This window comes from Musca vetustissima, unplaced genomic scaffold (genome assembly GCF_032173495.1).
Source record: "Musca vetustissima isolate MV318-11 ecotype Yass unplaced genomic scaffold, APGP_CSIRO_Mvet_v1 utg8248, whole genome shotgun sequence".
NCBI lineage: Eukaryota > Metazoa > Arthropoda > Insecta > Diptera > Muscidae > Musca > Musca vetustissima.
In genome coordinates, this window is record NW_026877606.1 from 1 (window position 1) to 116466 (window position 116466).

At 36.2% G+C, this 116466-nt stretch overlaps 8 protein-coding genes across 8 annotated transcripts; 5 read left to right on the top strand and 3 right to left on the bottom strand.

Moving 5' to 3' along the window:
- Positions 1-54785: 54785 nt before the first annotated feature.
- On the top strand, positions 54786-55413 carry LOC133322247 (uncharacterized). The gene is made up of 2 exons (XM_061531261.1): positions 54786-54910; positions 54989-55413. Exons 1-2 carry the CDS (start codon positions 54787-54789, stop codon positions 55411-55413), a joined length of 549 nt encoding a protein of 182 aa, XP_061387245.1. The 5' UTR covers position 54786.
- An 11558-nt stretch (positions 55414-66971) lies between these two features.
- LOC133322248 (mpv17-like protein) lies at positions 66972-71053 on the top strand. The gene is made up of 4 exons (XM_061531262.1): positions 66972-67114; positions 67184-67317; positions 67380-67511; positions 70847-71053. The coding sequence occupies exons 1-4, from the start codon at positions 66973-66975 to the stop codon at positions 71051-71053; spliced, it is 615 nt and encodes a 204-aa protein (XP_061387246.1). The 5' UTR covers position 66972.
- A 296-nt stretch (positions 71054-71349) lies between these two features.
- On the bottom strand, positions 71350-76538 carry LOC133322249 (ovochymase-2-like). The gene is made up of 5 exons (XM_061531264.1): positions 76410-76538; positions 75996-76349; positions 75541-75930; positions 71694-72047; positions 71350-71628 (listed from the first exon to the last, which is right to left on the bottom strand). Exons 1-5 carry the CDS (start codon positions 76536-76538, stop codon positions 71350-71352), a joined length of 1506 nt encoding a protein of 501 aa, XP_061387248.1.
- Positions 76539-76982: 444 nt separating this feature from the next.
- On the top strand, positions 76983-81503 carry LOC133322250 (uncharacterized). Its single transcript, XM_061531265.1, has 4 exons — positions 76983-77112; positions 80908-80990; positions 81072-81254; positions 81315-81503. The coding sequence occupies exons 1-4, from the start codon at positions 76983-76985 to the stop codon at positions 81501-81503; spliced, it is 585 nt and encodes a 194-aa protein (XP_061387249.1).
- A 3294-nt stretch (positions 81504-84797) lies between these two features.
- LOC133322254 (uncharacterized) lies at positions 84798-89833 on the top strand. Its single transcript, XM_061531269.1, has 4 exons — positions 84798-84876; positions 85129-85337; positions 89285-89480; positions 89543-89833. The coding sequence occupies exons 1-4, from the start codon at positions 84798-84800 to the stop codon at positions 89827-89829; spliced, it is 771 nt and encodes a 256-aa protein (XP_061387253.1). The 3' UTR covers positions 89830-89833.
- A 3207-nt stretch (positions 89834-93040) lies between these two features.
- LOC133322251 (trypsin eta) lies at positions 93041-100200 on the top strand. Its single transcript, XM_061531266.1, has 5 exons — positions 93041-93083; positions 99039-99231; positions 99430-99715; positions 99786-100011; positions 100076-100200. Exons 1-5 carry the CDS (start codon positions 93041-93043, stop codon positions 100198-100200), a joined length of 873 nt encoding a protein of 290 aa, XP_061387250.1.
- A 7565-nt stretch (positions 100201-107765) lies between these two features.
- On the bottom strand, positions 107766-114608 carry LOC133322252 (ras-related protein Rab-27A-like). Its single transcript, XM_061531267.1, has 2 exons — positions 114428-114608; positions 107766-108299 (listed from the first exon to the last, which is right to left on the bottom strand). Exons 1-2 carry the CDS (start codon positions 114590-114592, stop codon positions 107766-107768), a joined length of 699 nt encoding a protein of 232 aa, XP_061387251.1. The 5' UTR covers positions 114593-114608.
- LOC133322258 (NADH dehydrogenase [ubiquinone] flavoprotein 1, mitochondrial-like) lies at positions 111216-114165 on the bottom strand. Its single transcript, XM_061531273.1, has 2 exons — positions 114122-114165; positions 111216-112662 (listed from the first exon to the last, which is right to left on the bottom strand). Exons 1-2 carry the CDS (start codon positions 114163-114165, stop codon positions 111216-111218), a joined length of 1491 nt encoding a protein of 496 aa, XP_061387257.1.
- Positions 114609-116466: the final 1858 nt, after the last annotated feature.

Below are 116466 nucleotides of genomic sequence, written 5' to 3' on the forward strand. Positions count from 1 at the left end.
CAAGGACTATCAAAGCCTATAGGCGTGGATTTTTTAAATTAATTTTTTCCAAGGACTATCAAAGCCTACAGGCGTGGATTTTTTAAATTAATTTTTTCCAAGGACTATCAAGGCTATAGGCGTGGATTTTTTAAATTAATTTTTTCCAAGGACTATCAAAGCCTATAGGCGTGGATTTTTTAAATTAATTTTTTCCAAGGACTATCAAGGCTATAGGCGTGGATTTTTTAAATTAATTTTTTCCAAGGACTATCAAGGCTATAGGCGTGGATTTTTTAAATTAATTTTTTCCAAGGACTATCAAGGCTATAGGCGTGGATTTTTTAAATTAATTTTTTCCAAGGACTATCAAAGGTATGAATTTTTTAAATTTAATTTTTAAAAGGACTATCAAAGGCGTGGATCTTATAAATTTTATTTGTAAAAGGGAAATGTATCGAAATGTATCAGGGTCATAAATAATGTATATTTAGTTATGCCTTATGCATTGTTGAAGACCACAACAAATCCACCATTTAAGACTAATCAATTTGCATGCACACGCTCCCCTTTCTGGATTTAATTATTCCCATAATGCCCTTACTTCCACACAAATATTTTCTTAAACTTCGGAAATATTTAAAAATAAACAAATCGGAAATATTTTCGCTTGTTTCTAAAAATTAAACCAAGGCACCCTTAAACTCTCTAAACCTAACACATTTGATTCCATCAACAGATTTTTTAGTTCCCTAATTTCCCATAATCTATGATTTATTGATGTTTATATTGAAAATCAATGAAAATGAGCAGGGCGAGAAGTTTATGCGGGTTTAAATGGAAAATCGGTCTTTTGTGTGGGAATTTGTTATTGAAAGGAAATAGGAAAAGGGTTTCACAAGGGCCACTCACAAACAAAGTGAGTGAGAGAGTGGCAGGGAGAGGGCAACATAAAAGGCCTACATCAACATCAAGAACCCTTCGTACGTCGTTCGCCATGCCATCGTATCGACGAAATAACAATTTAATTAAAACACTAAAAGCATTTTAAAGAAATCAAGAATTAAGTGACTTATTTATGGTATTTTATGGGACATTTTTTCTTTTTCGATAAATATAATTAGGGATGACGGAGGACGTTGTAATGCAGGCTGGAACAATGGTTATGCAGCATACATACCCTGCACGGTGGTTGTTTGGTTGGTTATGTGGTAATGACGTTTGGTGGTCTGGTCTTCATTTGATGTTGTTTCTTTGAGACAAAGTCAAGAAGTGCTCGGAGTGAAAAAAATAGTCATATCGAGTTTCTGGCACTTCTGGTTCGAGCAAACAACATTCCTTGCAGCTATATTTATTAGCTGAAGAATTCCGTTCCTTCCACACTTTGTTTATCTGCAATAAGCAAATAAAGTCACTAATGCTTATCTTACTTCTTCATTAACTGTGATGGATGGCAGGTGCGAAAACATATGTTTCGATAGGTATTTCTTATCTCATTCTTGTCTCAATGGCCGCCAAGAGAGCTACAACAACACGACGGAGGACAACAGTTGAACGTAACCAAACACGGGAAGTTTGTTATGCACACTTCTTGAAAGGAAAGAAAAACAACACAGCGGCAGGCATATGGCCTCGAAGGTATCGATCGACCGCAGCACGTTACATTGTTTTCCGTTGTCCCCTGTGTTGTATTGTTTGTATACCCTACAGTCCTGCTGTGCTACTAGAATTTTTTCGACAACACATTGCAGGATGTTAATGATGGTGTTTGCATTCGACAAAGGTGAAACAAATCTATTTGATTTGAAATTGATCATGATTTTTGTTGAAAAAAAAAAAAATAATAAATGGTGAGGATGAAAAATATTTGAAAAATGATTCGAGTGTGTTTTTTAAAAAGGAGTGTGTTTTTAAAAAGGTGAGGAAATTTTTGTTATTTTTTTAAGGACCATCAGATCTTTAAGCGTGCATTTTTTAAATTCATTTTTTCAAGGACTATCAAAGGCGAGGATTTTTTAATTTAATTTTTCAAAGGACTATCAAAGGCGTGGATTTTTTAATTTCATTTTTCAAAGGACTATCAAAGGCGTGGATTTTTTAAATTAATTTTTTCAATGACCATTAAAGGCGTGGATTTTTTAAATTATTTTTTCAATGACCATTAAAGGCGTGGATTTTTTAAATTAATTTTTTCAAGGACTATCAAAGGCGTGGATTTTTTAAATTAATTTTTTCAATGACCATTAAAGGCGTGGATTTTTTAAATTAATTTTTTCAATGACCATTAAAGGCGTGGATTTTTTAAATTAATTTTTTCAAGGATTATCTGAAAAATTAAATAAAATAATTTATTCTTCAAACCACTATCCAATTGTTAATATATTTTTTTAAAGGTCTCTCAGAGCTATGAATCATAAAAATCTCCCCTCAGACTCAGTATCCTTGTGACATAAATAAACATCCACCCACAATATTTTGTCAAACACACACACTTCTTTCCAAAAGTATGAAAAGAACTCAACCACCCTATACCATCCTCTGCAACATGTTGTGTTTACATTTTTGTTATTCCCCTTTGCCAACATGTTGTATCAAACGTGGCTTTAAAACTTATTATAATGATAAAGGCAACACAGCAGTACAACAGCCTGGTAATGTGGATTAATTTTGTAGGTCAATATAATTAAAATTTAATTTAATCCAGCAAAAAATGTAAAATGAAACATATGACAATGACAACAATAACGATAGCAACAACAGCAGTAGCGTAAAGTGACCGCGAAGGAAAGGCAATGATGACTGGTTATCTGTTTTGTTGTTGATGTCGTCGTCGTGGTCGGTAAACACCCCAAAATATAAAATATTGTCTAGTGCATGGCAGTTGTCATTAAAATTCTGTGGTAATTAACCCATAAAGAAATTATACGCAGGGGCACAGTGGTTTCATAATAATCTATGACGAAAAAATTCAAAAATTAATTTAAAAAATTATTAAATTATTTTTTTTATTAATTTTAAGAAGGACTTTTTGAGCGATAGGACTGGATTTGTTAAATTAATTTTGAGAAGGACTATTGGAGCTATAGGCTCACATTTTGTAAATAAATTTTAGAATGGACTTTCGGAGCTATAGGCGTGGATTTTTAAAATTAATTTTAGGAAGGACTTTCGGAGCTGTCCTTAAAATAAAATTTAAAAATCCACGCCTATAGCTCCGAAAGTCCTTCTTAAAATAATTTAAAAATCCACACCTATAGCTCCGAAAGTCCTTCCTAAAATTAATTTTAAAAATCCACGCTTATAGATCCGAAAGTCCTTTCTAAAATTAATTTAAAAAAATTTAAGCCTATAGCTCAGAAAGTCCTTCTTAAAATTAATTTAAACAAATTAATTTAATAATTTTAGGAATCCACGCCTATAGCTCCGAAAGTCCTTCCTAAAATTAATTTAAAAAATTCAAGCCTATAGCACCAATTGTCCTTCTCAAAATTAATTTAAAAAATTCAAGCCTATAGCACCAATTGTCCTTCTCAAAATTAATTTAAAAAATCCACGCCTATAACGCAACAAATCCTTTTTAAAATTAATTTAAAAAATTCAAGCCTATAGCACCAATTGTCCTTGTCAAAATTAATTTAAAAAATCCACGCCTATAGCTCTGATAGTCCTTCTCAAAATTAATTTAAAAAATCCACGCCTATAGTTACGAAAGTCCATTTTAAAATCAGTTTAAAAAACCCACGCCAACAGCTCCGAAAGTCCTTCTTAAAATTAATTTAAAAAATCCACGCTTATTGCTCTGAAAGTCCTTCTCAAAATTAATTTAAAAAATCCACGCCTATAGTTACGAAAGTCCATTTTAAAATCAGTTTAAAAAACCCACGCCAACAGCTCCGAAAGTCCTTCTTAAAATTAATTTAAAAAATCCACGCTTATTGCTCTGAAAGTCCTTCTCAAAATTAATTTGAAAAATTCACGCCTATAGCTCTGATAGTCCTTCTAAAAATTAATTAAAAAAATCCATGCCTATAGCTCTGATAGTCCTTCTCAAAATTAATTTAAAAAATCCACGCCTATAGCTCTGATAGACCTTCTCAAAATTAATTTAAAAAATCCACGCCTATAGCTCTGATAGTCCTTCTCAAAATTAATTTTAAAAATCCAGGCCTATAACCACAATAGACCTTTTAAAAAATAATTTTAAGAAGTCAAAAAATTAATTTATAAAATCCGCACCTATATCTCTGATACTCCTTTACAAATGAGGGAGTCAATTTTCCCCCAATAACCCATATTTGATCACTCAAAAAATCAATTTACTCAGAATATTCTTAACTTTCCCTTCCAGCGACTCACCCTACAAATCCACAGTGTCCAACCATTAGTGTATTCGAGAATATGCAAATATGTGTGTCACAACTGTGTATTATCTTCATCACCACAACGAATAGCAGAGACAGCAAACTCATCATCAACCTCCCAACCGAACAATGTTTGACTGTCAGTCCGTTCATATGTTAATTCCATGGGGCACGTTTTCCATTATCATTTCATGTAAAGTGTGCCTTGGCGTACTTTTTGTCCCGCATCACCACCACCCAAAACCTTACCCTTACACAACAACAAAACTAAAAACAGGCGACTATTAAAATAAGTATCCTTAACGTCTAGCTGCCGCTGCTGAACCCTGGCCAAATGGAACGTGGTAAGTGTTTAACTCTCTGTTGTCTTTGTTCATAGGAATTTTTATTACTCGTAGAAAAAAAAAATAATATAAAATTTTCTAGGGCAGTAGCAAAAGCATGAAAAAAAATACCGTGAGTGTCTGAAAAAATGAATTAATGGGTGTATGGAATAATTTCCACAATTACACGCACACACACCTTTTATTTTGTTTTAATTTAATTCGTCTGGCAAACATGAAAGTAGTTCGCTGAATTTACACACATATATTTCGGGACCTAATTAACATTTTTCTGGTTGGGGCAGATTTGAATTTTTCCAATCATCAGGACATTTATAAACTTTAGTCTTAGTACTTTGGTTTGGGGGATGAAAACCCATGGTGAGTGTAATCAAGAAACTAGAAGAATTAATCCGTCATTTTTTTAAGAAGTGAGTTATGACGTGTTGGAATTCTTTGCTATATTTAACATAAAAAATAGTTCTATATATGGCATTGCTTCAGCAAAATCGAACCAGGTTAGGTCAGATTGAAAAGAGGGGTGGTTACGCCACCACATGTCCATAGTAAGACATACACTTAAGCCAGTGAAAGCTAGACGACCCGTCCTTCCTGCAAATGTTCCGTAGCCCATGAGTTATGTCCGGTATCAGAGTTTCTCATCCTAGACAGCATGTTCTCCTTGTTTTCTGAAATGCTTTTACATTACATTTTTCAAATTTAATTTATTAAAAAATATTTTCAAGCTCTATCATAGTCGTGGATTTAAATAATTATTTTTCCGGTTTTATTAATCTTGGGATCATCGGATCTTGTCTCCCTTAAGACCAGGGCTTTTCGAAAGGAGATTTCCTTTTCCGATGAGGATGGCTTTCTTCGAATGACATTATTTCCGATATGTTATAAGTGTTTAGGCATTCATAGTTAAATTGAGACTTCTTAAATCTTCACCAGCAGTGCCTTGTTCTGCAGACTAAAGACTTCGAGCATACGTTTTGTCGTAAACACACTGCCCCAATCTTTGACGAAGACATTTGCCTTTCACCAGATTGAAATTTATTGCCTTGCTACTAGTTTTCTCAGGTGTACTATGCTCATTGATGAATCAAATGCTGACATTTGTTCTCTTTGAATTTGCAGCTATACAGATGCTATGTTGTTGCTATCCTCTTCCATTTTCGTTAAGTCCACATTAAAGCCAGCTCCGCCATCAGACAATGGATTAACGTGGCAGTCCCCATTAACTTTAGTCTTCCTTCATATTTACTCCGCCGGCGGGAAGCTCTTTTTCTATGCTGCGGGTCTGGTATTCGTACGCTCTTCCGGAGGCCTAAACCTCTTCGCCGTTTCTGAGGAAGTGGAGGGAAGGTCAGATTCCGGATCTATTTCTCGGATAGCAGTTTTTCCTTGTCGTGACCTTAACAATGTCTTTGCTCATTGCTTCCAGCACCTTATCAGCCTCTTCACTCCTCTGACATTCGAAGGCAGATACATTGTGTTCAGACACGGAATTTGAGTCCCCGACTGTCACGAAAGGTTTAGTCGAGTTTGCACATACCATGTATCTGCTTGTAGCAATACCCTCGGCTAAAGGCGCCATCTATAAAATATATTTGCTCACGATTGCGGGATGATTCTGGGTAGATCAAAGGCACCCGCCAGTAATGAGGTATTTCGGCTCTATTCTCCTTATTTCATTCAATTGTTTAGTCTTTTTTGGTCCGCATGGACAAGACCCTAAAGGGTCTTAGTATGATCATTTAATTTCCCCCCAATTCCGCCACTTGGGGAAGCGCCTGGGAGGATATTGAACGCGTTTTTATAACATACTGCTTCAAATCCCTCCTTGGTTGCCTTACTTTGTCACTGATAGTTACGTCTTGTAGGCTACACATTATCATATGGCTAACCCTGTCTATGATTGCCTGGTCAATTCTAAAGGCTTCTAAATATTGGATAAGCTTTTCGGTGCAGACATTGTTGAAGGCTCCTTCGATGTCAATGCATACAGTTAAAGTTCTTCCACTGATTTCTCTTGGCATTAACCCTTTTCCACCCTGCCCGTTCCATGATATGCTCAGATTAGATAAGTTTGCCTATTTGCAGACCTCTAACAAAATATTTAAAAAAATCCACGCCTCCACATATTTTCAAAAAATCCAAGCTTATGTGCAGACCTCTAATAATATGTTTTGAAAAGCTTACGACAATTGCAATCCTTTAAAAAATAAAAACATTTTTATAAAAAATCCACGACGTCTAAAAAAAGAAAAAAAATTGTATTTGAAAAATCAACGGTTTGGTAGTTTAAAAAAAAATATTTAAAAAAATAACGCCTTGATGCTCCTAGCAAAAAACTATTCTTAAAAAATATTCTACTTGGCGGGCCTTATATAAATTATTCTTTAGAAAATCTACTACTTCTTGACCCCTTGGATTTTTGAAAATAAAGTTACTTTTTAAAAAATTCATGTTTAAGTATTTAAGTCTTGAAAAAATATTCCTTAAAAATGTACGCCCTGTTGGAGGTTGAAAACTACTATTAAAAAATCTACATTCGACCATATATTTTGGATTCGTTGTAATTCATTCGTCAGTGATGCTGTCATTAATCAGAGTGGCAATATCATCGGTATATCGACACATCAACGGCAACGTCCCTGAGCGAACTATTTTGCAAACGGAGCGATCAGTACTATATACGCCCCATTTTGTTCATCTAGTTCCGTTTGCTCCAGGCAATTCATTTTGCTCACGTTCAAATAGTTCCTTTAAATTATATCATTTATCCAGATTTACCGAATTAAGTGACTTGAACAATAAACCATAGAACTAAAAGGAACTATGGAACTAAATAAATGACCTAGTTCCTTTTGCGTAACGAATCGAAAAATATCGAACCGATTCAGGAACGAGATTCCACAAGTAATATTTTTTTTAGAAAAATAAAAATTTTAATTAAAATTGCTTTGTTTGTTTTTCTTTTTTTAACTATATTAAAAATGAGACAATTTAATTTAGACTTTGCGTAGGTCGGTTATTAAAATTCATTTGGCAAAACCGCCTAAATTAATAATCTCCTCCTCAAGCTGTGTTTATTTAAAAAGGTTTGTGTTGTGTGCAACGTTTCAGCACTATTAACGCTTTGAGCAAAATTTAAGAGACTAAATTAAGTTCGTGTCACGTTTGTGTAAATCAGTTAATCTCTACTAGCTTTTCCATAAACATTTTAGGTCAATAATAAAAAATAATCATAATAAAATAATAATAATGTTGCCACAAAGTGATTGTAGGTGGCGGGGATGCCACATAAAAACAAAATCACAAGAATGATTAACGACTGTTAAATTTTAAAAATTATGACAAATATAAAGTCGCATTCGTATGTTGATATCTTACACCACCTGAGGAAGAATACCACTATCTAGTCTTGTTGAAAATATCGTCGCAGGTCTCAGGATCTGCCCACAAATTAGTCTATCTCTAGAAAATTGTTAGGAAATTTTAGTTTTACAAAATTCTTCCAAAAGTTAAAATTTCTTCAAACATGGCAACCCTAGATTTTTTGCAACATTATCTTTTTTCTGTGTGCTACACTTTGTCGCATTATTACCACGTTTTATGTTAGTTGGCGTGTGTTTTAGTCATTTACAACTAACTAAAAGCTAAAAAGCACACAACAACAAAAACTTAAATGAGTGAACACGAAAAACGGATCCAAAATAGCCAAAATGAATTGTTGGCTAAAAACATGATTTTAAGATGCCTTAATTGGATAATTTCAGAAGGCAAAAACAAAAAACGCCAAACTACAACCCACCATCGAAGAACTCGACAAACTCTGAACGAAAGATTGCCAATCTTTAATTTGATCATGTTTTGATCGTTTTGTTCGCACATTGTCCAATATAACGAAAAATAAACACCACGACACATGTTTCTGCTGCCAAGGATGAACAAACAACACAAGGATGGTTGGTGGCAAGTGACAGGATGGCCAAGCCAAGCACACATCACCTATAGAGTTTTGGTTAGCCATTGAATAGTGTTGTTATTGTTGTTCCAAAATCATGACAAAAACCAACAACTTATATAATTGGTGATGTTGAAAAAAAATATTTTTTGTTCCACAACTAAGTACAATATAAGAATAATGGGGGTTGCATGGCTCCTCCATCCCATGCCTCATCCGACAGAGGCTCGCTTTATTGCAAATCCAAAAACCAGAGTATTTTACCAGCAACCAACCAACCGGCAAACAGACCCATAAACAATACCATTATAATGTGTAAATCACGATTTAACAAATATTGTCCATAAAACTAATAGAATTTGCATGATTTAACACATTCCGCTTAGTGTCGGCTGCAAGCACATAACCTCAAAATACGGAGGTTTGGGAACAATAGACAAATTGTAGCATTTGTGGCCGAAACAAAAAAACACCATTCTAATATCCAGCACAAAAAAATGAGAACGTCTATAGCCTTGCTTGGTAGCCATGGAACCGGAAGACGCCGAAGAAGAAGAAATTGCATGCATTCTATTCATTTAGTTGTACAATTCTTGTATTCTGTTTAACCTCCTCTTCTTCTTCTTCATCATCTGTTTCTTCGATATGCGATCTGAAAAAGCGACTAAAAGCCCTTTTAATAAACAAACGATGATGAGGCATGCATGCATGCGGCATGCCACTACCATCATTGTCTTTTTTCCCAGAGTATTTAGTAAGAGAGATAACCCAGTAAACATTTCGGGCAAAATGGATTTTTAAAGAATATTTTTCGCGGACCTTTTAAAGAATATTTTTTCAGGGACCCGGCTGGATTATGTTTTCTATAGGAAAACTTCAATTTAGCCTGGCTGAATTAGATTTTCTGTCCGAAAACTTCAATTCAGCCTGGCTGAATTAGGTTTTCTGTCGGAAAACGTCAATTCAGCCTGGCTGAATTAGGTTTTCTGTCGGAAAACTTCAATTCAGCCTGGCTGAATTAGGTTATCAGTCGGAAAACTTCAATTCAGGCTGGCTGAATTAGGTTTTCAATAGGAAAACTTCAATTCAGCCTCCCATGCCTCATCCGACAGAGGCTCGCTTTATTGCAAATCCAAAAACCAGAGTATTTTACCAGCAACCAACCAACCGGCAAACAGACCCATAAACAATACCATTATAATGTGTAAATCACGATTTAACAAATATTGTCCATAAAACTAATAGAATTTGCATGATTTAACACATTCCGCTTAGTGTCGGCTGCAAGCACATAACCTCAAAATACGGAGGTTTGGGAACAATAGACAAATTGTAGCATTTGTGGCCGAAACAAAAAAACACCATTCTAATATCCAGCACAAAAAAATGAGAACGTCTATAGCCTTGCTTGGTAGCCATGGAACCGGAAGACGCCGAAGAAGAAGAAATTGCATGCATTCTATTCATTTAGTTGTACAATTCTTGTATTCTGTTTAACCTCCTCTTCTTCTTCTTCATCATCTGTTTCTTCGATATGCGATCTGAAAAAGCGACTAAAAGCCCTTTTAATAAACAAACGATGATGAGGCATGCATGCATGCGGCATGCCACTACCATCATTGTCTTTTTTCCCAGAGTATTTAGTAAGAGAGATAACCCAGTAAACATTTCGGGCAAAATGGATTTTTAAAGAATATTTTTCGCGGACCTTTTAAAGAATATTTTTTCAGGGACCCGGCTGGATTATGTTTTCTATAGGAAAACTTCAATTTAGCCTGGCTGAATTAGATTTTCTGTCCGAAAACTTCAATTCAGCCTGGCTGAATTAGGTTTTCTGTCGGAAAACGTCAATTCAGCCTGGCTGAATTAGGTTTTCTGTCGGAAAACTTCAATTCAGCCTGGCTGAATTAGGTTATCAGTCGGAAAACTTCAATTCAGGCTGGCTGAATTAGGTTTTCAATAGGAAAACTTCAATTCAGCCTGGCTGAATTAGGTTTTCAATAGGAAAACTTCAATTCAGCCTGGCTGAATTAGGTTTTCAATAGGAAAACTTCAATTCAGCCTGGCTGAATTAGGTTTTCAATAGGAAAACTTCAATTCAGCCTGGCTGAATTAGGTTTTCAATAGGAAAACTTCAATTCAGCCTGGCTGAATTAGGTTTTCAATAGGAAAACTTCAATTCAGCCTGGCTGAATTAGGTTTTCAATAGGAAAACTTCAATTCAGCCTGGCTGAATTAGGTTTTCAATAGGAAAACTTCAATTCAGCCTGGCTGAATTAGGTTTTCAATAGGAAAACTTCAATTCAGCCTGGCTGAATTAGGTTTTCAATTGGAAAACTTCAATTCAGCCAGGCTGAATTAGGTTTTCTATAGGAAAACTTCAATTCATCCAGGCTGAATTAGGTTTTCTATAGGAAAACTTCAATTCATCCAGGCTGAATTAGGTTTTCTATAGGAAAACTTCAATTCAGCCAGGCTGAATTAGGTTTTCTATAGGAAAACTTCAATTCAGCCAGGCTGAATTAGGTTTTCTATAGGAAAACTTCAATTCAGCCAGGCTGAATTAGGTTTTCTATAGGAAAACTTCAATTCAGCCAGGCTGAATTAGGTTTTCTATAGGAAAACTTCAATTCAGCCAGGCTGAATTAGGTTTTCTATAGGAAAACTTCAATTCAGCCATGCTGAATTAGGTTTTCTATAGGAAAACTTCAATTAAGCCAGGCTGAATTAGGTGTTCTTTAGAAAAACTTCAATTCAGCCAGGCTGAATTAGGTTTTCTATAGGAAAACTTCAATTCAGCCAGGCTGAATTAGGTTTTCTTTAGGAAAACTTCAATTCAGCCAGGCTGAATTAGGTTTTCTATAGGAAAACTTCAATTCAGCCAGGCTGAATTAGGTTTTCTTTAGGAAAACTTCAATTCAGCCGGGCTGAATTAGGTTTTCTTTAGGAAAACTTCAATTCAGCCAGGCTGAATTAGGTTTTCTATAGGAAAACTTCAATTCAGCCAGGCTTAATTAGGTTTTCTATAGGAAAACTTCAATTCAGCCAGGCTGAATTAGGTTTTCTATAGGAAAACTTCAATTCAGTCAGGCTGAATTAGGTTTTCTATAGGAAAACTTCAATTCAGCCAGGCTTAATTAGGTTTTCTATAGGAAAACTTCAATTCAGTCAGGCTGAATTAGGTTTTCTATAGGAAAACTTTAATTCAGCCTTGCTGAATTAGGTTTTCTATGGGAAAATTTCAATTCAGATTTTCGAAAGGTCTCCTCTATTTATTTTCACTGGTATCTTGTCCACACAAAGGGTCGGGTCGGTCGTTAGGGATTAGTTCTCTTGTTTGGAAAATCGTAATTGAATGGCGCCCCCATTAAACTCATTTCAAGTAATATTTTCAATGCACATTTCTTTAGTTTACTTTTGGTGTTGTTACTGATGATGATGATGGTAGTGGTGGTGGTGTTGGACGTTGTAGTGACGGCGGTTAGGACTCCGAAACAAAAACCAGAGGGAAAGTCAATTCACTGCAGACATAAAGGCAAACATTTCCAGATACTAAACTAATTTGTACACAATACTAACAATAACCACAAGAATGCAAGGCCCTGGATGAAATAACGATCATGATTATGTGCATTTGCAGGAAAGAGGGTGGTCAGGACAACGAGGAATAAAACTTTGCGTGCTTGCACGAATTGAAAGCAAAGCGAAAAAAAGTAAAAAATTAAAAGAAGTTTGTTTGGGAAAAGCCGCTCACAGTAATGGTGCTATTTGTTGTAAATTGTCTTTCGGCCAATGGGAAGAATTGCATTGCTGGTGGTGGTGGTTGCGGACGACAGACAGACGGACCTTAGGCGCAAAGAAAACGATTTCAAAAGCTTTTGGTGTGAAGAATGAATGGCATGACTGTTTGACGTCGCCACTTGGTAAAAAAGGGTGCTGGACTACAATTTTTTTCTTCATCTTCTCCTTGTGTTTTGTCGTTTCATTACTTTCTCTTGCAAAACAAGGAACTGTTACAATATTTCGTTTTTATTTTATCATCTCTAGTAATTATTTGAATAGCTTTTGTCTGTGAGTGTATCTGTGTGTTTGTGGCGTTTGAATTTCTTTACAATTGGCACAATCAGTTTGTTTATTTTTTAATTGAAATTAGAAAAAGAAAATGTTTTTTGTCTGATTGAAAATTGTGTGGGGAGAGAGAGTGATAGGGAAATTCCTTCGGTATAATTTAGACGGGCAAATTATTTGGTTTTTAATCGACATTTTCTAGTTTATAAGAAGTGAAACATTTGATAATGGATCATTGTGAAAGTTTTTCAATTGCCTGAATAATTACTTATTACTTATTTAAAAAAAAAATCTACAACCGGAAATAATCTGATTTCTTATTTAGGTTTGGAAAACAATACGTTACATATATCCAATATACAAGTTATCGAAATATTGATGCTTCGTGTGGGAGATAATAGAAGAAGTTGACTGATGTGTTTCACCATCGTCGTATTTATAGGTGAGCTGAACCAACTCTTTATAGATGAACTGAATCATTCTGTTGGGAGTCTTTACAAACTCCCTCTTCTATAGTCGGACCGAAAAGAGTCTTTATAGATTAATTAAATATATTCAAGCTGAAAGGGGTCCTTATAGACAGACAAGCTGTTAATCTATAAAGAGAAATTAATAAAAAAAACATTTACAACTCAAGCTGTTTTGTTGTTTTTGTTTTTTAAGACGGGCCAAAGGTAGAATTTATATATGGCATGTATGCAGTGTTGCCAATTTAGCACTTTTAGTGCTAGATTTAGCACTTTTGAAACTCGTTTAGCACCAACAAATTTTATCTAGCACCTAGCACTTTTTTTAGCATTTTTTTTTCTGGAATTAGTTAAAATTGTGGGTATTATTTCGATTTCACATTGACGCATTAAAATGTCCCTATGTTTTACGCTATGATTTTAATTTTCCAATGTTAAAAAAGTGCCAGTACATTAGTAAATAAGGATTAAAGTAAGAACTGTTTTTACCCTGCACCATGTGGAGTGTATTAAAATTATCTCAAAAAATGGTCGGGTACTTCATATGCTTACTATTGCATCGCCTGCTAGTAGGTTGTTTATTAGGTAAAATCAAAAACCAAATTAAGAGCGATGTAAAAATCATGAAACTAATTCGGGGAGGAGAAAGGAGTTCTTTATTCATCGGGAATCCCGAATGCCAAATTGTAGCCATTTCAGAGTACAGAAAATGGGTCGCGTCCCACGTTATAATGGGGTTATGTCAAAAGATGAACCTACACTTCGTCGGGAAAAGGTACTAATTATTAAAGGACACATATGTTTGAACCTTTATATGGGGGATATGTCCAAACATAGACCTATGTAGAAAATTGTCCGCATAAATATATCCTACCCTACGAGAACACAGATAATGCGTCTAAAACCTTCCACATAAAGGTAGAGCAGTACTTAAATATGAGTACTATGTGCCTTGACAATTTTCTGCATATATGCCATTCTCCGCAACCCCATAAAAACCGACATTAATACTTTTTAGTGAGAAAATTTGACACACTATTAAAATCAAAACTTTCAAATTATAGTCAATTTGATGAAAAACTTGCTCGACGACCCCAAAATGCCGTTCTCTAGGGCCTACCTTGAAACATAGACCCACATCGATAATTTTTGGTAGGGACATTTTTACCTAATGAGAATACAAAATATGAAATTAAGGGGACCCCCATTCTCGGTTTTAAAAAATTTAATTTTGTATTTTAATTTACATCGAATCTACACTATTCAAGAATGTCCCCATGAAATTTCAAGTGAAAATCTCTTATTGTGCTAGCATCAAGTGACGGCAAGAGGGCTTCTCAAACTTTAAAAACATTTTTCATCAAACAGCGTTTTTGCGAACGGCGGCACGATAACTCAAAAACTAATAATTCTAATCGATTCAAAATTTTGGGACGTTTCTCTGTTAGTGTATAGCTATCGTATGAACAAGGATAAATCCAATCGGTCAAGATCTTCCTTATTTTATGAGGGGGTGTTCCCTTAAAGTCAATTCTTCTACTTTCTCTTATAACATTTTTAGCACTTTTATTTGGCACTTTTTACAATTTTTTAGCACTTTCTAGCACTTTTTTAAACAAAATCTAGCATTTGTTATCAACAAAGTTTTGGCAACACTGGCTGTATGCCAGGGAATCGTGCATAGACAAGGTGAAGCAGAAGGCCAGGAATTGTTCTATGGACGATCTGAAGATCCGGGTGTTTTTACGTTTTAATTTTTCTATTTTGATTTCATGTTTTCTTCTTCTTTGTAATGTCTTGTCTTGTTTTTTATTAATTCGAACAGTCATATACACTGCGTATCATAACTATAGACGCACCCTTAATTCAATTGGTATGTTAGTTGACAAGTAAAATGGACCCATTAAGTTATTGTTCACAATAAAACGATCAAAAACACATATTATTCAACAAAAATAATTAATTTATTCTTTATGGTTTCGCCGAATTCTGCACTTTCAAAATTGCTGGTGTTGCATAACTATAGACGCACTTTTACAAAATTAGAAAAAATATTTTTTTAAAACTTAAATAAAATAACTTTTATAAATAAAGGGTAGGGCCTCCCTTATTTTGAATAAGTTCAAAAATTTTATCCATCACACTGTTGATCAAAATTATTCGCAAGTCTTCATCGATTGACCGCCATTCATCGATAATCACTTCTTGGAAATAAAATAATGTTTGGTATTGGCGGTTTTCTGCATAGACACGACGAGTCAAGATTCCACACATGTTCTCGATCGGATTCTGGTCGGAAATTTTAATATTTTTCGATTTAAACCATACTTGAGTATGGCGACTTTTATGAACTGGTGCGTTGTCCTGCTAAAAAACGAGTCCTTGATTGTTGCTGCTTTCCCAAAATGGCAATAATTTGTCTTCCAAGACTTGAACATACTCCATTGAATTCATCCGACAACATGGAAATGTCAAATAAAGCATGGTGTTTTGGTGTTTTATTATTATTTTTTTTTTTTTCTTGAGAGGAGGGCGATTTTTGTTTGGCAAAGTAGAGCGATGTAGGAACTATAGTTGTGGTATTAACAAAATGCCTACATTTTTTTTTTTTTTTTTTTTTTGAAAAAATTGTGGATTTCTCATGATTATAAGACTTTTTATTCGAATGTCATTATGAAATTATTCATTAAACATGTATTACTATATACAAAGAGCGGAAGAGTGCCTTAATAAGCGAGATGGTGGAATAATTAACAGGCGAGCTTCAGGGGGACTTATAAACTAAAGGGAGTCTTACTGGGCAGAATTTATATTAGCTTAAAATATTACATTTAGATCAAATCCGTTAAAATAATTATGAAATATATATTACTTCAACATTTTGACCATTTTTTGGGGTAGGATCTAGAAGGTGGTAGAACTTAAAAAAACCTTAAAAAACACAACAAATTATTTTGAATGCCCGAATGTCGAATATTTGTTTATGAGAAAGCTCTGCAAGAAGTGAGTTTGGTCCATCATAACGACAAGTGATGTATAAGCCGAATTTTTGCACTGATATGTGTTAATAAAAGACCATATCAGGCTTGGAATTTTTTTAAGAATATTTTTAAAGGGCCATATCAGGTGTAATTTTTTTTAAAGGATCAGACGTGGATTTTTTAAAGGGCTCAATGAGGCGTGGAGTTTTTTAAAGGACTCTATGAGGCGTGGATTTTTTTAGAGAATATTTTTTAAAGGACTCTATCAGGCGGGAATTTTTTAAAGAATATTTTTTAAAGGGTCATATCAGGAGACATTTTCTTAAATATCAGGCAGGAATTTTTAAAATAATATTTTTCAACGACCATGGATTTTTTATGATATCAATGAGGTGCAGACAGTATTTGTATATGGTCTCGGCATACGGCTTAACGTACGAATTAAATGTATATGCGATCGTTGTAGGGAGTTTTCTATAGACGAGCTGTAGAGAGTCTTCTATAGACGAGCTGAAGAAAATCTTCTATAAGCTAGCAGAAGGGAGTCTTCTATAACACTGTGCAACACGATTTATGGGGGTGGAAAATTCCTGTGAATGAAATACCTGGTAAGTAGTGGAAAACCCCAGAAGGAAATATTCGCCAAAGGTCAAATTTCGTTGATGTGGCGACCATATTATACTCGAAGAGATAGCTTCATATACCCAGTAGAAAATACTCTCTTGCTTGACAATTTCATTGACGAAACGTTGACGAAATTTATGGAATTGTCATTCATGACTAAAAACATGATATGTCGTCGAAAATGTCGTTCTTCTCGAAATATGAAAACAAAACAAAAATAGTCTGAATCGAGTGTACTATGAAATATTGACAGAAACGAAGAGAAAATTGTTTCTAAAAATATATATAAGAAATTTGAGATAAAGAAGACGTGCTATCTTGGTTAAAATAGGTAAGTTTAAAAGAATATATAAGTATTTATATCATTATTTAAATGCATTGTTTTACTCTTAGGATGGGGCAAATAAATGGCAATTGGTGAAATATTGTAAGTAATATCTGAAAGATGTTTCATATTCCAATGCATTTTAATTTTGTTGTTTCTTTACAGATGCTGTTAAAATGGAGATAATCATTACGTCAACTTCTCAGGCAGTGTGCTTATTTATATTACCTGATATTATGTAAATATAAGGTATGTTTTTGTAATATAATAAATTTCATGCTATAAAAAATATACATGAAAAATATGTATATAAATTTTTATTTGAATTTTAAATGGAGTATGTGAGTATGATTGACGACAATATTGGTGACAATAGGTACACAGTCATCAACGAATGTGTAAACGACAGGAAGTGAATCTGTCGTTAACGAAAAGTAGGGAGATTAGTCGCCGAAGTTGTCGTCAACGACGACTTCGCTTACCCTGTCGCCCAAGTTGTCGTGCATAAATACTGCGACACTTGTGTGAAAATTTCGTCAACGATTTCACATCCTACACTTCAACAGTAATTTAAATTCCAAAATTCTGAAGTCCAGCCTATCCGTTTGCCCAAAATCAAGTTGTACCAAATGCTAAATGGTACTAGCAATTCTACACTTCAACAATAACTATTATCCAAATTTTAGGTTTCCAAAACCCAAATTGTACCAAATCTAGTTCCAATTATTACTATTCGTACACATAAATTTGAATTCCCAATGCTGTCTTTATAGTACAATCCTCAACAGTAATTTTTTTTCCAAATTTCAGGTTTTCAGCTCCATCCGTTCACCCAAAATCCAAATTGTACTAAATTTAGTAACATTTAGTACTTTCGTACGCATAAGTACGAATTTCCTAAACTCATCAATCCTACAATCCAACTTTCATTTTAATTCCCAATTTCAAGACTCCAGCTCTATTTGTTCACCTAAATCCAACTTGAACCAAATTTTGTACTTTTAGTCCTCTACTCCAAATTTAATCCTAATTCCTCTTTTCAGGACTCCATCTCTATACTCTCAAATAAATGCAAATAGTATCAAATTTAGTACTTATCATACACATAAGTACTCAAAATGTTATACTTCTTGCTTCAGCCGTTTCGTCTGGGCGATGATCTCACAGTCACTCACTCGCTTATCACTAAGCTCCTTTATATATTAAGGTTATATACGTCATTATATACGTCATTCTCGAATTAATTTATTACCGAGCAATGACCCTTAAACCGGGGTCAATGACCTTTAATCCAGATTAAGCCTTAATCCCCTTCAATGACCCTTAATCCTGAGTCAATGACCTTTAATCCGGGGTTAATAACCCTTAATCCCCTCAGTGACCCTTAATCCGGATTAAGCGTTAATCACCTCAGTGACCCTTAACCCTTAATCCGGGGTCAATTGACCCTTAATCCGGATTAATTACCCTTAATCCGGACTTTTAATCCGGGCTCAATTCCCTCAATGACCCTTAATCCCCTCAGTGACTCTTAATCCCCTCAGTGACCCTTAATCCGGGGTCAATTACCCTTAATCCGGATTAAGCCTTAATCCTCTCAGTCACCCTTAATGCGGGGTCAAAGACTTTTAATCTTTGATCCCTTAATCCGGATTAAGCCTTAATCCCCTCAATGACTTTTATTCCGGGCTCAATGACCCTTAATCCCCTCAGTGACCCTTAATCCCCTCAATGACCCTTAATCCGGGGTCAATTACCCTTAATCCGGATTAAGCCTTAATCCTCTCAGTCACCCTTAATGCGGGGTCAATGACTTTTAATCTTTGATCCGGATTACCCTTAATCCGGATTAAGCCTTAATCCTCTCCCTTAATGCGGTCACCCTTAGTCACCTTAATGCGGGGTCAATGACTTTTAATCCGGGGTCAATGACCCTTAATCCCCTCAGTGACCCTTAATCCGGGGTCAACTACCTTTAATCCGGATTAAGCCTTAAACCCCTCAGTGACCCTTAATCCGGGGTCAATGACCTTAATCCGGATTAAGCCTTAATCCCCTCAGTGACCCTTAATCCGGGGTCAATGACCCTTAATCCGGGGTCAATGACCCTTAATCCCCTTAGTGACACTTAATCCGGATTAAGCATTAATCCCCTCAATGACCTTAATTCGTGGTCAATGACCCTTAATCCGGATTAAGCCTTAAACCACTCAGTGACCCATAGTCCGGGGACAATGACCTTTAATCCGGGGTCAATGACCTTTAATCCCCTTAGTAACCCTTAATCCGGATTAGGGGTCATTGGATTAAGGCTTAATCCGGATTAAGGGTCACTGAGGGGATTAAGGGTCATTAAGAGGATTAAGGGTCACTGAGGGTAAGGTTAATCCGGATTAAAGGTCATTGACCCCGGATTAAGGGTCACTGAGGGGATTAAGGCTTAATCCGGATTAAAAGTCATTGACCCCGGATTAAGGGTCACTGAGGGGATTAAAGCTTAATCCGGATTAAGGGTCATTGACCCCGGATTAAGGTCATTGAGGGGATTAAGGCTTAAGCGGGATTAAGGGTGACTGAGGGGATTAAGGGTTATTAACCCCGGATTAAAGGTCATTGACTCAGGATTAAGGGTCATTGAGGGACTAAGGCTTAATCCGGATTAAACGTCATAGACCTCGGATTAAGGGTCATTGAGGGGATTAAGGGTCACTGCTTGTTAATAAATTAAATCGAGAATGGGATAAGCGAGTGAGTGACTGTGAGATCATCGCCCAGACGAAACGGCTGAAGCTAGAAGCATGAAATTTTGAGTACTTATGTGTATGATAAGTACTAAATTTGGTACTATTTATATTTATTTAAGCGTACAGAGATGGAGACCTGAAAATATGAATTAGGATTACTTTTGGAGTAGAGGGCTAAAAGTACAAAATTTGATACAGGTTGGAATTAGGTGTACAGATAGAACTGGAGCCTTGAAATTGGGAATTAAAATGGCTGTTGAAGTGTAGGATTGAGGAGTTCAGGAAATTCGTACTTATGGGTACGAAACTACTAAATGTTAATAAATTTAGTACAATTTGGATTTTGTGTGAACGTATAGAGCTGAAAACCTGAAATTAGGAATTAAAATTACTGTTGAGGATTGAGCTATAGGGACAGACCCAGTAGAAAAGACCCAGTAGACAATTGGTGAAATATTGTAAGTAATATCTGAAAGATGTTTCATATTTTAAAGCGTTTTAATGTTGTTGTTTCTTTACAGATGAAGTTAAAATGGAGAAAATCATCTGACAACTTATCATGCAATGTGTTTATTTATATTATTATATATATATATATATATATATTATTATATTATTATATTATATTATATTATATTATATTATATTATATTATATTATATTATATTATATTATATTATATTATATTATATTATATTATATTATATTATATTATATTATATTATATTATATTATATTATATTATATTATATTATATTATATTATATTATATTATATTATATTATATTATATTATTTTATATTATTATAAACGTAAATGCAATGTATAATTCTTGTTATATAATAAATTACATGCTATAAAAATATAAATAGAAAATGTATATGTATATTTTTATTTGAATTTTTAATGGGGTATGATTGATAAGAATGGGTATTCAGTCGTCAACGACTGTGTAAACGACATAGTCGATGATAGTCGTCAACGAAAAGTAGGGAGTTTTGTCGCCGAAGTTGTCGTCAACGACAACTTCGCTTACCTTGTCGCCCAAGTTGTCTTGCATGAATACTGCGACACTTGTGTGAACATTTCGTCAAGGATCTCACATTGTTGTCTGCAAAGTGTCTTCAAGGAATTACCATTGTCTTGCACGATTCGTTAATGTTGTCTGCAAGACACTTTCTACTGGGTATTTATTTGTAGCATTGTATATATATATATATATATATATTTTTTTTTTTTTTTTTTGATATTACATTTCTGCAGTAAAATCGAATGATGATTTTTTGTAGAGAATTCCGTCCTTCTTACTTGATTCCTTGAGTGTCCGTACGTATTATATTATACCGGTCTCCAATTATCACGATATGCTATTTTTCATCCTCGCAACATTCTACAAATTTTTGATTTTAGATGGGGTCCTCAATGACGAGAAATTTATATTTGAACCTTTTAATGGTCTATCTTCAACTTCACTCGTTTCTTGTCACTAAAATCCTTTCAATATGTTAAGTATACATTCCCTGTTATGTAGAACTGTCGGATTTGTTCGATTTATTTTCTAAAATCGTATATAGTTATGCCAAATACCACAAAAAATAAATTTCGAGGAAACAAGAACCGGGTTTCTAAATTTTTGAACCGGATATTAAGGTAATAAAACCGAAAATAGTCCGATTAAATTTTTGGCGTCTTGGTCATAACTACAAATAAAGATACAAATAAGATATGATGGGTATAATAGAGTCCTTCTGAGTTTTTTTCATATACACACCTAGGTCTTTCATTCCGGATAGGAATTATGCACCCCCCAAAATATTACCTCTATTTTGTCACACAGTGTAAACGAGTTGAGGGGAATGAAATGAGGAAATGAGTCATATCTGAACATAGTATTTATAGGAGAGCTGATTTGAATATTTATACCCTACACAACTATGTTGTCAGGGTATTATAGCTTTGTGCAGCCCCAAGAGTTTGTAACGCCGCGAAATATTGGTCCTGGACCCACCTTTAAGTATACCGATATCTCGACTAGCTGAGTCGATCTAGATATGTGTGTCCGTCCGTCTGTCCATTATATTTTGTAAACACGATACAGGCCACAGTTATGGACCAATCTTCACTAAATTTTGCATGTAGGATGGGTTCTGGTCAATGAAGACCTCTATTGTTTTTGGTAAAGATCGGTTAATATTTAGGGGATGAAATGGACCAAATACTTCATTTTTATCGATTTTTCTGGTCGCTCTAGAGGGCACAATTATGACCCAAACATCGCGAATTTTTACATAGAGAAGGGGATCGGGCCAAAGAATAAGCATGCCTGTTTTGATAAGGATCGGTCAATATTTAGCGGGTCAAATGGACCCTGACTTTTGTGTGAAAAATTTCAAAATTTGTATTCTATAGCGAATAGATTTACCCCTAAAGGACATAGACCCGAAGAGTTGTTGGTACATCCAAGGTTGACCTTTAAATTGATACCAAATATATGGTCGTACGTACTCAGATGTGGGAGATGCACTTAAATATTTACAGGTGCTTATGTATTCAGATATTATTTAGTAACCCTTTACCACACTAGAGGGCGGAAGTTCCGGTTATGGTCAAGGATAACGCCTACAATTTTCGGTGACGATCAGATAATTATATTGTGATAAAGTGGACCAAAAACTTAATTTTTTGTGTTTTTTCGAGTCGATCTATAGGCTCCAATGGGAATAAGAAGATCACAATACAAGGGAAGGGAATCTGAACACATAATTAGAAGGGCTATACTGAACATTAGTAATAATTGTCGGCCTCTAGTTGGTCCAGATGGTTCAAAAATCGCGAAATATTGCCCAAGCTCAGAATATAGATCCACAGAAAGTTAGTTTTTCGTGGAAGTTGTGTAGGGTATCACATGGTCGGCCCCGTCCGACTTCACTGCTCCGCTCACTGGTTTTACATTTGCTGTAGGAGTTTTTGTAGACGTTCTGAAGTCTTTAAAGATGGCCTGAAGAGAGTTTTTGAAGAAGAGTTGAAAGGAACCTTCATACTCCAACTGCATCTATAGATGAGCGGAAGGGATTATCTTCAAGGCGAGATGAATAATGTCTTTATAAATTATAACTATACGAGCTGAAGCAAATCTTGCAGGAAGTCTTCTCTAGACGACGTGGAAATAGTTTATATGGAAGAGTTCGTGATAGTCTTCTATAGACGAGCTGTAGGATATAGACAATTTGGTAATCTCTCTCTAAAAAATCCACGTTAGATCCCATATAACATCGCGCCCCATGTTTAGTATATGTAAGGGGCTGTTATTGAAGAACAAAAACAGTTCGCCAAATTCCGACATACCAGGCGTGGCTTTAAATCATGGATAATTTCTTAATTTTCGGATTATAAATCAATCACTTGCTCTCTTCAAATATATCCCGACTCAAATTTCTTGACCAAAGAACAAACAATCCGAATAATTGATTCCCTTTCACAACAAATACATAATTGAATGCATTAAATATTTAAAACGTGTGTGCCTTCAAACCATCGATCTGTCAAACCGTATTTACATGGCGCATACAAGGTCCCTCTCACAATTTTACATAACAAAAGAATTTACAAATCACTTTTTTATTAAGACTTATTTTTTATATATTTTATTGTCAAAGCCTTTTTCGGGAAGAGTTTTGTTGTCGAAACGGCCTTAAACAGCAGTTGACTGCATTCATGCATTCATGCATTCCTTCATTCATTCCGTCTCCGAATCGTTTCACAAAAGGTGTTTTGTAATGAGCATTTACTCGTATTTATTCGATTATGCATTTTGTTACGTTTATTGTTGTTGTAGTTTTTTTTGTATGAATATTCATTGATTTTGTGTTGCAGTTGAGTCCTAACCATTTTCGGTTTTTTAGTTGTTGGAGGTGGTAGTGTGGGGGTCTGTTGTTGGGTGTGCATTACACTTGCACGTACATGGAAGTCCATGTTGTCGGCAAACAACAACGGGCTGCACTTTTTTGGGATGTGATAGAAAAAACATTAAGCTCGACACCTACTCTACCCCCCACACCGTGGCTGGTTGTCGATTTGATATGGAAACAATGCAAATTTATTACAAATAACTTTTCAAATCTAGCTCCCTGCCTGCATGCGGACGGACAAGCTGGTATGCCCGTCTCTTACCGGCCTGTCTGTCTTCTTTTTGGAAAACTCAATTAGGTATTCACCTAAAGTAGTAGTCACTGCTGATTTTTTTGGCCGTTGTTTTTTTTTCTTGTTGTTGTTGCTGATGATAGTAACTCTATCAATGATGGCAATGTCGTGACATATGTTTTCCAGCACTTGATTAGCTCCTTGCCCATTTTTGTTAACGTTTGATATTTTTTTCGTTATTTTATTTCATTTAATTTGTTGTTGTTTTTGGAGTTTTCTTAACGGTTTTTATTTCATTTACCTTTACTTTATTTTTGGTGGGAACTACTAATAAAGCAATAGAATAACTAAGTGAATGGAGTGTGCAGTCCAAATGATTCGTTATGGTATTAGCCGATCATTAATTTGTTGTTGATGGTTTACCAAAAAAAAGAATGGGACGACCTACCCAAATAGGCTCCCTTATGTCTCCATGCCGTTGTTGATGGTGTGTTGTTAGGGTGTCAATTTTAAAGTTTTAATTAATGTTTAGATTTTTAAAGGAATTTAAATCGATTGTAGCCATTTTTATAAAAAAAGTGGTCTTTTTATTTAAATTTTAATAAAAAAAAATCGGACAATGTCATTTGCAAGGTTTAGTTAAGTAAAAGAATTGAAAATTGCAAAATTTCGATTAAAATGAAGCCACCTAACCGTAAAATACCCCCGACGTAATGTTTTCATAGACAAACCAGAACAGGAATCATTTAAGGATTAGTTAGAGGCGATCCTTATAGACGAGCTAAAGGCAATCTGTATAGACGATGATTAAGCAGTCTTTATAGAGTTGAAAGAAACCTTTATAGAGGATCTGAAGGATGTATTTATAGAAAAGCTGAAAGGGGTCTTTTATAGAAGAAATGAGGACAGTTCGGTCTTAAAATATGAGCTAAAGGTAGTCTCTATAGATGAGCTAAGGGGAAACTTTATAAATAATCTGAAGGGAATCTTATAAACGACTTGATGCCTTTAAAGAGGATATGAAGGGAGCTTTTATAGGCCAGCTGAAGGGAAGTCTTCTACAGATGAGGTGGTATTATAAACGAGTTGAATGGAGTATTTTTTAGAATCGGTAGAAGGAGTCTTTATAGATGAATTGAATCGAATTTTTATAGACGAACTGAAGGGGGACGAGCTGAAGAGTATTTTTGTAGACAATCTGAGTGGAGTCTCTATAGTCGAGTTGGATGGAGCCGTTATATTCGAGATGGTGGAAGCCGCCATAGAAGGACTAGCGGGAGTCTTTATTTTTAGATGAACTGAGAAGAGCTGGAGGTAATCAGCTATAGACGAGTTGAAGGGAATGGTCTATAGACGAACTGAAAGGGTGTCTTTTATAGACAAACTCAATGGAGTATTCTACAGACGAGAAGAGAGTCTTCTATAGACCAATTGAACAGAGTATAGTAGATATCGGATATAAGCACATCTCATATAAAAAAATCGGATATAAGAAAGATTATCAAAAACATCGAACTTATACTTTCTTATATCCTATAATTCCATATAAGAAAAGAACGCATATAAGAAAGTAATCTCCGGCTTTTTTGAGTTTCTTATATCCGATATCTACTGTATTCTATAAAGCTTAAGAGAGTTTCCTATAGACGATGTTCAACTACCTAGAGGGGATGTACTCTATGGACGAACTGGAGTTTTTTAAGAAGCCGATGCAGTGTATAGACGAACTGAAGGGAGTCTTTATTAGTCGAATGAGAGAGTTTCTATAGACGAACATGGGGCTTTATAGAATATTTTTAAAACAAGAAAATTTGTATTGCAATATATCGAAGGGGATATTGCCATTAAATAGGTGAAACCTATGAAATTTTCTGAAGAACGAGAAAGCAGTAGATGAACAAGAGAAAGGAGAATTTACAGAGATGGTGGCAGTCTCTGGAGACGAACTACAGGAAGTATTCAATAGACAAAATGAAGGAAGTCTTTATAGGTAAGCTAAAGGCCAGTATGTTTTATACACCCAGCCTTACACTTCGATACGGCAAAATTGTGCATCATAGAAATATTGGTTTTATACCCTATGTTTCTTTGGACCAAATCCGTTTTAGACAATTAGCAGTCGATTTACAAATATCCGTCTGTCTGGAGCAACGCACGACAACTCTTGAAAGGATCAACCGATTTCATCCAAACTTTGCACATCGTAATATTTCCTCAAAACTTAGTTCAAGTTCGAAGGTGGGAAATGTCGGTCCACCTAATACCTTCCCCATAAAATTGTAAAAATTGTGCTAACAATAATTTTATAATATTAAGCGAATGGATTGTCCGATTTGTACCGAACTGTGCAATCTGTTATTTTCGCCAAGAATAGATCATGTCCGAAGATAGGACATATTGGTCCACTCTTTCTGGTACCTCCCCAACAAATGGAACAAATTTTCAATATTTATAACTCCAAGATCAGGCGAATGGAATGTCCGATTTGGGCCAAAATTTGCACAACCTGACTTTTTGAAGTCAGTATTTAAAAGTGGTGGAATGAGTCTGAAAAAAACCTTTATTAAGTAGGTGTAAATAGCCGATAGAATTCTTCTTTGAACAAAAAAGCCGTTTTTAGAAAATGTCTGCAGGTTAACTGATGGTCGAAAAGTCTGAGTTGGAAAAAGGGGAGTCTTCCATAGAATGAAGATGTAGGTCCAGAACTGAGGTTGAAAGCCAGAAAGTCTGGGAATCATGGTGACTACTATGGACGTGCTGCAGGCTAGGCTGAGGCCTAGGAATTCATTGAAGGTCAGTGAGTCTTCCGTACTTGATTTTAAGCCAGGGAATCTGTTCTAAAAGTGCTACCGTATAGACGAACTAATAGGAATTTGTATACACAAATCTTAAAAATCTTTAAAGTCACAATCACTTCTGATGAAATTGCGATACAAATTTGAAAAGAAACTTTCTAAAGATCAGACGGACCAACCTCCACCATAAGATGAGCATTCAAAAAACTCGAAATCAGTCCAAAACTGGAAGGCGAAATAACTAGTTGCAGAGTCGGGTTTTAAAATTCGATTAATACCTTCCGAATCTGCACTACCTTTATATGTTAGCCAAAACGTAGACCTATTCCTCCTAGAACAGCCATTTTTGTTGAAAATGCGGTTAATAGGAATTAAGTGGTTCCGTTACATGGTACCACTTAATGGTGGGTATTCTACCCACCAAGAAAGAACCCGGAATGCCAAATCACTACCACTTCAGTCGAACCATTTAGGACCTTCAATGTATCTAAAATTGAACCGGACATATTTCTTCACCCTACAAGATCCTAGAAGACAAATTGCAGAATATTCGGTTGGAACGTGAGTCTAAAACCTTCCAAAATACCCAAAAATGGGCTCTATAACAAAATGTGAATTTATATCAAACACTAAATGCCAATTAACAGTCAATTCGGTTGAAAAATGTACATAGAATCAGCAAAATAACTAATATTAGGCCGGATCTGAAAATAGAGAGCTATGTGAAAACATGAACCTATATTGAAAATTTCTTGCGAACAAGTTATTTACCCACTAAGACCTCGAAATGCCAGATTACCATGACGTTGGTTCCAATAATGAGGCTAAAAACTTCAAAAGACGTGTGGGCTATAAAAAAGGTTCAAAATTTCAAAGCTATATCTTCAAAAATGTCTGGCTCTTTCGTACTTTAATGAGTTTGGACACTTCTTCATTGAATTGGATGCAATTTGATATGTTGGTATATGAGTGGGTGATATTTTGAAGATTTTAGATAATTTGTCAATTTATAATGACTGCAATTTAGAAATTCTGGTGCGAAGTAATACAAAATCTCATAATCGGTATAGTTCAAACTGTATGGTATTTCCCATTTTTTATAAATAGACTAGAAACTGAATTAAAAACGGTGTTTAAAAATCCGCCGTTTTATAAAAAAGGCAGTTCCTTTATTGCAAATTAATGTCTATTTGCTTTTAAATCATATTCGAAATTGGAATTCCACAAAAAATCTCCCACTTTATGACGTATATAAATACAAAAAAAAAAATCTGCCGGAACAATTGCAATAAAAAAACGAAAAATAAACATCCATACAAAATAAATTATTCATCGTAAACGTCCGTTACTAATAGGCAATTTCTATAAATAAACCATAATACGCATTGTTACCATTTTAAATGTAAATGGATATTTAAGCCAATTTCTTTGGCCATTTCCATGTAGATCCAAATGCTGTTTTTTGCTGGTCAATCGAAACAATGATGAACAAAAACAATAAAAATAATCGAAACCACAAACAAGATCAATGAACTTCAATGGAGAGCTCCATAACTAGTTGGCCGAAATGTAAACAAATCTATTCGCACACCGCACACACATACAATCACACACTGGACCGTTTAGGAAAATCACTTCAGAATTTACGTCATTCGGAAAAGCTAAAAAACAACATAAAAAATTGTTGTTACAAAATTTTGGGCTTGGGATAGATTAAAAGCGAACGATAGAGCCCCAACAAATTGCTGATTTGATTTTCTTTGGAACTAAAATTTGAAGTGAATAAATGTTTCAAAGTGAAATACAAATTTGAAGATTTCTATCACAATTTGTTTTCATGATGCAAACAAATAATATTTTGATTTGCCTTTTTTATATTTTATACATATGTATCTTTGTTGTGTTATGTGTGCATGGCGGGAGACGTTGGCAGTTCGGCATTAATCACAAAAGTCTCCAAAAATTGCAATTTTACAGCTTAACGTCAAAAAATACACGAATCATAAATAATCCGCTATAAGTGGGTGTTTTGATTAATTGCACATTGCAGTTTGTCGTTGTTGTTGCTGATTTTTATGGTCAAAATCATCAAACAGTGGTTTTTCGCTAAAAGATCATAATTCGTGATTAGTGATATTTTTTGTTTATTTGGTCATAAAATTTGGGAGCAAGTTTTAAAGAGCAATGAACTACCAAAGAAGCTAATGAAATTAAGCGACTGATATAGCTCAATGCACACATCGATTAATTCCCTAAAACGAAAAATTGAGAAAAGTGATGAGCAAATTAAATTTTTTATAGTATGAATTCAATGTAATCGAACATTTTGAGTACATAACAGCATTAAATCTTCTTTATTGATGAAATATATCATAAATGGAGAAAAATATAACTACACCAAGATCATTGACATACATTTGGCGACATCGGCCTTTGAAAAGAAAGCCAAAAATGACAATAACACTGCTAGAAAAAACTGTTATCTCAAAAAATTTCTATAAAAAACAACTATTTATTAGTGGGGAATGTATGACTTTGTACGCCGAGAGGTAAGGCAGGGAAGACTATAGTTTCGGATCTCGACACTGATCCTCATAAGTTCCCTTAGTTTTTTGTTGGGATATTCTCCTCAGAAGCTATTTATTGTTTCTTTACAAAAAACCTTTCATACCCAAATGTCTCTTTTAACACTTACGTTATCAACGATACCACCTCAATGAGAAGTTCGTTGGCGCCTGACTTCGTGGTTTACAAGGCATTTGGAGAACAACTGCAATACATTTCCCACTGATATGTGTCGTCACTTTGCGACGAATGTACATAGCTAAGGGAACTGATGAGGATCAGTGGCGAGATCCGAAACTATAGTCTTCCCCGCATAACCCCTCGATGAACAACGCCATACATTCCCCAATAATAAATAGTTGTTTTTTTTTATAAAAACAACAAACTGGGCTTCCGCCTGACTTGCAAAAACAAAATACAAATAGTATCCCTAATAACCCGCCAACACTACTAAAATTTCTTTAAATTATTTTATTATATTTTATTCTATGATCTCCTAGCTCCATGCTAAAAAAAAAATCTCCTTCTGAGTGGTCTATATGAATACAATAGTAAATATTTATGTAGAATTGGGGTATGTAGAAAGTTTTGTACTGTGCACTAAAAGTACTTAATTTGGTACAATTTGGATTTTGGGTGAACCTATGGAGCTGGAACCTGAAATTTCGTCCCGTTTTGGATATTTCTACTAAATTCGGTACTATTTGATTTTAGGCAAACCGATAGGACCAGGGATGGTCCGTGTGACGAATTTTTAGGTTTTCGACTGTCAAAAAGGTGTAAACGTCGAAAACGTCATATACCTGTATAAAATGTAATAAACGTAGTAAACGTCATTTATATCAATATTATCAGCATATACAGTTATTTTCAAGAATATATATTATTTTTACATATATCTGACTATTCCTTACTAGAACTGATAAAAATTTCTAAATTTTTTTGATAAGAAAATTTTAAAATTTTTAATTCCCAAATTGATTAATGGAAATAGCTATTTTGTCAAAAACCTAATGGATTTAGGTAGGTTTCCGACGTTTCTGACGTATTACGTCGTATTATACGTCGGAAATGTATGTCATTTACGTCACTGTTTCTGACAGGTCATCTCTGGATAGGACTGGAATCCTGATATTGGTAATAAGAATTTTGTTGGGATTGGGGTTTATTGAAAGTGTGGAATTTTCGTACTAATTTGTACTAAATTTAGTAAAATTATCGTAAAATATGAAAATCGGTTTGGAAATAAGTACTACAAGAGAGAGCTGGATTTCTGTTGCGCTAAGAATTGGTGTGTAGTGTTGAGATTGAGAGAACAAAAGTACAAAATGGTACTCAAATTGTAATTATGGTCGTAATGGTCGTAATTGTAATTATGGTTCTTCTGGTATATACAGTTGGGAAAAAGAAATCGATTATTTTTTATGAACAATATTACTTTATTTAACATGCTTCGGAATGTCCGATTTATGCCAAATTTTGCACCGTTAATAATGCCACTCTCATAGAAGTCCTGTTCTCTATTTGCAAAAAACTCTAGTAGTCTATTTTCACAATCCTCCCTAGATACCAATTTTTTATCATTAAAGAAATTTTGCAATGTAAGAAAAGGATAATAATTACTTGATGCCAAGTCCAGACTGTATGGCGGATGCATTAAAACTTCCCAACCATGCTCCCGAAGTTGCCAATTCGCGCCGTTTCTGGTCAATTGTAAATGGTTTAAAACAGTTTTATGGTTGATTTTTAGCTGTTGAGATATGTTACGACTGCTAACATGCCGATGAATTTCGATCATTTCTCCGATTTATCGAAATTTTCGACGACCGGCGTACCTGTGCGATGTACATCTTTAACATTAAAAATGCCTGGACGGAATCTACGAAACCAAAATTGCACATAATTCGCTTTTACAGTATCGGAACCTTTGTCAAAGAAAATGTACCGAAGCTGTAAAATGTACCGAATTTTCTCTTTCTTCACTTCAATTTTTAACACCCTGTAACTCACAACTGAATGCACCAAACAAAAAACAGCAATTATTTTTACTGCGAAATATTACCCTTGCAACGAGCATAAATCTGAAATTTCTTGATCGATACTTTACGAGAAATCTATCAGTACAGCCATCTGCCGAAAAAATAATGGATTTCTTTTTACCCAAACTAATATATTCCTCCCAAAAAACCTCAATCACCACCATTTATTGTTCGGGTGTGTTTTGATGTTTCTACAACCGACAACTTTCCACTCACTCAACTGTGACTAGTTTTGCATTCCATTGTTTCTTTATTTCAGGCTCTTTTACCGACCTCTGAATTGGTGTTACAAAATTCGCATATGTATTTTCCAAATTATTTCGATATAAATACTCAATATAATATATCAAACAAGTGTTGATACGAACAAAAAGCCCATACGAATGTTTAACATTATGTATGGTTGTTCTAATGACGCAGCACATGAACATGTACGTTAATATGAAGAAAAAAATACAACGAAGAAAAATAAAATAAATTATGATGCACAAGGTTATAATATCGGTTATCTCTTTCGAAGAGATTTATAAAACAATTCAACCAATTTTTTGGGCGCCAAAAGTTCCAGCAACTTTGTAGGTATTTGGATAGTCTTAAGTGATCATATTCCCAATGTGGCTATATTTCAGCATCACGAAGTTGCTGTAATTTGATATTCTGGGACCTTGCTTTGTAAACAGCTTATACACAGAACATTTGCAATATAAGTACATGTATCCACTTAACCCCATACAAAGGCTACACGCCATTTTCGATATTTTCAGAATTCTATATCAAGTAGAAAGATGAGACACATTGGACCACTCCTTCCGATACCTCCCCATTTCATTCAAACATTTTCACTTTCATGGAATGCCCGATTTAAACCAAATTTTGCACAACATATTATCTTTACCAATTCTAGATCCAGTTCGAAGTTGGGACCCATCTGCCCTCCCCCAAAAGGGGAGGTACTAGAAGAGAGAGATTTGATCAAATCAAATCTGAAACATCTTTGATAAAAACATATACACTATATAAAACGAATAATAAAACCTGTGTGTAACTCCTCCGCAAACCATAGGGTGACGGCAACGCCGACCGACACCTTTTTACTTATTTTTTTTTTTAATCTTTATTCTTACAAAATGCCAAAAGGTGCCAATATTGGTCAATTGGTCAAAATTGCTATTCATTGAGAATATTTTTAGAGTTTGTAGGATTTTTCAGCAACAAAATTAGTGTATCACCCAAAAAATAACCTCCTCAAATTTCCCCCTGAGCACTTTAATTTCAACACATTTAATTTGTGGTAATAATTTATTAACATACAAATCACAGTTTCATTGCGCACAATAAACTCAAAAGACCGGCGACATAAACTTGATGCTCGAACAATTAACTTGAGATTAGTTAAATCTATGCACCTATGTGTATGTTTATATGTATGTCTTCATGCGAGATGATGGCGTGTAAAAAACAAGCGGTCGTTGGTTACTGCGGCTAAAGTGGCCGGCTGGCTGGCAGACTGTAAACAAGTCATTCATTTGAATTGCAGCCCAAATTGGAATCAAGTTTTAACACCTACTTAGCAGCATTGCCGAATGCAGTAATGCGTTTACGACTGACCTCTTGAGACCAACCAACCAACCGCAGTGCTATTGAAGATTGCACAATTTCACCATTAATTTCTGCATAAATAGTTTCTCTTTGTGTTTAACGGAGAAGTGAAATGTTTTTTTTTTCGAGCGGTATTCATGCAATAGCGAAAAGATGCGAGTGGGATTGAAATATTTTAGTTAGTGGGTGATTTGTGTGTATGTAGAAATAATTGTAACACAATATTTACATGTATGGAATATGTTGTTATCAAGAGGTCTCAGTAAAGTTTGTGGGACTAGGTGGAACTTTAAACAATTAAAACGTGTTATGTTCGTCCGGACCACCATCATGAGGTAGACATTCAAAATAACTAAAATCGATCGGGACTTTTATACCGACACTCAGGATGAAAATTGGGCTAGGACAAAAACGCCTACGCCTCTGTTGATGGACCTTGAAAAAATATTCTTTAAAAAATCCACGCCTCTGTTGATGGACCTTGAAAAAATATTCTTTAAAAAATCCACGCCTCTGTTGATGGACCTTGAAAAAATATTCTTTAAAAAATCCACGCCTCTGTTGATGGACCTTGAAAAAATATTCTTTAAAAAATCCACGCCTCTGTTGATGGACCTTGAAAAAATATTCTTTAAAAAATCCACGCCTCTGTTGATGGACCTTGAAAAAATATTCTTTAAAAAATCCACGCCTCTGTTGATGGACCTTGAAAAAATATTCTTTAAAAAATCCACGCCTCTGTTGATGGACCTTGAAAAAATATTCTTTAAAAAATCCACGCCTCTGTTGATGGACCTTGAAAAAATATTCTTTAAAAAATCCACGCCTCTGTTGATGGACCTTGAAAAAATATTCTTTAAAAAATCCACGCCTCTGTTGATGGACCTTGAAAAAATATTCTTTAAAAAATCCACGCCTCTGTTGATGGACCTTGAAAAAATATTCTTTAAAAAATCCACGCCTCTGTTGATGGACCTTGAAAAAATATTCTTTAAAAAATCCACGCCTCTGTTGATGGACCTTGAAAAAATATTCTTTAAAAAATCCACGCCTCTGTTGATGGACCTTGAAAAAATATTCTTTAAAAAATCCACGCCTCTGTTGATGGACCTTGAAAAAATATTCTTTAAAAAATCCACGCCTCTGTTGATGGACCTTGAAAAAATATTCTTTAAAAAATCCACGCCTCTGTTGATGGACCTTGAAAAAATATTCTTTAAAAAATCCACGCCTCTGTTGATGGACCTTGAAAAAATATTCTTTAAAAAATCCACGCCTCTGTTGATGGACCTTGAAAAAATATTCTTTAAAAAATCCACGCCTCTGTTGATGGACCTTGAAAAAATATTCTTTAAAAAATCCACGCCTCTGTTGATGGACCTTGAAAAAATATTCTTTAAAAAATCCACGCCTCTGTTGATGGACCTTGAAAAAATATTCTTTAAAAAATCCACGCCTCTGTTGATGGACCTTGAAAAAATATTCTTTAAAAAATCCACGCCTCTGTTGATGGACCTTGAAAAAATATTCTTTAAAAAATCCACGCCTCTGTTGATGGACCTTGAAAAAATCTTTAAAAAACCCACGCCTCTGTTGATGTACCTTGAAAAAATATTCTTTATTCTTTAAAAAATCCACGCCTCTGTTGATGGACCTTGAAAAAATATTCTTTAAAAAATCCACGCCTCTGTTGATGGACCTTGAAAAAATATTCTTTAAAAAATCCACGCCTCTGTTGATGGACCTTGAAAAAATATTCTTTAAAAAATCCACGCCTCTGTTGATGGACCTTGAAAAAATATTCTTTAAAAAATCCACGCCTCTGTTGATGGACCTTGAAAAAATATTCTTTAAAAAATCCACGCCTCTGTTGATGGACCTTGAAAAAATTCTTTATCCACGCCTCTGTTGATGGACATTGAAAAAATATACTTTAAAAAATCCACGCCTCTGTTGATGGACCTTGAAAAAATATTCTTTAAAAAATCCACGCCTCTGTTTATGGACCTTGAAAAAATATTATTTAAAAAATCCACGCCTCTGTTGATGGACCTTGAAAAAATATTTTTTGAAAAATCCACGCCTCTGTTGAAGGATGTTGAAAAAATATTCTTTAAAAAATCTACGCCTCTGTTGATGACCTTGAAAAAATATTCTTTAAAAAATCCACGCCTCTGTTGATGGACCTTGAAAAAATATTCTTTAAAAAATCCACGCCTCTGTTGATGGACCTTGAAAAAATATTCTTTAAAAAATCCACGCCTCTGTTGATTGACCTTGAAAAAATATTCTTTAAAAAATCCACGCCTCTGTTGTATGTTTAAAAAAATATTATTTAAAAAATCCACGCCTCTGTTGGATGGTTGAAAAAAATATTCTTTAAAAAATCCACGCCTCTGTTGGATGGTTTAAAAAAATATTATTTAAAAAATCCACGCCTCTGTTGTTGCTTGAAAAAATATTCTTTAAAAAATCCACGCCTCTGTTGTTGCTTGAAAAAATATTCTTTAAAAAATCCACGCCTCTGTTGTTGCTTGAAAAAATATTCTTTAAAAAATCCACGCCTCTGTTGATGGACCTTGAAAAAATATTCTTTAAAAAATCCACGCCTCTGTTGATGGACCTTGAAAAAATATTCTTTGAAAAATCCACGCCTCTGTTGGTGGACCTTGAAAAAATATTCTTTGAATAATCCACGCCTCTGTTGATGGACCTTGAAAAAATATTCTTTGAAAAATTCACGCCTCTGATGATGGACCTTGAAAAAATATTCTTTGAATAATCCAGGCCTCTGTTGGTGGACCTTGAAAAAATATTCTTTGAATAATCCACGCCTCTGTTGATGGACCTTGAAAAAATATTCTTTGAATAATCCACGCCTCTGTTTGTGCTTGAAAAAATATTTTTTGAATAATCCACGCCTCTGTTGAAGGATGTTGACAAAATATTCGCCTCTGTTTGTGCTTGGAAAAATATTTTTTGAATAATCCACGCCTCTGTTGAAGGATGTTGAAAAAATATTCGCCTCTGTTTGTGCTTGAAAAAATATTCTTTGAATAATCCACGCCTCTGTTTGTGCTTGAAAAAATATTCTTTGAATAATCCACGCCTCTGTTTGTGCTTGAAAAAATATTCTTTGAATAATCCACGCCTCTGTTTGTGCTTGAAAAAATATTCTTTGAATAATCCACGCCTCTGTTTGTGCTTGAAAAAATATTCTTTGTATAATCCACGCCTCTGTTTGTGCTTGAAAAAATATTCTTTGAATAATCCACGCCTCTGTTTGTGCTTGAAAAAATATTCTTTGAATAATCCACGCCTCTGTTTGTGCTTGAAAAAATATTCTTTGAATAATCCACGCCTCTGTTTGTGCTTGAAAAAATATTCTTTGAATAATCCACGCCTCTGTTTGTACTTGAAAAAATATTCTTTGAAAAATCCACGCCTCTGTTGTTGCTTGAAAAAATATTCTTTGAAAAATCCACGCCTCTGTTGTTGCTTGAAAAAATATTCTTTGAAAAATCCACGCCTCTGATGATGGACCTTGAATAAATATTCTTTGAAAAGTCCACGCCTCAGATGATGGACCTTGAAAAAATATTCTTTGAAAAGTCCACGCCTCAGATGATGGACCTTGAAAAAATAATTTTTGAAAAATCCACGCCTCTGTTGATAGAGGTTGAAAAAATATTTTTTGAAAAATCCACGCCTCTGTTGATGGAGGTTGAAAAAATATTTTTTGAAAAATCCACGCCTCTGTTGATGGAGGTTGAAAAAATATTCTTTAAAAAATCCACGCATCTGTTGTTGCTTGAAAAAATATACTTTAAAAAATCCACGCTCTAATGATGGATCTTGAAAAAATATTCTTTAAAATATATTTTTTGAAATATTTACACCTCTGTTGCTGCTGGAAAAAATACCAAATATCATCTGTCTGTAACCTCACACCCTTAATTTAAATGTGGCGTAAATCAATTACGGAACTACGACATCCCATTTTTTACTGTCTCGACCAAAGACATGCTCTTTATAGCATATCTATAATTATCCAAATGTGTGTAAACCATTTGGTTATGCCCGATTAAAGATAAAAAAATATTAAAAAATTTTAAAATTACATTCATAAAACATATATGGAAATTTATGTGTCTTGTCAATAAGCACGAACTTTCAAATTAAATTTCTTATGAAAAAAAACAATAACTCTTTATCAGACAATCGCGGAACATAAAGAAATCTAGTTTATGTTCAATCGAACTTAGGGTTTTTTTCTTTGTTTTGTTTTCCCTAATGACACTTTATACGGAAATGCATGTCATCGGCAGCAGCATCGAAAGCTACTCTCATTAGCTTTTTAAAAAGGTTAGGAGGTTGTAGAGTAGTACTCATTGGTGTTTTTCCGACACTTTGGTTTTGAGGCGGTTACATTCTAACGAGGCCGATTCGTAAAAGAGAACAAATGTTAAATCACGTTTCATTTCAAACAAAGTAGTCTGTTGGCTTCATAAGAGGATTATAAAGAATTTACAAATATTAAAATATTACATGAAAAAAACTTGAATATGGAGAATGTAGTATAGGGGGTATACAAATTATAATTTATTTCTTTCATATGTTTATAATAAAAATAAAACGCCCGAACAAAACAAAAATGCTTATATAGAGCTGGAAAAAATATTCTTTAGAAAATCCATGCCTTATATAGAGCTGGAAAAAAATGTTTACACATTTATCTGAAATGGCCATATATTCTATTTTATTGGTACTTTTCTTCGAGTGTAAATGAATACTTCGAGTTTATTACATTAGAATAATATTACTATAATTTATAGATTAAAGTTGTAAATCTCAACCACTGCATGTCTAGTCAACACTATTCATTAAAATCGTATTTTGTAATCCTAATGTATTTCTTTTCATACCTACTTACGTCTATTCGACTCTAACCTCAATTAGCATACGAACTAATAATATTTTATTTTACGAATATTTTCAGCTGAGGTCAGTCAGGATATGATAACTATGATAAGGTAAGACCAAATTAGATTTAAACACACAATAGAAAACAACAGCAATATATTTCTTGTCTTATTTTTGTTGTGAACAGATTATTTATTACCAATGGTTAGGTAGTTCAGTGCATTGATTAATTAGGTTTTATGTGCTTCTATTCAGGAAGCCAAAATTGTGTTATCGGTGGTCTCATTTTTAATGGCTACTTCAGTAGCTCTAGGAACAGCTGTTAATATAGTCTATAGAATTTTTTTCTTTTTGTTGGAAATCACAACGTTATTAATATTTAACTATAATTATTATTTTCGGAAAGTTGAAATTTATGGTTTCTAATATTACTCCATTAAGAGCTACAACTTCCGATGTTTTCGGTGTATTTTTTATGATTCTCTTAATTTTTGTTTTCAATGTAATTTGTGTCTATTTTGAAGAAATATATGTTGTAAGATCATATCCGCTTTAAATGGCCAGAAGCAAAACCAGATGTCAAAAGTTCACAATTTATGAGATAAAAACAATAAAATTCTAAATAATGGACTAGAAATGTCACTAAGTGGTATAGTATCAACAAATTTTGATATTTTAAAAATTTCAGACATCTTTTCGACCGTTCGGCTGTTGAAAGTCCTAGCACAATTTTGGCACCTGTCTGTAGTTTGATCTTTCGCTTTCTCCTGGCAGTAATATACCATAGATGGGGAATTTCATATGGTGTTATAAAAAAGTCTCTATTCACCCCATGGAGATAGTTTATTATATTTCATTGCAAATAAGTGTCCGTATCGCTATGGCCGAGGGTAAAAATTTGTTCGACCCGTCTTTTTAAAGGCGTTAACTTCCCTAAAATAATTTTCGAACTAAGTGAAATAGCATTTTGAATTCTCAAGCACAGAAAAAATCGTATAATATGAATACTGTTCAGAATACTGATCAGAATTTCAGCATTTTATGAATGCAATTCATAAAACTTTAAATACTTGTTTATTAACAAAGAGAGAGGGAGAGCGAGAAAGCGAAACCTGGGTTGTGTTTGGTGGTGTTTGGCGGATTTTCTATGGCACAGAAGTATTTATTGTTTTGAAGAAGCTTTTATCGTTTTTCTTCTTTATTTTGTCTTGTCTCGATTTTTCTTTCATTATAAAAGTCCTAGACAATGCTAAACTTTCAGTTGAACTTCTTACTTGTATCAACACTTATATGCTACATTGTATTTAGCATTTATATCGAAATAATTTGGAAAATACATATGCGAATCTTAAAACTAACAAACCAACATGTGAGTGGGGAGACGGAGACAACCAAACATGATTATAAGAATTCTTATTCTATGTGAGGGGCATGCACAATATGGAAAAACTAAACGTAGGGGATGATAGATACCAACCGAGCCGTTGCTTGGTATCTATCATCTTTGGATTTAACATGATGAAGCCCAGGTTTATCTTGGTCGCTCTTTCATCTCAATTGTGGACCTAGCTATCATCATCCGTTGTAGCTACTATCATCATCCGCTGAAATAGTGAACAAATATGTGCCGCGAGTTCATCCATAAGAACTATAAAATCTGGGTTGAGGCGTCGGGTTAATTGCTCACACTCGGAAAACCCCTTCTACTATGAAAAAGCAAACCTCCCCAATGTTGACCACCCCCGCAAACCTATAAAGGGCCACGATCTGCACTTGGAATGTGCGCTCGTTGTATAGAACAGGCGCAGTTTCGCGTTGGCGGATGTACTAAGGAAATACAAATCGGATATTATTGCCTTACAGGATATGCGATTGAAAGGGACTGGCGTAAGTAAATCAGATGATTACGCCCTGTATTATAGCTGCCATGAAAAGAGGCATGGATTTGTCTTTCATCATCATTTCATTTGTTTATCAGTTAATTTGCGCCCATGTCCCGACCGAAGACAAAGATGAACAGACCAAAGATATATTTTACGAGCGCCTAGAAACATCATATGAGCGCTTCCCCGACCATGACATAAAATTCTGTTAGAAGATTTTAATTCAAAAATCTGAATATTTTTGACCCCATTCAGTCTTCATTCAGCAATGACGTGATGTTGATTGACTTCGTGGCAGCAAAAAACATGGTAGTCAGCAGCTCCAGATTCAAGCATCTCGATTTACACAAGATCACCTGGGTTTCTCCCGATCAAGCAACTAGAAATCAAATTGATCATGTTGTGATAGACGTAAGGCATTCATTCAGTATTTGAGACGTTCGATTGATTCGAGGAGCAAATATCGATTAGGACCATTACCTTGTAGCAGGTAATGGTCCGAATGTGCTATCTATCGTGCTGTGTGCACCACTGCATCCAGACTGCACCAGACTAAACTCACACTCTAAAAGACGCAGATACTACCCGTGCTGGTGTATGGTTCAGAAGCATGGTTACTTGCGCAAGAAAATGATGCAGCTCTTGAGTGTTTGAAAGAAAAGTCCTCCGAAAGATCAGTGGGCCGATCTGCGTCGATGGTGAATATCGGTGTCAAATGAACCATGAGCTTTATATTCTATACGCGGACATCGATATACTCCTAGTCAGGCGTATCGAGTGGCAGCGTCTACGTTGGGTAGGTCATGTTGTGAGAATGGATGAGGGTGTCCCAGCTCAAAAGGCATATAAAAGGTAACCAGCTGATGGTTCACGCAAAAGGGGAAGACCACGAATCCGATGGAAAAATGTGGAAGACAACATCTCGGAGCATGGCCTCTGAAATTGGATGAGTTGCGCACAAGATCGACGCGCCTGGAAATATTTTTTAAGCTTCATTAGAATGGTTTTACATTAAGGAAAATAATGACAGGTCTATTACATTTTTTTTTTTTTAAATTTAGTTCATTTGGAATTCGTCTGAGTAACTATTTTTAGCTTCTAAAATCTTTGACATTGATGGAAATTAGGTCGGTTTGTGTAAAATTTGTATTTTATGGCAGGTAAACTGGTACTGGAATTTTCCCACATCTGAACAATTAATGTCCAAATTTTTGTTAAAGATTCAAATATGTATTAATCTCTCCGATTCATTAGATGATCTCATTAAGAAGATATTGAAGCAGTATGTACCTACTACTTAATTTCTTAACCACATTTCTAACTTAATAGACCCTATATATTAAAGCTATATTTTACGTTTGTGGAATTTGAGTACATTTTTTCAATTGAAATAAAATTCATTCTTTATCACTGTCCTATTACTTAATTTTAACCCCAATTAATTAATATTAACCACTCTTGGCAGCAAAATTTACATCAAATGGCCCCCAATATCAATGGGAAGTAATTTAAAACCAAAAATGATATCACCCAAAATATAGAACCTAACCATTTATTTCCAAAAAAAAGTTTGTTGCATCAACATACACCACATATAATATTATCTAGTTGTAGTCATCATTAGTAACAATAACGATTAATAAAAATCAAATTAAGTGAATGACCTTTGACTTACTTACAAGAAACTCACAGAGGGATACCAGACGTATGTTTAAATAAAACCAACAGAATTTAATTTATCAATTCAACGTCTTTTTCTTCTCATCGTCTTTTTCTTAGTTTAAATATAAATAAGCAAATGTTGTTTCTATTTTTTCTCAAATACTAACAGCTGTTTGTTGTTATTGGTGTCTCATTTCTTTTGTTGTTGTTGTTGTTGTTGTTGTTGTTGTTGTTATGTGATAATATCTATGATAGTAGTAACTCTACTTTAAACCAATAGTCTGTCCACGTTCGAAAAACCAATCCCTTTTTCTGTCTAAACAACAACAAAACAAATCCATGTCGCTGCCTTTTTGCGTCATCACTGCCAGAGTATGACCATGGGACACACACATACACACTCACTCATTCCACGCACTCCAATGGATTTTGTAACAATGAAACAATCCGAAAAATAAAACTGTAGACCAGATTGGCGCCTCCTTTACCATTACTTTCAATTTTAGTTCCAAAGATTCCTGACGATTTTTTCGGGTTCATTGTGTGTTTGTGTGTTGCTTTTTGGCAGATATACTAAATATCGTTGTTGTTGTTGACTGTCTGGCAAAGACAATATTTTTTTGTTGTATTTTTGGGAGGAGGATAATGATTCTTATCGCAAAAATGAAATTTGTTTCAGAGACCCATAAAATTTGTCCATCACTCTTTGTAATTTTTTGTGGGTGTGTGTGTGTTTGTTATGGAATTTGGATTGGATTTTTGGTGTTTTGCTTCTGTTGTCGGATTACTGCCAGAGTAGGAAGCAAAACACATAAATTTCAATGTAAATTTTTCGGCAATTTTTTATTTGAAACACTGGGTTCCTTTGGCGGTAGTATCAACTAATGTAGAGAGGAGATATACGTGGCTAATAATAAGTGACATTTTCGAATAAAACTGGTTGAAATCTGAATGAATAGCAATAAAAATATAATATTTTGCAGAGCGTTAGAGTTCATAGTTATATCTAATTAGGGAAATATTTTAGAGGAGTCCGACAGTTCCACATAATTTATACCTTATACGAATTTTTTAGTTTAAATAGATTTAGGGTTTCTGAACAAGAATCAGGTTAAATTCAAAAAGGACGATGACAACATAAAAATATTGGGTTTTTATCTTTGAGGTCCTCAAAACCTAATATTTTAGAAGCGACATTTTTGTAGACCGAAGAAATCTTGTCTGGTCGTAATTAGGTAAAGACACTTACATGTGTTAATTTTTAAGGGCCCAGCAATAAGTAAATTTTTTTAAACATTATTTTCAAGGTCACACAGAGTTATAAGCGTGGATTTTTTAAGAATATTTTTCATGGACCTACAGAACCATAATCGTCGACTTCTTAAAAGAATATATTTCATGGAGGTACAGAACCAAAATCGTCGTATTTTCATGCACCACAGTATCATAGGTGTAGACTTTTTAATAATATTTTCAAGGCCATAAAGTAGATTCTTTAAAAGAGTATTTTTCAAGGATCTACAGAGCCCTAACGTGGATTTTTCAAAATAATATTTCTCAAAAATTTTGAAGTACCTACAGAGCCATAAACGTAGATTTTTTTAAGAGAAAAAATTTCAAGGACCTAATTGTCATAATCGTAGATTGTTTAAAAGAATATCTTTCAATGACCTACATGAGCTTGGATTTTTTAAATATATATTTTTCAAGGACCTACAGAGCCATAAGCGTGGATATTTTATGGCAGGTAAATTGGTACTGGAATTTTCCCACATCTGAACAATTAATGTCCAAATTTTTGTTAAAGATTCAAATATTTATTAATCTCTCCGATTCATTAGATGATCTCATTAAGAAGATATTGAAAATATCGAAGCAGTATGTACCTATTCTTTTTTAAAAGAATATTTTTCGAGGACCTACAGAGCCATAAGCGTGGATTTTTTAAAAGAATATTTTTCAAGGACCTGGGGAGCCCTAAGCGTGGATTTTTTAAATATATTTTTCAAGTCTTACGGAGCCCTAAGCGTGGATAATTTTAAATATATTTTTCAAGTTCTACGGAGCCCTAAGAGTGGATTTTTTAAAATAATATTTTTCAAGGACCTAGGGAGCCCTAAGCGTGGATTTTTTTAAAATAATATTTTTCGAGGACCTAGGGAGATCTAAGCGTGGATTTGTTAAATATATTTTTCAAGGACCTAGGGAGCCCTAAGCGTGGATTTCTTAAATATATTTTTCAAGTCTTACGGAGCCCTAAGCGTGTATTTTTGTAAAATAATATTTTTCAAGGACTTACGGAGCCCTAAGCATGTATTTTTGTAAAGTAATATATTTTCAAGTCTTACGGAGCCCTAAGCGTGGATAATTTTAAATATATTTTTCAAGTTCTACGGAGCCCTAAGAGTGGATTTTTTAAAATAATATTTTTCAAGGACCTAGGGAGCCCTAAGCGTGGATTTTTTTAAAATAATATTTTTCGAGGACCTAGGGAGATCTAAGCGTGGATTTGTTAAATATATTTTTCAAGGACCTAGGGAGCCCTAAGCGTGGATTTCTTAAATATATTTTTCAAGTCTTACGGAGCCCTAAGCGTGTATTTTTGTAAAATAATATTTTTCAAGGACTTACGGAGCCCTAAGCATGTATTTTTGTAAAGTAATATATTTTCAAGGACTTATGGAGCCCTAAGCGTGTATTTTTGAAAAGTAATATTTTCAAGTTTATACTCTCAGCCTTATGGCTAATGTGCCATATCGAAATATCGGGTTTAGACCGCATTTGATTCGTCTACCTAAATCGCACGACGGACAATTTTTGGTGAAGGGACGATATATCTGATTATACCCTCAGCCTTTAGGCTAATCATCGAAATATTTATTTAGACCCCAGATTTCTTTGGACCAAATCCGTTTCAGAAAATTTGGAGTCGATTTAGCCATATCCGTCCGTCCGTATCAAGTTAATGGAATGTCCGTTTTAAACAAAACTTTGCACAACCTATTACCTTTACCAAGCCTTAATGATTATAATAAAAAGCGAAATATTTTGCTTGTTTTGATTATATTTCTCCCACTGTGTTTGAATTTTACGTATATTAAGATTAATGATATGGTAATCTAAAGAAGCTACAATAATATATTATTTGGCTTTAGATCAAATTTATAGACGGCTTCTTCGTTTATATTCATCATGTTGTAGGAAATGAATGTAGGTCACGATGTCATATACACATATCGTGTATTCCGCAATACAAAATCATTAACATTAAAACTAGGAAGAATACTGCTCTTTGTAGAGAAAATATCTGAAATCGATTTGTGAAGATTATGAATTTTGAGACTTCATACAATATACATATTTTTGATCAGAAAAAAATTCTATGTCGATTTAGTCTCGTCCACCTTATTTTTTTTTCAATGTATTCTTCACTCCGATTGAGATGGTGTTTGAAACATTGTGGTTCACCGTTTCAAAATCAAACCAGTTATTTGGTTCCTTCTGCTCATGCCAAATTTTTCGGGTGGATACTCGTGAGAGTGTCTAGTGACTGTCGTGATTGCTTGATCCGACGGGCCGGATATTCGAATAGTTACGGCCACTGTCCTGTGTGGACTATTGGGAAGTTGCGTTGTTTGGTGTGTGTGTGTGGTGGGGAATGCTCGCGAGCGCATATAGGTGTTTAGTTCTTTGTGTTTTGTTCATGAGTTTAGGTTTGCTAGTCCCAGAGCTTGGGTCGAAACCATTCCCGATCTTTGCAGGCTTGTGGAGTGATATTTGAGTGAGGATGGGAGTTTTTGTATCTGTTTTTCATTCTCGTTTAAGGGTTATTCCATTGTGGATAGCCTGCAGCTATTAGCATCAAATAGTAGTAGTTTCGGCTACGAAACTACAAATGCTAGTCTGTGGGGATTTATTCCCGAAGCAGCAGGCTTGTAGAACAATTTTTGGGAGGAGAGAAATTCATGGAGGCTACCAATGTCGTATGATGTCGGTGAACACTTTTGCTTTATATCCCCCTTCACCGATTGGTCCATTGTAGAGAGCCTGCAAATATTAATTCTAATGGCAGTGCCATTGGCTATGAAGTTGGACAGAGGTTACAGTCTGGGTTACCAGCTTCGAACTGTATGAAATTCTATTGGTAATAGCTTCGGTTATGAATCTAACCGAAGGTTTCGGTAGCACGGGTGTCAGGGCCTTTAGGCCTGCGGATCTAGCCTGGTAGTTGGTGCTGACCCTTCGTGTAGCATCGTATAGGAGGTAGATTATACCTAATTCGCTGGTAGAGTTTCTGTTCGGTGTGGAGTTGCATTACAACCCAGTGCCTGTCTTATAGAAAGGCAGGAGTTTTATATGGTCTCCGTTCCTCATCCAAGGAAGTGATCACACGTCAAATACGTGTGCCGGCGATTTTGCGCATTCGATATATGTGCAAAAGACATTCTTTCCCCTATTCCCAATTTTGAATATTTGTCCTTCCGATTGCGACACGTGGACATATTCAGCAAAAACATTAAAAAGTATATATTTTTTTTCATTAAAATAATATTTTGTCTTTCTATTTGAATCACGATAGAGCTCGAAATTTGTGTGATGGAGCTTTGAAATTGTACACATACATTGTTTTTTTATATCCTCAGCCTTATGACGTATTATACTTTCAGCCTTATGGCTAATGAGGCTATACACACTTTGATACGGCCAAAATATGCATCAACGAAATTTTGGTTTTAAACTCCATGTTTTGCTTGGGCCAAATCCGTTTCAGACAATGTGGAGTCGATTTACAAAATTCCGTCAGTACGGCTGGTGCGCTCAATAACCCTCGAAAGGAAACACTGATTTCATTCAAAATATGCACATCGTAATATTTATTTCAAACTTAGATCAAATTCGAAAGTGGATGATGTGGGTCCATTCCTTTCCCACCCACACAATTCGGAAAATTAATTTTATAATATTATGTGAACAGACTTTGAACTAAACTATGTATAACCTAATATTATAACTATGATAATGTTGAAAGATGGGACTTATGGGCCCACTCCTTCTATTACCTCCTCCACGAAGGGTCAGAATTTTGAAAATTTATACATCTCATATAAAGCGAACGTAATATTCAATTTCATCGAGACTTTGCACATCGTAATATATTTACCTTACCTATATTATGTCCGAAGATGGGACCCGTTGGTTCACTTCTTCTGGTACCTCTCCCACAAAGGGTCAACATTTTGTAAACTTTTACATCTTATATGAAGCGAACATAGTATCTAATTATATCGAAACTTTTTTTACCGCACTTAATATTTTTACCGCATGTCTGAAAATTGGACCCGTCGGTCTACATCTTTTGGCAACTCCCACCGGCGAGTTTTTTGTAAATTTGTCAATCCGACATTAAGCGATTTGAATATCCGATTGAATTGCAAATTGTAATTTTACCAAATATAAGTTGTGATTCCAGGATGTTGTGAGTACAGAACTTTATCTCAAAAAAATGTTCAACATATAACTCCATGTTTTGACATATACAGATGCCTCCCAATTTTCAAGTAAATTTATTCGTAGCAAATTGTTGATGAAGGTCCACGTTTATAGAATAGTAACGCCCCATTTATTGATATTTAGAAGGTTTTAGAGTCGAACTTCCATAAGTAGGAGCACTTGTAGTGACAGTAGCACTAAGGAGACAAACTCGATTTTTTCGAAACTTATGTTCGACTTCGAGTTATGGAAGTTCAACTGTATTTGCAAAAAAATGGACAATTTTTTCACATAGCCCTCATATGAACGTTGACCCATTTCGGTATTTTGGAGGATATAGTCGAATTTTCCCCACGAAGTCTCTGTGATTTGGCATTCTAAATTCGTTGTGAATACGAATACGAAAAATATTATAAATTTAAAAATCAATTCCAATTTTGTCTTAAAATCTATACCAATTTTTACCACTGAATATGGACTTCTACAAACCGCTTCTTCTTACGAAAATTCATTTTCCTAATCCTCCACCTTTAATTCTCGTCTCCAGACAAAAACACTCACATCATATTTTTATTTGGGAAATTATACAAACAATAACAATTCGCCAAAAAATAACCGACAAAAGTAATACCAAAGATAATGGCCATGATGTGATTTCTGTCTAGACACTCGAAAAAAAGGAAATTCAATTTCTATAGATTACCATGATGGCGATAGTGATGGTTTCGGCGGCGACGATTGTGCTTAACCATGGCGAATTAGTTTGAGACTGTCATAAAAACACACAACTTTTTGCAACGCCCTTAAAATAAACGTTGCGTAAATAATTATGAATGGAAACAAAAAATAAAGCAATAAATACGACAGGGTACTTGCGAAGAAGGAGACAATTTTTGGGTGAAATAAAAAAATTTGAAGATGGAAAAAGGAAAGCAAAATATTTCTTAGGTATATCAGTAAAATTTCTTATTTATAAATTGTTTCCTTTGACCGTATTGAGTTTCAAATTTTACCGCCATAATAAAAATAACAAATATCCTCATAATGGGTTCTTGTTTTCACCTTAAAGATATTTGAAACTTTGTATTTTGGTTCTTTGAAGTTATTAAAAAATTTCCAATTTGTTGTCTTCTCTTCTTTTAAATGTGTGAAAATCTATGCCCCAAGAAAAAAGGGTTCGAGTTGCATTTTCCACTTCAACCGATCAATTAGCACTTTGTTTCACCAAAGTACCAACAAATATAAAAATTTTAAGAACGTGATTCGGTTTCACATTTTTTAATTCTCAACCAAAATAATGCACATTTGTTTTTGTGTGTGCTATTTGTTTTCTAAAACCACTCAGTATTCGGAAAGAATATCGTTTAATGGTTTTTGAGTGTCCAATAAACCAATGTTTAGCCGCAGCCATATTTGTATCCCGCGTACATCTCAAGTGTTTGTGTTCGATTGACACATAAGTGTGACAATTGTAATCGATCATCAGGCAATTTGTTTAGTTAGTTAATGATTTATGGTTATTTCAAAACTGAAACCATATACCGTGCGATGTACATTTACCGAAAAAGGAACTCATTACTAAAATGTACACAATGCCTAAAGATGGTATTTTTGCTTTTTAAGACGACACTTTTTTAAAAGAATACTTGTGGGTATAAAATACCCACAGAAATCCTTCTGGAAATAGACCTATCAAAGGTCCCATGCATTGTCGTCTATTAATAAAAGACTAAGGCGAACTGTTTTATCAATCCACTGAAAGGATTTATAAGACCTCCTAAATATAAAATATTTTCAATAAACCCTCTACACAGAAGACCCATAGAATTATGTCTGTGGAGGGCTTACACAATGTATTAATTCTACAAGAGACCTCAAATAGTAATACGTATAAAGAATGCAATGTTTAGAGGAAATATACCACTGCTTCCAGCTTTTATAGAAACATCTCTAACATTCCGAAAAAATCCTGTCCCTCTATACTCCTCTGACCAAACCTGGCGGCAAATCTTTTAAATGAAGATATATTAAGGAAAACCAACGATTTTGTTTTACCCTCAGCCTTATGGGTAATGGGGGTATACACACTTTGCTACGGCAAAAATGTACCTCATTAAAATATTGGTTTCTTTCGACCAAATCCATTTCAGACAATTCGGAGTCGATTTACAAATGTCCGTTCGAATGCCTGGATGATGCAAAGTTTAGATGGAATCGGTAACTCTCGAAGAGCGTAACCGATTCCATCTAAACTTTGCACATCGTAATATTTGTTCCAAACATATTTCGTGTTCGAAGATGGAGAATATCGATCCACTCCTTCTGGTAGCTCCCACAACAACCTTTTTATCATGCGTGTATAATGTTGGAGTTATCGGTTTATAAATCCAATATTAGGCGAATGGATTATTCTGATACCTTCCCCACAAAATGATAATTTAACATTATTGGTTGGGGAAAAATAAATCCATTATTTTTTCGGCATATGTCCGCTGCACTAGCCATTACATTAAAATTCTGCTAGGAGATTTTAATGCCAAAATCGGAAGTGAAAATATTTTTGATCCCACCGTCGGAAGTTGATTGACTTCGCGGCAGCAAAACATGGGAGTTAGCAGCACCAGCTTCAAGCATCTCGATGTACACAATGCCACCTAGATTTCTCCTGATCAAGCAACGAGAAATCAAATTGATCATGTTGTGATAAACGGAAGGCATTAATAATATCTCGTCTTAATGTTGTAGCAAAGGTGGATCTAACACAACACGGAAACTCGACGTCGAAAAGCTGCAAAAACAACAGGTAGTCGAGGCCTACTCCGCTCAACTTACCCACCTGCTTGACGAAAGCACTTCTTGTCCCGATAATAGTATAGAAGCACAATGGCAAAGAACTGCACACTCCCTACAAACCGCAGCAAAAGCAACACTTGGGCACCCAAAACCAATGCTACTGATGCGAAGAATGCATAGGGCAATCCTGCAGACAGTAGCAACACGTAATGCGATGGAAAATTATCGGGAGAAAACAGGAGAGGGGAAACGTATTTTCAGAAAAAAGAAGAAAGAACAAGAAAAACGTGATGGTGAGCATATCGAGATGTACAGGATTCAGAATGAAGTCCGGAAATTTTACCAACGAGTAAAGCACCAAACCGAAGGCTTTGGAAAGGAAAGGAAACCTGGTGACAAATACAGACAGCGTGTTGTGGATCTAGCGAAGATGAGGTCAGAATATCAATTAATCGGCTGAAGAACAATAAAGTAGCAGGGGTCTATGGGTTGCCAGCCGAACTATTCCAGACTGGTTTCCAGATGCAGGTCAGGAACAGCCACCTTTGAACAAATTGAGAAGGAGTCTGCTAAAGTGGGTCTGGCAGTAAACGACGAGAAGAACAAGCTGATGGTATCATCGCGGAAGGCGTCCAGTAAACTCGGACCAACTGTGGAACTTGAGAACTACAGCTTCGAGGTAGTTACATATGTTATATACCTTGGAACGCCATAAATAAAACGAATGACATCAGTTTTGAAATTCAGAGAAGGATTGTGATGGCCAACAGATGCTACTATGGTCTAAGTAAGCAGTTTAGAAACAAGGCCATCTCCCGCCAGGCCAAAATTACACTTTACAAGACGCTGATACTACCCTGTTATATGGATCCGAAGCATGGATAATTGCGCAAGCAGATGAGGCAGCTCTTGGGGTGTTTGAGAGAAAAATTCTCCGAAAGATATACGGGCCGATCTGCGTCGAATGAGAATGCCATAACGTAACTTATATTTCGGTAAGTTGGTCCAAAACCCATCTTGTGGCCACACAAATCTATAATATCCTTACAGCGTAGTTGTGTCGGGTATAACAATGATACCAAAAGTAATGTAACAATATTTCCTATCTTCGAATTGACTTTGGATAGAATATTACGATGTGCGAAATTTGAATATAGTCAATTACTTCCTTCATGAATTTTTGACTTACAACCGAACAGACATTTCTAAAAGGAGTCTGAGTCCTTATAAATGCAAGTGTTGCGTTTTCTGTTAAATCTTCTAAGACATTTTGTTGGTTAATAGTTTTTATCACGTTTGGATTTTTTAAGACAAGATAAAGCGAAATATTGTTTTTTCAAAAATGTTCTCAGGAAATTCCCTCTTTGTCCTACCATTTATTTAATTTAATAGTTTCCAATGATGGGTGGCGTAGGGGATGATGATACCAAGCAACGGCTCTGATTGGCTTTAACATGGCGAAGCCCAGGCTTATCTTGGTCCCTCTTTCATCTCAATTGTGGACACTGACCTCCCCGCGGTGCCACCTGGGGAGCTATTATCATCACCCGATGAAATAGTGAGCTAACATGTGCCGCGAGTTCACCCATAAGAACTATAAAAAAATGGGTTGAGGCGTCGGGTTAGTTGCCCACCCTCGGAAAACCCAACATACTATGAAAAAGCAAAGAAAAAGAAACCCAAACCCCCCTAATGTTGCCGAGCCCCGCAAACGTATAAAGGACCACGATCTGCGAATCTGCACTTGGAATGTGCGCACGTTGTACAGAACAGGCACAGTTTTCTCTTTGGCGGATGTACTCAAGAAGTACAAAGCCGATATTATTGCCTTACAGGAAATGCGATGGAAAGGAACATGCGTAAGTAAATCAGACGATTACACCCTGTATTATAGCTGCCATGAAACGAGACATGAATTTGGCTGCGGATTTATGGTTAACAGGAGAATAAAAGACCTTGTCTCCAGATTCACTCCAGTAGATGAGCGAATTGCTATAATCCGTATAAAAGCGAAGTTCTTTTACATCAGTCTAATTTGCGCCCATGCTCCGACCGAAGAAAAAGATGAACAGACCAAAGACATATTTTACGAGCGCCTAGAAACAGCCTATGACCGTTGCCCTGGCCATGACATTAAAATTCTGCTAGGAGATTTTAATGCAAAAATCGGAAGGGAAAATATCTTTGGCCCCACCGTCGGAAAATTCAGCCTTCATGAAGAAACATCCGACAACGGCATGAGGTTGATTGACTTCGCGGCAGCAAAAAACATGGTAGTTAGCAGCACCAGATTCAAGCATCTCGATATACACAAGGCCACCTGGATTTCTCCTGATCAAGTAACGAGAAATCAAATTGATCATGTTGTAATAGACAGAAGGCATTCATCCAGTGTTTTAGACGTACGATCGATCCGAGGAGCGAATATCGATTCGGACCATTACCTTGTGGCAGCCAAGGTACGCACCCGTCTTAATGTTGCAGCAAAGGTGCGATCTAATACAACACGGAAACTCGACGTCGAAAAGCTGCAAACACAACATGTAGCCGAGACCTACTCCGCTCAACTTACCCATCTGCTTGAAGAAAGCACTTCTTGTCCCGGTAATAGTATAGAAGCACAATGGCAAAGAATTGCCCACTCCCTACAAACTGCAGCAAAAAGAACAATTGGGTACCAAAAACCACCACCAAGAAACCCATGGTACGATCAGGAGTGTCGTAATGCTACTGATGTGAAAAACGCAGCGTATAGGGCAACCCTGCAGACAGTAGCAACACGTAACGTGATGGAGAATTATCGGGAGAAAAGGAGAGAGGAGAAACGTGTTTTCAGAAAAAAGAAGAAAGAACAAGAAAAACGTGAGCGTGAGCAAATCGAGATGTACAGGAGTCAGAATGAAGTCCGGAAATTTTACCAACGAGTAAAACACCAAACCGAAGGCTTTGGTGCAGGCACATCCTCCTGTAGAGCTGAAGAAGGAAACCGGGTGACAGATACAGACAGCGTGTTGAGGATCTGGAAGGAGCACGTCGAAAAGCTACTAGTATCAAATAGTGGCGATGAAGAAGATACCCCAGAACCAATAAGAGATGATGGTATAGAGTGTATACCACCTAGCCAAGATGAGGTCATAAAAGCAATTAATCGGCTCAAGAACAACAAAGCAGCAGGAGCCGATGGGTTACCAGCCGAACTATTCAAGACTGGTGGCCAGATGCTGGTCAGGAGCATGCACCAGCTGATTAACACAATTTGGCTAGATGAATGCATGCCCAATGATTGGAACCTCAGCATCCTGTGTCCCGTGCACAAAAAAGGAGACAAGACGATATGTGCCAACTATAGAGGAATAAGTCTCCTTCCCATCGCATATAAAGTGCTATCCAGTGTGCTGTGTGAACGATTGAAGCCAATGGTCAATGACATCATCGGACCATACCAATGCGGCTTCAGACCTGGCAAATCCACCATTGACCAGATTTTCACTCTGCGCCAAATCCTGGAAAAGACCCACGAAAAACACATCGACACATACCACCTATTTGTCGACTATAAAGCCGCATTCGACAGCCCTATTCGTTCAGAGGTGTTTAAAGCCATGTCTGCGTTCGGCATTCCTGCAAAATTAATACGGCTATGCAGGATAACTTTAAGTGGCACAAGGTCAGCCGTTAAAGTAGGAAAGGACCTATCGGAGCCCTTCAATACCGAACGAGGACTCAGACAAGGTGAAAGTTTGTCGTGTGATCTTTTTAACATCCTACTGGAAAAGGTCATACGAGACGCAAAGGTGAACAGAAATGGCACTCTGTACACCAAACAACATCAGTTACTCGCCTACGCCGATGACATCGATATAATGGGTCGAAAATTGCGAGCGGTAACAGCCACCTTTGAACAAATTGAAAAGGAGTCTGCCAAAGTGGGTCTGGCAGTAAACGGCGAGAAGACCAAGCTGATGGTATCAACGCGCAAGACGTCCAGTAGACTCGGACCAACTGTGGAACTTGAGAACTACAGCTTCGAGGTAGTTAAAGACTTTATATACCTTGGTACCGCCATAAATAAAACGAATAATATCAGTTTTGAAATTCGGAGAAGGATTGTGATGGCCAACAGATGCTACTATGGTCTAAGTAAGCAGTTTAGAAACAAGGCCACCTCTCGCCAGCCCAAACTCACACTTTACAGGACGCTGATACTACCCGTGCTATTATATGGATCAGAAGCATGGGTACTTGCGCAAGCAGATGAGGCAGCGCTTGGGGTGTTTGAGAGAAAAATTCTCCGAAAGATCTACGGGCCGATCTGCGTCGACGGTGAATATCGGCGTCGAATGAACCACGAGCTCTACAATTTATACGCGGACATCGACATAGTCAGTCGTATTGAGCTGCAGCGACTACGGTGGCTAGGCCATGTTGTGCGGATGAATGAAGATGCCCCAGCTCAAAAGGCATATAAAAATGAGCCTACTGATGGTTCCCGTAGAAGGGGAAGGCCACGAATTAGATGGAAAGACCAAGTAGAAAACAACATCTTGGAACGTGGTCTTCCAAATTGGTGGACTTGCGCATAAGACCGACGCGCTTGGAAATCTTTTTTAAGCTCGGCTTATGGAACAACCGTTCTGTAACAAGCCAGCTAAGTATGTAAGTTTCCAATGATTTTTTTAACTCAAAAACTCTTTAATTTGATATTCCAAACATTCTAACTAATACTACTTCACAAAATAGAACAAAATATTAAGCGCCTCAAAGTATGCTACATTTTTAATTTACATTAGAAGTCCTCCAATAAGAAAAGTCTGTTCTATGAATTTGCTTCTCGTAACCGAACACAAATATTCGGCTGTATATTTGTCAGGCCGAATCCAGACGAACACGTTTGAATACGTTCTTTCGAATTATCAAACAGTTTTGTTGGAATAAGTTGTTTTCATACATGTATTTGTATGTTAACAAAAAAAATCAAATAAAAATGTCAAAATATAATTATTAAAAAAATTAGAACAAAAACGAGACTTCAAAAGGATACAAATAATAATAATGGGCGCTGGAAATTCAACACCACAAACCGCACGCATAGAAAATCCGAAAAGAGGTATACCCATAGAAGTTACACCATCGGTGGTAATGCGTTTGGAAAATTCCAAAAAACAACAAGAAAACGAAAAGATTGAAGAGAAAGATGAAAAGCAAGAAACCGAATCAGAAGCTACAAAGATGACTACAAGACCACAGAATAGAATGCCACCTGAAACCCCAAATGAACACCCCGAATCGAAAGGAGTTCGAAGCATACCCAACATTTGGTCTGAAGGACCACAAGAAGACATGTATCGTCGAAAATACAATGAACACGAAGAATATCAATTCGACAAAACATTTGAAAAATTAGAAAATATTCTTGGAAAACCTATAGCATGGCGTGAAGATATTGAAGGTGAAATCTTAGGGCTGCGCAAAGATCTTATAAAATGTTATAGTGATAATCCAGGACAAACTCTGCATTGTTCCCAGATTGCCAGGAAATATCAAGATTTTATATTTGATCAACAATACAAAAGTATTTTGAAAGTAACAAATGGTAATGAGGAGGAATCTGTTACTATGTCAGGTGAACCGCAATCGACACCACCTCCACCATATCAACATTCACCACCGTATGTTTAATTTTATTATTACTTGCTTTAATTTTATATTAATTTTAATATAATCAAGTTACTTATTATAAATAATAGAAACCTGTGTTTAATGATTATAATAGAACAGTGGCATGGTACAATAATTCAATGTAACACAATTTGAGTTGAACAACAAAAAGCAACTATATAGGTACTAAAAACGCTAAACATTATTGAAAGATTATGATTTCTCCCCATAACAAAGTAATTATTTCAAGACGAACGCGATAAGGAGACACATTCGTTATATTAATAGGTTAACCCGGTAAAATGTAATGTAAATGCCGTTTTAGAATCAATCTTCGGATGTAATGTATGTTAGGTAAAATATTACCATAAAATCTGATACTCCATTAGCTTCATATGAACCCTTACAAATTGTTGACCCATCTTCGGATTTTACATAGGTTTGGTAAAAACATTTCCATGTGCTATCAATGGATAAATTGAGTGCCATATTCTATTTGCACCCTATTCCATTGAGGAGAACATAAGATTTACTAACCACTTCTCTTGAAGTTTTGGTATCTCGAAGAGCCACGTGGCTTTCATAGTTGGGCTGTCCTAACCTATATTAGATAAAGTCTCCCGAATTTTACCCAGTTAGTCTTGGACTTGTTTCGGAAGAATATTGGTTTCGGTATTAGCCGTACTATTTTAAACCTAATATATTTATCGGCGGTGAAGGCTCAGTCAAATAAATTTGACAGTCTCCTCAGATTTCGTGTAGGCTACGCCTCCTCGTATGGGGGTGGCTTAGGGGATGATAGATACCAAGGAACGGCTCTGATTGGCTTTAACATGGCGAAGTCCAGGCTTATCTTGGTCCCTCTTTCATCTCAATTGTGGACACTGACCTCCCCGCGGTGCCACCTGGGGAGCTATTTTCATCACCCGATGAAATAGTGAGCTAATATATGCCGCGAGTTCACCCATAAAAACTATAAAAAATGGGTTGAGGCGTCGGGCTAGTTGCCCACACGCGGAAAACCCCTCCTACTATGAAAAAGCAAAGAAAACCAAACCCCATAATGTTGACGACCCCCGCAAACGTATAAAGGATCACGATCTGCGAATCTACACTTGGAATGTGCACACGTTGTACAGAACAGGCGCAGTGTTCGCTTTGGCGGATGCACGCAAGAAGTACAAAGCCGATATTATTGCCTTACAGGAAATGCGATGGAAAAGGAACAGGCGTATGTAAATCAGACGATTACGCACTGTATTATAGCTGCCATGAAACGAGACATGAATTTGGCTGCGGATTTATGGTCAACAGGAGAATAAAATACGTCGTCTCCAGATTCACTCCAGAAGATGAGCGAATTGCTATAACCGGCATAAAAGCGAAGTTCTTCTACATCAGTCTTATTTGCGCCCATGCTCCGACCGAAGACAAAGATGAGCAGACCAAAGACATATTTTACGAGCGCCTAGAAACAGCATATGATCGCTGCCCTGGCCATGACATTAAAATTCTGCTAGGAGATTTTAATGCAAAAATTGGAAGGGAAAATAACTTTGGTCCCACTGTCGGAAAATTCACCCTCCACGAAGAAACATCAGACAACGGCATGAGGTTGATTGATATACACAAGGCAACTTGGATTTCTCCCGATCGAATAACGAGAAATCAAATCGATCATGTTGTGATAGACGGAAGGCATTCATCCAGTGTTTTAGACGTTCGATCGATCCGAGGAGCGAATATCGATTCGGACCATTACAGCCAAGATTCGCTCCCATCTTAATGTAGCAGCAATGGTGCGATCTAATGCAACACGGAAACTCGACGTCGAAAAGCTGCAAACACAACAGGCAGCCTAGGCCTTCTCCGTTCAACTTACCCATCTGCTTGACGAAAGCACTTCTTGTCCCGATAATAGTATAGAAGCACAATGGCAAAGAATTGTCCAATCCCTACAAACTGCAGCAAAAGCAACACTTGTCGTAATGCCACTGATGTGAAATACGCAGCGTATAGGGCAGCGCTGCATCGACATCGTGACCTTCTCCTTCTGCGTGAACCATCAGTAAGTTCGTTTTTATATGCCTTTTGAGCCGGGGAATCCTTATCCATTCGCACAACATGACCTAGCCAACGTAGTCGCTGCAGAACGTTCAGTCGTATCGAGCTGCAGTAGTTTCCGAGTTCCACAGTTGGTCCGAGGCTACTGAACGTCTTGTGTGTCGGTACCATCAGCTTGGTCTTCTCGCCATTTACTGCCAGACCCACTTTGGCAGACTCCTTCTCAATATGTTCGACCCATTATATCGATGTAATCGGCGTAGGCGAGTAACATGTCTTGTTAGGCTTGCCATTTCTGCTCACCTTTTTCTCTCGTATGACCTTTCAAGCAGGATGTTACAAAAAATCACTCGACAAACTGTCACTTCGTCCGAATCCTCGTTCGGTATTGAAGGGTTCCGAGAGGTCCTTTCCGACTTTAACTGTCTGTTAAAGTTATCATGCCTTGTGCCACTTAAAGTTATCCTGCATAGCCGTATGAATTTTGCAGGAATGCCGTGCGCAGACATGGGCTTAAACCCCCTTATTAATTATATGAAAAAAATAATAATTAAAATTACAAATCTGTATAATTTGTTATCCTCACTTGCTAAATTTGTCTTACTCAGCTGATTATTAATTTTTTTTTATTTATTTGTGGTACAAAATATTCAGCCATGATTCCTTTTTAGTGTACGCGAGTCAACTAAGAGGCATGCTCAACAAAAGTTAAGTAAGAGCTCACAAAAGTAAGCAAAAGCATGTTTTTATGCATATGAAAATGAGAACAATCTCATCCAACTTCAATTTCTAAGTTCAAACTGAGCAAGACGAGATCAAACGTGAGCAGTGAGTAAAAGCAAATACATAACATTTTATTATGCATACGACAATGACCTTTTACTCAAAAAATCGAGTCCGAGCTCAAGCTCACGTTTTATGCATGAGACCCATTAAATCAATGTTTTCAAAATGCATTTTATAAATTTTTATTGGGCGCCAGATGTTATACAACATATGTCGACGCCTGTTATTTATGATTTCAAATTCTAGCCTGATTTGAATTTATATATCCACTAATGCGTACTAATGCCATTGTGCTTCATATCAAATTTTTTAACAGCGTAGTCTAGTAGTTCCTTCTAAAGGTGCAAGTTAAATTGGTTTTTTCCATTTGATTTTCTTATTTGAAAGTTTCATACAAGCAACGGACATTTTTCCACTAATTTTCAAACTACAATATTTGAAAACAAACCACACAAATACACAACGCATTTCAAACTACACAAAAGCTTTATTTCCGCACAAAAAAGCTTACAGTGATTAATTTTTCAGATTTTTTTTCAAGTTCGTTGAATACTTGTCATGTTATTATTATTAGTGCGAATTTTGTTCTTGGCATAGCAAAGACGCGGAATTATTCCATATTACTGCCGTAGTAATTCTTTAACAATAATGTGACAAATAGCAACAAAGCAAGCGAAAGAAATTCAATCACTTGAAGAGTACAAAAGAAAGAATTTATAACAATTTATTTAAATATACAAAATAATTGTAAGTTCTATAAAAAAAGAAAATTAAACAAATGCAATTTGTATCTGCAAAAAAGAATACAAAAATCACATGAAAACCAAATACAAATCGGTTGACATGCAATTCTAATAATTGAATAACAAAAAAATGAATGGAAATATTATCTAACATCTGTTCTGGCGACGCGTTGAAATTTCCATAATGACCAAAAACCACGACAATAACAAAAACCATACGTCTAGTTCAGTAAAAATGAAAATAATGATACAATTTTTGCAATCAATAGAATCATCTAGTCTGGCAGTCAGCCCCCCCGGTATCATCAATCATTTATTGTTGTGTGTAAACTCCCACTGCCGCGCTGCTGTTGGCAACCTCCTGCTTAAATGTAAACACGACAACAACAACACAACCAGACAAAATTACAACAACAAGTTCTTACAACGACGCTCTTTTTTCTGATAAAAAAACTTTTACGGAAATTTTTCTGCTTTCATTCTTGTTATGCGTGTTTGGCGTGCTAGTGCGGGTGTTTGTGTGCTCTGAATCAAACAGCTGATGTCACATGTGCGCTTGGTACAAAAGTCAACGGCTCTCCGATGACGTATTTTTGGCACAAATGTTGCTAATGTGTAATTTTTAGTAAAAGCGTTAGAACGAGAAATATCGCAAGTGTATGAGAAGAAATTACTAATAATTGAATGTACAGCTAGGGCTTGTGGAGGTGATAGGGAAAATAAATTGTGGTATAAATAGGATGACCTTTTAAACGCTACTTGTAAATACAGTGGTTGTCATATAAATAAATCTTCACCTGCATTAAATATTTTTCGATTAGAGATCGATTACTTTGGTGTATTTTTAGTTTTTTTTTTTTATTTTCAAAACCCTTAGATCACTCTATTAACCCTTTGAGCCCCGAATTTCGAATACGAAGCGATTTAAATAATTAGTACTGTACACATTTCTACACTACTATATATTGAAAATCGCATAACTTGACCAAAAAATTCGGAAAATTACTCTTAACCCTTTGTGGCCCAATGTTGCCCACAAGCAACAAAATGTTTTAGAGCTTATATTTAATATGCAGCTATGATATATCACGAATTCCACGAAAACGTCAACCACATAAGTGAAAAATCAATTCTTTAACCCTTTGTGGCGTAATCTTGCCCACAGGCAACAACATTTTTTAGAGCTTATATTTATTACACAGGTAGTAAATATATATTTTTTTGGAATACATATGTCAAGACCTAATTATGGACAACAAATATCAAAAGAAGAATCTAAAAAAATCAAATTTTTGCTTAAGTTATGAGCTTTTCAATATAGAGAAGAGGGCAAAAATTGTACAGTACCAAATTTCGTATACAGTCCAAATTATTTAAATCGTTTCGTATTCGAATTGTACGAATTGCACCATCAAAATTATTTTTGATTCTTGTAAAAAATATAGATATATATAGTATAGAGAATAATTTAACATGATTTTTCTGTCGGACTTTAATTTTTTTCGAATTATGTACTGTATCTCCCGAATACAAGTATGTAGCGATGTCAAATTTTGTGCATATCCTATTTAGGATAGTTGCATTAAAACTGCGAACAGAAATTTGTGCTAAGATTGCGGGAAAAATACGGAGCTCAAAGGGTTAATATAAAAATAATGGTCAGAATTTACCAGAAATTGATAGAATTACTAGATATGAATAAATGATTTGAAAAAAGTAAATATTTGAAGCAAAAGCCCAAAAGTTGCGACTTAACCTAAAGGAACAATTCGAAAGGCTAATCATAGAAATTATTTCAAAGTTGTATATCCTACTACACACAGGTTATTATGTCATTGTTAGGTTTGTCAGCTTTGGTGCTTGTCCTGTTTCAAGCTAAAACAAAATTTTTTCAGCTAAATTTAAAGATTTAGGTCGCTGAAATAACTAGGACAATAGTTTCAAGGTTATCTTTCAAATTCTTGATCAGAATATGAATTAACGGATGAATGTTTAGTATTTAAGGCTCAGCTGACAAAAAAATTACGGTGAGAAGGCCTAAAAATTAAACACTCAGGCTTCAATATTGCAAGGCTACTGGGAAGTATGGATGCGAGCCAAAAATGGCACTGGACTGTTTTTCTTTTTATGGTACTCGATCTATTTACAAGCTTATGATGTAATGGATCGAATTGTTTATACAAATGTGTTGGAAAACGCTATTGTTTGCTCCGCTGAAGAGAATATAGCGAATTTTAGGGGCGTTTCTGCATGGCAATAACCTCAAACATACATCGAACATGACAAAGCTTGGTTGGGAGCCAAAAATCAGGGGTTTTATTATAGCAAGCATAATAATAAACATAATATCTATGATAGCAAAATAAAAAAAAAAATTTCGCAAACAGACAGTCATAACCTCTTCCAAAGGGTCAGGATAGTATACCCACGGATAAAATTGCTCATTTTATTGATTCAATGCCTCGTAGGTTTCCTGCCGTAATCAAAAATAATGGTTATGCTGCCGATTACTAGCAAAATTTGCTTATTTGTAACAAAAAATTAAAATGTTGCATTAGTTTTGACCAAGCAAAATTGGTGTATTTAGTTTTCCATAGAATATGTTTTTTTTTCAAATAAATTTTGCTTTCATATATATGTTTTAATAGTAAATAAATTAGCTATTTATAGCTGAAAAAAACGTTCACTATAATATTATTAAAACCTTACCGTTAAATGTAATTCAATTGTAATTTGGTTAACTCTTTCATTAATTATATGCCTTTGGAGTCCTATGTTCTGGAAGATTATCTGTTTTCTGTAGCTTCTAAGGTTTCCAAATAATTTGTATAACACATTTCGAGCTTGTTAATTATTACACAATACATATTAATTATATGCCTTTGGACCAATATTGAGTGTATTCCCCATGCAGTTTTTTTTTTTTGCAATTTTTTACTCCAAATATTCATCAGCTGACTTTTGGCGTTTTTCTGTACAACTGCATTAGCAACACCAAAATTTGTATGAATGGAAGGTGGACGCAAAATAAACACGAATAACTAAAACAATGCACCTACAGATCAACACATACACTAACCAGAAATAATACTTCCGTTGCGAGCATTACACATATTCAAGGTCAATATTGCACTTCCTGGGAAAGAGTTGCCATACTATTGTTTTCAGTTATTCATACACAAAAAGTGTATTTTTTGCCAACAATTTGCATATTTTTGACGAAACACTTGACGGTGTGCCAAAATATCTAATATAATGCAGACAGTTTTTTGTTTATGACGTCTTATCTCACGAGATAATAAAAGACAACATTTGCAAAATTTCACTAGTCATTTGGGTACATATATATGTGTATGTGAATTACGTCTAGAGATAAATTTTAAACTTTTATACTAAATTCAAAATGAGATAATAAAATAGGAAGTAAATTCGTAAATATTTTTATATTTTGTAGGTGTTTAATAATTTTTTTTAGGTCTTTACGACTTTATCGGTCATTAAGTTCAAATAAAAATAAATAGTACCTGACGAATGTGTTGAAAGTCGAAATAAAAAACTTTCCCATTGCTAATAGGCACTTAAATATAATCTAATACTCTTTAGACGAGATAAAGTGGATTGTTAAAATATTAATGTAAATTTAAAATAAATGTAAGCCTCTTTATAAGATTTTTTGCTTAACCATTGAAAATATGATCCATGAAAAATATTCTTTAACAAATCCGTTACTTATGTCGTTCCTAAAAAGATATTCTTTAATAAATCCACTCATTCCTTGAAAAAAAAATATTATTTAAAAAATCCAAGCTCATCCACGGCATATGATAGAACGGTTGATCCATAAGCCGAGCTTAAAAAAGATTTCCAGACGCGTCGGTCTTGTGCGCATCTCATCCAATTTGAAAGACCATTTTCCGGGATGTTGTCTTCTACTTGATTTTGCCATCGGAGTCGTGGCCTTCCTCTTCCGTGTGAACTATCACTTGGCTTGTTTTTTAAGCCTTTGTGCTGGGGCATCTTCATCCATTCTCACAAGATGCCCTAGCCAACGTGGACACTGCAGATCGATCCGTCTGACTATGTCGATGTCAGAGAATAGATCTTCCGGAGAATTTTTCTCTCAAACACTTCATGAGCTACCTCATCTGCTTTCGCAAGTACTCATGCTTCAGATCCATACAACAGCATTGGTAATATCAGCGTTTTGTAGAGTGTGAGTTTTGTCTGGCGAGAGGTGGCCTTGCATTTGAGTTGTTTACTCAGACCATAGTAGCATCTGTTGGCCAACACTATCCTCTACGTATTGTTTATGATGGCGGTACCGAGGTATATAAAATCGTTCACTAACTCGAAGATGTAGTTTTCAAGTTCCACAGTGGCACAGTGGGAAAAAATGCAAATCTAACGCGCAGAAAATAAAAGTACATGTTTTACTGTATGTTTATCGATATTTTGGATAAGAATAGATTTAGATGGGCAATTTTAATTATTTTATGAACTAATTTGGCAATTTTTTTATTAACCCAAAAATCTTAAATTTTTACCGCCAGTCCCACATTGGCTGACTTCTTCTCAATTCGTTCAAAGGTGGCTGTTTACCGCTCGCAATGTTCGACGTAGGCGAGTAACATATGTTGTTTGGTGTACAGAGTGCCATTTCTGTTCACCTTTGCCTCTCGTATGACCTTTTCCAACAGGATGTTGAAAAGATCACACAACATACTGTCACCTTGTCGGAATCCTCGTTCGGTATTAAAGGGCTCCGATGGGTCATTTCCGACATTAATTGCTGACCTTGTGCTAAATAATGTTATTACGCATTGTCGTATTAATTTTGCAGGAATACCGAACGCAGATATGGCTTTAAACACCTCCGAACGGATAGGGCTATCGAATGCCGCTTTATAGTCGACGAATAGGTGGAATGTGTCGATGTGTTTTTCGTGGGTTTTTTCCCCAGGAACTAGCGCAGTGTGAAAATCTGGTCAATAGTGGATTTGCCAGGCCTGAAGCCGCATTGGTATGGCCCAATAATGTCATTGACCATTGGCTTCAGACGTTCACAAAGCACGCTGGATAGCACTTTATATGCAATGGGAAGGATACTTATTCCTCTATAGTTGGCACATATCTTGTCTTCATTTTTGTGCACGGGACACAGAGAATGCTGAGGTTCAAATTGTAGAAATGTACAGCTGGTGCATGCTCATGACCAGCATCTGACCACCGGTCTTGAATAGTTCGGCTTGTAATCCATCAGCACCTGCTGCTTTATTGTTCTTCAGCCGATTAATGATATTATGATGCTATTCTGACCTCATCTTGGCTAGGTCGTATACCCTGTATACCGTCATCTCATATTGGTTCTGGGGTATCTTCTTCACCGCCACTTTTTTATACCAGAGGCTTTTCAAAATGCTCTTTCCAGATCCTCAACACGCTGTCTGTAACCAGATTTTCATATTCATCTCTACAGGAGGATGTGTCTGCACCAAGGCATTTGGTTTGGTGTTTTACTCGTTGGTAAAATTTCCGGACTTCATTCTGACTCCTGTACATCTAGATTTGCTCACGCTCACGTTTTTCTTGTTCTTTTTTCTGAAAATATGTTACTCTCTGCTTTTCTCCCGATAATTCTCCATCCCATTACGTGTTGCTACTGTCTGCAGGGTTGCCCTATACGCTGCATTTTTCACATCAGTAGCATTACGACACTCCTGATCGTACCACGGATTTCTTGATGATGTTTTTTGGTGCCCAAGTGTTGCTTTTGCTGCAGTTTGTAGGGGGTGCGAAATTCGTTGTCATTGTGCGTCTATATTATTATCGGGACAAGAAGTGCTTTCGTCAAGCAGGTAGGTAAGTTGAGCGGAGTAGACCTCTGCTGCCTTTTTATTTGCAGCTTTTCGACGTCAAGTTTCCGTGTTGTGTTAGAACTTTGCTGCTACATTAAGACGTGTGCGAACCTTGGATGCTAAAAGGTAGCGGTCCGAATCGATATTCGATCGAGCGTCTAATACACTGGATGAATGTCTTCTGTCTATCACAACATGATCAATTTGATTTCTCGTTGCTTGATCGGGAGAAATCCAGATGGCCTTGTGTATATCGAGATGTTTGAATCTGGTGCTGCTAACTACCATGTTTTATGCTGCCGCGAAGTCAACCAACCTCATGCCGTTGTATGACGTTTCTTCATGGAGACTGAAATATTTTCCCTTCCGATTATTGCATTAAAATCTCCTAGCAGAATTTTAATGTCATGGCCAGGGCAGCGGTCATATGTGCTCGTAAAATATGTCTTTGGTATTTTCATCTTTGTCTTCCTTCTTCCAAACAAGACTAATGTAGAAGAACTTCGCTTTTATACAGATTATAGTAATTCGCTCAATGACTGGAGTGAATCTGGAGACGAGGTCTTTTATTCTCCTATTTTTTTATAGTTCTTATAGGTGAAACCTCGGCACATATCACTATTTTTCAATGGATGATGAAAATAGTTACCTCAGGTGACACCGCGGGGTCAGTGTCTACAATTGAGATTACATCATCCACATATTGTGTTGGTCCTTGAAAAAATAACCTTTAAAAAATCCACTCCTTGTATAGGTCCTTGAAAAAATATTTTTAATAAATCCACGCCTTATATGGTCCTTGAAAAAATATTCTTTAAAGAAAATTAATTTTAATAATCCTTAAAAAATATTCTTTACAAAATCTATGGTAACAGACTTAATAGGGTCTAATCAGTGAATTTCTAATTCTTTACAAAATTATTCGGTATCTCTAGACAAAGATATAAATTACCCAACCGGCACCCCAAATAATGACTAAGTGATCGCGATAGCCATTTACATATGCCAGCTTGTATCTATGTATGTAAATCCCACAACTGTTTCTCTGTTTTATTTACATTTTTTTTTTTTTTTTCAAAAATACATTGCAACTAATGACGTTGCAAGATTATTACGCCACAACCGCCGATCGCCTGCAACAATTGCATCTGTACAAATATATAAAAAAATATATTTTACAGAGAATTAGAACTTTTGTACACAAATTACAATTTAGTGTACGCTCAACTTTTCTAGCATTTAGATCGTGGGAAAATCATAGCCAAAAATTTCAATACAATTTCAAATTTAGAGAAGTGAAGTGAACAAAAAAAAAATACAAAACTGTATACGGAAATCTATTTGTGAGACGTTTGAGACGTTTTGGGTTCTTTCTGTAAAAAGCAAGTATTATGTAAAGAAAAAAAAATAGAATTGAAAAGTTTATTGCCTCAAACATTGACCTGATTTTTGCAACGAAAATGGCGACCTTGAACTTGAATCAGTTTGAGAAAAAAAATTGTTTCGGTCGGTCAACTTTGTTGTTGTTTTTTTTTAATATAAAATCTAAAAATAGTTCTCTGTACACGCTATCAATTGGCGAAGTATCAAAATATTTGTGCCTATTGTGTTGTGTCATGCAATCAATACTAGATCTAATGGTGGTGGCGTCTTTTTGTCTAATACAACCGATCAAATTGTGATTGGAGGTACAAACATATGTTTTGGGTTTCCTCATTCTACGAAGACCTTCGAATTTTTAAATCAATTAAAAAAATGTTACATATCGATCGACATTTTAATAAACATAACTTTGGGGTGGCTCTGACTTTGTGGAATGTGTCCTTCTTCTCAGGATTTTTGTTACAGAATTTGGTTCTTCTTCTCGGGCTTTTGGTACAACATTTGATTTACTAGCGTATAATATTATGACTTGGTTTTGTGTTAAAAAAATTAATTATTAATTGGATTTTAAAACAATATCATCTGCTAATAAATCATCAAACAAATTTATTATGGAACACCTTTTGTATTTGGTTCGAAAGTGATTTTATTTATTCAAAAAAATTGCATTTGTTCAGTTTAAGTGAAAATCGAAATTGAAAATCACAAAAGAAAATAAAAATTTGTTACAGCCCCACAATTAGCCAAGGATGCCTTTAAGTATACATGTTTTAAGAACCCAATGGAAAGCCTTTACATCGGCTCATCCATTGCTGAGAGGGGCGTTATCGTATGCCGTTCTATGGCCCACAAGTAGTTTAATACAACAAACAATAGAGGGTAAAAATATAAGTAAGTATACAATAAACTTTATAAAATTATAAAATAAACCAATATTTTTCACCCCGCCACCCTCAATAGAAACCTATGATTATATGCGTGCCTTAAGATTTGGCATATTTGGTGGACTGTATGTTGCACCCACATTATATGGGTGGGTAAAATTGACATCGGCCATGTGGCCACAAATGACATTACGCGTAGGACTTATTAAGGTGAGTATTTTAAATGAATAGTATTTATATAGAATTGTTTAAATTGTCATTCTTGTTTTTAGGCTGCCATCGAACAATTATCCTATGGACCATTTGCTTGCGCCAGCTTCTTTGCTGGCATGTCTTTACTGGAAGGTAAATCAAAAGAGCAAGCTGTCCAGGAGGTGAAAGATAAATTTGTACCAACATTTAAGGTAAGCACATTTCTTAGTAAAATGAAAAAAAAAACCTTGTAAAGTCGTTAATAAGTGGAAATTCAGCTAGGCCAAACTTTTTACACCACGAAGAACCAAAAAATGTCAATAGTGACATTTCTTCAAATTCTGTAATGACCTATATTAAACATTTTCTGTACGGAGGACTTTTACCCTATCATTTTTCGAAATGTTAAATTACATACATTTTAATTGGAAAATTCGACTAACACTTTCAAAATTCCCCAAAATCAATATGTCATCCGTTTTATCTTCTATGGTATATTAATGATGTCTAGAAAGATAAAAAGATCTCAACCGTTTGATTACTTCTAGATACAGGCTGGGACGTGAAGTTCCACCAGATTGTTCAGGGCCATTGCCAGGAAGTTACTTAACCATTTCCCACTCATTTTCATTTTCTAAAACTGCGGATTGACGGATAGGTCTGGTTTTTAATATTTACTCCGTCCTTTTGGACTGATCGAAAAATGTGAGACGATATTACCGAATTTATAAATACCTTTTTGGACAAATTAAAAACATAGCAAAGAAGTCAAACGGGTTAATCATGTGATATCGCACACAACTAATACTGAACTTTTACAAAATCCGGAGGTTGGTCAAAATTTAGTATTATTCATTAAACCATATATAATATGTAAACCCCTTTATGTTCCTAAGTATGTCTCCATATTCCCCCTTTCATACACTGGTAACATTGCCGATCATAATTACAAAAATCAAATATATACCTAATAGAACGTATATTTAAAAATATGGCCTAGTTCACACAATAAGGTACTATTGTTTATGGAACTGAAGCGTATCTATTCGCACACTTACCACTTACCATTATTATACCCTACACAACTATGTTGTTGTATTATAGCCTTGTGTAGCCCTAAGAATTTGTAACGCCGCAAAACATTGGTCCTAGACCAACCTTGTAGTATACCGATCATATCTCGACTAGCTGAATCGATCTAGACATGTGTGTCCGTCCGTCCGTCTGCCCATTATAACTTGTGAACATGATACAGGCAACAGTTTTGGATCAATCGTCACGACATTTTGCATGTAGGATGGGTTCTAGCCAAAGAAGATCCCTATTAATTTTAGTAATGATCCGTTAATATTTAGGAGATGAAATGGACCAAGAATTTTATCTTTTCTGTTTTTTCTGGACGTTCTAGAGCCCACAATTATAACCCAAACACTACGAAATACACAGACAAGGGATCTGACCATAGAATATGCATGACTGTTTTGACAAAGATTGGTCAATATTTCGCGGGTCAAACGCACTCAAACTTTTGTATGCAAAAGAACAAAATTTGTATTCTGTGGAGTATATATTTACTCCTGAAGGACATGGACCCGAAAAGTTGATAGTGTATTCAAAAGGTAAACTTTTCAATTGATACCAATTATATTGATGTACGTTCTCGGATAGGGGAGTTATACGTAGACATTAAAGGGGGTATACGTATTGTTAGAAATGACATCAAATGACATTGCGGGGTTGAATTAGACCAAAAACTTTAGGTCGATGCGCCATCTATAGCGGTCTAAAAACAAAGCAGGAGCAAGGAGTCCTTGTTATTTAATGCTGTTATTTTCCTCGGTGTGGTACCACATCTTGTCATTACTGGTTCGTGTTATTCAGTTGAGTTGGGTCGTTGCGGAACGAACTAGTTCAAATGAACTGTTTCGCAAAAAGAACAATCGGTCCGGATATTTCGTTCATTTAGTCCCTTTTTGATCTCGTTCACCTTGTTCCTTTTGATCCAATTTTTCACCCATTCATTGACCGAATTAACTGACGTGTACTAATGACCGATAAAACTAAATGGAAGTATGAAACTAAAAGAAGGAACGGGATTAGTCAAGTCTAGTGTATTGAAGTCGATTTAGAAACATCAGTTTAATTCTAGATAGTCTCGAAAGGAGTAATCGATTTGATCCAAACTTTCCACATAGTAATATTTCATGTCAAATATACGGACTATCGGTCCACTCTTTCTGGTGCCACCCCAATTTATAATATTATGCAAATATGGTGCCATATTTCATGGTTAACATGGTATTTGCGGACAAATAGTTGTTTTTTGTAAAAACTACAAACGCGCCAACACTACCGATTTTAATAGAATATAAAGCGAAATCGATCCGAAAATGGGCCCATTCCTTTTGGTATCTATACCACATCTTCTAAATCTCATATGAAAAGAATTGAGCATCCGATTTGATTTTGCATACCGTAATATTTATTCAGAAATGTTCACAATTGTAAAAATTATGAGTCTTATAATATCGAAATTGTCTATTTTGAAATTGTATATTTTCATGCATAAGGTACGTGGTGAACAACAAAACTGAGCGATCCTGACACATAGACCTAATAAAAGATATACAAAATAGCATAAAAATACTGAAATAAATTTATACTACTCTGATACTATATACGACTGATACTTTCTAACTATTTTTTTTATATTTTTAATCCAAGTGGTTATCAAAACTTAAACCACTCTCTCAAGATGTGTTAGATTTCATGCAATTAAGCGAATGGTAAAAAAAGTCACGAATTTTTACTCGTTCAAAACTGCTGGTATTTGAACATAAATTATTTTGAAGAATTGTAACTTTTCATATACGAGGTCTGCTCCTTTTTGTTCTGATCAATCAATGAACATTCTAATTATTCATCAATAACATTAATCCCAATGTCAGGGATTTTTCCTATACTCGAAGCACTTCTGAAAGGTAGTATTTTTTTTTTTTTTTTGGTTTTGGATATTTTTAACTTTTCCATTGCATTGATTTGGCTTTGGTTTCAATGTCAGTTGTGACCTTTTTTGAAGTAATCTGGATCGTGGTTGAGGATGTTTAACATATTCAAAACTCAGACCTCGAATACTGGGATTAACGCATTTTTTGGCCCTCATTCCTTATGATTTTTTTAACTGCCGTATTATTATACAAGAAATTCCAAATAATTATTAAGTGAACTTTCGTAAATGTGAAAATCCTATACGGTGAACTCTCGATAATGTGAACTAAGTAATGTCGAGTCAGTTCATATTTTCGAATTTATTAGCGATAATTCCCTAATTTTTTCAATATTTTAATGTCAGTTGGAGTATTCATATTATCGAGAGTTCACTGTATTTCCTTACAATGGCGATAAATTTTTGTCGGCCTCCCAGGGCGTGAACCTATCTTGCCTTATAAAAAAAAGTGGTCACCAACTAATTTTCGGCTTTCATTGCACCATGTAAAATTTTCCCTTTGAATTTAATCACAACTAACCTATTTTCCATTTATTACAGGTTGGCATTTGCATATGGCCCATATTACAGACCATCAACTTTTCCATGGTACCCGAAAGACATCGTGTAGTGTTTGTAAGTATTTGTAGTTTAATGTGGACCACCTTCTTGGCCTACATGAAGACAATGGAAATTCATGAGGAGAAAGAACAACAACAAAAACACTACGATGACGATGTACAACGGGGGAAGGCTTTGACCTTATAAATACGTCTACTGAACATTAGAATAATTTTAGTGCATTTTTTTTTTTAATTTTTAAGTGTTATTATAATTTTAGGGTGTTATGATGTTAAATGTGTAAAAAAATGAATAAAATGCATTTATTTGTTTGTAAAACAGAAACAAATGATTTTTTATTATTAAATATTTAAAGGCGTTCATATAAAAAATTGTTGTTTTTAATTAATAATAAAAAGACGCTCTAAGTAATATGAAATATTTGTAAACATGTATTAATTTTGAACATAATTTGTGTATATTTATATTTATTTATTTATTTTTTATTTAATATGTTCTTTGATCCAGTCTATGTAATACGATATATTTGTAAAAACTCCCGGCTTTTGTCCACAAGGTTTGATACTCCATGACACCAAACCAATTTGTTTGTTGTTTAGTAATAAGGGACCACCAGAGTCTCCAGAACATTGTCCCTTACCAGAACCTCCGGCACATAGGTTTGTTCTATGTATAACAGATAATAATGATAAACGACATTCGGTCAAGGTTATGGTTTTCAATGAGACCTTATGTAGTCTGGAGGTAAGGGTGCCCATGGTCTGAAAGAAATAGGAAAAATTATAAACAACATTTTTAGATTTTAAATTTCTGTAACCTCCCTCACCTCATTAAGACCCCATCCAATCAGTGTTACTTCTTTATTTTCATATGATGTCATGGAATCTTCCATTAGTTGGACATGTCCTATGCTAGGGAAAAGTGGTAAAGGATTTGCCAATTTCAAAAGGGCAATATCATGTATTGCCACAGTCGGATTATAGCCTTCATGTTTGATAATCTCTTCTACATCTTTATATAGTGGAATAAGCGGTTTCAGTTCATTACTTCCATATTGTATTACAATATCCTTGGGAGACCAGATAAATGTAAAACAATGAGCTGCTGTCAAAATCCATTGTGAATTCAATATTGTTCCCGCACAAAAATGTTGTTTGTCTTTGGCGCGCCGCAATGAAACCTAAAATGATAAATTCGGGAATAGATTATATAAAGACAAATTAAAAACCAGTGAGCGGAGCAGAATAGTCGGACGGGGCCGACCATGCGATACCCTACACAACTACCACGAACTCTAACTTTCTGAGGATGTTTATTCCGAGTCTGAGTAATATTTCGTGATATTTGCCCCCTCTTGTCCGATTAGAGGTTAACAACACCTCTTCCTTACTTTTTTCGAATATTCAGTACAGTCCTTCTAATTACTTGTCCAGATTACCTTCACGGTGGGTTGTGTTGTGATTTTCGGATTATACTCTACTCGAAAACACACAAAAAATTATGTTTTCGGTCCATTTCATCCCAAAATTTTAATCTGATCATCACCGAAAATTGTAGGCGTTGTTCTTGACCATAACTGGAACTTCATGAAAAATGTCAAAGCCATCAGCGCGATATTTCTCCCTCTAATGTGGTAATGGGTTACTGAATAATATCTGAATACGTAAGCACCTGTAAATATTTGACTGTAACTCCCACATCTGAGTAGATACATCACTATATTTGGTATCAATTTAAAGGCCAACCACTCCTCTTGGATATGCTATGAACTCCTGGGGTCTACATCCTCCAGGAGTAAATATGTATGCCATAGAATACAAATCTTGTCATTTTTCACACAAAAGTCAGGGTCCATTTGACCCGCTAAATATTGACCGATCTTTATCAAAACATGCATGCTTATTCTCTGACCCGATTCCCTTCTCCATGCAAAAATTCGCGGTGTTTGGGCCATAATTGCGGCCTCTGGAGCGACCAGAAAAACCGACAAAAATTTAGTATTTGGTCCATTTCATCCCCTAAATATTAACCGATCTTTTCCAAAAACAATAGGGGTCTTCATTGGCCAGAACCCATCCTACATGCAAAATTTCGTGAAGATTGGTCCATAACTGTGGCCTGTATCGTGTTTACAAATTATAATGGACAGACGGACGGACGGACGGACACACATGTCTAGATCGACTCAGCTAGTCGAGATATGACGATCGGTATACTTAAAGGTGGGTCTAAGACCAATATTTCGCGGCGTTACAAACATTTGGGGCTGCACAAAGCTATAATACCCTGACAACATAGTTGTGTAGGGTATAAATATTGAAAATGTTATATATTTAACAAAAAAACATTATGTTCCGACCGGGCGGAACTTGTCATACCAAGAAAATTAAAGATACGGACATTTATTTGCAGTAAAAATTCAAACTTTCGCTTGGGGTTAAGTGCGAGTTAAATGACCCACCATAAACCAAGTTAGCAAATATGGAAGATCTTGACCGATTACATTTATCCTAGCTATGTATGTACAGAATAACGTGTTAAAATTTTAAACGTTTTATATTATTAGTTTTTGAGTTATCGTGTCCGCCATTCGTATTGGTGGTCCCCTTTAGATCTGACTAAAGGGGAATTGGTGGTCCCCTTTAGATCTGACTCAGCCACACTATTTATAACAAAATACAAAATAAACAAAATACGCATCTATACAAAGTTCTAACTTTCTCTATTCTTAGAGACATTCACGTTTTTTGGTTCGGATTAATTGAATATGGGTTTGGATGAATTTCGAATGGATATAAAATTGGGATATCGAAAAATGACCATCGATTTATTTACAATTGGTAAAAAGCAACGAAAAAGAAAACCAAATACAAAAGGCCACCTTGATATCTCCTTATCAAGCAACGAGAAATCAATTTGATCATGTTGTGATAGATGGAAGGCATTCATCCAGTGTATTAGACGTTCGATCGAATTGATATTCGCTCCTCGTGAATATCGATTCGGACCACTACCTTGTAGCAGCCAAGGTTCGCACTCGTCTTAATGTAGCAGCAAAGGTGCGATCTAACACAACACGGAAACTCGACGTCGAAAAGCTGCAACTTACCCACCTGCTTGACGAAAGCTCTTCTTGTCCCGATAATAGTATAGAAGCACAATAGCAACGAATTGTTCCCTTCCTACCAACTGCAACAAAAGCAACACTTGGGTACCAAAAACCACCATCAAGAAACTCATGATACGATCAGGAGTGTCGTAATGCTACTGAGGTCAAAAAAACGCAGCGTATATGGCAACCCTGCAGACAGTAGCAACACGTAATGCTACACAAAAAAGAAAAAAGAACAAGAAAAATCTAGATGTACAGGAGTCAGAATGAAGTTAGGAAATTTTTTCAACGAATAAAACACCAAACCGAGGGCATCCTCCTGTAGAGATGAAAATCTGGTGACATGTACAGACAGCGTGTTGAGGATCTGGAAGGAGCATTTTGAAAAGTTTCTGGTATCAAATAGTGGCGGTGAAGAGGATACCCCAGAACCAATATAAGATGACGGTATACAATGTATACGACCTAGCAAAGATTAGATCAGAATAACAATCAATCGGCTGAAGAGTAATAAAGCAGCAAAACTAGTGGTCAGTTGATGGTAAGGAGCATGAACCAGCTTATTAGTACAATTTGGCTATAGGAATGCATGCCCAGTGATTGGAAACTCAGGATCCTGTGTCCCGTACACAAAAAGCGAGGCAAGACGATATGTGTCAACTGTAGATGAACTAGTCTTCTTCCCATCGCATTCAAAGTACTATCCAGCGTGCTGTGTGAATGACTGAAGCCAATGGTCAATGACATTATTGGACCATACCAATGCGGCTTCAGATCTGGCAAATCTACCATTGACCAGATTTTCACTCTGCGCCAAATCCAAATTGGTACCGCCATAAATAAAACTAATGACATCAGTTTTGAAATTCGGAGAAGGATGGTGTTGGTCAACAGAACTCAAACTTTATAAACTCACACTTTACAAGACGCAGATACTACCCGTGCTGTTATATGGATCTGAAGCATGGGAACTTGCGCAAGCAGATGAGGCAGCTCTTGGGGTGTTTGGGAGAAAAAAATCTCCGAAGGATCTACGGACGATCTGCGTCGACGGTGAATATCGGGGTCGAATGAACCAGGAGATTTACAATCTATACGCGGACATCGTGCTGCAGCGAATACGGTGGCTAGGCCATGTTGTGCGAATAAATGAGTATGCCCCAGCTCAAAAGGCATATAAAAGAGGGCCTACTGATAGTTCACTCAGAAGGGGAAGGCCACGAATTAGATGGAAAGACCAAGTAGAAGTCAACGTCTCGTAACATGTTCTTTTAAATTGGAGGAGATGCTTATGGAACAACCGTTCTGTAACAAGCGAGCTAAGTAAGTTTCAAGTTTTGGACACTACAATACGAAATACACAAATCGATTTGCCAGACAATTAGCGGTACGAGCAATTTTTGTTAATTTTATTCCCCTTGCCCCTCGCTCCTACAAACATAGACTTGCCGCAAAAAACTACTTTATTCAATTCTAAAAAAAGAAAAGTTCACTTTGATTTTTAATTCATTTTGAATATTTCGATTAACCACATTTATTTCAATATTTTCTTCAAGAAAGCCAAACGCTTCGAGCCAATAACAATTAAATTTCCACTTAATATACCATCAATACCGCTCAAACCCTCTTGACTGTCACCGAAATCTTCCTCATCTTCAGCATCCAATATGGTTTCCAAAATCCAAGCAACATATGCAGATACCTCAGTGAAAACACCCGGATATGGATAGGCTGTGCAGGGTTTACGTGACCACGACACAATACCAACTTGGGTATTTTTAACAATCAAAGGACCACCAGAATCACCACTGCACTGGCCTTTGCCACCCTCCGGTACACCAGCACAAATATTTGTCGGATGGATATCGATGCCATGTCGACGGCTACATTCGGCATCACTGAAAATTTCCAAATCTACTTTCTGGAGATGTTGCTGAACCACACCACCAGTCTGTAAGGAAAGAGGGAATTTTTTTAAGAAAATTTGCCGGGTCCTTTGATGTCATTAGGACTTACCGCATTGAGACCCCAACCAACCAGCGTGGCTGGAGTTTCAGCATCAGTTTGCGAATTAAAATCAGGCAAACGAATGCCCAGAAAATCATTTTCCACATTAATCGGTTTATCCAAACGCATCAAGGCTATGTCATGAATATATTGATTCGAAGGATCATAACCTTCGTGAACGAAAATCTTCGTAACATTGGCAATGTTCGTGGAGTTACGATTTAATTCATTGCTGCCATATTGTATGTTAACTTGGTGAGGTTCCTGCTTCACCACACAATGGGCAGCCGTTAATACCCAAACACGATTTAACAAAGAGGCACCACATGCATGGCGTCCCGAAGAGGCACGTCTCAGAGATACCTTTTTTATTTGCGGATTATTTTGAAGATAATTTTAAAGGAAAATAATTTACAAACTTACCATATATGGATATTCTCCAGGCAAAGCCACACTGCCATTAACAATTTTCGTATGAAATGCCAGGCTACAGCTAAATAATGCGCTGAATACACCAAAAATCAGCAAATAATCCAAATTCTTCAGCTGCATGTTTCGACTTCCGATTCCACCTAACGTTTGATGTACTATTCGTTTCAAACTCTTGCATTTAAATATTAAAGTGGATTTGGCCTCTTGATTTTCATTACACCATGCTGTTTTCATTAACACTTGGTGTGTGTGGGTGTTCGTTCGCTAACGGAAAACCGATAAAGAAACAGTTTATGTGAAATTTCAGTTTCGTTTTTAGTTATGTCTGTGTGTTTTTACTTTTCCACAAACATTTTTTGTATGATTAACTAACAGTGAAAAATATCCCCGCCAATATCTGCAAATCAAGGTCAATGTTTGTAAAAAGTTTTGCAAAAAACAAAGGTAATTCGCTCGTCTACTACCCTTTGATGCTCATTATATGTGGGTATTTAATAAAAAATTTTCCTATTTCAGTATTTTCACTTTTTTTACGAACCGCATCGCACATCGTTACACATAACCATGTCTACGTTTTTGCTAAAATTCAAAGCAATACTTACGAAATATCCGGTAACACGGGGTATGGTCTCCTACAGTTTGATATGGCCCACCAGCAGTTTAATTCAGCAAACATTTGAGAATAAAGAATTTGGTAAGTATGGAAAAGAAAATTAAACTTTATACTAACTAATCAATTGACGGATACATTTTTCTTTTTAAACTGATTTTTTGAAAATTTGTTGCAAAATACATGAAATGTACTGAAAAGATTATAATTATTATTGTCTGGTCACTCCATTCGAAGCTCTTTTTCCTCCTCAATTGGGACACTTCCAAAAATGTTGGGTTAGGTTAAGCTGCTGATTGCAATCGTGCACTCGGGTACATTTGTTCATTATGTTCATCCTTGGTACCTGAAAAGAAAAGGAGAAGAGAGGAAGGATAGTGGAAGTTTGAAGAGTATAGGAAGGTGGTTATTTTAGACATGTCAAAATCTGAACAAAGCTTAGGATCTGCTTGGGTTCTATTCCGGAGAATAATGCTAGATTATCCAATTCATATTTGACGAGCTGTCTGTCTCTGCTGCCACTCAGCGAAGACAGAACTGTCTGTGTCCTCGTCCTCACATAGACGGCAGTAATTCACTCCATTGATGTCCCATTTATAAGTGAGAGATATAATCTTGCAGTGACCTGTTATAATCCCCACAATGATGTTAATCTCTCTCTTATTATGTGTCAACAGCGAAGAAGTTCTACGGCAAGAGAATTCCGGCCAGAATGTTTTCAAAATCCTGCATGCAGGTTCGGATGGCCATCTGCTGCCGACTACCTCGCAGTAGTTCAAACGGATTCTGCCAATATAATAGCCAATGGGCGGTTGTACAAATCTCTCAATCGGAAGACTGTGAACCCACTCGAACAAACATTTCTATTTTGCTATGTCATGGAATTCAACATAATTTAAAAATCCGTCACATATCACGAAAAGTAACCTTGTCACGAACCGCTTTTTAGTTAATAGTGCACGACTTTAAGGCCTTAAGGGCCGCCTGACTATCGACATATATAGTCATCGGCCCTATATTATCGACAATAAGTGTTATGACTATCTCAGCCGCTTTCGTGATTGCTAGGATTTCTGTTTGAAAAACTCTGCAAAGATTGTTATGTTTATATGAATTATAGATTGCTAGTTCCATGCAGTAAACCCCTGCACCAGTGCCTTCATCTTCGACCTGTCTGTAAATATCGACAGACCGGTAAGAGGTAAGGAGCCACTAGTCCAGGATTCCCTACTAGGAAGCTCTACTCTGATGTTGTTAGTCACTGATGTGAGCACTCCTCTCTAGAAGTTCACAAATTGTCGTTGTGTTTAGAATACTGCGTGACCAAAATTCAGCGACTTCCATTTCCCGGAGCCTCAGAGCACATCTAGCAGCATGGAATTTAACCAGAGAATCCAGTGTTTGGAGATTCAAGATTGCATTCAAGGTTTCTTAGCACTCCGGTTATCAAGATCGACGGCGATCGCTGCACGGTACTCATTTTAGCCAGCAGTATCTACTTGTTGACCCTCACATACAGTCACATACAGCCAGTGTATGATCTCTCGGTTTAGTCCCCAACTCTTACCTATAGAGTTCTTGCGGGAATAGAGGGCTTACTTACTTGCTTCTAATAGAACTTACGTTCCATAAGCCGAGCTTAAAAAGATTTCCAGGCGCGTCGGTCTTTTGCGTAGTTTTTCCAATTTGAAAGACCATATTCGGCAATGTTGTCTTCAACTTGATCTTTCCATCTTATTCGTGGCCTTCCCCTTCTGCGTGAACCATCAGCTGGTTCGCTTTTATATGCCTTTTGGGCTGGAGCATCTTCATCCATTCTCACAACATAACTTAGCCAACGTAGTCGTTGCAGCTCAATACGTCTAACAATGCCGATGTCCGAGAATACCTGGTACAACTCATGGTTCCTTCGACGCCGATATTCACCGTCGACACGGATTGGCCCGTAGATCTTTCGGAGATTTTTTCTCAAACAACCCATCTGCTTGCGCAAGTACCCATGCTTCATATCCATATAACAGCACGGGTAGTATCAGCGTCTTGTAAAGTGTGAGTTTGGTCTGGCGGAAGTGGCCTTTTTCCTAAACTGCTGACTTCATCTGTTGGCCATCACTATCCTTCTCCGATTTTCAAAACTGATGTCATTCGTTTTATTTATGGCGGTACCAAGGTATATAAAATCTTTAACTACCTCGAAGCTATAGTTCTCAAGTTCCACAGTTGGCCCGGGTCTATTGGACGTCTTGCGCGTCGATACCATCAACTTGGTCTTCTCATAATTTACTGTGAGTTCCACTTTAGCAGACTCCTTCTCAATTTGTTCAAAGGACGTATCGATCATCGGCGTAGGCCTCGTATGACCTTTTTCCAGCATGTGAAAGATCACACGACAAACTGTCACTTTGTCTGAATCCTCGTTCGATATTAAAGGGCTCCGATAGGTCCTTTCCGACTACAACTGCTGACCTTGTGCCACTTAAAGGTATCCTGCATAGCCGTATTAATTTTGCAGGAATGCCAAACGCAGACATGGCTTTAAACACCTCCGAGCGGATTGGGCTGTTGAATGCGGCTTTATAGTCGACGAAAAGATGAAATGTGTAGATGTATTTTTCGTGGGTCTGTTCCAGGATTTGACGTAATGTGAAAATCTTGTCTATAGTGGATTTGGCAGGTCTGAAGCCGCATTGAAAAGATCAAATAATATCATTGACTATTAACTTCAGTCGTTCACACAGCACTCTGGATAGTATTTTATATGCGATGGGCAAGAGACTAATTCCTCTATAGTTGGCACATATCGTCTTGCCTCCTTTAATGTGCACCTGACACAGGATGCTGAGGTTCCAATCATTGGGCATGCATTTCTCTAGGCAAATTGTACTAATCAGCTGGTGCATACTCCTGACTAGCATCTGGTCCATCGGCACCTGCGGCTTTATTATTCTTCAGCCGATTAATTGCTATTCTGACCTCATCTTGGCTAGGTGTTCCTTCCAGACCCTCAACACGCTGTCTGTATATGTCACCAGGTTTTCGTCTTCATCTCTACAGAAGGATGTCCCTGCAACAAAGCCTTCGGTTTGGTGTTTTACTTATTCTGACACCTGTACATCTCGATTTGCCCACGCTCACGTTTTTCTTGTTCTTTATTCTTTCTTTGGAAGGTACGTTTCTCCTCTCTCCATTTCTCCCGATAATTCTCTCTTGCATTACGTGTTGCTACTGCGATTTTCAAATCAGTAGCATTACGTCACTCCTAATCGTACCACGGGTTTCTTGATGGTCGTCTTTGGTATTCAATTGTTGATTTTGCTGCAGTTTGTAGGGAGTGAACAATTCTTTGACATTGTGCTTCTATATTATTACCGGGACAAGGAGTGCTTTCCTTAAGCAGATAGGTATGTTGAGCAAAGTAGGCTTCTGCTATCTGTTGGGCTTGCAGTTTTTCGACGTCGAGTATCCATGCTATATTAGATCGCACCTTTGCTGATACATTAACACGAGTTCGATCCTTGACTGCTATAAGAATCCTATAAGAATTTTTATGTCATAAAAATATGCTGTTTCTAGGCGCTCGTAAAATATGGTCTGTTCATCTCTGTCTTCCGTCGGATGATGGGCGCAAGTAAGACTGATGTAGAAGAATTAGAGTGAATCTGAACAATCTACTAATGCAATAACATAGTTCTCATATAAAATTCCCGACCGATTTAAGGAATTTGGAATGCAGACTGATATTTATATACTATATGGTTTCATTATTTAAAAAAATCTTCACCAATCACATGTCGTTCGATATCTTAGACCAGACTATCAAAGGTACACCTGTCATTTGGGAATAATATGAAATTTCCTTCTTGCTTATTTATTTTATAGGACATTTTGATTGGTGGCGTTGTTTACGTTTCAGTTTGTATGGTGGACTTTTTGTGGCCCCAACATTATATGGATGGATTAAGGTATGTTCAATTATTAAATATCAATTTAATTATTAAATCAATATATAAGATTTAATAATAAATACATTTATTTTTCTACAGATATCATCAGCAATGTGGCCCAAGACATCTCTCCGAACGGCAGTTATGAAAGCAGCCGTCGAAACAGTATCCTATACACCGGCTGCCATGACATGTTTTTATTTCATTATGAGTTTATTGGAAATGAAAACGTTGGGTGAAGCATCGGCCGAAGTTAGTAAGAAATTTTTACCCACTTATAAGGTATGTGAAAATGATTTTCAAAATTTTTAATATAAAAAATAATTATTCCTAATGTATTAGGTCGCTGCCTCGGTATGGCCCATTGTGGCCACCATAAATTTCTCTGTGATACCAGAGAAAAATCGTGTACCATTCATCAGTGTTTGTAGTTTAATATGGACATGCTTTTTGGCCTATATGAAGCATTTGGAACATCATGAAATCGATGATGAAGAGAAATTTATATTGGCCAAGAAAAAAGAAAAGTAGATATAATTGTTGTATTATTTATTTAGGTATATATTTATTTTGTTGTGTTGTATGTGGTGTAACCTCTTAGTTATTAGACTAAATATATAGTAAATTATTTATTTGTTTATTTTTAAGATTATTTGTTAATAAAAGAGTACGATAACAAAAATGAAAATAATATAAAATGTTGATGAATAAATAGGATCACAACTTTAGATGTAAGTTAAAATATATACACGATATATTACTTAACTCAGTCACTGTTAAAATATAAAAAATAAACGTATTAAAATTATTTCTTTCTAGTACTAATAACTTACACATTCTCTAATCATTGCCATAACAAAAAGTTCTGAGCATGAGCAGATGATTTCACCCAAGCTGTGAACATGATTTCAATTATGACATTATCGTCAATTTTGACTTAATCGTATGAAAACATAGACCAAAAATTGACAGTACGTGATTTTAAACCAAAATTGCCGATAATATTCGTTTCTTACACGACATGTTTATTGAACCTTGGTTCTGAGCTTAGATTTATCTTACAAAACCCCTTGGGACCATATCGGCCTTACCCAACCATAATTCTAAATCGTCTGAATTATCTCATGTTACTGTGACCTTATTTTCTGACCCGCATACATATTGTTGTTCGCTGATACTCAAAAATAAACTACTGAGCTGGCATACATACAAATTATTGAGTGAAATAATAATAGTAGGAAATTGGGTCAATGTAGTTTCATTCAAAACGACAGGTAATTTGAATATCATTATCATTTGTGGATAGTAATATGTAATTACTTCCGAGAAAGAAATATTAAAAAAACTCCCAGCTTATAGATCAGATGGTCGTTGTTATTATATGGGGACTCAGACTGAGTTCTACTGGGTCGAATGTGGTGTGCAAGAAACTATAAACATTTCTTTAAAAATGATAAAAGGGGAATCGCCAATTTCAACCCCATCGATTGGAAATGGGGGCTGAATCTATATCGATTTTATTTTCAAGCAAATGGTCCGTTTATTGACAAATGTTCTAAAATCTTCTAAATACCTGATATATGAGGGCCATACCAAAACCTGAACCGGTATTTGCAATACTAATCACTCTAGAAGTAGCAGCAATGAATGTGAATGAATGCACATTTTATGGGTTCTCGTTGAAAAGAAGTCTTTACAAATATATTTAAAAAACTTAATGGTAGTCCTTCAAACTATTTTAAAAAATCTACGCCTGGACCGGTATTTTCAGTATCAAACCATCTAGAAGTAGTAGCGATGAATGTGCCATGTTTATGGGGTCTTCGAAAAAATATTAAAAAAATCTTTAGTGATATTCCTTGAGTTTTTTTCTCTAGTTTCCGGTAGTTTCAGCATCAAATATTCTAGAAGTAGCGATTAATGTACAAAGTTTATGGGGTCGAATAGAAGTCTTTACAAAGGCCGAACTTTGGATACCCTCCACCATAGATATACTGACAGGTACTAGAAATGAAAATATAGGGAACATACCAAAAAGTGGACCTTTACCGACAAGTCTAAAAACGGATTATTTAAACCATAATACAAATTTCAGAAATTTTTAATTGATAATTCAAATTCGAAGATGGGGAATATCGGTCCACTCCTTCTGAAACCTCCATACAGGGGCTAGGTCTAAATCCGGCTATAGTTAATTATCGAACCTTACGTTCTAATTTTTTATCTCGCTATCCTCGGCAGGTGAAATCATTGCAATAGAGTCTTAGAACCAAACTCAAAACACGGAAGAAATTAGATAACTATTTTAAAAAAGGGGGCGAATATTAATAATTTTTGGTAGAGAGATTTGTTACCATATACGACTACAAAATACCAAATTGCAGCAAATTCGGTTGAAAAACGCGCTCAAGAACCCCAAAATACCGAAAATTGGGGGTACCCTTATATGGGGGCTTTCCGAAAAAATGGGCCTATATTCATAGTTTTTAGTGGAGAGATTTGGTACCTATTAAGAACTCAAAATACTAAATTACAGCTAATTTGGCGGAAAAATGCGATCAAAACCCCCAAAATATTGAAAATTGGGAGGTACCGTTATATGGGGGGCTACCAGAAAAAGTGGACCTATATTTATAGTTTCTTGTGGAGACATTTAGGACCCAATAAGAACCCAATGTAGCAAATTTCAGGGAATTCGGCTGAAAAACGCGCTCAAGAACCCCAAAATACCGAAAATGGGGGGGTACCCTTATATGGGGGTTACCCAAAAAATGGACCAATATACATAATTTTTTGTAGAGAGATTTGGTACCTATTAAGAACTCAAAATAATAAATTACAGCCAATTCGGTGAAAAAATACGACCAAAACCCTCAAAATACTGAATAATAAGAGGTACCGTTATATGGGGGCTACCAAAAAAAGTGGACCTATACTTATAATTTTTTGTGGAGACATTTAGTACCCAATAAGAACCAAATGTACGAAATTTCAGCGAATTCGGCTGAAAAACGCGCTCAAGAACCCCAAAATACCGAAATTTGCCGGGTACCCCTATATGTGAGCTATGCCTAAACGTGGACCGATGTATCCCATCTTCGAACTTGACATGCCTGCAGACAAAAGACAACCCTAAGCAAAATTTCAGCACCCTATCTCAATTCCTTCAGAAGATAGCGTGATTAGAACAGACGGACGGACGGACATGGCTAGATCGTCTTAGAATTTTACCCTGATCAAGAATATATATTCTTTATAGGGTCGGAAATGAATATGTCGATGAGTTACAAACGGAATGGCAAAATTAATATACCCTCTATACTATGGTGGAGGGTATAAAAAAATACTTTTAAAAATCTACGCACAATAAAAATATATTTCTTAAAATTCACGTTTATTAATAGTCACTGAAACATATTTTTACACAATTCCCTCTTATTGATAGTAATTAAAAACAATAGTTTTAAAAAATCCACTCTCTTATATTTATTTATTATATTTTATTTAATTTTAAAATCCAAATCAAGCTTAATTATAAACTGAATAGTTTACAGTTTGAATATCATACACTGACTCACCACATCAACAGTGTTGCATTTTTAGTAGCAAAACACAAAACGAAAAAAGTACTCTCATACAACAACACTGTATTTAGGGTGTTGTTTTTCTTCTTCATTCTTTTGACATTTCACGACGCTGCTGAGTCTTAAATTTCTTTTGAGCGCAACGAAACATTCCAAAACTATACACTTTTTATTCATGTTTTTCCAATAAAAATTAGTGATTATTTATTTAAATAAATAAAAAAATAAACGACGATAGAAAATGCATAATTTTCGTAAACAACAATCGACAGATGCCACTGATAGTGGAGTGGAAAAGAATGATTATCCTCGTGCCACAAGTGAGTCAAGAGTTAAGCCAGTCCCCATTAAATTTTTGTTTGTGGCTGCGGCGCCGACAGCAAATGAAAACAAAACAATTTAGGGAGTGACACTCTATTTAGAAGACATCTTTAAGGCAATTGGAAAATGGGAACATTCTTGGTTTTTGATCCAAAAAAGTGAACCACCATTCCCCTCTTCCAACAAGTGGTTTTATATATTTTGTCGTTTTTAATTACTAAATGTGTTTTTATCTTCTTTCTCTATTTCAGATGGTGTGGTCTTTGGAGCCATAATAACCTTTGTTGGTTATTTCTTTATGATGATGTCGTTCTGTTCACCCTATTGGATTGAATCGTACGAGGAGACACTTAGCAGCTTTAAGAATATGGGCTTGTGGCAATATTGTTTTAAAGACTTCACATATCCCAACTACCAAATACCACGTAAATTTAATGGTTGCCACAACATTTTCAGCTATGTAAGTTACACATTTTATTACAGCACGTTTATTTTGTTTTGGAATTAGATTAGGTCATAGCGGTAGAATTTAAGTTAATTGGATTAATTACGTCAAGTTTTATTTCCCATTGAATGTCCTAGTTAATGGCATTTTAATAATAGTTTACACCACAGTGTGGGGTGTTGATAGTGTGTCCAAAGTTTGAGTAAGTATAGTTAAAGCTGGTATGGAAAAGTCAGGCATTAGAAACTTGAAACATTTGAAGAAGTAAATTGTAATATAATCAGTATGTTTTGTAAAGTTTTGAAAAATCCAACCAATATGTTATGGCTGTTATATTTTTATGTGTGAAAATATCCATTCTAGCACGAAGCGATGTAGTACTCTAGCAAACGAGAGTTTCTAATGTGCTTTATTGTAGAGGATTACTGTTACCTCAACATGAACTTGAATTATCTATGTTATGGCAATATTTGCTAGGAGTACGACTAAATTAATAAATGGTACATATTTTTCAACTCAATTTGACACATAGTTCTCGAAACCTGAAAAGAAGACAAAATGGAAGAAAAATATTTCCAGAATGAGTTAACTTTAAGGACAGGTTTCACAGTGTCAGCATGAATTACACCTATGCTATCTACCAGGCTGTAGAATTACTCGGTCAGCGGCGGCCGACCCAGTTATATTTGTTTTTGTATTGTTTTTCTGTTTTGGGAGCAACACATCCCCGATTCTTTTAGTTCGTGCCGAGATCGACAAATCCCCGGTCAGTGTCGGTGAGATGTAATGCGTGTATACCAGGAACTGTTCTGGTTTGACTCAATTGCTAGACTACAAGAACGGTATTACATTGCATCGTCGACGACTTTATCTTTGTCGGAGTGCGGAACTAAACCATAGACAAATGAATGTATAGACACCAAAGTACTCAAGAAAGTGCTAGTGAAGTGACTCAAACCAAAAAACTCAAACCCAATTTGTAGCAAAAGTAGAAAGATTTTATGTAATATTATATAGATTTTGCAAAAATCTAACTATATTTATAGTCTTTCACCTTAAAGAGTTTATAAATTCGGCTTAAAAAGGAAAATACCTGTTAGGTAGCTCAATTTGAGAGAGCGTTGGTGAGAGCATTTTGGTGTCTATTCCTGCATTTGTCTATGACTAAACCACAGTCTCTTCAACAGCAGCACTTAACACCGCACGTTGCTGTTCTTACTCTGATAGTACATCATTTTTGCTATTTAATGGCAAAGGCCTTTGAGTCAAAAAAAAAAAACACGAGATTGTTGGTTTAATGATTCCAAGCTTAATGAAACGTGTAGCCTACAGCGTTGTGATGGTTGCAACGTTTTAGAAAGGATTGCACCTGAAGTGAAGATGGGGCCTAGCATTCCCTATACAAACCTATCTATTTTGAGCTAGACTCTAGTGCTTTTTAATGAATATACAAGGACCAATAGTATCAAAGGCGTGAATTTTTAAAGAATATTTTCTCAAGGACCAACAGTCTCATAGTCGTTGATTTTTAAAAAATATTTTCTCAAGGACCAACTGTCTCATAGCCGTTGATTATTAAAGGCGTTGATTTTTAAAGAATATTTTCTCAAGGTCCAACAGTCTCATAAGCGTTGATTATTAAAGAATATTTTCGCAAGGATCAACAGTCGCATAGGCGTGGATTTTTAAAGAATATTTTCCCAAGGACCAAGACATTTTAGCGCAACAAGTCTAGAAGAGTGGTCATTGGAGAAAAAGACCAAAAAACTTGAATGAACCCAAAAATATTATAGGAACACCAAATGAAGATATGACAATGAAATGCTTTACAAGTAGGAAATCAGTAGACTGACTAGCACACCCAGAGGACATCTGAGTCCACAGGCAAATTTACACAAGATTGAGTTCATCGCAGACAGCGGGTGAAGATCATGAGGAAAGGACAGCGAAATGTTAGACCATATCCTGCTCACCTTATGCAATCTTCGAGCCTACTTCTTGGTGGTGTGAATGGAAAAGACTGCATAATTTCACTAATTACACAAAATTATTAGAAGCACAAGGAGACAAAATCTCAAGATGGAGTTCCTCTCTAGAGGAAGCCCTTTTCACTGGCTTAGGTGAACATGTGGTGATGTATGGGACATGTGGTGGTGTATATACCACCGATTACCGAGTCATTTGCGTAACTTTAGCTTCCTATTGGAAGGCAATAGCCGTCTGGTACTAGGGTATTTCAATGCTCACCATGAAGTATGGCATTCCGTCCTAGCTAATGACTAGATGTCAACAGTGTTGCCAGAACAAATTCATAGCTCCACATTCTGCACGGTAAATGGGGATAGCTCATCCGAATAAGGGGAGAGTGTTACAGTTCACCAGATATAACCATTGTATCACCCGGTCTGACGTTAACTGGTACAATCGTCTCCCCACGTCGTCTTCATCAGCAGACCGTCAGGTTTCATCACCTCTGAACGGAACAGTGTTGGCAGAGCAAATTAATAGCTCCACGTTCTGCAAAATAAATGAAGAGTTGCAACATCGGAACCGGTGTAAGTAAACTGTGATCACTGTTTTGTCCTTTCATCCTGGTAAGAAGGATGATAGGACCTCAGTCAACTTTAATGGCGATGCTGTGAGATGCACAAGTTTTTTTCAAGATCTTTTTCCACCGAGGAGATACCACCACAGTTTACAATGGGTGATGTTGCATGGTCATGTGTTAAATGTGGTAGTTATTTCCCAACAGAAGCAGTTGGTCTAGCAAATGACCGTGATTGACTCCTTCTATCAAATCCAGCAGATCCCAGGTTCAGGGAGGTCATCAGACTAGTCACGGAGAATAAGCGGAATAAATGGTGGGAGCTTTGAAGAGTTGCAGTTCTGGGCTATGGTTAAATCGGTCTCAAATCCTGGTAAGAAGGATCTCACTCACATTTAACGACGAAACTGTGACTGATCTGATAAGATGCCCAAGGTATTTTAACCGACATTTTGTCGAGGAGGTAACACCACAATTAACAATGGGTGATTTTGCATGTGTCATCCGTAGCGCTAAGTCGTCTAATGTTTTGAGCCCTGGCGGAATATCCATGGTAATGCTTAAATAGCTGGACGAGGCCGGAGTTGATTACATGACAAAAGTCCACAATATATCGATAGCCACCCACATCGTTCCCGAAGACTGGGTGGTCCCGCCAGGCAAGGGTGCCAGCAAAGGTAAATCATACAGGCCGATTTAGCTTTTGCCACCAATAGTGAAGACTCTTGAGACAGATAGTTCCCAGGATGGAGGAATATCTCCGGAATTTTTTAACCTCTACCTTTCCTGTATTCCACGCATTGAGATCGTTACGTATGCAGATGATTATACGATCGGGTTCCATCGTTGAGGACATATCGCTCATTTGCAGAAAAACCCGTAAAAAATTGATTTTGGAGAAAATGCGTTTTAATATTTCAATCGAATGACATCTTACAAGGAACAGAGGAATTTTTACAGCTTCTCAGTTAGAGTGCAGTAGCAGGCTCAATAGCATTTGAACTTCAACACAGGTGAATCGAAAATGATGCGGATACTGGAGGTCTTAAAATCGATTGATTCCACCAAAACAACAATAAAATATCAAAATATTAATGCAAGTGCATTTTCAATTGCCATCAAATTCTAGTCTGTATGTTCTCCATATAGCACCTAAAGTACTTCCGGATATGTGGACACTGGATTTTCATTCAAAGTGGTGTTATGTTTCAGCGAGACTCAGCTGATTATAATTATCTTAGGACCAAAATAGCCGGGTTACATTGTTATATAAGTCTATTCTAAAGATTTTGATATAATTTTGCCTTAAAAACCCATCATCTTAAATGGTCCAACAAATCTATATAATAAAATGTTTATTTGTTTATTTAAAATAATTTTATTTTGAAATTTTATAAATGTTCTTATTTTATTTTAGGAATACTATGTAATTCGTGAATGGCTGCTACCCGGCTGGTTGATGGCTGTACAAGCATTTGTTACATTATCATTCATTATTGTTTTCATAATATTGGTTATATTGGCATTGACCATTATTCGTTTGCCATTGAAATTTGTTTTGCAATATGAATGGTTATTGGTTCGCATCTCCTATTTTGGAACAACAATATCATGTAAGTTTACTTCGATAATATACTGTTAAAATTTAAAATAAAATTCTTACCTTTCATTACAGCTGTCTTCATGTTCTTGGCCGTTTGTATATTTGGCGGCTGTGCCTATCGTCGTGACTGGCTAATGTATCCGAAATTTAATGTACTCGGCTGGTCATATGCCTTGGCTGTTGTCACATTCATTCTGTTGGGCATGGCTGCATTGATCTTCCATCGCGAAGCACGTGAGGCCTACGAAATGCGTGGTGAACAAAAGAATTTGGTAATGCAAATGGAAATGCAGGAGCCGGGCTATCATGCTGATCGTCATCATCATAGTACATCAAGAAGTCTGCATGGTTATATATAGGCAGGAGGAAGACAAATCATTTCCTTCATTGTCTATATTTTTTGACTTACATATCAGCAGCATACATTCCATAATTAGCATTTGTTTGTCAATGTTTATGTTTAGCTTATACAATTTTTTTATTTTATTAACACAACTCGAAACTAATATTCGAATCTCATGTTTTGTTCTTGTAACAACAAGAAACATAACAGTTTTATACAAACCGTCCAATTTATTTTATATACAAACATATTTGTAACTACATTATTAACAACAACAAAAACAATACCTACAAAAAGTGCTTTAGTATTGTAGTTGAAACCTATATTTTAAACTGCAACGTCTTTTGTTGGCGCAATACAACAACATATCGTATTTGTATTTACCATACAAAAAATATATAACTTTTTTTATATAATCCGTCCACAATATTATTTGGCATTATCGAATAAGTTGTTTAATTTTTACAATATCTTCAATTTTTTTATACAATAATAAATAATAATTATACACATTTATGTCGTAATTGTACCAAAAAATATATCCAAATTTTTATTTCATTTACATACAGTTAGGTAAGTAGAAAAATATTTTAAAATTTTTAGTATTCATAGATAGTTTTTTTAAGATGAATACATATGAATATTGAGTTCTCGTCTTTGGCAGCCTAACAGCCTAAAATGTAAGGTCAAAAAAAAACACAAACAAATATATAAAGTAGTTTTCTTCAGGAGTAGGAGGTTTTTTCGCTTTTAATGTTGATCAAATCGGTCATTCAAATAAAATTTACAAGTTTATATATATATATATATATATATATTTACCCTTTTGGGGGCAGGTACCAGAGGAGAGGGCAGACGGGCCCCATCTTCGGACTTGATCTAGGCTTGGTAAAGCGAATAGGTTGTACAAAGTTTGGCTCAAATCTGATATTCCATTCGCTTGATATTGGATTTATAAACACTGAAAATGTTGACCATTTGTTTGGGAGGTACCAGAAGTAGTGGACAAGGGAGTAGCATCTTCAAACTTGATCTACGCTTGGCAAAGATAATAGTTTGTGCAAAGTCTGGTTCAAATCGGACATTCCATTTGCCCGATATTGGATTCATAAATATTAAAAATGTTGACCCTTTGTGGGGGAGGTACCAGAAGGAGTGGACCGATGAGTCCCATCTTCAACCTTGATGTAGGCTTGGTAAAAATAATAGGTTGCGCAAAGTTTGGTTCAAATCGGACATTCCATTCGCTTGATGTTGGATATATAAATAAAATGTTGACCAGAAGGAGTGAACCGATATTCCCCATCTTCGAACTTCAACTAAGTTTGGAAGAAATATTAATATGTGCAAAATTTGAACTCAGTTACTCCCACCAGCACCAGCCGGCCAGAAGGACATTTGTAAATCGACTCCAAATTTTCTGAAACGGATTTGGTTCAAAGAAACATGGGATTTAAAACCAATATTTCGATAAGGCACATTTTCACCGTATCAAAGTGTATATACCTTCCTCATTAGCCATAAGGCTGAGGGTATACAAATACCGAATAATTGAATTTACCCTTATATGAGGCCTATACCGAAACGTGGACCTATATACCATTTTCAATACCAAACATCCTAGGAGTAGTCAAAATTTAGTATGTGCAACATTTCACAGTTCTATTTTAAATATTGGAAGCACTATCGAGATTTTAAGAGACGAAGAATTTATACGCTTTGTGGGGTCGCCGGTGCACATGACAGATTTTATATACACTCCAACGTATGATAGAGGCTGTAGAAAGCAAATTTTCCCAAAAATCACCAATTCCCAGCAATTGAAAGTCAAGACAACAACTTTTCATATTTACATGAATTTATTATTAGTTGTGCACACGACTCCTTGTCATATAAAATCTACAGAATCTCCTCTAACCACTGGTGAAAGTTTCATGAAAATACATCCATTAGTTTCTGAGTTATAGCCATTTGAAGTTGACCTTGTATCAAAATATAGCAGCTACGCGATTCTGTTTGCCTATTACCTCAAATGGGAAAACTGAAGAATTTGCATTTCACAAAAACCAGAACAGTGCGACTGTGTTGCCAGATCATGTGCTTGTGTCACTTGTAAGTTTGAGAATTAAATTTTAGCATACTTTCAGGCGCTTCAATTCAATAGAATTACATTTAAAATTCCAATGCAGTGAGTTTAAAATGTAACGCCTAAAAGTATGCTCAGAATTTGTAAAATAACAAACATCAAACACTCAAATGGGGCTACACACACACTCACAGCTACTTGAATGGATTTTTCGGTTTTTGTCAACTAGCAATTTTGGCATTTGAGGTATTAGGCAAACAGAATCGTGTAGCCGATATATTTTGACACAAGATCAACTTCAAATTGCTATAACTCCGTAACGAATGGATATATTTCCATGAAACTTTCACTATTGGTTAGGGGAAATTCTGTACTTTCTATGCGTTTCAATGAAATAAACATTATAGGAATGCGAACTTAGAAATTTATGGAAATTCGAAAAATTGTTGTATTGAAGCTAAGCAACTGGAAATTAATGAATTTTAGGAAAATATTGATTTTAGATTGTTGCTAAAGGGTTAGAATAGGTTTTTGACGACGCATTAGGCATTATATATTAACTTTCCGTGATCATTTCGAACTCAAGTAAACATAAATGGTGTTTGAATAAACATTTCAAAATCGTATAATTATTAGCAGCAAATCAACGTCATATCATAACAACAATAATTATGTAGGGTGTAGACAACATTTGCTAATCTTACCGATAAAGAGTTAACGCTAACAAAAGGGGAATACCTACCTAGCCCCTTTTAGAAAATCCCATTCCATTTTATCATATAAATCAGAAAATTATAACTTTTAACGGGCTTCAATTCTCCAAAGAGCATTTCTCTCTCGTCGCTCCAAAAGCGACAAGAACAAATGTCAAGATAAGATTTCAATGTGTTCTTGGTTGGTATACGACGAGGATGTTCAACCATTGATTAGTTTTCGAATCTTATCATATCAATATTCTGGCATCTGGTGGCAAAACAAAAAAAACCAAACCAATATTTAACGTTTACTGATTGGAACCGTTAGTCTAAAATCGAAAAGCAAAGTGTTCGGTAAAAGGCGGTATTTAATGGTGTGCAATAAATTTTGAAAAAATTCGGAAAACAAACAAAAAACAAATCGCAAAATTGAATAAACAAATAAAATGTGGAAATTTGCCAATTTATGGATTTTCCTGTGCGGAATAAGTATGTGAAGGTCTCAGTGTGATATGTGATATGAAATATCAATTGCATGGATTCTGAGATAACAAATTTCTCTTTAAAAATTAATTTTTGGAAATCGCAAAAAAACGTACATTTAAGAATATAAAATGAAATTATTGTGACATTTGAAATAATTGTGAAAAATAATTGCGATAACCAAAAATAAGAAAAACCATTCAATATATATATTTTGTGGACAAAACGTTAGAAGTCCAAAAATTGGTTCGATATTGATATTTTTGGACATATTAAAATGATTTTTCAAGAAACCCTGATCTTCTGAAATTCCAAATCCAATAATAGTCATGCAAATTAATTTTTCAATATCTACCCTAATGTTAATAATTACTTACTTACTTAGCTGACTTGTGACAGAACTTTTGTTCCATAAGCCGAGCTTAAAAAAGATTCCCAGACGCGTCGGTCTTTTGCGCAGTTTTTCTAATTTGAAATACCATTTTCGGCAATGTTATCTTCCACTTTCTATCTTATTCGTGGCATTATGTTATAATTAGTGACTAAATGAACATAACGCGAAGCGAGAAAGTTTTTTACAAATTCAGGAAGATGAAACGTATCGTGGGTTCTTAGTCCACATTTTAGTCCTGTGTTAGGTATAGAGTCAACAATTCTTAACCAACGTGTGTGTTAATACTATTCTTGTATAGCTGCACAGCTACTTCTCCTTTGCGTCTACGAATGGCATTCATAAGGTATACGAATTATCATTCATACGCTATTGTTTTCTGTCTGGACCTGCCTATAGGCCTGTTGATCTAGAGGTTCGCGCTGGTGCCTTTGGACCTCTCTCTCTGGATCATGAAGATCTCTCCTGACGCGTTTGGAGGAAGTGTGTAAAATTATGACAACGTCCACTTTCTTTTGCAATTCTCAGAGCGGCATTCTGACCGATCTGAATGGTCTTCCATGTTGTATTACTTACATTCACAAACCACAATGTCGCCCTACCACTATCCTTGTCTTGATTCAAGGGTCGTGGACTCCTCAAGGATATACTACTAGGATTCTTAGCGGGTTAATTACCTCGTATCCAAGAGTTTCGAACACTACAAAGGGATTTGAACAAGTTAAACTATTACCGTCCTACTTCTTATTTTATTTCAAATAGCTGGGGTTTGTGCAGATTACGTGAACTTACTGACCAACGTTACAACCAATATCTTGGAGTAATTCGAGGTCGAAATCTGATCTCCATTGAGCATTATATTCAGTTGGATGTGGGTTTGGTGGCGGATATTTTTATATTTATCAGATGGATGATACTTACAATATCGGTTATGTATACACTGCGTATCATAACTATAGACGCACCCATAATTCAATTGGTATTTTAGTTGACAAATAAAATGGACCCATTAAGTTATTGTTCACAATAAAACGATCAAAAACACATATTATTCAACAAAAATAATGAATTTATTCTTTATGGTTTCGCCGAATTCTGCACTTTCAAAATTGCTGGTGTTGCATAACTATAGACGCACTTTTACAAAATTAGAAAAAAATTATTTTTTAAAACTTAAATAAAATAAAATAACTTTTATAAATAATGGGTAGGGCCTCCCTTATTTTGAATAAGTTCAAAAATTTTATCCATCACACTGTTGATCAAAATTATTCGCAAGTCTTCATCGATTGACCGCCATTCATCGAAAATCACTTCTTGGAGGTAAAATACAGTTTGGTATTGGAGGTTTTCTGCATAGACAAGATGAGTCAAGATTCCACACATGTTCTCGATCGGATTTTGGTCGGAAATTTTAATATTTTTCGATTTTAACCACACTTGAGTATGGCGACTTTTATGAACTGGTGCGTTGTCCTGCTAAAAAACGAGTCCTTGATTGTTGCTGCTTTCCCAAAATGGCAATAATTTGTCTTCCAAGACTTGAACGTACTCCATTGAATTCATCCGACAACATGGATCTTTCGAAGAATTTGTCTCTCCAACACTTCAAGAGCTGCCTCATTTGCTTGCGCAAGTACCCATGCTACAGATTGCTTACTCAGGCCATACTCAGACCAGACCATAGTATCATCTGTTGGCTAACGCTATTCTCCGGATTTCAAAGCTGATGTTATTAGTTTGGTTTATGGCGGTACTTAGGTATATAAAATCATTCACCAGCTCGAAGCTGTAGTTTTCAAGTTCCACACTTGGTCCGAGCCTACTGGACGCGTTGATACCATCAGCTTGGTATTCCCGCCCTTTATTGCCAGTCCCACATTGGCAGAGTCCTTCCCAATTCGTTAGAATGTGGATGTCGTTCAAAGGGGTATTGAAGGGCTCCGAGAGGTCCTTTTCTACTTTAACTGCTGACCTTGTGCCAGTTATAGTTATCCTGCATTGCTGTATTAGTTTCGCAGGAATGTCGAACGCAGACATGGCTTTAAACATCTCTGAGCGGATTGGGTAGCATTCCTCTAGTCAAAATGTACTAATCAGGTGATGCATGCTCCTGACCATGCACGTTGGTAAAATTTTCGGACTTCGTTCTGTCTCCTGTACATCTCGATTTGCTCCCATTAAGACGAGTGCAAGGTTGTTGAAAATTATTTCTTAATGGTCCAGTGATTTCCACAGAAATTTAACACAGTCTCAATACGGGGGCTTGTTAAACTTTATTTACAGCACTTTGACATTTCCCAGTTGTCGAATGAATTCAATGGAGTTCGTTCAAGTCTTGGAAGACAAATTATTGCCATTTTGGGAAAGCAGCAACAATCAAGGACTCGTTTTTTAGCAGGACAACGCACCAGTTCATAAAAGTCGCCATACTCAAGTATGGTTAAAATCGAAAAATATTAAAATTTCCGACCAAAATCCGATCGAGAACATGTGTGGAATCTTGACTCATCGTGTCTATGCAGAAAACCTCCAATACCAAACTGTATTTTACCTCCAAGAAGTGATTTTCGATGAATGGCGGTCAATCGATGAAGACTTGCGAATAATTTTGATCAACAGTGTGATGGATAAAATTTTTGAACTTATTCAAAATAAGGGAGGCCCTACCCATTATTTATAAAAGTTATTTTATTTTATTTAAGTTTTAAAAAATATTTTTTTTCTAATTTTGTAAAAGTGCGTCTATAGTTATGCAACACCAGCAATTTTGAAAGTGCAGAATTCGGCGAAACCATAAAGAATAAATTAATTATTTTTGTTGAATAATATGTGTTTTTGATTGTTTTATTGTGAACAATAACTTAATGGGTCCATTTTATTTGTCAACTAAAATACCAATTGAATTATGGGTGCGTCTATAGTTATGATACGCAGTGTATAAATATTCCATGTATGTACAATCATCCACATACATTATGTTTTCCGTGGTTGTAGAATATTTGAACAATTCCGAAAAAATCACCACACCTTGTGGAATTTCTGCTCACTGGCATAAAAAATGCACAAGGGATTATAAAATGTCATTGACAAAAAAGTTTTTAATTTTTTTTCTTCAAAATTCCTTTAAATCATCTTTAGTTAATTTTGGGTTCTTCAAATATTGGTTTCCGTTTTATAAGACATGGCATTATAATTGTGCATTTTTTCCGATTAATTATGAATCATATATGTATATACTGACACATACTTATGGAGATTCCAATGCCATTTCATGGTAATGACATTCCGTGAAACTTAGGTGTTATTAATTGCTGTTTAATAATCAATCGTATCGTCAAAACAAAACGAAATTCTTTTCATCATTGTCGTTATCTTCAAAACATTTTCTGATAAAATGTTTGAATCATTTCTTGTTTATAGTACAATAAAAAACAACAGAACATTTACATAGATAACGGTGTGCATTAGGGGGGATTGGGTTTTATAAATATATATTATAAATTAAAGATTTCCTAACTATAATATTTAGTAGTTAACTTGTAGTCATGGTATAATAAGAAAGGTAGCCTCGTGCTTACTTAGCTTGCTTGTGGCAGAGCATTTGTTCCATAGCCGAGCTTAAAAAAGATTTCCAGGCGCGTCCGAAATGTTATCTTCCACTTGATCTTTCCATTTTGTATGCCTTTTGAGCATAATCATCCATTCTCACCACATGACCTAGCCAATAGCTTGATACGACTGATTACGTCGATGTCCGAGAATAGATGATACAACTCATGGCTTATTCGACGAAGATATTCAGCGTTCACAGATCTTTCGAAGAATTTGTCTCTCCAACACTTCAAGAGCTGCCTCATTTGCTTGCGCAAGTACCCATGCTACAGATTGCTTACTCAGGCCATACTCAGACCAGACCATAGTATCATCTGTTGGCTAACACTATTCTCCGGATTTCAAAGCTGATGTTATTAGTTTGGTTTATGGCGGTACTTAGGTATATAAAATCATTCACCAGCTCGAAGCTGTAGTTTTCAAGTTCCACACTTGGTCCGAGCCTACTGGACGCGTTGATACCATCAGCTTGGTATTCCCGCCCTTTATTGCCAGTCCCACATTGGCAGAGTCCTTCCCAATTCGTTAGAATGTGGATGTCGTTCAAAGGGGTATTGAAGGGCTCCGAGAGGTCCTTTTCTACTTTAACTGCTGACCTTGTGCCAGTTATAGTTATCCTGCATTGCTGTATTAGTTTCGCAGGAATGTCGAACGCAGACATGGCTTTAAACATCTCTGAGCGGATTGGGTAGCATTCCTCTAGTCAAAATGTACTAATCAGGTGATGCATGCTCCTGACCATGCACGTTGGTAAAATTTTCGGACTTCGTTCTGTCTCCTGTACATCTCGATTTGCTCCCATTAAGACGAGTGCAAGGTTGTTGAAAATTATTTCTTAATGGTCCAGTGATTTCCACAGAAATTTAACACAGTCTCAATACGGGGGCTTGTTAAACTTTATTTACAGCACTTCAAACTTATGGGACAAAGTTACTGACTGAGCTTATACTTAGCAACTGAGACGGTCGTTAATAACTGAGACAATACTTAACAATTGAGACTGCAATTCTTTGTTACAACTTATTTTATATACGCGTTGCTTATTCTAGATAATTTCAGTCTAGAAAATTCTTATTCTAGATTATTGTCATGATTGCTTATGTCAATATCCATCTCTATTCAAAGTAACCATAAATTATATATACATCATATTGTAATTTATCAACTTAGAGATGACTAAATAAGATAAAATATATGTGTTGTCAATTGCATAATTCACAAAATTTAACGAAAGTTAAATAATTCGCTCCACTGGATGTATACCTTCCGCCTATCACAACATGATGGATTTGATCGATAGAAACCCAGGTGTTCTTGTGTATATCGAGATGCTTCAAGCTGATGCTGCTAACTACAATATTATTGCTGGCACGAAGTCAATCAACATCATGCCATTGTCGGATGTTTCTAAATCCGTTTTTTTACGGATTATAGCAATTCGCTCATCTACTGGAGTGAATCTGGAGGCGAGGTCTTTTATTCTCCTCTTAATCATAAATCCGCAGTAAAATTCATGTCTCGTTTCATGGCTGCTATAATACAGTGCAGAATCGTCTGATTTTTTTACTCCTGACCCTTTCCATCGCATTTCCTGTAAGGCAATAATAATACTCAGTACGGTTCGATTTACGCCCATGTGTTACAATCGACCGTGTGGGTTTTCGAAGACAATATAATTTCAACGAAAGATCTTCTTTTTGATCTTGCAAACTAACCACGGAATGCAGATTTACATCTCCTCCCAGCTCTTGAGAGAACTCGTTTACTGCCAGAGCAGTATTCATTACAAAACATTTTTTTGTCGTAAGATCCATATATCTTCTTAAGAAATGCTTACAAGTCTCTAATCAAAAATATTTATACCTCTTGTCAAATGTTTTTACGATACAATATTTTATACCTGTATGAAATTAGCAAAAATCCAACCTAATATTTCATTCTACTTCTTCTTATAGCTTTATTTTTTATCTCATCAACATTGGCTGACCCTCGTATTATCAATGGCACCCAAGCTGTGGCGGGTAACACTAAATATGTTGTATCCATACGATTGAAACGTTATGAAAGTAGTTTTGGCAGCGGTCATATCTGTGGTGGATCCCTGATTGGACCTAATAAAGTGCTAACAGCTGCACATTGTCTATACAAGTAAGTACCGATGACGAAAGATCTCTGCTTTTTCGGCACAGATAGATAATCAATAAACATAAATAATAGGTTTTTTTGGATTGTCACATTTTTTGTAATTACATTGTAATAAATATAGTTTTTTGACACCCAAAGCACATAACGGTAACCTTCATTTCTTTCCATCTCCTCTCTCGTCTCTCTCTCTCCCCTTTGTAGTAGTGAGAAAAAACGTTATCGCAAACCAAATGAATTTGTTGTTGTCTTGGGTGCCTTGAATCGTTTTGAACGTGTCAATGGCACAATTGTTTCGGATGTCAAATCGATCGCCTATATGAACACCTTCAGCATGGATACAATGCGCGATGACGTTGGTTTGATGTTTTTGAAAACTGGTTTACCGGCAAATAAGACCCATTTGACAGTGGAACCGATTAAACTTGCCAATGCGTCAACACCAACGGGTGTGGTGTGTCAGGTATCGGGTTGGGGTAAGACGGAAAGGGTAAGCTAAAAGAAATCGAATTAATGTGGAAAATTCTTATCATTGTAATTTGTCCTCCGTTCATTTCTAGGGTTCCCTATCGCCAATTCTGCTCACGGCCAATGTCACAACCATATCGAAAACGGTGTGTTCCATTTCCTATAACAATGGCATTTTGAATGGTATGTTATGTGCGGGTCATCTTCGTGGTGGCACTGATTCATGTCAAGGTGATTCTGGTGGTCCACTGGTTTACAATAACACTCTCGTTGGTGTAGTGTCATGGGGTTCAGGTTGTGCCCAACCTGGTTTTCCGGGTAAGACATTAATTTATATAAATATTAGTGATCTGTATTTAATATTGATTTTTATATTTTATAGGTGTCTACGCCGATGTACAGTATTACTATAAATGGATTATGGAACGTAATGGTGCTATGAGCCGATCTTTAAGCATATTTAGCATTATTTTAGCTGTAGTATTAGGATTTGTGAATTATTTATAATTTAATTAGATGTTTAAGATCAAATATACTCAATAATTTATTAAATAGGCGATTTTTATTAACTTGTAAATATGATGTATAGTGTTAATCGTTTTCGAAAATATTTTCCAACTGAAGTGGCTTTAATTTGGGATTTAAAGTTCTCAGAACCTAATAGATTTCTTTGCAGACAATTGTAATAAATCTATATTGCGACATTTGTTTCATCTGTTACTTCTGTGGCGAGCATAGATAGCGCTTCTACGAACCAATGCTATAGTCTCCATATTAGTCCATATGTTAGCTTCTTTAATCATTTTATTATTATATTATTTTATTTAAGTACTTCATGATAGGTCTGTTGTAGCCTATCCTAGGTGATGAAACTGACATCTAACGTCGTCGGCGTCCTTGCCTTTTAAGTATTGCCATTTTTCTCTTGGTGGCGCTAGCCACTAAGTAGATGATTAGTCTGTTATTGTCTGTTCTCAGTGTCGATGCTGCCATCTATCGTATCATAGAAACAACGCCACCTTGAATTTTGTAAATTGGTTGGCATCCTTGCTTGTTAAGTGTTGCCATTTTCCTCTTGGTGACGCTAGCTCCTGTCATTGCCCTGCCATGTGTTTATGACGAGGTTGATTATTAGAACATTTTTAAAAATATTGTAAACTTTTTTAAGTAATCCTGCTTTATGCCTTTCTTGTTGTTAAAAAAATAAAAACAAGTTTTTTTATTTTTAAAGTGGGTTATGGTCAAATTGATTACTTTTTTTAATAACACAACCTTGAACTTCGTTTCAAAGAGGAGATTTTATCATCGATATGTCAACAGTCTTTGGTGCATGATTAAAAAGCATGCGCCCCATTTGAGTGGAAGTCGTACTGATACCAAAATTCAGACACTTTCTTTTGTCTGAATTAAGGGGACCCCCCCATTCTCGGTGTCAATTTTTTTTTTTTGATTTAATTCGTACCTACTCTAATTCTAGAATGTTCCTACAAAATTTCAAGTGAAAATCTCAAGAACTCTTGAAGATATAGCTGATTTATTGTGTCAGCATCAAGTGACGGCTAAAGGGCTTTTCAAACTTTAAACGCGTTTTTCTCAAAACGAATGGCGGGCACGATAACTCAAAAACTAATAATCCAATCGGTTTCAAATTTTGACACGTTTCTCTGGGAGTGTGTAGCTCTCGTATGAACTAGGATAAAGCCAATCGGTGAAGTTCATACGAGAGCCAGACATGTCCTCTTTCTAACACAGTTGGAATTTTCGGATTCCGATGTTCCATTGTGGAGTTATCATGCCCGCCATCGAAAATATGGACTTTTCTTTGAACCCAAAAAACAACAACAAAACAACAACAACAAATTTTGGTAAATTATTTTTCTTCCTTTTTAAATCTTCAAATATATATGTGCCAAGTTACAAACCTTAACAAGCATTGGTATTCATTTACCAGCCCATTTAAAATCTTAAAAATAAAAAATAGAGAATGGAGGGGGTTCCCTTAAACAAAAAATATTTTACTTGAGGAAATTTAAAACAATATAGTCGAATGGAATCGATTATGAATAGGGCGTAACCCCGATGTTGAACTATCAATCGTGTCGTACTGTTTGAGGACGTCGAAAACACTTCAACCCGACCATGTTAGAATCTCTAGACAACCAACCGGACTGCACTTAAGCGGAAGATCGCAGCAACAACAGGAATCACTGCAGAGATGAACTCTGTTACGCTGTGATCGACGAAAATAGTGCGTGAGGATGCCCACAAAGAGGTGTGGATGTAGTTAACAACAAGATCATGGAGTATTTACGGAAAAAGGGTACCCTATCGATCTACGAGTTCAATAGAAGTGTTAATGGTGGGAACCCTGAACAAACTGGTTGTTTGTTGTAGCAGATTTATATGTATATCATTTATCTTATTTGATTCAATCTGGTTCTGGTCTTGTCTCCAAATTAAAAAATGCAGCCGCAGAACTTCTGCAGTAAGTTGAGTAGACTTGCCGGGCAAATGAATAGGGGCATATCTACAGGATGGATATGCCCATATTCATTTGCCCGAAATCATATTGCTATCTTCGTCATCTCGTGAAGATGATACACTATTGCCATAAGGAGATACCCTGTTGCAGTTCTCAGGCGTTCTGACAGGTCTGAAGAGACCGACCTATCGCTTTGGAAGGGATCAACAAGGTTTCCTTATATGCGCCCCAAATGCTGCCGTCAAGCGACTTGATGCAATGCCCAACTGATAATGCACTCAGCAAGGGACAATCAAGTAGTTCTAGTGATATGTGCACAGAATAAGATACCCTAAGATTTCTATGACAGTCTAGCGAATTTATATTTTCAATAAAATCAGAAGCGATTTAACATCATTTGGTCGTTCGAAGAAACGAAATAAGCGGCAATAAAAATAAAAAAGGAAAATAAATAAAATCATTAACAAAAAGAATTGAAATCGCTATCGAAAAAGATGGTTGGTCCTTCGAGTCGGATAATTTCTCATGCATTTGGTCCTTTGAGCCGGATATGCTCAACATCTGTCTTTGTCAGAAGTCTTTGGTCTAAAATATATTCGATTCCAAAAAGCCCCGAGTCCGAAGTCACCAGGAAAGAAATTTATTGAGAAATTTATTACCGAAAAAGGACTGGCTACAATCGAAGGTGAGCTGATTTAGACCATCCAAATAAATCTTCATCGGAGTGAGATGTCAACAATGATTATGATGGAACAAATATTTAATGTTAATATACATATCGAGCTAATGCAGGACTGTTAAAAATAGGATATCTGGATTAAACAATAAAATATAATATACATATCAATATACTCCACAAGCGTGTAACTGTTAAAAATAATGTTACGAATATAAATTTAGATGAAGTCCGTTAATTTAAGAATTTGAATTGTAACGTAAATTTGTACTACGCAGTTTATTTGAATAACTTCACAACAACAACTACTGTATAGATTTTTCTACATCCTTCCATTTCCTCTTTCATTTTCTATTTTGTTATTGTCGTACAATTCTTGTTAAATGTCATTCCTCTTTCTTTGTTATTCCCTCGCCTGTATATGTGTTGTTGTTATTCCTCTTTCTTTGTTATTCCCTCGCCTGTATATGTGTTGTTGTTATTGTAAGTTTGTTTACTCAAGTTTGTTGTTGTTATTGTTCACTCAGTAAGTTTGTTGTTGTTATTGTTACTCAATGTGTTTGTTGCATTGGTAGATTGTTCGTGATCTAGGTGTTACCAGATCGTCTAGAAACTTCTGTAGCGACAGGCAGGGCTCATATAAATAGAGGGAATGGAAAGGCAGTGAGTCAGTTGTGAATCAGATCGCGAATTGAAACCGTCGTGAAAAGTAAAGTGCAAAGTAAAGTTGTGTGAATAAAGTCGTTGTAATAATCGTAATCTGAAAGAACCCGCGTTTTATTTGGTACGAATTGTATCGGGAAATAAAACAACGTCTACACGGGATTTAGTAAAATCCAAGAACGTAACAATTGGTGTCGGAAGTGAGATTACGATAATACTAAGATGAAGTTTAAGGATCTACGAGTGGAAGACTTGAAGAAGGAGCTAAATAAATTGGAATTGTCCTCTACTGGCAACAAGGCTGAGCTACAAAAACGCCTGTTGGATGAGTTCGAGCGCCGTGGTATGAACATCGATACATATGAGTTTGACAGTAAGGATGAAGTGGATTTATCGGAAATGGGCGAATCCAACGGTGGGGAAGTCTCGTCAGTAGCTGCCAGGGGTGACGATTTAAGAGAAATGCTGGCTAAAATGTTCCAAGAGAATTCCAGAATGTTAGCAGAAAACACGAGAAGAATGTTCGAAGAGAATGCCAGAAAGTTTGAGGAAAATTCCAGAAGGAGCGAAGAGAATTCCAGAAAGATAGAAGAAAACACGAGACGAATGTTCGAAGAGAATTCCAGAAAGTTAGATGAACTCAAGGCAGAGAATTGTAGAATGTTTGACGAAAATTCGAGAATAATGAACGAGAAACTCGAGAACATTACAGAAGTTATTGGAAGGAGAGTGGAAACCGTGGAGGTCCAAATTAAAGAGTTGGATAAGAAAGTGCAGTCGGTTGACGAGAAATTTCTGGCCCACGACCACAGGGTTACGAATCTGGAGAAGAAAATTTCGGAAATGGAAATTAAAGGTGGTCCGGTGCGAGCTCCTGATAACACACTAAAAATCAAACCTCCTGTATTCGACGGCTCTACGTCATTCAATGTTTTCAAGTTACAGTTCGAGACAGTGGCTTCTAGAAATTCGTGGAACGACAGCGACAAAGCGGTTGCACTACTTCTGGCATTGAAGGGCAGTGCTGCTGATGTTATACAGAGTATTCCTGTCGCTTCTAGAAGCAACTATGAAGATGTTATTGCTGCACTGGAACGTAAGTACGGTGGCGAACATAAACAAAACATCTACCTTATGGAACTAAGGGGAAAAGTACAGAGGGCGAACGAGACGTTACAAGACTTTGCAGCTGAGGTGGAACGTTTGGTGCTAATGGCGTATCCAGGAGAGAATCACCCATTGCTGGACCGTATGAAAATCGAAACCTTTGTGAATGGCATACGTGACCCTGAGATTAAATGTGCAACATATGCGTCACCAAAAGCGTCGTTTGCCGAAACTGTGTCGTTTGCCCTTGCCCAAGAGACGGCAAGAATGATTGTTAAGCCCCAGACCCACAAGATTAGCCAACTGGAGACCGAATGTTGCGAACACAAATCTCTCGTTAACTTGATCAAGGACGCCATGAGGCGGGTAATAGAAGAAACAAAGTTTGTAGGGATGACTAAGCACAGGGTTAGATGCTACAACTGCGATAAAGCAGGTCATATTGCGCGCGAATGCAGAGCTAAGCGCAAACGATCCAGGTCATCGTCACCACCCCCAACGAAAGATGGTAGAAGAATGGCTCAACAGTCCACCAATGAGTCACCGTTAAACAGAATCGAGCACAGAGAAGGCGGAAAACAATGTAATGCTGATGCCCTGTCTCGTCGGCCATGCAAGGTAGAATACAGCCACTGCTCAAAGGCTGAGTGCAAAGAGAATATCGTGGATGTCCGACGATTGCAGTTTGAGTCGCGAGAAGATTGGTCGACGGAACAACGAAGAGATCCCATTCTGGGCAAAGTAATTTCGGCCATAGAAACGGGCAGGCGACCTAGTCGCAAAGAAATTACCTCCGAAAGCCCTCTTTTAAAATCTTATTGGGCCCAGTGGGACAGCCTACTTATAAAAGATGGTTGCCTATATCGCAAATGGGAAAGTGAGGACGGTAAATCTCACCGGAACTTGATCGTCGTCCCAGACTCCAAAATAAGAGATGTCTTGTCGGAGTTTCACGATGGGCCAAGTGGAGGACATCTTGGCATAGCAAAGACCGCTGAAAAGGTAAAGCAGAGATTCTACTGGGTCGGCTGTCAAAAATCCATTGCCGACTGGATCGCCAATTGTGAAAGGTGCATAAAAGCTAAAGGTCCAACACGGAAGAGTCGAGGCTACATGCAGCAGTATAATTCAGGAGCCCCTTTTGAAAGAATCGCAATGGATGTAGCTGGACCGTTCCCCACAAGCGACTCTGGGAACCGGTATGTCTTAGTGGTCATGGATTACTTCAGTAAATGGCCGGAGGTTTATGCTATCCCAAATCAAGAAGCCAGGACAATTGTGGATGTGTTCAGCAAAAATTGGATTTGTCGCTATGGTGTTCCATCTGAGGTTCATTCCGATCAAGGTAGGAATTTTGAATCAGCGATCTTCAAGGAAATGTGTGACTCCTACGGAATTAAGAAAACCAGAACGACGCCCCTACATCCACAATCAGATGGCATGGTGGAAAGATTCAATCGCACCCTTGAAGAACATCTACGGAAAGTGGTGGACAGTGGCCAACGAGACTGGGATGAGCATATTCCAAAGTTTTTATTGGCTTATAGATCGGCCATTCATGATTCCACATCCCGGACCCCAGCCAAAGTTCTGTTCGGAAATGAATTAAAGCTACCTGGCGATTTGATATTCGGTGCTACCCCAAACGACGATGTGAACCAAGATGAAGACAGCCAAAACTCTTTTAGTAAAGTCCACGATGCAGTCCGACATCGAATAAAAATGGTTAGCAACCGCATGAAGGCAAGGTACGATCGAGCGGCAAATACCGATGGGTTTCAAGAAGGGCAACTGGTACTATTGTTCAACCCACAACGAAAGAAAGGACTATGCCCCAAATTGCAAACGCACTGGGAAGGACCCTACAAGATTGTCACGAAAATAAATGACGTCGTTTATCGCATCCAGAGGAGCGACAGTCCCAGGTCGAAGATGAAAGTTGTACATTTGGAGCGGCTGACCCCCTACGGAACGGGAACTGTGCCTATTCGGGACGAACAGGCTTAAGCGGGGGGCAATGTTACGAATATAAATTTAGATGAAGTCCGTTAATTTAAGAATTTGAATTGTAACGTAAATTTGTACTACGCAGTTTATTTGAATAACTTCACAACAACAACTACTGTATAGATTTTTCTACATCCTTCCATTTCCTCTTTCATTTTCTATTTTGTTATTGTCGTACAATTCTTGTTAAATGTCATTCCTCTTTCTTTGTTATTCCCTCGCCTGTATATGTGTTGTTGTTATTCCTCTTTCTTTGTTATTCCCTCGCCTGTATATGTGTTGTTGTTATTGTAAGTTTGTTTACTCAAGTTTGTTGTTGTTATTGTTCACTCAGTAAGTTTGTTGTTGTTATTGTTACTCAATGTGTTTGTTGCATTGGTAGATTGTTCGTGATCTAGGTGTTACCAGATCGTCTAGAAACTTCTGTAGCGACAGGCAGGGCTCATATAAATAGAGGGAATGGAAAGGCAGTGAGTCAGTTGTGAATCAGATCGCGAATTGAAACCGTCGTGTAAAGTAAAGTGCAAAGTAAAGTTGTGTGAATAAAATCATTGTAATAATCGTAATCCGAAAGAACCCGCGTTTTATTTGGTACGAATTGTATCGGGAAATAAAACAACGTCTACACGGGAATAAGTGAAGTCCAAGAACGTAACAATAAAGTCTCTGGAATAGATCATATAAACTACCAACGATAATACGCAAACACGGGCTATGAAAATCCGGTTACATACCTTAATGCGGGATATTTATTTATTCCTCCCAATCATATATAAAAACCATACAATTAATAATTAGTAAACAAATATATATTTTATATATTGATTATAAATATAAAATATCTACATAGTTTTTTAACAAACATTCAATTATAAAAATCATTGAGCATTATTTTATAATATACTTAGGTTATTTATTTTTGTTAGATTATTATTTTTTGATTAAAAAACATGAAAAACACCTAGCATATATATGTATAGGGTTATGTATACAATTCTACAAATTATAATAAAAATATAATTAAACTTACTTAAATTTATTGTACCAAACAGCAGTTCTAACTAAGCTTAAATTTTTAACAGGACGATTATATTATCCTCTGGAACAAACAAATACAAAATTCCACCACCCTCCATTTCAACAACTACAACTTTGTTTGACACCATCTCCCGTCGTTGGTGGTTCCTCGCCCTTTTGCAAAGCCAGTCTCAATGTTTGTGGATTAATCGCATTTAATCTTGTATTTGACATTAATCGTGCCAACTCGGCATTCGCTACAGCATTTTCCATACGTTCCATTACTCTACCCACAAGGAGATCAACAGCATTACTAACATTATAACCGGTACATGCACTCGTCTCAATATATGGTAATTTATAACGTTCGGCCAATGCCGAGGCTTGTTCGTGAGAAATTACACGAAAATCGTGTAAATCACATTTATTGCCGCAGAGCACAACATCCGGATCTTCGGAGTAGGCATGTTGTCGCAGCTGTTCAAGCCAATTTGATATTTCCAAAAATGATTTTTCACTTGTTAAATCGAAAATCAAGAGGAAACCCATTGCATCGCGATAGAAAGCTGTGGTGAGAGAACGAAATCTTTCTTGACCAGCAGTGTCCCATAGCTGTAGGTGTATTCGATGATTACGACCCCGAGATGTATAGATCTGAAATAGGAATTGGGAAATGATATTTTTAAAGTTTAAGATACAAAAATTAGAAAATATGTATAAGGTGCTATTGGTATTGAAATGTGTCCAGGACCCTTTGACTACATAACTCATTTATAGGGTTTTCTATATACAGGAAACATATAAAGGGTCATATATCTATAAAATATACATATGTACATTAACTGTATGGGCACTATTCCTCTAGCTATAGGAGACTTGTATCGAGTCGTCTAGCTATAAAAAACCTGTAAATATTATTCTAGTTTCAGAAGACCTGTGTAGAATCTACTAGCTATAGAAAAGATTTTCTAACTATATCAGGGTCCTATATTTAAAGGTCTTCTAAATATGGACATACTCGGCATCATTCTGTACATTTAAGGATCTCTTCACATTTATGCATTTCATAAATTATGTTAAAGTGATTTTATGATAAGTCGCAAATGCAGTATTATAGCTGACTACCGATTTATGGTTAACAGGAGAATGAAAGACCTCGTATACAGATTAACTCGAGTGGTGCTCTGACCGAAGACAAAAGATAAACAGACCAATGACATATTCTAGGAGCGCCTAGAAATATCATATGAACGCGAGGAAGGCGAATATCGATTCCGACTACTTTCTTGAAGCAGCCAAGGTTCGCGCTCGTCTTAATGCAAACACAACAGATGAAAAAAGCCTCATCTAACCCTTCAGGTCCTTATCTCAATAATAATAATAAGAGCAGATACGAGCAGGAGTGTCGTAATGCTACTGCAATGACATAGGGCGGCGTATAGGGCAACCCTGCGAATAGTAGCAATACGTAATACTAGAGAGAATTTTCAGGATAAAAGGAGTGAGGAGTATTTTAAAGAAGAACGAAATTCCAGCATCATCCTTTGGAAATGAATTATTGAAAATCAGGCAGTGTCAAAAATTCGACCCACGTCAGGAATTGAATGCAAAGATGATTATCTATGGACTCGAAATCCCAAAAAACCCCAAAAATAAATTCTTAAAAAATGGGGGGAGGTATCTTTATATGGGGACTATATCAAATATTGGACCGATATTTTTTCTATAGAACAAGAAACCAGAAGGAGCCTAGAAACTTCATTCCATAGACGGCCAGAAGTCTTCAATAGAAATCTAGAAAATATTTTTCTTACTCCAGCTACCTGACATACTTTGGAAGAAGAGTAGATGTAGGTCTGCTTCCATAAAAGCCCGAAAGACCTTCTATTATAGAAACCAAGAAAATCTTCTTCCATTGTACACAAAAGTTCAACTTCTGCCACACAGACCAGAAGGCCTGTTTCTGCCATAAATGCCACAAAGACTAGAAGGTATTCTTCCATAGAAGATCCGAAGGATTATCACCACAGATGACTAGAGGTCTGTCGCCAAAAAAAAAAAAAAAAACAGGGAGCCAGAAGGTATTCCACCATAGAAGACCATAAGGTTTAGTGCCTTAGAAGACCAGCAGGTTTAGTTCCTTAGAATACCTCAAGGTCTTCTGCCTTAGAAGACCAGAATGTCTTCTGCCATCGAAGACGACAAGGTCTTCTTCCATAGGAAAATATAAGGTCTTCCTCCATAGAATACCAGAAGATATTCTCCCATGGAAGGCCAGAATGTATTCTTTAATGGATGTTCAGAAGTCTTCTGCCCTAGAAGATCGGAAGCTCTTTTGCCCTAGAAGATCAAAATTTTCTGCCATTAAGACCAAAAGGAGTTCTTCCTCCTTCCATAGAAGATCAGAAGATCTTCTGCCATAAAAGACCAGAATGTATTCTACCATAAAAGATCAGAAGGTCTCCTGCCATAAAATACCAGAAGGTATTCTTTCGTAGAAGACCACAATGCCTTCATTCATAGAAGACCACAAGGTCTTAATTCATAGAAGACCAGAGAGTCTCATTTCATAGAATATCAAAAGGTCCTTTTCTGCAGAAGACCAAAAGGTCTTCTATAGAAGAATTCATTTTTGTAGAAAATTTATCAGAAGATCAAAAGGTCTTCTTCAATAGAAGATCAGAACATGTTCAAGAGTCAGAATGAAGCCAGGAAAATTTTCTGAAAGGATCTCTCGGAGCCCTCCAATACCGAACGAGAGTTCAGACAAGGCGACAGCCTATCGTGTGAGCTATTTAACATACTGCTCGAAAAGGTCATACGAAGTGAACAGGTTACCGATATGGCACTCTGTACCCCAAACAGCACACTTTACTCTCCTATGCCGATGGCATCGATATAATAGGTCGAACATGCCACCTTTGAACAGATTTAAAAGGAGTAAATGGTTATAAAGCCTAGCTGAAGGTATCAACGTGCAAGACGTTCAGTAGACTCGGACCAACTATAAAATTGAAAACTACAGCTTTGAGGTACTTGGAGATTTTATCAACCTGTGTTTCACGCATAAGTGGAAGATTAAGGGTTCGATGGGAAGATCAAGCGGAAGAAAATACTTAGAAAATATTTAGAAATATTTTAGAATAAAATTAGAATTGAAATTATCATCAATCACTCAAGTTGGGTTTTGAATATCTCAAACAACCCATAGAAGACATTTTAGCCAATACAATTTTTATAGGGTATTGTAGATATAGAAGATCAGTATAGGGTATTCTTGCCATAGAAGACCTTTTAAGACCTGCAAACTAAAAAAAATAATTTCTTATAGCATCGGTCTTCTAGGCCCTTTAACGGGCCATCTAGATACAGTACATCTGTACGAAGGCTTCTATCTATAAAATACCTTTATAGGGTCTTCTAGCTATATAAGGCTATGGTGAACCTGTAAAGAGGGGTTTTTTAAGCTAGAACCCCTACATCAGAAGTATAGATATTCAACATAAAAAGTACCAAATATTATTGCTAACCCATTTTTTTCACAAAGAGTTCAAACAAAAAACGAAATTTTTATTGCCCTCCTTGATTACACTTCCTCTTCACAGGTTTCTTTAGTGGCAATTTCTCTGCATATAACTTCATGCGCTTTTCAATTTCAGGACGGAAATGTCTTATCAAACCTTGCGGTGGCCAAGCGGCACCATCACCAAACGCACATATAGTATGACCTTCAATCTGTTTCGATATTTCGTAGAGCATATCAATTTCCACCGGTTCGGCATTTCCCGTTACGAAACGATCCATAATCTTTGACATCCATGGAACACCTTCACGACATGGGGTACATTGGCCACAACTTTCATGACGATAAAATTGACTAAGACGGGCAATGGCTCGAATAATATCTGTTGATTTGTCCATGACAATAATTGCTGCAGTCCCTAGAGAAGTTTTAGCTGCCATAAGGCCATCATAATCCATAATGACATCATCGCATACTTTTTTGGGTATGACAGGTGTGGAGGAACCTCCGGGTATAACAGCCAAGAGATTATCCCAACCACCACGTACACCACCCGCATGGCGTTCGATAATTTCACGCAGTGGCATTGACATTTCTTCTTCTACCGTACAGGGTCTCTTGACATGGCCACTAATATTGAACAGCTTTGTCCCCGAATTCCGGGTACGTCCAAAACTGGCAAACCATTTACCTCCACGACGACATATTGTCGGTGACACTGCCACTGTTTCGACATTTGTTACCATTGTTGGGCAACCAAAGAGGCCAACATCAGCGGGGAATGGTGGTTTCAATCTGGGTTTACCCTGCTTCCCCTCTATGGATTCAATTAAAGCCGTCTCCTCGCCACAAATATAGGCCCCAGCACCACGTTGTATGTGAATATCGAAATCATAACTCGAATCACAGGCATTGCGACCAATTAAACCACACTTATAGGCCTCGGCGAGAGCATATTGTAGATTGCAGGTTTCATTGTAGAATTCACCACGAACATAAATAAAAGCCGTCTGTGCCGCTAATGCATTCCCCGCAATAAGGCATCCTTCTATTAATTTATGAGGATCATGACGTAAAATTTCCCGATCTTTACACGTTCCCGGTTCACCTTCATCAGCATTGACTACCAAAAATCGTGGACGCCCATCCGATGGTCCACTCATAAATGACCACTTTAGACCACTAGGAAACCCGGCTCCGCCACGACCTCTCAAACCGGATGTTTTAATTTCATTAACAATCCATTCACGTCCTTTGCAGAGAATTTCCTTAGTTCGATACCAATCGCCACGTTCTAATGCTCCACGCAAGGTCCAATCATGGCGACCATATAAATTTGTGAAAATTCGATCGGAATCCGCCAATGGGCCGAATTTTGTTTTCGTTTGTGGTGGTGGAGTTCCAGGCGGAGGTTTAGTAGCCGGGGGTTTAGTTGCTGCTCCCTGCGATTTTCCTTGTCCCGATGATTTGTTTGTCTTATTGGGAGGTTTGCTACTGAAAAATTGGGTTCCAATCCAATGGCTTCCTTGTAGAAACTGATTTTTGAATAAATTTCTGTTAATTTGAAACATTTATTTTCAATTATTATTCAGCTTTAATTTTCCAGTTTCAAATACTTCATTTCAAAAACGATCATAGTACTGTGTCGAAAAAATATATTGTGTATAAACGAATCCAGAAGATTTTAAAATATGGACCTGTAGATATGGAAGACCTGTATTCGGGCATGTAGATGTGAAAAAGAAAACCAAACCCCCCTAATGTTGACGATCCCCGCAAAAGTATAAAGGACCACAATCTACGAATCTGCACTAGGAATGTGCGCACGTTGTACAGAACAGGCGCAGTGTTCGCTTTGTCGGATGTACTCAAGAATTACAAAGCCGATATTATTGCCTTACAGGAAATGCGATGGAAAGGGTCTGGCGTAAGTAAATCAGATGATTACGCCCTGTATTATAGCTCCCATGAAATGAGACATGAATTTGCCTGCGAATTTATGGTTAACAGGAGAATAAAAGACCTCGTCTCCAGATTCACTCCAGTAGATGAGCGAATTGCTATAATCCGTATAAAAGCGAAGTTCTTCTACATCAGTCTCATTTGCGCCCATGCTCCGACCGAAGATAAAGATGAACAGACCAAAGATATATTTTACGAGCGCCTTGAAACAGCAAGGAGATTTTAATGCAAAAATCGGAAGGAAAAATATATTTGGTCCCACCGTCTGAAAATACCGCCTCCATGAAGAAACATCAGACAACGGCATGAGGTTGATTGACTTCGCCAGACCAAACTCACACTCTACGGGACGCTGATACTACCCGTGCTGTTATACGAATCTGAAGCACGGATACTTGCGCAAGCAGATGAGGGAGCTCTTGGAGTGGTTGAGAGAAAAATTATCCGAAAAATCTATGGGCCGATCTGCGTTGACGGTGAATATCGCCGTCGAATGAACCATGAGTTGTACCAGCTATTCTCGGACATCGACATTGTTAGACGTATTGAGCTGCAGCAACTTCGGCTACTGGCTAGGTCATGTTGTGAGAATGGATGAAGATGCCCCAGTCCAGTAGGTATATAAAAGTGAATCAGCTGGTTCGCGCAGAAGGGGAAGGCCAAGAATACGTTGGTAAGATCAAGTCGAAGACAATTGCGCAAAGGACCGACGCGCCTGGAAATCTTTTCTAAGCTCAGCTTATGGAACGTAAGTTCTGTCACAAGCCAGCTAAGTAAGTAATATAAATAACCACAAGACTTAAATGTTTTTATGAATTAACCAAATACGTGTATTTTTTAAAAATATTTTTTCAAAGACTAACAATATATGTATGTGGAATTTTTTATAAAAAATTTTTGGAGTACCCAAAGACTAACCATAGGCGTTGATTTTTTATTTTTTTTATTTATTACTATTATTTTTTTTTTTTTGGAGGGCCCAAAGACTTACCATAGGCGTTGATTTTTTAAAAATATGTTGGGACGACTAACCATAGGCGTTGATTTTTTAAAAATATTTTTTTCAATGACTAACCATAGGCGTGGATTTTTTAAAAATATTTTTCTAAACACTTAGCATAAGCGTAGATTTTTTAAAATATCTTTTCAAGATTTTTCCATTTCATTTGTGTAGGATATTCAAATGTCTGACAGGCCTATTAGATCCATAATTTACATTTAAATTAATGGCAACATTTACACAGCACACCTGTAGTCGAACAATCACACACAAACACACTCATACCCATATACTTACCAATCTCTTCTCTCGGAAATCTATGCCAACTGTTGATATAAATTGTGAATGAAATCGTCCATCTGTGTATTGATACAAAAAGCTCGTCTTTCCAACACCCGAATCACCCAGGGCCAGGAATTTCATTAGGTAGTCATAATCGATGTTATTGGGCAATGATGACATGATGTTTATGGCGATGCTGATGCGGATGGTGTTGTTATGGAAGGTGTTTTTCGATGACTGAGACGGCAGGCTACAATGATAATGGGGGTCCCCCAGTCAACCTTAAGTGTCGGTAGCGGTGAAACCTCAGAGTTGAAAAGTTTTTCTCTGCTTGTCAATATCAAGCTGATTTTCTACTTCGCATGTATGGTGACAACGAAGAAGACGACTACAGTGTCGATGTGGATGTCTGGCATTCCCCAGAGGGTGGTGTTTAAATAATAACCACACTCACATAAAACACTCAAATGTTGAGGCAATGATTCGTCTCCTGTTGTGTGCATGCAGAAGGCAACTGTAGCTATTTGTGCTGGAAATACAAAAAAAAAGAAAACAGAGAAAGCAAGAAGTATCATTTATAGATGCTATCATTAAATAATTTTGCTTAGTAATGGAGAACGGCAAACATGTTGGCAAACAATACTGTCTGCTCTGCATGTGAGGACAATGACTCTGTACTGCAAAAATTGCTTACATAGGCCTATCTCTCTACCAACATACTGGGGACATGTAGGCTATAAACAAGTGTTAATAAAATTTTATTTTTAACAATAAAATAAATATTAATACGATATATGGTTTTTACAAGACAAGAAATTTTAGGTGTTAACAGATGATAATTGGGTAATAAAAATATAAATTGATAAAAAAGATGTGTTGTACCGAGTCCTTCACCGCGACCGAGTTTAAGAAATAACTTTAGTCGGGAATGCGTCTAACCTATTGAGCTTGAGGTAGTTATTTGGTGGCTTTTATCTTAAGTAGTATAGTTCTAATATGGTTAAAATACAGTCCATTTGGTTGCAAAATGCGCCTAAATAGAAAAAGCCTCTGAAAATATCTAAAAGTTGACACATATTGCAAATTTTTACCTGGATACTTTGCTTGGTTATTGAAATAAAATTAGGACATTCAAAATATTGAAAATGGAGCGTAACTAAATTGAAAAATGTTCTAAAGAAGAATTTTATCCTCTCACCATCTGATGTTTCAAATTGGAAACGAGGCTAGGACGTTCTAAATACCTCAAATGAGTCAGGAACTTAATATAGCGAGCTATCTAAAAACATTGACATATATAGTGGACAGTTTCTACGAAGAGGCCTTTCATCCTCTAAAATGTGTAATTAAAAGAACATCATTAGGCCAATGGCCATGAAAATATTTAAAGTGGACCGGGACCTTTATAAGGGCCTATTTTAAAAATATTTTGCACTGTATTTTTATACCCTCAGCTAATGAGGGTATATACACTTTGATACGGTAAAAATGTGTCTCATCTAAATGTTGATTTTAGACCCCATGTTTCTTTGGACCAAAGCCGTTTTAGACAGTTTGGAGTCGATTTACAAATGTCCCTCTGACCGCCTGGTGCGCACAATAACTGTCAAAGGGAGTAACAGATTTCATCCAAACTTTACACATCGTAATATTTATTTCAAACTTAATTCAAGTTTGACGATGGGGAATACCTGTCCACTCCTTCTGGTACCAACCCCACAAAATGGTCAAAATTGTGCTGAAAATTAATTTTCCAATATCATGTGAACGAACTTTACGATTTGAACCAAATTTTGCGCAACTTAATATTATAACCATGACTGTATAATATTGTAATATGTGGGACCTACCGGCCCACACGTTCCAGTACCTTCCCCAAAAGGGGGTCATATTATATCCGACCCATCGCTCTACTCCTTCTTGTACCTCCCCCACAATATGCTCAAGATTTGGCTGAAAATAAATTTTATATCATCATGTTAACGAACTATCCGATTTGAACTAAACTTTTCACAACCTAAAATTTTAACCATGACTTTGTAATGTTGTAAAGA

Coding starts and splice junctions, on each gene's coding strand:
- LOC133322247 (XM_061531261.1), top strand. CDS start 54,787: ATGGGCGCTGGAAATTCAACACCACAAACCGCACGCATAGAAAATCCG. Junction 54,911..54,988: donor CAAAAAACAACAAGAAAACG/AAAAGATTGAAG, acceptor CACAGAATAGAA/TGCCACCTGAAACCCCAAAT.
- LOC133322248 (XM_061531262.1), top strand. CDS start 66,973: ATGCCTTTAAGTATACATGTTTTAAGAACCCAATGGAAAGCCTTTACA. Junction 67,318..67,379: donor TACGCGTAGGACTTATTAAG/GTGAGTATTTTA, acceptor TCTTGTTTTTAG/GCTGCCATCGAACAATTATC. Junction 67,512..70,846: donor AATTTGTACCAACATTTAAG/GTAAGCACATTT, acceptor CATTTATTACAG/GTTGGCATTTGCATATGGCC.
- LOC133322249 (XM_061531264.1), bottom strand. CDS start 76,538: ATGCAGCTGAAGAATTTGGATTATTTGCTGATTTTTGGTGTATTCAGC. Junction 76,350..76,409: donor CTGGAGAATATCCATATATG/GTAAGTTTGTAA, acceptor CAAATAAAAAAG/GTATCTCTGAGACGTGCCTC. Junction 75,931..75,995: donor TTGGTTGGGGTCTCAATGCG/GTAAGTCCTAAT, acceptor CTTTCCTTACAG/ACTGGTGGTGTGGTTCAGCA.
- LOC133322250 (XM_061531265.1), top strand. CDS start 76,983: ATGTCTACGTTTTTGCTAAAATTCAAAGCAATACTTACGAAATATCCG. Junction 77,113..80,907: donor ATTTGAGAATAAAGAATTTG/GTAAGTATGGAA, acceptor TTTATTTTATAG/GACATTTTGATTGGTGGCGT. Junction 81,255..81,314: donor AATTTTTACCCACTTATAAG/GTATGTGAAAAT, acceptor CTAATGTATTAG/GTCGCTGCCTCGGTATGGCC.
- LOC133322254 (XM_061531269.1), top strand. CDS start 84,798: ATGCATAATTTTCGTAAACAACAATCGACAGATGCCACTGATAGTGGA. Junction 84,877..85,128: donor TGATTATCCTCGTGCCACAA/GTGAGTCAAGAG, acceptor TCTCTATTTCAG/ATGGTGTGGTCTTTGGAGCC. Junction 89,481..89,542: donor TTTTGGAACAACAATATCAT/GTAAGTTTACTT, acceptor CTTTCATTACAG/CTGTCTTCATGTTCTTGGCC.
- LOC133322251 (XM_061531266.1), top strand. CDS start 93,041: ATGTGGAAATTTGCCAATTTATGGATTTTCCTGTGCGGAATAA. Junction 99,232..99,429: donor GCTGCACATTGTCTATACAA/GTAAGTACCGAT, acceptor TCCCCTTTGTAG/TAGTGAGAAAAAACGTTATC. Junction 100,012..100,075: donor TGCCCAACCTGGTTTTCCGG/GTAAGACATTAA, acceptor TATATTTTATAG/GTGTCTACGCCGATGTACAG.
- LOC133322258 (XM_061531273.1), bottom strand. CDS start 114,165: ATGGTTAGTCGTCCCAACATATTTTTAAAAAATCAACGCCTATG. Junction 112,663..114,121: donor TTAAAAAATCAACGCCTATG/GTAAGTCTTTGG, acceptor CCAATTTTTCAG/TAGCAAACCTCCCAATAAGA.
- LOC133322252 (XM_061531267.1), bottom strand. CDS start 114,592: ATGTCATCATTGCCCAATAACATCGATTATGACTACCTAATGAAATTC. Junction 108,300..114,427: donor ATTTCCGAGAGAAGAGATTG/GTAAGTATATGG, acceptor TTCCTATTTCAG/ATCTATACATCTCGGGGTCG.